Below are 124,571 nucleotides of genomic sequence, written 5' to 3'. Positions count from 1 at the left end.
ATTTAGGCTATCACTGTTTTCGAAGGAGTTCCCCTGTGCAAAGCTGAAGAGGGTGGTTAAATCTAAGTTCATATCAGGGAGCAGCTGAGATCAGAGGCAGGTTTTGATACTGGAATTGAAAATAAAAAGTGAAAAATCTCAGTATGTAGGAATGTGGAATACAGTTAATTTGTGTTTTGCAATGAATTGATATAAATGTGCAGTTGCAGTTAACTGACAGTGGGGTAAGAAAAAATAGCTTTAATTGGTGTCCTAGTTGTGACTTATCTAAACAGCCAGGGGCCTAGGAAAGCATGGAAGTATTGCTTCTCCATCAGGTCAGAAACTAGTTAATAGGAAAAGGGGAATAAACTTGCTTTTCCCTTTACTCTGCTCCACGTGTCTTGAGTGATTAATCTGTGCTTTGCCTCGAGCTGTTAATCTGCAGCGGTGACATTTCAATTATAAACGGCATTTTGTCCATCCCCTCTGGAAATTCTGGATTTGTCAGCGCTAAAACCTCACCAGTACATGAATGCAACTTCACTGATAAATGCACAGCTAAACCTTCTTTGCTTTCAGGAGACTATGGCAGTATTTGGAGACTATGGCAGTATCTGTAAGCATGAATTTGAGTCCAGAAAGAACAGCAGCAATGCACATTTTCCATACTCAAACAATAAATTTGAGACAACACTGCCTTGATGAAAAGATGGGCAACAGAATGACTGGGCGAGGCCTTGATTCTGCAAACTTCCTTACTTTCTTTTGAGAAACATGGACAGTGAAAGTAGCAACAATAACATTCCCACTTTGTCCTTCGGTGGATTCTCCTGACTTGTCTTGGCCCCTTATTCCTAATTAAAGAGATTGATAATACAAGGAGGTTATTCCAGTCCCAGCTTTTCTGTGCTGTTTAGCTCAAGTAATTTCTTGTTTTTTGGGAGTATTCTGACCTGATTGCTGAAGAATATAACTGATTCTTACATCTTCACAAGATTGCTTTTTTTATTTAAACTCTGGTTCCCTTTCTACTAGCCAATACCTCCTTAAAAAAATTAAAATCCACTCATTTCTCTTTTTCAGAAGTTGTTAATTGTTCTTACATTCAGACTTACAGACTTCAGTTTCTTGTTGTTTTTTCAAATCTTTTGAAAATTGCAGTGCTTCAAGCCTCAGCCTTTGAATCTGTCATTGTTTACAGGAACGGTGCAGCCAATGAAAGGGCTGAGCAAACCTCTCCTCTCTGGCTCACAAGCCACATTCTGCATTAATAAAAAACTCAGCCTCTGTGTGTTATTTGATCCTTTGTTTTCTGGTATAAATTACACCGAGGAAACAGTTCTTGGTAACATTTCAAAAACATTGTTTCCTTCACAGCCTCTGGTTAAGTGAGACCTTTGTTCAGGACAGGTTCATCCAGCATGAGCTCTTCAGGGGCAGGCAAATTCTACCACTGCCTGGTGGCCATTGTTCTAAAGGTTGTTCTTTGCAACAATAACTAGAAATATTGAAAGTATAAACCTATGGGTGTTAAGGCTTTGAGAAGTCACTGGATATATTTTTATATTTATATTTTTGTCTATGACAAAATTCTGTAATATTTTATAGTTAGAGTCACAGAATGTTCTGAGTTTGAAGAGACCCACATGGATCATCAACTCCAACTCTTAAATGAATGGCCCATACAGGGATCAATGCCACAACCTTGGTGTTATTAGCACCATGTTCTGACCAACTGAGCTGTCTCAAATTAAGAGTTTGTACTGTAAAAATAGTTTAAGATCCTGGGCATGCAAAACCTATTTGACTTCATTAAGGTTCTGCTAAGATACTGCCTTGATTGCAGAATAGAAGTGTATTTTAGATGAGTCTTCTTTTGATTAAGGAATACCACTTTGCTTGTCACAGGCAGGTAATGCAAAACCCTAAAACCTCCCCAACCCTCCCAAGTGAAAAAAGGTAAACTAGAAAACCATAATTCAGCCAAAGTAACAATAGTGGGTTTTTTAACAGAATGCTGTGTGTGTTTGTGCTGATTATAGTGTGATACCACAACAGGGCTGTGGGATAGTAATTGCAGTAACACAATATTAAAATTTAATTAATTCCTTGGGACTATGGCTTGAGGTCGCTCATTTTGATTTGCTTCTGGACCCTGGGTGGCTCCTGCATGGCAGCTCTGGTGTTCTCTCACTGGCCTGGGTGCTGCCCCTGGGGATCCCTGTGTATCGGTGCTGGCTATCGTGCTCAGCTGCCCCATGCACCACCCTGGCACAGTGTGACCCACCATCACATCATCCCACCATCCCATCATCCTGATCCCAACCCACTCAAGATTTGAACAAGGATCTGTGTCAAACTTTGCGGGTGTTTTTTTTTTTTTTAGTTGCTAACCACTATCTGTAGCTGGACAGTTAGGATTAAGCAACTGCATTGTGAATTCTGTATGCTTGGCTAATCTGTTGTTTTAAGGAAAAGGGAAGACAGTCCCGAGATGAATGGGCTGGACAAGAGCCACCAAGAGTGAATTCGGCAGAATTGAGCAGTAACAGGGGGAAAAGTGATCACAGCAGCAGGTAATCTCGACCGTCAACTCAGGGACCGCCTACTCAAAACGGACTCAAAAGCCGGGAAAAGTCATGTAATTTGTGACCAATAAAAGCTGACGCCTTTGTTATAATGTATAAACAGTGTAAAGTTTTGATGACCTGCACTCCAGCCTTTTGTGGGTTACCACCCCACTCCCTGCCTTGCGCAATCCGGAATGAAGGGGCAGCATCGCCTCGCCCCGGTGTGTGAACTGGGGCGAACGGGCCCTTGTCCGGGACAATCCCACCGCAGCATCACCCCACCATGGTCTCGATCCACCACCACACATCACCCCCCGAGCTCTTCCCAGCACTTTCGTGCGAGGGATGGAGCGCTCGTCCCGCTCCTATTCCCCTGAGCACTCATTAACCGCGGCGCCGCCGCTCCGCGGGGCCGGGCCGGCGGCTCCTGCCCGGGGAGGCCGGGCCAGCAGAGCCGCCCCTTCCCGCTCCCTGCCCCGGCTCCCGGCTGAGGGCCAGGGCCGTGCCGTGCCATGGCCGCTCCCTGCTACCTGGGCTGGGATTTCAGCACGCAGCAGGTACCGCGCCGCCTCCCCTGCCCCTCCTCTCCTCTGCTCTCCCCTCCCTCGGCCGGCGGCGGGGCCGGGGCTGCCCTGCCCGCTGCGGGGCTGCGCTGCCCGGGACGGCTCCGAACGCGGGCCCGGGCTGCGGCCAGCGGGGGCTGCCCCGGGGGGATGCGGGGGATGAGCGCGGCGCTCCCCGCCGCCTCCGCGGCCGCCGAGACAGATCGGGGCCAGGCCTTCCCTCTCTCGCCGCTTCCGTCCCCTCCCCGTGCCTTCCGTCCCCGCTCTCCTCCTTCCCCAGGAGGGTTTGCTTTGCCGTGCGGTCCCCGGGCCCGGCCGAGGCTGAGGGGAGCGGGGCGATGCTCCCCGCCCGGGGCTCGCAGCCGCTGCAGCCCGACACGGCTGGTGCCAAATTATTCACGGAATCACGCAATCCTTAGGGCTGGATTGCCCAGAGAGGTTGTGGAGTTTCCGTCACTGGAGACAGTCAGTAGATGTCTGCTCAGAATCATGTGCAATGTGCTTAGGGATGAACCTCCTAAAGCAGGGAGGTTGGACCGGATGATCCACTATGGTCCCTCCAACCTGACCGATTCTGTGAGTTTGTGGAAGGGACCTCTGAGATCATCCAGTTCAAACCTCCTGCCAAGGCAGGGTCACCTGGACACAGGAATATGTCCAGGTGGGTTTGGAATGTCTCCAGAGAGGGAAACTCCATGTCCTCCCTGAGCATCCTGTTCCAGTGCTCTGCCACAGTCAATGTAACAAAGTTCTTCCTCATTTTGAAGCGGAACTTCCTGTGTTTTAGCTTATGGCTGTAATAATTCTGAGTGATTTGTGTGTTATAAGATGTTTGTGGCCTGCACACAGTGCATGTACCTGGTTGTTCTCATATCCCCTTCACCTTCACCCCTTTCTGTTTGCCCCATCTGAAGCAGTGGGTTGTATGACCGAATGTGTCCTGCTTCCCCATCCTGTTAGGGATGGCTTAAGTCCTGGAGGAGTGCTGTGGTCCTTCTTTATATGCAGGCTGCATATAGACCCCTCTGCCTGCTGCTGTAGTAGCTGGGATTTGCACCCAAACCCACTGGCTTCCCAGTGTCTTTGTGTGAATCAAGACTCTGAACCTAGATGCTCAGGTTTCTGCTTGAAATTCTGATTTGTCGGCACAGCCTGGGTATTGCTGCATTGCGAATAGATACTCTACCCGAGTTGTGCAGAGGCCTGAACATGTTAAAAATAGGTGTTCGAGCATAAATCACCATTATGGTTGTGCTGAAGTTTGGGAGCTTGAAAAGACACATCCAGGTTAGGTTGATCAAGTGTTTTTATGGGGACAGGCTGCAAGCTGAGAGCCAATTAAGCTGCAGTGGGTCAGAGCCATTTTTAAGCCAGTGCAGGTTGGTAATGAGTTGTGCCAGGGCATAGATAATGGCTCTACACTACTATGGTAAAAATGGGGATGGCCTTGTTATTTGAATGCAGCTCCTTGAGATGACAGTCTTTGTAGGTTCTTTTTAAATCAGTTCCTTTAGCAGCAGTTTGCACTCTCCCCCTGAAATAGGCACAGAATGTGAGCTTCATTCTTGCTTTTCTTCTCAGCTCTTACTGTCTTTCTTCAGAACTAGGTGAACTTAAGTGAAGATAGATGAGGAAAGGTTGTGGTACCCTTCTAATTCGTGCTTAAAAGAAGGCTGAGCTTTATGGAGTTGTGGATGTTGCTTTCTGTTGCAGTAGCTCAAAATGCACTTATATCATGCCCTCTGAGCTTTACCAAATGATTTTCTCACCCTCTGGGCAGTAGGAAAGGTGTTCAAGGTACCCTAAAGGGTCTGTGAGGTTCCTTGGCAAGATAAGGCAAAAGAAAGGAGGTGACAAAAAAAAAAAAAAAAAAGGAGGTGTATGACATCTTTAATCTAAGATACTGTATTTGGAGGAATTGGAAAAACTGGCTACTGTGATGCAAGCTATGAGCCTGGTAACATGTTTGCCATTCTTTAGCACATGCCTGTAGCCTGATCTTGTGCATTACAGGAGAAAGAAAATACAAACAAACCAACCCCCATGTTGCTGAATAGGTAACATTCTGGAAATTCACATACTAACTTGTTTAATGTAAAATTATGCCCTTCTTTCAGTGAGTGGTATGGATTGGGGTGATTTTTTTTCATTTTGTCTGTGGGAATTAAATTATTATAAATGAGTCATCAGTGCTATTCAATTATTGCTAGATTTTGTTAACTTCCTGTTTTATATCTTCTAGTTGAAAGTCATTGCTATTGATGAACAGCTGAGGGTCATTTATGAGGATAATGTTCATTTTGACAAGGACCTTCCAGAATTTAAGTAAGGCTTTTTATATTTTATGTTTTACTTGGACAATGAAATTTAAATATTTGGAGGTTGGGGTGAGGGGATTGTTGCCCTTTTTGGTCTCACTGATATTTATAGAGGCATAGAAAAAATCATGCCATGTTCATGTTTCCCACTCTGCAAGGGTAGTATATGTTCTTGCCTTCCTTGAATGTAAATATAACAAGAGCTCCCAACAGGAGAGAAATTAGGAAAATATATTCCAAAATATTACATATGAATAAACCATTCTTTTCATTTTGGAACTTCAGACTTGTGGACATAACGGGGTGGGATGCTCTCAGAACAGCATGTAAATTGCATGAGGGGAACATTTAAAAGGAATTTGGAGATAAATTCAGTTGTTAAGATGTAGGATGACAGTATGTGCTTACTTAAACAATAGACTAGAATTGACAAGTGTCATCCTCCAGTCACAAGTTTCAATAAAACACATTTATTTACTTGATGGTTTAACAGCAGAATTGAACTTCATCTTTGAGGTTCAAGTCACTAATTGTGACAGAAATGATTATGAATCACATGCAACCAATGAGCAATATCAGCAATGGATTCTATCACAGATCTTACTTCAGGATCAGGGCCTTTCCTTGAAAATCACTTATTTTGCAAATTTGTGTCAAACATGTCACCTCCTAGGAGCTGTCTTTTACTTTTCCATGTTTCAAACACTGATCTTTGCTCTTAACATAAAAGCATTGCAAATTCTCTTTGGTCATTATAAACTTGAAGAACTCTGCTTGGCAGAGAAAAAAAAATTGCTGAATTTACCCAGAGAAAATCTTGTTTTTCTGTAGGACTCAAGGTGGAGTCTACATTCACAGTGACAGACTGACAGTCACTTCACCAGTGCTTATGTGGGTCAAGGTATGAACAAACTTTAAATGGATCAACTTTTTCCTTGCTGTTACAGAAATGAAAGTTTATTGTGAGCAATAGTGGAACCCATCACTCAAATCAACATAGTCCTTTTGCTTACATTCTGTTTCTTTGAAGTGTTGTTCTGTGTCTTTGGTATGCAAATAGTAATGCTATCAACAAACATAGTAGAAATTGCTAACATTTTGATGGGTTTTTTTGTTTGTTTCTTCACTCTCTGCTATTACAGCATTCTATGTGTGAGAAATTCTTTCCTGACTCTCCTTCATTTGAAAAAAATACCTTTTTTTTCCCCCTCATACAGAAATGGGGCACCTGTCACTTTGCCTTGCTTAAATCTGTGGTTTTGTAGCACCCATATTAATTAAACATATTATTTCATTTAGAATAAGCTCTACTTACCAATTGATGTTGCAAGTGGTAAGTGGTGAAAAGGCAATTTATTTACTGATTCCCAGTAACTTTGACTGATGTTTGTTTTGAAGTACAGCATTTTTTTTTCTATTTTAAAATAATGCCTTTCTTACTTCTGTGCAGACTCTGCAGTACTTACATGTAGGCACACAGTTTGGGGTCATTGGGAGGGGGGCTGTGGCTGAGCCTCGTCCCCAGTGGGCACAGCTGTGAAAAGCAGGTGAGCAGCACTGACAGCAGTGAGCCATGGAGTGCCCAGGTGTGCTAATCACCAAAGGGAACAGAGGGCACACAGGTGCAGTGCATGGACATGAGGGGGATAAAAGGTTGGGCTAAAGAACAAGAAGGGCAGATGCTTAAGGCCTTCTGAAGTAGGATGACATTATTCTGTATGGGTAGACATCTCGACCCTTCTGGTGTGGTAAGGTGTTACTGTGTATGGACAAATGCTTAAAGCCTTCTAAAATTGTGTGGGGATGCTCTGTGTGTCATGGCCATCTCAACTGTGACGTGTGCTGTGACACTTATGTGGTACTCTAAATTTGTCTTACTAGTTGGATTTGAAGAGTTGAAATATTAGAAAGGTCACAGAACCTCCAGTTGGCAATCCACAGTACCTGACAAAGGTTTGGTAAATTTGCTTGCAGCTGATTTTTGAACCATAATGAAGAGGCAGTGTTGTAATTATTAAATTAATAATATAATTATATAGGTATATGGGATGTTTCTTTGGAAGTCTTGCAGTGGTCCATTTGTCAAGAGAGTCTGGGAAATGCTGATCTAAATTAAACTACTCGAAGATAGATTAATTTTTGGCTTTAAACTTGAGGAAAATATGTCAAGAACAAAATTTATCTAGGTGCTTGAAGTGCTAAAATCACTTGAATTATATTTCTGTTAAAGAATCTGTGAATTTGTTGATGCTGGGGGCTCTGGTAGTGAGGTTACCTAATGTCTTGTAGGATGGGGTGCAGGGTGTACCCTATTAAGATTTCATAGATTTTCAAAAGTAAGAACAGAAAAGATAATCTTGCTTTGTGTCTAGCACTCTTAAAGTGCTTTTTAATGAACTGGAGTTCTTTAATTTTTGCCACTTATTTAGGATTCAAAGAACGGGTCTCTGTGATTTAGTTTCTTTAAAGACCTTATTTTTCCCCTGTGTGACTCAACTTTTCTTTTATGGTCTCTCACTTAATAAATTAATTTATGCAGATTTTTGAAAAGTCCGTAGTCATTAACTGATTTTTCATTATCTGCCAGTGAACTCTTATCAGTGGTGACATGAATTTACTGTTTAATTCCAGATTGTGAGTATGCATAATTTGATGGCTCGTTACTGTCCTTCTTGATTCTGTTTGTTGTTGTAGGCTCTGGATATGATCTTGGAAAAGATGAAGTCTTCAGGCTTTGACTTCTCTCAAGTCAGAGCTATGTCTGGTGCTGGCCAGGTTAGTTTATACAGAAAAGTTCAGTTTTACTGCATTTCTTTGATCGAGTACAAGGTTGAGTGATACATTTCAACAATTGTATGGTAGAAGACTGTAATGGCATAAAATAAGATCTGAACTTCTACATAAGCATCTACAGACACTCCTCAGGGGAACTGGACCTGAATCACACAGAGCAATCACTAGAAGATGGTGGGAGTGGAGGATGAGGCTTTTATAACTTTCACAGATGATATTCAGGGTGAGGACAGCACCAAAGCAACAGCTAATTCTGGCATGCAAGGTTTAGGTTATTCATCTTGATGTATCTGTGACTAATTAATCAAAACCCTTGCTTTTATCTCCATGTTTCATTGATTGCAGTTGAAAGTCTGAGCAAAGTGTCTGAAAATCAGAGCTGGTATCAAGGCTCTGTTATGAATTCTTCAGTGGAGCACAAGTTGGGGACTGCCAAGTAACCCCATCTTACTCAAGTGAAAAAAGGGGATGATTTCCAGACTGCCCATATTCCCTTTATTTTGCTCCCCTCCAGCGAGGGGCACAGGCTTGTAACTGATGGATCAGGGGGCTGTGCTGAAATAGCACAGAACTAAATCTTGACTGTGAAGCCCTGGCTACAGCTCAAAGAGCTCTCAAAGAAGTATCTAAAGCCATTAACAATGTTAATGGTTGTTCCAACTAGAAAATTCTGTAATTCAAAATAATATTCTGATTTAGTATCTGCTTTGCTCAGTCTTAAATAAAAGATTTTTGGGACCCTTGATTTGAAGTGAGCCATTTTTTGGTCCTTGTTTGGAGACAGCTCTTTTGTTCCTTAGAATGTAAGATCAGGATATGAACTTTGAAGCTTGGGAGAGCATCTCCAACTCCTGTTTCTGTATTTCCTACAGCAACATGGGAGTGTGTACTGGAAAAAAGGAAGCATCCAGATTTTAAAGAATGCGTCATCTGAACTGCCTTTACATCAATCACTAAAGGTAAGGTGCACAAAAGCCCTGAAGGGAGTGCTACACTGTCCTTTTTCTGATCCTTACACATTGCTTTTCTTCCTCTTGTTTGGCTGGGCTGCAAGGCCCTGTGGTACAAATGAAATGTAGTAGTTATTCCTTCAGTTGCAGGACTTTTGGCACTTCATTTTCTCCTGAATGACAGTATCTTCTGCTTCAAAAGCTTACAGGTGGCAGTGGGTGTCCCAGAATCTTTCTGTGTCAGAGTAGCAACTTCTTTGTTATTCTATAAAATGTAATATTTTTATAAATCTGTAAATATTTTAAATTTTTAATATAGTTATATTAAAAAATGTGGTGGAAAGAACTGCTGTCCCTGAGTTTCCTTGCAGGATGTGCAAATGATTTCATAAGAAAATATATATATTTAAAAAGACCAGTTTACACTTGCCCCTGAAAGGATAGAAGTGTAATGTGTGGACTTAAAATCCTAACCAAGTACCTTGTTGACCTCAGCATTTTATATGTGTGTGATTGGTGAGCTTTGAACACGGACTTGACAAGCTTTTATTTAAGAAGAAAAACTGGGAGGACTCAGCTTTCCTCTGGAAGACCCTTCTTACCTTACTTCGGTGTCAGAAGGGACAGATATATTTTGGAAGGGAGACTTTTGTGTTAAATGTGCTAAATCATTAGTTTTGTAACTGTCTTATCTGTCCAAAACTCATGGAAATGGCACTAAAATGCTGGAATAAATGGTGTATTAAGCCTCAGTTGTATTTCCAGGTGGTTTGCCATGCATTAAGTAGAAATGTGTTAGTAGAGCTGTGGGAAGATAATCTTATTGTATTTGCTGGGAAATCCCCTGACGAAGGCAGGCATGATGAATCTGATTCTATTTTCTCAGAGGGCTAATTTATTACTTTATGATACTATATTATATTAAAGAATACTATACTATACTAAAGAATACAGAAAGGATACTTATGGAAGGCTAAATAATGAAAACTCCTAACTCTTTCCAGAGTTCTGACACAGCTTGGCCCTGATTGGCCAAAGAGTCAAAACAACTCACAGCAGAATCCAATCAGACAATCTCCAAACACATTCCAAAGGAGCAAAACACAGGAGAAGCAAATGAGATAAAAATAGTTTTCCTTTTCTCTGAGGTCCCTCGGCTTCCCAGAAGAAAAATCCTGGGCAAAGGGATTATTTCAGAGAATGTGGATGCTACATAATCTGATGGTTTGCAGAGGAGTTCTAAAAGGGCTTGGGGTTTTGGCTACCAGGGGATGTGCTGCGGGGTCTGTGAAGTGACAGCAGGAAAAGAATGTTGCCTGTCCTTTGATGCAAAGTTTGGGTTGAACTTTTCATCACTGGCCAATGTTTTACCCAATATCTGCTTTCTGGAATTGCTGGGAGAAGGGCAGAAGGCATGTCAGAGAGCTGAGCTGTGAGCTGAAATGTATGGCTGCTGTATTTCATTACTCCAGCAGCGACTTCTCAGAGATCAGACTTTCTAACAAAGGATGTTCTTGATTACAGGGCTGTTTTTCAGTCAGTGACAGTCCCATCTGGATGGATTCCAGCACAGCCTCCCAGTGCAGAGCCCTGGAGAAAGCCCTGGGGGGAGCCCAGCACCTGGCCAGTGTCACTGGCTCCCGGGCCTATGAGGTAAGGAATGGATGGGGAGAGAGTTCCCAGCAGAATCCTGTGCTGGAAACAATTCTGTCACCCCAGGGAGCTGCAGCAGGTAACCATCAGCCATTAATTGTGAGAGACAGCTTTTGAAGGAACTCCAACCATATTGTGCTTTGCGTTAGTCTCACAAAGGGAGATACAGAAATTTCACAGTCAAATGAACCAAACTCCGGAAATTTTGCTGCAAGAGGCAGCTGGAGCATTTGGCCAGTGGTTCCCAAATGCAGTGTTGGGTGGCCATGCTTAAAGTCTCAGGGCCTGGTTGTCCCTTGGGAGCATCTTGTGTGGCCACATTTCTATTGGGATGGAAATCCAGTTTGTGTTACAGGTTTGTTTAGGGTAAATCCATCCACCTGTTTGTGAATCATGCTCTAGGTTACTTCTGCAATTAAAAGACTGGCCTTTTAATATTCCCTAGAGGCTAACAAGCAGCTGTTGACCTGAAGTGTTTCAGAGTCTTGGGACACTGTCAGAGAGATGCTGTCACTTGTCTCCTCTTCCTGAGTTTTCCCTTCTTGTAACTGTGACAATGAGATCTGGAGTGGGAGAACTCTGCAGGCACCTCAGCCCCTGGCTACTCATACTCTTGATTCGTCAGAATAAGGTTTTAACCTCCCATACTGATGTTTCTGTTTCTGAATCATCATGCAAGGTTTATGGCCAGTGTTGAAATCAGACTTTGCATACCCCTAACAGTTTATTTTTCACTTGTTAAATGTTAAGGTTTCAGTGTTAAAAGGTTTTTTTTATTTGACATAATACATGGATGAAAAATAAATATTCTTACAGCTGTTTTTAGCCTGTGCTGGAGTTTCTGCTTTGAGCGTGAAACTTCCTGCTTTAATTTCAATTCACCTGCCTCACAGGCAGGTACATAGATTGTGTAGCTTAAGCCTTTTCAGGGATTTGAAGGCAGCATTTGAATTGTGCTGGTTCCTGTGCACAGAATAAGTGTGATTCATTCCATTGAACTGTCATTTCTGAAATGTAAATTATGGATAGTAATGCTTTTCCACATGCCTTTTTTTCAAAAGGTGAACAAAATTCTCATAATGAGACTATGTGTTATACCCTGTTTAGTGCAGATTGCCTGCTGTGCACTGACTTTCATCATGCATCAGGCAAATTAAATATCCAAAGTGCAATGTTCTGAACTCATTACACAGAGTTAATGATTATTGACTCCATTTAGGGTTTGTGTTTCTAAGCATTTGCATTTCTTTCTCAGCGTTTTACAGGAAACCAGATAGCAAAGATTTACAGCCAGAATCCTGAGGTCTACAAGCAAACTGAGGTTGGCTTAACTTCAATTCCCTTATTGGAAAACATGGTTGAAAGTCTTTTAGAATGAATTTTGTGCAGATGTTTTTACAGAACTTTTTGCTGAAGATTATTGTGATTCTTGTCTTTGAATCGAAGATGAAAATTGAGTTTTTAAAATTCTGTTAAATTATTAGTGGTTGAGCAGATAAAAATCTGACATCAGTTCTACTTTGAGTGTTATATTTCTCAAGCTGGTGAATAGAGCTTTCAACTGAAGTCGTTGGGGGAGGAGAACCTCAGACCATCCCACTTCTATCAGGTTGGTGCCAGTGCCAGAAGGAGATACCCAGACCCCGGAGAGGGATGGCAGGACAGCAGGAGAGCCCCTGAAGGACAGCAGCAGCCAGCAAAGGCACCTTAATTGGTGGAACAGTTTAAATGTCTGGGCAAACACACGTAGCATGGGGAATAAACAGGAGTTAGAGGGTGGTGATCCTTTTGGCATCATGGGGATGCCTCCAGGAGAGTTGCAATGGAAGGATACAGGCTCTCTTAAGCTGGTTCATATTCAAGGATCACCTCCTCCAAGCTCTGAAGTGATGCATCCCAACTAAGATTAAGTCGGGCAAAAACATCAGGAGGGCTCTGTGGATGAACAAACTGCTCCTGGACAAACTCAAACACAAAAAAGAAGCCTACAGAAGGTGGAAATAAAGGCAGTAGCCTGACAGAAATACAGAGAGGCCCTCTGAGCAGTTAGGGATCAGGTCAGGGAAGCTAAAGTCCTGACAAAATTAAAATCTGGCCAGGGACACCAAGGACAAGGAGAAAAGCATTTATCAGTGTCTCAGTGTTAAAGGGAAGATTTTTGAGAAATGTAGGCCCTCTCCAAAGGAAATGGGAGACCTGGTTACCCAGGCTGTGGACAAGGCCAGGTACTCAAGGACTTTTTTCCTTGACCTTCACTGGCAAGAGTTCCAGCCACATCACCTGAGTCACAGCAGGCAAAGGCAGGGGCTGGGACAATGAAGAACCACCCAGTGTAGGAGAGGATTGAGTTCAAGACCATCTAAGGAATGTGAAGCTGCACAAGGACCTGATGAAATACTTCCATAGGTCCTGAGGGAGCTGGTGGATGAAGTGGCTAAGCCACTATCCATTGTATTTGAGAAGTTGTGACAGTCTGGTGAGGTTCCCATTGACTGGAAAAGAGAAACACAGACCCCATTTTTATAAAGGGGAGTAGGGAAGACCTGGGTTTCCATTACTGCAGTTCTGGATAGCATTAATTTTTTTTAAGTTGCACCCCTGTATGAAGCAGTTTGTTTCATGAGACAGAGAATTGCAGTGTAGAATCTGTATTTTGTTGGACAATGGAAAAGAAAAGGAGGGGGAAAATTAAGCATTCTCATTGTAACTAGTAAGGTATGAGATGAAACAGAACCCTGGTATGGTCTGATCATAAGCTTAAGACTAAGTTTAGAGAAAGATATGTTACTGGGGGGAAGTAGGACTGAGAACTGGTTAAACCAATTTCAGACTTTGAGGGCTGTTTGAACTGATGGCAACTTCTAGCAATGAAGCTTATGCAAGATGCATTCAAGCACAAAACATCTCTCTGCCTGAGCTGCTCTTGGGGACCCTCAAGGAGCACTTAACAGCTTGGCAGTCTCAATGACATGTGGAAGGTGGATGTTTTTGCTTCTGTAGGTCAGCTTGCTAAACTGGCTGGCTGATTTAGAGTTTAAACTTCATCCTTTTTTCCTTCCATTTCAGGCAGCTAGTGCCCACTGGGGCACCACAGAAGGTAGGCCTTTGTTATCTGAGCACAATGTGATGTATTCATGGGGAGAGATGCACCAAGAGCAAGTGCATCATTAAATTTCCTGGCCATTACAACCGCCTCTTAGATCTCTGGCTGTAGGCTGCCCTTGAAGCAGTGCTTTTGTGATCATTAATAAAAACCTGTCACTTCTGGCTCGCTCTACCTGTAGAGGTTTGATTCTGTTTAGTTATTGGCTGACAACCATATTTCTTCTGGGTGAGTCACAGCACAGAATGAGGAATGTGTCTGCTTTTGTGCCAGCTTCTTGGGACCAGGCAATACTTGTCATGCAGAAAGCCTGGTGGTGGCTGGTTAACCTGGTAGTTCACACAGCAGATGGGAAGAGGAAGCAGGTTCATGGTGCATCAGTGTCCTGTGTCATACGGGGCATTTTTTGGCCAGCCCTACAGCTGGATGTCATGCAGGTGGAGCATGCCCTGAGGCAGAGCTGCAGGCAGTGGCTCAGTTCAAAGCTGTTTATTACCAGCTCCTGGGAGTAACTCCTGGGAGGTCTGGGGTCTCAGCTGGAAGGAAGGCAAGGGGTCACCAAGAGCTGCTCAAGGTGCTTGCAGAGCTTCTAAAAGTTTACAGACCTGTGCTGTGGGTGGGGTAGAGCAGGGTTCTGAGCATTTCCCATGTCATCAACACACAGGTGGTTTTGTGATTGGTTTTTTGGCTTTTTATTTTGATATGTGTGTGTGTGTGTGTTTATTTTTTTTTTTCTTGGAAACTGGTTTTCTTAGAAAATGAGATTCTGTGATAGACTGAAGTTGTGGATTCATGCTAACAGAGTATGATAACATACCAGGTGTTTTTTGCATGTTTCAGAAGGCAGAGCTTTTAACAGCTTTTTATCATGGGGTAACTTTTAGATTGATATGTGCTGTATTACTGTGACAGTCAGAACTGAATAATCCTTCTAGGTGTATTTTTGTGTGCTTTCTGGGCCTAACCTTAAACATCTATTAACATTTGCTGCTTCCAATTATTTTATTTGCTTTCCACTTACTTTGAAGTGAATACTGATGTGACTCACTATTTCTCACTTTTTTTTTTTTTTTGCAGAGAATCTCTTTGGTCAGTAGCTTTGCAGCTTCCCTTTTCCTAGGAGCTTATGCACCCATTGATTACAGTGATGGTAAGTGTGGGCTTTTTTCATAGTAACACTTTACCAAGGAAATGATCCTTCCCATCCCCACATTACATAGATGGGGGAAAAGGTGTCTGGTGTTTGTTTTCAATCTTTACATTTTAATAACAAGTATATTAGATTTTAAGCTAAGTTACTCCTTTCAGTTTGATGTTTGCTATGCTCATCTCTCCCCATCATACTGATTCCCACTTCTATCAAGTGGATCCCCAGAAAAGTCTTAAATGTAATTATAGCTTTTTTCATCATTTTGTGATGTACGAAGGAGTGGTGAAAGATCTTCTAGAGGCATCAGAAAGTTGTGGAATCTTAAACTAAACTTCAGAGTTCTCATATTTGTTCTTTGGTTTTCCTGGTTTAGCTCAGCAGTGCACAGGATGGACCTGTTGTATATTGTGATGATTTCTTTCCCACCTAACTGGAGTATAGATCTACAACAGAAGTATATTTTCAAAATGAACCAGAAAAAAGTGTAAATAAAGCAAAATGTACTAAACCCAGTTAAAAAAAGAGAAATCTTCCATATCTCTCCATTCATCATAACAAAGACAAAAAAGTGACAAGACTACTGTCTCTCTTTCCTGTTGTGTGTTATCTCAGTTATCCAGCTTTTACATGCCAATTTAAAATGGCAATTGCAGAGGAAAGCATTTTCCTGGGAGCTCTGCTGTTATTTCTAAAAAGCATTTCTGATTTCTGCTCTGAAACCAAGAGAAGACATATTTCAGAGCTGAAAGGTTAGATAACAAGGCTCTCTACAGAATTTTTGCATTATAGAGACATGGTTGACACCCATGTGTTAAGACCAATTCATTTTTTCTCCTTTGTTATTCCATCAAATCTTACAGGACAAGACAAGACACCTCAATTCTAGCTAATGGATAACTTGCTTCCTATCAGAGCTTCTAGTTATACCTGAGACCTCAGAAATGGCAAGGCAATCCATGCTTATTTCATGCCACTTGTGAGATTATTATATCTGTTTTCTGGTCCTGTCCTTTTAGGCAAGTATTTCACAGCTGAGGTGGTTTTTTTGTTTGGGTTTTTTTTTTTTATTATTTTTTTTTTTTTAATTTTTTTGTGTATTATTGGCAACAATAACTCCTTGGAGATTTGCACTTTGCTCCTCATCAGGTCCAATACTGAGCAGTTGTGCTGCTCAGCCACCTATTTGGGTTTGTTTTTTCATTTTTTGATAATGTTACTTTACCTTTTCTGCTTGCAAGCAAGTGGAGGAAAGCCATGCTTCTCCAATTTCAGAACATGAAAAATTGTTGGAAAACAAAATATGCTTAAGTAAAGAAAATTAAAATTTCCTTAATTGGAAAATTTTCTTAGAAAATGAATCATGTTTTTCAAACAGCTCCAGGAGAACCTGTTCTGTTACACCTGTGGGTATTTACAGAACCTGAATAAATGTTATGTGCTGTTCAGAGCATGTAAGATTATTAAATCTTGGTGAGAAAAAAGAGAACTAAGCAGGATGTTACGGTTCTCTTTACAAGACAAAAGATTTTTTGGCATTGTAAACTGTATTTTGCCTCATTCATTCCTTTCTTCTGTTAATATAATGAGAGAGAATTCTAATTCCAGTAATAAAATATAAGTATAGTGGATGCAGTAGTTATTTTGATGCAGCTGAAAAAGTTGTTTTCTTGTCACTTACAATTTCTTGCAATTCACTTGATCTTTTACTTAGCACTTGTGTATTGTAGTTTAAAATGCATGTCTCAAAATAATATTCAGGTAGATCTATTCTTCATTTCTGTAGGTTTAACTTCAGGTCATATCATCTTTAAAAGACCCTGCCAAATTGTTTAGCTCTACACAATAACTTTTCTCTCCAAATTGGCAGGTTATTGTGGGAAATGTGCTATTAAGTTTCAGAATTTTTTCTTTTTCTTCTTAAAGGTCCAATCTTTTAAGGTTCAAATAGTTCGAATCACTTGTGAATGGCTGAGCACCCTGAGTGATTGATTTAAAAAAAATGAAATTGCCTTCTGGTGGATTGGAGAATGATTTTTATTTATATTGTGCAGATATTAAAAGTAAGATACATGTGGGACCTAAGAAGTTGAACACTTGGGGCATTGTTTCTTTTAGAAGACACCTTAAAGAACAGCAATTCAGCTCTTGACCTAGAGAAGCTTTATCTTTTGAAATGCTTTTCTAAGAGCCTTAGGCAAATTGTAGCTTAGCATACTTGTTTTTTGTTGTTCTACCAAAAAAGAATGTGTTGGACTGAAGCTTGTTCAAAAGGAGTGTGGTGGGCTGAATTTACTCCTCCTGTAGCTTGTGTGGTGTCAGCAGTTACACTTCTCATGGCTTTAGCTCACTGAAAAGGCAATCCAGCGGGTTGTAATGCAGAAACAGATGCCCTTAACTGCTTATAAATGTATGCAAATATTGATCTTTACTTTGTGGATTAATGAAACCAGTTAGTCTGCATGGCTGGGTCATTGTAAGGAAGTGTTTGTATTCTCCCCCTTCTCCCCAGGTGTTCCAGCACTTACACTTTTGTATTTGCAGTAAGTATTAGCAAGTCCTGCTTGTACTCCTGGTCATTCTGTGCTAAAAGTCAGTGATGTTTGCAGTGAAATATGGAAATCTATTAATCCATGTTTTGGCCCTTTCCTCAGTTCTTACTGTGCCATGGCCTTGGCTGTTGACCTTTGCTGCGGATGGGGTGATGAGTCAAAGGGCTGCCTTTGATTTTTGCTTGTTTTCTCCCCTTATTTTTTCTGCCCTCAGGTTATTACTGATTTTGTATGTTAAACTTTGTGGTGTTTAACATGAGCAGAGATGCTAGAGGTAGGAACTCAGTGTGAATCACTCCTTGCATTATCAGAGGTGCATTCAGCTCTGTTTTTTATTTTCCACTGAGATTCCCATGCCCACAGCTGGACAGGATGAATCCAGCTCAACAGAATTAATAGTTCTTCTAAAACAGTTGTTTCACATTTTTAAAATAAGTTTCGGAGGGGGGGGGCAAATTGCCTCACCTCTCTTTTCTCAGGGCATAGAAATTCTTTGTGCCACTGCATCTACCAGTCAAACTGAAGTAATATTTCTGTATAATGTAAACATTCTGTTATAAAGATTGGAGGCTTTTCTGTTTTATGCAGGAAAAATTGAAGGCTGCCCTAATGTCTTGTAAAATTGCATTGGAGGATTCTGGTGAAACGTTTCTCTAGGCTTGTGGGGTGTGGACAAAGAAGGACTTAAAGAAACCAAACAAAAAACTGCAGAAGACAACAGCTAATCTTTCTGTAGAAAAATCCTATTTATTTAAAGATTCTAGTCCTCACTGCTTTAGTTTAATGAGAGGTTCTTGGCCTTTTAAATCATGGACTTTTCCAGGAAAATTTATAGATTTGTGTATTTCCTTGTAGAAAGTCCTGTTATGCCTGACAGCATGGAACATGTGGCTGCTCACCCCCTCTACCTCTGAAAGGTGCAGGTGGTGACTCTGGGCTGAGTTTACCTTGCCAGGACACAGTTTACACTGGCAAGGAGGGATGGCTGGATTTAACATAGAGACATGAGATGCTGGATTAAATCTTGCCATCTTCTCTGGGTGTGTAGTAGTGATTTTGATGGCAGAAAAGGGATCCTTTGCCTGTGGGAAGGTTGTTGCACTTTGTGCTCTGTCAAATTCCTGCTGTTTCATCATTGGCCTAATCTTTAAAATCTGTTTAATTTGCCAAAAATGGAATTGTTTGATTGATTCGGATGAAATTAATTCTATTTTTATGTAATTAAGTATCATCCAAATATCCTGGTGTTTGGCTTGGGTTATTCCAGTGTCTCAGCTCAAGTGTGCAGCACTTTCTGTTTACAGCACCGTGTGGAGCACTAGGTCCAGACAACACTGGGGGAGCTTAGGATTGTACTGATAAATAGATCAAGTTTGTTTATAAATGCTTTTAAACCCATTTTTATGCCTGTATGAACAAGTCTGCTGGGAGTTGATAGGGTGGGCTCACTTGTGCTTGTGTAAGCAGCAGCAGAGTGTGTGTGGAGTGTGTTGAATTCTCTTTCTCAGAGCAGAAGCTCTGCTGGAGCCTTGTGATGTGCTGCCTGAGATGGGGCTTGAATCCTTTTCTTCCTCTACATCCCAGCACTGCAAGCAAAGTCTTGTTCCACAGGCACTGCATGTGGCATCAACTTCACCATCTTTGATTTAAAAAATGTATTGAACAGAAGGAAATACCAGGTTTTCCACAGTGCTCAGCTGAGGATTCTGAGGTAGCTGCATTTCTGAGATAAATAAATTGAGGGCTAAGCAGTCCTTGGGATGAAATTGGTGTTAATCTAGAATAAGATGACTCTGTCCCTGAGCAGCACTAACCAGAAATACAGATTTTCAAGTCTAATGAAATGTGCAATTAAAGGCATCTTAGAATCATAAGCCAGGGGTGTGGAGTGCTCAGTATGTTATATAAATTTGGCCACTAACCAACTTCAATTAACTTTTAAACCAGCAATAAAACAGTGAGAAAAGAGCAATGAGAAACCAAAACTGCAAAGGCCTTTCCCAGATCTAATGGTAGTTCTGATGAGAAAACAGGTGAACAAATCAGTTAGTTTTTTTTTTTTTTTTTTTGCATCCTGTAAATAATTTCACAGAATCTGGCCTTAGGAGGTTTGCACACTTGCAGGTGTTGCAGACCTCAGTTGGGCTGCTCAGCTGAAAATCATGGCTTTGGTATTCAAAACTGGGTACCAAATTATCCTCAAAATTAGAGGCTCTATTTGAAAAATCGAAAAGGGAAATGTTGATATGGAGGAAGATGAATCAAAGTGTGGATTTAGATGCTTATAGGATGTTCTGCTTAAAGGCAGGAGTAATGTAAAGCCATCCCATTGAGAGGGGAATTTCTTCACTTTTAGGTCTCTGCTGAGCACAACACATCTCCAAGGGACATTGTTCCACCACTTTTAGTTCCTTGTATGAAGTCCTTGTCTAAGGTGGAAGATTTGAGGGGGAGTTGATGGGAAGGCATTGATATTCTTGTCTTTACTCATAATTTGTGAAAGGCTGAATTACCTAGTGCCATGAGAAGCATTTTCTGCTACTTGTGCAGGTGAAAGATCTCCAGAGGTTAAATTATCAGGATTCTTAGAAGAGCTGAAATCATTCTCTTTAAATGGAAAACATATATCTGTAAATTTTCTTTTGCTGGAATTTTCTGGTCTTTTGCTTAATCCTGTGCACTTCCTCTTTTGATCTGTTTTGTAGGTTCTGGTATGAACTTGCTGCAGATTTGGGAAAAGGCATGGTCAAAGCCCTGCCTTGATGCTTGTGCCCCTGGATTAGAGGAGAGACTAGGATGCCCTGTCCCATCCCACTCAGTCCTGGTATGTCCCTGGCCAGAAGAGTTGTAAGCAACAAGTGGAGCTTTGCTGGGAGTTCTGCTAATGGCACTTGGAGTGTATTTGTGTGTGCAGTGCTGCTGCTTTAATATTATCAGCTGGGTTGAGAAAGTAAATACAGACATCTTTTGGAAACTGGCACCCATCATAGCTTTGGAACCTTGGATTCTTGCATGCCCAGGCTGTGTGAGAGACATTTTGGTAGATGCTCCAATGATAAGAATTTTTGGGGTCCTCTCCCACGCCCCAGAGCACCTGGTCACTGCAGAGCTGTGCACGGGTGTTTATTGCTGCAGAAACAGAACCCAACATTTGCATTTCTCAATAGAGATCTTGTTTTAAGCTGTTTGTAGAGTTAATGAGGTAATCTTTGTGAATAATTTGGGATATTTAAAGCTCCTCAGTTCACGTAGCATAATGGTGAAATCAAATCAAGCCTCACATCTCCTGAGTAAATGAGTTTAGTCTTACTACCCAGCACAAAAGCAGCTATTCTTTAGCTGTGCACATGTGAGGCAGTGGAGATACCCATCACCTGAGCCCTCTGAACTCACTGCTGATCTGTAATGGAGAGGAGCATATAAAAAAATCCTTATAGATGTCCTTGTGTTCTTTATGGATAGTTTTCTTCTGTTTTTTTCTCAATGGCTATCAAATGTGGCTAAAAGAATATGGTTCTTGACCTCTAAAATAATAGGGGTCGTATTGCAGCATTTGATGCTGTGCTGTATATTAATGTTGTGTTTCCTCTTGTGTTTGCATTGAATTTCTAATTTCTAGCTATTAATATTCATGTATATGTGCAAAACAGATAGATGTGTTTATGGTACTTGATGTGAATAACTGAAGAAAGACCCAAAGCTAAAATGCTCCTATTTACTAGCCTACTTTCAAATTGAATCTGAGGGTATTCCTGTGAGGTTCTCAACAACTACAATGAAAAAAGTGCATTAAAAATTTTTAAAATATTCATTTATACCTTAAATGTTCAGAAATTGTTCTTGTAGCTGCTCTAGGGTTTTTCAGTTCCATGTCACAATACATTGTCATATATTGCAAGATTGCATTCCATTTTTTTGAGCTTTTTTTCCTCTCTTTCTTTCTTTCCTTAGGGGCCCATTTCTCCATATTATAGTCAACGTTATGGGTTTAGCCCAGACTGTAAAATAGTAGCATTTACAGGAGACAATCCAGGTGAGATGATTACCTGTACAAGATTCAGCGGATATGATTACGTATGTACTGAAATTCTAAATCTATCTCACTGGTCCTCAGATGCTGCCTATAAAATGAAAGAATATTGTTCTTATCAGCATTAATTCCTCTTTCCAACACCCTTCCATCACTGATTCTTTTGAGATAGAGATATCTTGGATAGGCTGTGTATGACAAATTAATTCTCTTTTGCCAAGTAATCAGAGGTGAATTCATTTGCCTCTTGATAACTTCAGTTTTTGTTATGAGAAACCATCCCTACTATGAGCTGCTAACCCTTCACCTTAGAGAACATGAATTTTAAAAATGCTCTTGTATCTTTCCAAGCAAAAAGGTGGAGATGGACCTTGCTGGCTTTCTCTAAGTATTAGAGCTGTCCTTTTGTCAGACTGATAGATTTCAGTAAAGGGGAAGGTGTTAATTCAGGGTCAGTATTTTGAAACCTGAAGACTGTTTCAGTGTAAAGAAAATTACATATATTTCAGTAGCTTATGCAGGTTTAAATCTCCGCATTTCCCAAAAGTCCAATTTTTTGCTTCTAGACACCCAAATTCAATTTAGTCCAATAAATATGTGATTAATCTGATGGAAGTAGGAATATTCCTCCTTTAAAGTGTGTTGTTAATCAAGGGTCCACTGCATATAAACCCTGAATACATAAACCATTAGAAAAATCATGCTGTTCTCTAGTCTTGTCTTGAGCATTTTGATTTTATTAAAATAAAAATCACACCCTCACCCAAAAGTTTTGCCCATATTTTATGTTGGATAGCCCAAGGTCACTGGGAGTATATTTGCTATTTATATTGTATTTTGAGATGGTGTTTGTAATGTCCTGTGATGTCTCAGGTAACAGGCTGTAATTGAGCCAAAGAACTACCTTTGTACCTGGTATTCTTTTTGCTTTCAGCATCACTGGCAGGGATGAGACTTCAAGAAGGAGACATTGCAGTAAGTCAAAACACTCTCCTGAAAACTGTCCTTGGATGCTTGAAATACTTGAAATGTAAATAGCTGCAGGTTGCCAGTTAAATATACCTGCTAGTGTTGATTTGCTTCTTATTGGGTTCATGCTTGTTCTATTTCTATCAATCTGTAAGCTGCCTGAAAGATTTAAAGTAAACTCTTGTGACTATTTTTAACTAACTCTGCAGACATTAAAACCTAAGTCTCCATCTAGTATGTATTTCACTGGCATGACAGCCTAAGTCAGAGCTAGCTTCAACACGAATCCAATTGACTTAATGTGTAATTTAAAAACAATTAGTGGCAATAACAAATGGTTTTAATTTAATTTCTGTATTGCTTTCCATGCGCATTGTGATAAGGCTTCAATTATTTTTTTTTTCCCCTGCAGATTAGCCTTGGCACAAGTGACACATTGTTCCTGTGGATCCAAGAGCCAACTCCTGCCTTAGAAGGTCATATTCTCTGCAATCCTGTTGATTCTCAAACATATATGGCCCTTTTATGGTAATATCATTTATTTTTTTTACATCTGGGATCGATAACATATATTTCTTTCTCTGTGTTAGTGCTTTTTATTTCTTTTGTGAAATGATAATGAATAGAACATTCAGCATTCTCTACGGTATATGGCAATCTACTGCTGAAACATTTCCATCAGTGTTATAGCATTCCTATTGTTTAATCTGAGGAACTGAAACTGCAGACTTGTGGAGGATAAATTCTCATGGCAATAAAAATCTGAAATTATTTCAGTGTATGGATAGGGCCAGTTCTCTGTGTATCTCAGGTAATGCATTTAATGTGCAGGAATAACAAATCTGCTGAGATGGAATGTGAAATGTGTGGAGCCTGATCAGGCTGTGTAACTTCTGTGCTCCTCTAGTGGTCCAGCAGGGTCATAATGGAGTAGGTGAAGACTCCCTTTCCAGGGAGGAGCATAATCAGTGCTGTTCAGGGATGCATTAGGGCTGTGCTTGAGGAAAATATTGAGATCTCAAGAAACCCAGCTGAGAAAATGATCCTCATGGTAGCTTTTGTCTGCTGTGATTTGGGAGTTGTTTGACCACTTGCCAGCCAAGGAGGTGGACTGGAGCTGTGTTTGCCCTCACTGAACCACTGTATTTTGGATTAAAATTTCCAATCCAGGTCAAGTATCTGCAAGTAATATACAGGTACATTTTGTGTCTAAATGCCCTGGATTGTAGATGCTTGAAACTCAGAACTTCAGCAAAGCTCAAGTCTGCCTTGGAGCTGTAGTGTTGAATCCCACCTGCACAGCACTAGATGACAGTGGGAACAGTGTTCATGAAGTTGAGTTCAAAACCAAGATGTCAATTGCAAGTTACTGAGTTTTGTTTTGTGATTTCCCAGCAGGTTTTGTTTGTTATGTTTTGTGTGGTTGTTTGTTTGCTTTGTTTTTAATTTACATTTGAGCTTTTTCTTTTACCCAATGTTTTCTTTGCTTTTGCTGTGTAAAAGAGTTATATAAACAGCCTGTTCATAATAGGAAAGCAGATATTGAGGCATTTTTCTGAATAAATGTTACACTGCTGTTCTTTCACTGCAGCTCAACATGCAGTTTGGTGGTGGCCTTGGCAGTGCTGAGTTAATCCTTCCTGCTCCTCTGTGTAGTCTTTTTTGAGCTGACCCTGCCCCTTTGGCACCAAGGCTCTTTATTTCTAGAATATTAGAGTTAATAGGGGACTCTCAGTAGAAAATGAATGCCTGAGCTACCAGACAGGGTATTTGTATAGAAAACTCAAATAGCTTCAGCTGGTGCTACTGAGCAAGTTCAATGATTTCCTTGCCCTAATTTTTGATATTCCTGTCCCTTTTCTGCTGAGCTGCTCTGGTGACTCCGTGCTGGAGAGTGTTCAAACTGCTTTTCCCTGGATTTGAGTCCAGTGCTGCAGTATTTTGCAGAAGTGTGATATTCACAAAGAAGGTGACAGCATGAAAAAGACCATAAAAAATGAAGAGATGCATATTTTACTGCATGGTTTAACTGGCTGCGGTGCTTTCTTTTGCCAGATCCTGGCACAGAGCTAGACCTCATCATAATTCTTGTTGGACCCAAGCTGGTTCCGTTCAGGTACCATGTTCCTGAAATCATAAATGCAACATGCAGACACTCCTGCTGCTCCTTGCAGAGTCATTGCAGAGTGAGTGGTGGCAGGGCACTTCTCTGAGGAGATGTCTCAGCTGAGCAGAGCTAGCCTGGGTTTGGCGTGGCCGGCCATGATCTAACCTGACTCACTGGAGAAATGCATACCCCCATCTCTGCCCTGCTCCCCAGCACCTCCTGTAAAAGTTGTTTTCTCTTACCTTGCTCTTCCTTCTCCATCTCCTTCCATAATGAAGTGTTCATGTCTTTTAACTTGCCCAGCTTTACTTAGCTGATAAACTAAACAACAATATCAAGTCAAGGAACAAAATGCTTTAAAAATTTAAAGGTAAATGTTTTGGAAAATGCATATGGTGTGTTTGTGTGTTTCAGTTTCAAGAATGGCTCTCTGATGAGAGAGAGGATCAGAGATGACTGTGCTTCAGGCTCCTGGGATGAATTCTCCAAAGCCTTATCATCAACTGCTGCTGGAAACAGTGGAAACTTGGGTATGAGCCTTAGCAGGGCTGGGACTTTGAGAGTTTGCTTAGACACATACTGCAGTAGGTGGTGTACCTCCTTTTTACTTGGGTCATCATAAAGGTCAAGAATTAAGTTAACTAGAGCAAGAGAAATTCCTAATGTGTACTTGGAAATGCTCTGTTGACAACCTAAATGCCATCACAGTATTTTCCTTCAATGTTCACTGACTAAGAAAATTATATTTATGGATCTCCTGTGGTTGTTGGAAGGGTGTTAGTAACATCTTAGCTGTAGAATGTTTAAAACTAGTAACTTCTGAAGGGGGTTTTCATTAAAGTTTATTTCTTTTTCTAAAGACTCAAATCAAGTTAATTAAGTACCTCCATATTATTTCTTTCTCAGTCATTACTCTAGAATCTTGTTCATGCATGTGTACAAAGCAATGATGTCAAGGGATGCCCAGATTTCCTGCATTTTCCCTAGTGTGTGTCACAGAATCATTTCACCCCTGTTTTTCCCCCCATGTTGTGGTTAGTAAATGAAATGTAACAAAATTCTGATGATGGAAATATTTAAAAAATACTAATTAACTTATGGATTTGAAGTTTTTCATTATTTTCTCTCCCACAGTTTAACATTTTACAAGTCTAATATGTAGCTCTGAAATAAGATGTTGAAAAGTGAGCACATGTCTAATCAAGATTAAAATGGACCCATTGCAGAGCAGGGTATGAAATCATCACCATCATCTCAGGTGTGAATTGATATAGGTAAAATTCATGTAAAAATTATAGGCAGCAAATGTAGATATTTAAGCTATAGAAGGCTTCACTCCTTGGCAAAGTGAATTTAAGACAGAGCCTCTTGACACTGTGAGATTAGGTTTTTCATTTTTAGGAGCTCTGTTATGTTGTCTGTCAAATCCAGTCTCTGTGGGCTATTAAAATGACCAGGAATCTCTTTTCACTGGAAGACAAATCAATTGTAGTGTTTTAGAAAATGGGAAGAAATTATTCTAAAATCCCAAAGTCAGCTAGTTTAGACAATATTAAAAAAAATTAGAAGTTGATGAAAATATTGTAACTGAACCACGACAGTGCCTTAAAGTTTTAAAATTTGTGTTATAGTATATTCACTTGAATATGTCACTCTTCTATAAAATGGGTGTTTCATGGAAGTCGTCCTCAATAATCTATGTACTAGAATAACCTCTGGGTATATCTGTAGCAAATGCAGTAATCTCCATAATTTAAGTGCCTGGGGGGAGCAAAGAAAAAACATAGCTGGTTAAATACCCTCCCCCTTTTATTCCCTGTTCCCTGTGCTCCCTGTTGTGTGGGGAGGTGCCTCTGCAGAGGTTTGGAGGTCAGGATTGGAATGTTGGGATGTGCTTCCCCTGCAGATCTGTGGCACACAGAGTTGCTTACTGGCAACTTTGCAGAATGTTTAACCAGAAAGGTTATGTGTGCTAGAGCACAGTGTTATTTTGGGTTTTATTTTGCCACTAATCACAGGTCTGCTAGGGCAGCACAGTTTTGTTCCAAGGTTAGAACCTCAGAAACTCTCCTTAGTTTCTTAGCAATTCTGTTCAGTTTTTCTGTCCTCATTTTTTCCTGGTCTTCTTTCTTGAATATCTTTTCTGACCAACCCTAAAGAAATCTTTGTCTAGCTGCCTACAAAGCATTACAGCATTTCCTCAGATCTCATCAAAACTATTCAGAGACCAGCTCTGCTTTGTGACTTAAAATATCTGATGTTCTCTAATAAGCTCATGAAATCTAATCTAGGGTATGAAATGTTCCAATATTCCTGTACTCTTCTTACCAACTTCCCATTTTCTCTGTGTGTGTGGTTTTTTTTTCTCCTTTCACCCTTGCATATGACCTGCTCTGACTATTTCTAGTATGTGTTATGTATTAGCTGTGTTACTTGCAAATGTGTGTATTTTGGTGGATGTATCCTCTCTTTTAGGCTTGGTGTTTATTACATTTTGGTGCGTTTTAATATCCACACTTTGTAAACTGAGAGAATCATAGAATTATAGAATATCCTGAGTTGGAAGGGACCCACTGGGATCAATAAAGTTCAGCTCCTGGCTCTGCACAGGAGAGCCCCAAGAGTCCCACCACATGGCTCAGAACATTAAGAAGTTGATGTGTGGACTGAAATTAGTAAAGAAACAGGCTTTGTGGTGACTCATGTGTCCAAATACATGATAAACATCTATTATCATTTTAGCTGTGTGCAGAAATAAGATTCCAGCTTTGGGCCTGGGAGCAAACATGACTCTCTTTAATGTTCCTTGATGCAGGTTTCTACTTTGATGTGATGGAAATTACTCCTGAAGCAGTTGGGATTCACAGATTCAACAGAGACAACCAAAAGGTAGTAATAATCTGGTTAATGTCTCAAACTTTGAAGGAGTGCTGTCAGGGCTTCAACTCTTTGCCACTATGTATTTTTTTCTTTCTGTCCGAAATATTTGCTGTCCAGTTTCATTTATTAATGCAAGTCCCTGGAATGATTTCAGAAGTATTTGGTCTGTAGCTTGAGAGCATCTACAGAGCAGTGTCTGAACTAAACTTATATGGTATTTTTTCAATTATAGACTTTCTTTACTGGAAAATGTGGATTTACTGAAACCAACACTGTCTTTGAGACAGGATTAACTTGAAGCTTACTGAGAACTTAGTGCATGTACATGACTTAGTCCTTGTTTTTTAAGTTTTAGACACATAGATAAGGGTGTGTTGAAACTTTGGGCTGTAATATTTTGTCTATATATGTGTGAACTTACATTTTGCTGTCCTGCATGACTTTGAGTAACCTACAAGCCATATAATGGTATTTAAGTAAGCACAGGCTCAAGTCCAAGTGGAATGAAATAGAAATTAAATTATGGGAAGTTCTTTGTATATTTTTTTTTTTTGGAGGAATGGATGTTGTTTAAATGCCTGGCTTTCTGGGTGGTACTGAAACTCAGGAGATGTCTTTGATCAATCATGACTCCCAGTCGATTAGACCTCACGTAGGTGAACAGAGATTGATGCTATCTGGTGTTTGCAGTGCAGCTCTACTCTCTTAAGTGTTGGCTGTTAAATGAATGCTTAATCACTTCTGGCTGTTACACAAATGTAGGCACTTACTGCAGTGCACGGAGAAACTCAACTTCATGTGAAGGATTCCCTCTATTTGTTTGCAGTTCAATGTTCTCCTTCTTCTGTTGCCTCCTTGATGAAAGGACAGAAAAATGTTATAGATAGAAACAAAATAAATTACACTTTTGTGCAGACAGAAATAGATTTAGTCTCCTGTGACATTGCTTAATTCACCTGAATTTTACATAGTAGCTTTAATTTTATATTTTTGAGATATTGATTCCTAAGCAGCTCTTGGTGATGGGAAATGCTTAGGGAAGAGTTTACAACTTGCCCTAAACTTCTGCCCATTGTGCATCAACTTCAAGTTTGATGTATTTGCCAACAGCATTGAGGATATGGGTTGTGTTCTCTGTCATGAGTCTTTAGGTCCATCTTGTGTGTATGGGTGAAGAACTGGGCCTAGATGAGAGCAGATCTCGGGGTGAAGGCAGAGATCATAAACTATGAACCTGTCTTGTGTTTTTAGCCACTCTGCAGCTTGGCAGTGTGTGCTGGGTAAGATGTTGTTAATTCATTCCCTCTTTGGTCCAGGTTCCAAGGTTTCCAAAGGAAGTAGAAATACGAGCACTGATCGAAGGGCAGTTCATGGCCAAGAGGATTCATGCTGAAAAGCTGGGATATAAAGTCTGTAAGTATGATAACTAATGGCATTGGGGGCCAAAGGCAGTAATGTCAGTGCTGTGATTCCTGTCCTGCCTGATGGGTACAGAAACTGGTATGAATTCTGAGTTTGGTCTCTCAGAAAAATTATTGATGGTGTGTTGGGTGCAAGTTTTTGCAGGTCTTAACATTAGATGGATGAAGGAGGTTTAGCTTTAAGACTTCTTTTTCAAGTATTCTTGCTGTCCCATTGTTTCTGAGCTGCATTGTCCATTTTTAAATAAGAGTTTAACAAGCTAAATTTTAGCTTGTTAAGTGAAAAGACCAGCCTTGTGCCTGAAGCACAAGGCTGTAACTCAGAAAATCTGAAATCTGTGTTCAGTTCTTGGATCTGCCATAAGCTGGTCACACACCTCTTTACCTCGGTTTTCTGTTAATAAGGTAGAAGCCCTTTCCCTGTCTTGTGATTTAGAAAGCCAGAGGTCCAGCTTCCTAGAATTTATGGTATGAATAGTTTTTAGCACATTGGAACAGCAAAGTCAGCCAGTATTTTACCTAGAGAAGTGGGATCAGATCATTACTAGATATACAATTCTACAAAAATAATGCAGGCAAGCCTGTAAGATTTTTATTGATGTTTTCTGACAGTGTATCAGCCAGTGGTATCTTAAACATGCTGAATTAACTCATCTGGAGAACTTTTAATAAATATTTTATTTCTGAAAATCATAGTATTTTTATTTACATCCTGACCTCCTTCTTCACAAGTCATTGCTTAACTCCTACCCCCAGGCTTTTATTAATAATCATGAAGGACAGAATATTTTTATTGTTTATTTTTAAGAGAATTCCAGGAGCTGAAAGTTGAGAAAAGGCAGAGATACTGGAACAAATCATAAGGCTTGACAATACCACCTCATAAATTTATGCTGTAAAGCTTTTTGTGTTATATATTTTCTTATATAGTTGAAACTGTATTTATTTGGTGAGATTATTTATGGAGACAGGCAGAGTTTCAAATAGACTGTGTTTAAAATACCTGTTTATCTTTCATTCTTAGATCTGCTGCACCAAAATCTTGGCTTATATAGCCTAGAAAGCTCATGGCTAAAGGATACTTTTGCAGTCTGTAAATGTCAGGGGTTAGACAAGAACCAGAGTGTGAGAAGAACTGTTTGGGATATCAGACAACCCTGACACAGGAATAAATGGGGATAAATTATCTGTAAATAAATTTAGGCTGAGTAGGACAGCCAAAAATCCAAATAGTTTTAGGATGTGGCTTAATAAGCTTTAAGAATTCTTCATTAGTATTTTTTAAAATGCTGTAGATGTCTACAATGAAAAGGAGACAGGTGAGATTGGATTATATTCCTATGGATTCTTTGGAATATTGGATATTTTTTTTATGGCATCCCTAGGGCCTTTTAGCTATTTGGTAACTTAACAGATGAGTTGCTTTAAAAGAGAGCTGCTGTACATAGTGTAGGCTGTGTTCATCTCCCACTTCTCCTCAGTGGTATTATTTAAATGTCATACTCTGTTGTTTGTGTAGTGATGGCAGGCTCACATCTGCATTTGTTGTGTGACAGCTCTGAAAACAGGGTGTGTTCTCAATGTGTTTCAGGGTATGGATGAGCATTGTGGGAATTACTCCAGCATTGCCAGACTTTCTCTTGTTTAATAGCTGCTGTTTTTCAGGCTGCTTTTTTTCCCCCCCTTTCCTTTTAATGTGATTTAAAAGCTTATTTATTTTTTGGATTAAATATGCAGTTGGGATCCTTGTGTTTATTAAATTCCTTTTAGGCCTTGCCTACATGGGGGATTTACTTTGATATTTCCAGGAATCAAGCTGATTTACATTCAGAAATATAATCACAACAGGGTAAATCTTGGCTTTTTTTTTGTTTTGTCTTTTTTTAAATTTTCTTTTTTTTTTTTTTTTGTTGTTGCTGCTGTTATTTGCACTGATGGAAGAATACAGTAAGAACTGCTCACAAGCTCTGGAAGGTTCTGTGATGACAGCCATTAAATCAATGTGTGAAAGAAATGTATGTGGCATGGTCAGTCACAACAAATGCCTTGCTGGGGTGCCCTGAGGTTTGTGTGGTGCTGTCACAGTGGTGCATATGAGTCAGAAACCTGGCTAAGAATTTCCCTAGCTCTGGCAGCAAGGTGCTGGAAATGATTTTGGCAGCTCTGAACCTGCCTCTCTGTTCTTGGGCCAAATGCTCTTTGCACGGCTGTAATCAGAAAAGCAACAGCATACGTGAGAGAGAATTTTGTTAAAGCAAACAAATAAAAACCTGCCATATAGAGTTCTTGGTTATGCACTGTGAACATGACAAACATTAGATAATCCCTTAGAATTAGCTTCCAGTTAATGAATATATTATCTTGCAAGAAGCAGTATTTTGAATCCTCAGTCTAGCTGGTGCTGTGGGAAGGAGTGCGATGACGCTGAAAGAGCTTTTTATATGAGAGCTTTTGTTCCCAGTTGGATGTGTCCAGCACTTTATAGATCTGATATAAATGACAAAGAATAGTTTAAAATTCCCCCCTAAAGTAGCTCCTCAGGTGCTGTTTGTGCTGCCTGTGACATGAGCTCAGATTTCAGTGTGGCTTTGGTGCCAGTAGAGGGCAGGGGATTCTGTCTCATGAATTTTGTCTCCGAGGCTGGGACGTGTCAGCCTTGTTCTGAAAATGGCACACAGTCACCAGATGATCCTTAGGAGAAAGGTTAAACCTTATATTAATTGTGATTTAAGGGCTTTCAAAGTGTGTGTCACTCTGTTCTAATTGCTCTAATCTTTCTCAATCAGGTTTCAGAGGAAATCATTCAGTAACACCCTGTATCCTGTTTTGCTTATGTGCTTAAGGGGTGGACTGAGTGTTGAATCTAGAAACAAACAAGTGAAGTTTGGTCTGTCCCTGTTGTTTACATCCTCCCATTCAGAGATTCATGAAGATAAGGTGAGGGTTTGCTGTTCTGCCTTTATTTTCCTGAATTTTGATTGTATCATAAACACCTTCTATTTTTTCACTTCCTTTTACTGCTTGCAGCCATCCTCCTTGGAAAAGCCAAGCTCACACTGCAGTTCAGAGGCTGGACTTACAGCCATTCTTGCTGCATGGTTAGGGGACTCTCTGAAGTCAAAACCATGGTAACTTTGTGGAGAATGACAGTGTCTGCAGCTCAGTGACACAGGTGATCACAGCAGCTGTAAAGCTGTTCAGTGGTACAGACTGATCTGCCAGCGTATACTTCGATAATCTTGATGATCATTTCAGAGTTCCTTCTGTTCCTGACCAAGCAATCCTGAAGTTCAGCCTAAAATTGACCCTGACTGGAGAATGTTGCCATGGTCCTTGCTTGGACCTAGTGAGGCTGTCCTGGTGAAGACCCAAAAAAATGATTAATTTTGGGAGCAAAATCCATCCCCCACCTTACTGATAGGTGAAGTAAACATGCCATGATGTATGTTGCACGCGCTGAAGGAAAATAGCACGCAGGTAGGGGCTCTGTGTTGATCACCAATGTAGTCAATAGATATTTAAATTACATTCTGCTCTAGAGTGTAGGAACCTTCATGACAATGGTAATCTGAGCCCTGAGTCAGCACATGTTGGATCAGGTGTGTGCTAGAGCTGTGTTAAGTCACCTTTTGTGGCACTGCAGCAGCAATTAATAAATCCTGCCATGGAGGAAGGCTGATTATCTGGGGTGGGGTCTATATTGAAGCTGTTAACTTTGGACAGGGCTTTCTGTCTTGTTTTTGTGCCTATCAGTGAGTCCATAATACTCCAGTTGCCCAATGTGCTCTTCTGTCACCTTTATATCTCTAGGAATCTGATTCTGCCACCTAAGTGTCCCTCAGCAGGGGCAGGTGGATAGAAGGTGCCACATTTTGTGAGTGCAGGCTTTGTCCATAAAACCCTGTGTGAGTGATTATTGTGTAATTTATAGTTTCTTACATAAATCCATCACTCACAAATAACATTGGTGCCTTGAATTCTAGTGACTGTATTGGCTGGGGTGACACTGACATGCCTGGGGCTTTGCACTGCTGTAAGAATGATTTTTTTTTTTCTTTTTTTTTCAATGGGGTGCATTCTTGACAAAAACCAGCAGTCCTGAAGTGCTAAAAAGAAAAAGAGGAATGTCAGAGCATGCTGGGCCTGATTTCTCAGGGATTAGAGGGGGGACTTGCATTTCTGAAGAACTCAGCTTAAGATTACATGAGGGCAAACTCCAAGGTGACAAATTTTCTTTTTCTTCCGGTGGTGTTTTCTTCAGGTGGTGTTTTTTTCTGATGCTCTTCTCAGCAGGCTGGAGGTTGCAGTAATGTGTGGCTTTCTTCCTGCAGGGAAGGCAGTCTGATGGAGTCAGGGATGCTCAGAAAATAGAATCAAGGGGTCATAAAGGTTGGAAAAGTCCTCCAAGATCATCACATCCAACATTTAATCTAAGACCACCATGCCCACTAAGACACCTCTCATGAAATGTCATGCTTACATATTTTTGAACACTTCCAGGGACAGTGACTCCACCACTTCCCTTGTTCCAGGCTATCAGTTAGTACAGCGTGGAGCAGTTGTGTTTCATTGTTCCTGTTGTCACGTAGAGGCACAGAAACCCAAAGGTGAGACTTGAGGCTGTTACTCCACAACAGTGTTGGATTGGAGGGTGAAGTGGCTCTCCTTCTTAGCAAAGCAGGATGCCACTGGTCCTTGGGATGCTTCAGGAATGCCATTGTGTCTGGCTGTGAGACAGATTTTCCTGCTGGTTGTTGTCCTTGACTGTCTGGCATTTGTGATTGTGCTCTCCAAAACTCTTGTGAATTATTGGGAGCGTGGGAATACTTGTTCTGTCAGCCTTTGCCTGCATTGCTGAGTGTGTGTTTACTCCAGTTGTAGCAGTGTTTTGGCTGAAATAAGGAACACTGGGAGTGAGGCCATTTTGTAGTTGCATACAGATTAAATTGATGTTTATGCCCTGCGGGATTTAAATTTCTTAGAGAAATCAATACTAAAATGTTGTGTTGGCTTCGTGCTTGTCTCTTGCTGTTTGCTGCTGAGAGTGCTGATGGTGTTTCAGCAGCACGAGGGTGCTGGCTTTGTTAGGGGCCTTTTGCTTCAGCAAGCTTGTGAAAACAGTTTAAAAATTATGAGAGGACAGTGACAGGTTGAAGTTTTCTTTTTGAAACAATAGTGAATAGCAGTAACAGCCAGATTCAAATGTGGAACAGAGATGGGGCAGAGTGTGGTGCTTGGCATGCAGTACAAACAGAAATGCAGTGCCATTACATCTTAAACCTATATTTTTGAGGGAAGAGTGTTGGCTCAAAAAGTACTTTGAAATTCATCGGAGGCAGGATCTTCCTCCCAGATAAGCCAGTCATTCTGCTGCAGAGGATATTTGTATTTTCTGATGAAACTTCTGCCTGATAAGAGTGCCAGTTTGAGATGGGCAATAGCTTGCCAAGAACTTGACTCTATCCCCTTTTATTTTTCAGAGAGCATCAGACTTTTATCACGTAGCTGAGCCTTCAAGGCACGATCAAGCAAGGCTTGATTTTAAGCCAGTGATCTGGAAAGGTTGGTTAACTCATTACCAATTCCCTGACCAAATATTTCTCAAAAAATGGCTTTTTTATTATTACTTGGCTCAGGAGAGTAAAGTATTAGTTTAACTAATTTTTAAAGGGTTAGATAAAATGTCTCTGAAGGAAATGACCTCATGTGCTATAAGGAAGCTGCTTACGTGCTCTAGAATTTTTCATGCAGTGGCTATTGTCTTGCTTTTATTTTGCTTTATTGTTGTCATACATATACAGGAAACACAATGAAGACAGAAAATCTGAAGAGTTAATAAAAAGATTAGAAAGGGTACTATCTGTCTTTCTTTTCTGACACAATGATAAAGTGCTGTCATTCCTTGAACAATTGCTTTTAATGTTTGGTCAGCAAAAGACCAAGTATGTAAATGGTTCAATTCCTGTGCCCTGATGTTAGGAGAGATTGTTTATAGCTCTGTCAGTGGATGAACTGTTCAGGCAGTACTCAGAAAAATAGTCAAGCTGTCAGTCTGCTAGGTTTGTTAGAGCTTTGTGGATCTCTGGAAGCTGGGGACCTCGAGATCAGTTGGGTTATCTACTAAATCTCCTTTTATTGCTTGTTTTCTGAGACTGATCTACAGTTTTAAATCCAATTAGATTAGCAAGGGAATGACATGACTGCAGTCTATAACTACCTTCTTGGGGAAAGGAAACTTGATAGTATAGGACTCTTGGGCCTTACAGACAGAAACATTATGGTTCAATAACTGGAAGCTGAAAGCAGGCAAACCTCAAATGACAAAGAAGGTGCAGATTTTTAACAGAAACTGAAATCAAACTGCAGCAATTGACAGCGGTGTAGTGAATTCTTTAGCACTGGCAGTTTTAAGAGAACAAGATTTTTTTTCCACCCCCTAAAACTAGGTGTACTGGTCTAAAGAGATCATTTATGTTACAGAAGAGTGAGTTTAAAAGATGACAGTTGTCCATTCCACCTCAGGCACATGGGAATCTGTAAGAAAAAGAAGTTAATCTGATTCACAGCTACATAACATTGCTGTGTAGTACTCATTTATACCCATGGCTGCTTCTGGTATCACTGTAAATGAAGCCCTGTTTTCATAATCATTCTGCTTATAAAATATTACATTTACCTTAGTTGACACTAAATGAAATGCTACATATTATTACGTTAAAATCTTTCTCCTGGTGTGTTCCTGTATTTTCATTTTTGTTGCTCAAATATGACAGTCCTGTTAGTGAACTCTAATCAGCTCTCCCAGGACTATCCTAGTTCTTCCAGCTGTTCTTCCTTTTTTTTTTTTTTGGTTTAAGGTTATTGAGCTTCTTTTACACATCTCAGGTCATGCATCACTCCTGAGCACTGAGTGTCTCAATGCTTGCAGCTGCATCAACCCACACTTGAGGTTTTCAGTGTTAACAGGGGTTCCTACTAGACAAGCCATTCTTTCCCTGCTTCCTCTATTTGCCTGCACGTACATTGATTTTTAGCTGTGATTGCTGCATGAAATTAGGCAAGGCAATTTTCCCTTACTTAAAAAGAGATTACTGCCTAAATTTCAAAAACAATTTTAGATATCTAAAGCTTTGTTTCCATCCAGATTTTGATTTCCAGAGGACAGCTACTCAGTGCTTACCCAGATTATCTCAAGGAAAAAATAGCCAACCACCTCCCACATTTCTTGTTTAAGTAAGACCCAAGTAAAGTTCCCACAATTGTGTACAAGAGTTATTTTGCTTTCAACTTGCATAACTTTAATTCTCTTCAGACATGAAGAATTAATTTGGGCAACTTTTTTTATTATTTCTGGCCTGTGGTTTTCAAGAACACACATGAAGGGTATTCTTTAAACTACAATGTTATTTAACCTGTATGTGGTGTGTCTAACTTATGCACTCGCTCAGGTGTGTGTGGGGCATGTAAAATGACAGGTCTCAGCTCCAAGATTTTCCCAACCTCAGTTTAGTACAAGTGTAAAAGGTGGCAAAAGGGAGAAAGTTAATGAAAAATGACCTTCAAGTGCAGTGTGTACTTCTCCAGGTCTCTCTGAGGTAAGAACAGAAATGTGTTACCTTTGCACATGGAGGCTGGAATTTGGGATCAGTGGCAGGACCAGCCCAGGGAAGAAAGTTGGCTGTGTGGAAGAGTGAGATTAGATCATCCACAGAATTAAGACCCCAGCTTCCAGATCCCAGCTTCTGGACAGTGATATAACTTTTCTCTTTGATGTTCAAAAGGCTGGACTTGACAGTGTCTTGCAGTGACCTCCAGCTTGTCAGTGCTATAACTTCCCTAGCTGGAAAATCCAAAGAATGGATAAAAGAACACAAAGAAAGTTTGCTTGAATCTGAAATTGTCTTTTTCTGACTGCAGTTACAGTGATTGTACAGCATCAGACAAAGTAAAACTAAACTCAGGAGTGCCTGCTGAGCATTGTACATCAATTACTATACAAGTAGAAGGTGAGTTTAAAAATGGCCACTTCTCTACCACTTCTGTTGGTTTTAAAGTATCTGTGTTCCATTTGACAATATCTGAAGATTAATAAGAAATGTCAAGAAATCTCTGAAAGCTGGAAATTTGAAATTAAAAATAGAAGTATGAATATACATACAAGCAAAGGATAGGTTTGTAATGGTCTTGTTTTTCATGGTGAATTCTCAAAGTGAATTAGTTCTTTAGAGAATACCTCTACTGCAGATAATTTCACTTGTCAATATTTATCTGAAATGTCCCTAACTGTGGCTTAGCACCTAATGCTTCACCTCTGATTGTGCCTATTTCCATGGATTCTTCTGAAATGCATATTTATTAGACATTTTCAGAAGTTCTGGTGGATGAGAGTTCAATTAGCTCTTGGTTGTAAAAATCAGATGCTTCTTTCTCAAATATAAATATTTTCCATTTCCACTTTTGCAGTAACACTAACAAATGAACTGACTCATGAACAAATTTAAAGTTGGTAGCCAAAGTTTCAGCCTGCTTGTCTATCTTGCCAAGGCACTCCATCATTTAGCAGCTTCCCTCAGGGTGTTCTTATATCTTATTTTCAACAGCTTTGTATCACTTTTGTTGCATTTTAACAATGGGCTTTGTTGGTAGAGGGCTTTGTACCCTGGAGGTATCCACGTCCTGGGGACTCCATTTCAGTGCCTCCCTTCTTTGTGTTTCCAGGAGTGGTCACTCAGCTCCTTCCCTCTCCATTGCCAACATCTGTTACTGGGCAGGGTAGATGTCAGAATTTATCTGCACGTAGCCATTTTCTTGGTGGGAAAGCTTAAAGCATCCAGAAATGTTGTATATTTGATCCTGTGTGGCAGCAGCCCTGTGAGTAGTATTGGAATGAAGGTGGTCAGGGGTCACAGAGCCTGAGGGATTTTGAAGGATATTTTCAAAAGCATCCATTCTCTTCGCTTAAGATGCTCTTGATTTTTTTTTTCCCCCTTGTTTATTCTGGTCAAAAATGAACTTTTTGTTATTTTGAAGTAGTTCTAATTATAATGGCAATACAAATGTACGAGTGAAGAGCTGCTTGACTAATCTCTTCAAATTAAGAGCACTTCTAGTTAAATGACTTAAGGTTACCTGCAAATGAACAGTTTTACTGCAGAGAAAGTGATACAAAGCTCATTTGGGGTACTTAATTTTGTGAACACAAAGGCTTGGTACCCACTGAAATGGAGATGAACATCTGAAACCATTGTTTTTAAGTATGACACATTAGAATAAGAAATTGCTGGCACATGTATTGGAAAACATGGAACTCTGTTTATAAGTAAACTGCAAGTAATAACTCCTTTAGTAATCATGTGCATCTGATGCTTTGGAGCAATGCCACAAAATTATGAAAAAAGGGATCTAAGGGATGGTGTGTACCTAAGAGCTTCACATCAAAGGCTCAAAGAACAATTACCTAAGTTGAATGCACTGTTTTAGAAACAGCTTCATCCATTTTCCTGCCTTTTTTTGTGCCTTTCCTCTAAATAACTCTAATGTATATTAATTAAATGCTTGAAATAATACCAATAAATCTAACAAGGTTTGTCTAAAGCTTCACTGCACAAAGGAAACTTCATGTTTGTTTCAGTGGTGAGAGAAAAAAAATCATTTACTGAAAATACTAAGAAAGCTAATATTAATTTAGATGAAACTTAATGAAATCTTTAATGGCTTTTTAAAATTATTTTCCTTAGATTGTAATTTGAATTAAATCATTACTATTGTTAAATTAGTTAAACACTAAATTAAGAAATGCAAATGAAGTGAGCCCAAAATCCAATGTGGTTATTGTTTTTATTGATATATGCAGGCTAGTGGTGCGGAGCAAATTCCAATTATATCTGATCTGTTATTTGCAGTACAAGTTCCTGACTCTTCATTAAGTGTAATACATTAGATTAAATGCTTTGTTCGATAAGAGCTTGGAAAATACCACTATTACAGTAAACCTCTTGATGCTCTTGCCTCTTTGTTTGGGCTGTTAGCACTGTGTATAATGCAGGCTTCAAGGCTTTCTGGTTTCAAGTTTGAAAATCCTGCCCAGCTGTGATCATCAGAGGAAGATAAATGTAGGTAGCAGAGTCACAGGAGGCCCAGGAGTGAGGGAGAGTTGCTGAAGGCAACTCCATTACATACATGAGTTCACCTGAATTAAGTGTTCAGTGGCTTCTGTTTTGCTAACTTTAAATACTGGTAGCTAGAGAGGAAAATGCTCCTTTCACATGATATATCTCTCTCTATGATTAAAACACCCAAAATAAATGAAGCGTGCCTCCACATATCAGAACTGGATTGATCCAAGTTGTTCTTTATCCTTTGGTTTATATTTTTTTAATAATTTCTGTATTTATAAAACGCTGACTGGAATCAGTAGAAATCCAGGGAGGAAAGAGGAAAATGTGTGTGCCATTTTGGGCTTGCCTGCTTTGTGCACAGCCAAGGTACTTGCCTGTGTCAAAGCTCATTTTTCATTTTTAAGCTGCTGTTTTCTCAAAAGCTCTTCAGGAAGGTGAAATAGAGCACACCAGCTGCCAAACCTCCCTGTGACAGTCCCATGTAGGGAGAGGACACCATAACCAAGGGCAGGTCTGGCTGCATGACTGGGCAAGGCAGGCACGTGTGGTGGGACCCACATTCCTGAGCTGTGCCAGGCTTGTCCTGTGCCTCTGCATCCATCCTGGTGGTGCATGGCTCTGGATCAGGTGATGGGGCTTCTCAGGTGCTCTCCAGAGCTCCTGTTTGAGCTGAGAGAAGATTCATTATTATACACTGAGGAAGAACTTGCCTGTCCTGTTGACCCCTGTGCAGAAGTGCTCTTACCTTTTTCAGCGTTAGTGATAAAAACTACTTTCAGCTCAGTGTGCTCCTCAGCTCAATTTATTCTGCTGGTGTCGAGGCATGTGTCCAGCCCAAGTGGAGGAGCTGCCTCTGCTCTGGCTGCTCTGCGTTGACAGCAGGGTGTAGACACAAAAAAACCATGAGACCTCATCACTGTTTTTCAACCTTCTGGAAAGCGCTGTTGCATTTGGGAGTGCATGCAGGCAGGGTGCTGGCAGAGCAGGGCTGACAGCTGATGTTTGCAGCAGTTGCTCTGGTTGCACTCTACATAGATCTCTTCTTTCTCCCAGTGTATGAGGTAAGCAGTGCAAGTAGCTCCATAACCATGCAAGTACAACTGGTTGAGCTTCAGTCCCTGGTTTTCCTGGCAGAATAACTGTTGGGATTGGTGTGATAGAGGCTTGTGAGGTGGTTGCTGCTGTGTTTAACCTAATGTGGTGGGCATAGTTAGTGTGTTCAAGTGCTAGTTGGCTTTGGGAGATGGGGTTCCAATGCTGGAATTTAGTTGTTCATGTCTACGTCAGGAGTATGTGGCAGAGTAGGACAAGACATTGAGCACTGAGCATGTTTTGTGAGCCTTTTTCCCAGTTACCAGGGAAATTTTTGCCCATTGTACTCCAAATATTGAAACCCAATCCTTTTCCCATCCTGTCTCTGTCTTCCTCCTCTTGTTTCAGTTTCTTAGAATTCTGAATCATCCTGTATCCAGAGCCATTCAAAGGGTTCTGTGAAGGAACTAAAAGACACCATAATGTTTTATTACTGGAAAGAATTAAAATCCCCTGTTTTCTGCATCATGAGGAGGACCCTAAGGTTATTTGCCATGTTGCTTTGTTTTGTGCATTTGAATGCTCAATAACTGCTACCATACAATTAGCAAAATGCTTTCCTTTCTTGGTTTCCTCCAATGCTCCTCATTGCACAAATCCATGGATTGTGGCTGCAGAATGAGTCTCTGAAATGCTTTCATCTGTCAGTGTAGCCTATTCATCCCGCTTGATTCCCATGGTCGTCCCTGATCTGTGCTGGGAATAGAAATTTTTTCCAGCCATTCTGGCTGGAAAACCTCCTGGGTGTTATGCTGGCATTGCTGCTGAGGGTGGTGGCAGCTGGAGAGTGTCTCCTCACAGTGGTGGTGTGTAGAGAGGAGTTTCTGAGTTGGAGACAGGTCTTTACCTTCCAGGAGTTGTCTTGTGGCTTTGAGGCTGACATTGCTTGGCCTATTAGTCTTGAAGATTTCTGAATATGCTCTTACATAGATGTTTTTAGGTACTTCTCCCAGGCTTAGGGGCCTTTTGGCCACACTGCTGTCAGAGGATAACTAGACTGCCAGAATGATCCTCTGGCCTTCTAGGACCATGTTGCAATGGCATCATCTTGTACTTGGACTGAATTGAACGGTGTGGCACCAGCATCCTGCAAAGAATGAGGATCTCAGCAGCCAGGCAGAGCAAGCAGTGGTTATTTTCAATGCATACTCTTATATGGGAATCGGTTATGGAGAAGCCCTGGAAGCACTGGCAGAGAGGAAGCATGGTTGGTGTTGACCTTTAAGGTTTGACCATGCTGCACAACAGGAGCTTGTGCTGCTTCCTCTTGCAAATCAGTATCAATGAAAGCACTGGGTTATGAATAGTGCAGCTGCTATGAATAGTGAGGATAAGTAGAGCTGGATTAGAATATAAATCTTAATCAGGATTAAGCCTCAGCAAATATGTATCTATGAAGCAGAACGGGCTGTATGAATAAGGAAGAAGCAGATAAACAGATTCTGTAAGTTCAGAGACAGCCCTGCTTCAGTCTGCAAGTGATTGTGCCCTTTTACACTCCAAGGAGCATTCTTATTGCACTCACATCAAAAGATGTGAGGCTTTTCTTTGAAATCAAATTTATTCACAGAATTGCAGAACTGTTTAGGTTGGAAGGGACCTCTGGAGATAATACAGTCTGACTCACCTGCCAAGGCAGGGTCACCTGGAGCAGGTGACACAGGAATGTGCCCAGGTGGGTTTGGAATGCCTCTAGGGAAAGATTCCATGACCTCCCTGGGCAGCTGTTCCAGTGCTCTGCTTGTTTGCCCAGAGCTGAGAGAAACTTGCTGCAGCATTTGTGAAGGATTCACTCACCCCATCTGAAATTCTATCAGGGCTGAAATGAAATGTGAGCAAGGGGAAGAACCATGTAGCAGCAGAGGCTCATTTGTTTTCACATGAATACATTAGAGCAAAATCTCACTTTCATGAATCAGCATTTCCTTTGTCAATAGCTTTCAATATTAAACAGTAAGGTGACACCAGGATTACATTGGAGGAAAAGTAAATTAAACTGCAACAAAAGATTCTAGAGGGTAAATTGACACTTCAGGTCTTGATTTAGGTTCAGCTACAGAGCAGAAAGGGAATAACTGTTTCCTCCCCACAATGTTTCAAATTGTTTTGTGACTGAGAGATGAAAAGGAATTTCCAGATCCTTAGTGGATTCCAGCTCATCCAAAGCCCACACTGTATGGAGAAATTACTCTGTTATTCCCTTCCATGTTCTCTGAAAACTGTAACACTCAACTTGTCAAGATATGGAGCAAATAGTGGTGCACATCCCTTGTTGTCTAGAAAGAAAATAGCTGATGTTTTAATATCCTCATGTGCTGAAATGTCATATTCTTCTGCTGAAGTGCACTGTTTCCTCTTCTTCCTTCTTGCCAAATCCATTTTGTGTTTCCACACATTAACCTCTTCCTGACCTAGTGCTGCTCATGCATGAAATGCCCAAGTGCTTCTAGGCTGCAAGCACAGCAGTTATCTGATGTGTTAGTCTTGACAATGATGCAAAGAAAATGCCCAGGTGTATGAATGTTACCAATAATTTTAGTAAACAGTCACTGGAAGTTATTCGGGGATGTGTATTTTGATGGAAAGGCAGTCTAAGTATTCTGAAACTGTTTTTAAAATTACACAGGTATCCCTGCTATTCTGATCTTAGCAGCAGAAATTATTTTACCTTGAGACACTTTTGTTTGATACCCATAAGTATCCATGGGTTTGCATAAATACAAGTCCATGCCCTTCTTGACTTGTCAGTGTAGTGGCAGCTTCTCCCTTGCACTTAATTGTGTGGGTCTCCTGTATTCTTTCATTTGCCATTACGAGTTCAGATGGTCACTCCTGAGATATTTTCCAAGTTCACAGAAAATTTAGAAGGCAAACAAAACCAAAAGGGAACACACTTTCTGCAGGATTGTTGGTGGAAATTCAGCTGCTTCTTTAGTTGTAGAGTAGGTTCTGTGGAGCCAATAGCAGTGAAAGCTTCCATACACTTCAATTGCAGCTGTGACTTAAGGAAGCATCTTTAGAAGAAAATGTACGTATCTTTATTAAAATGGGCTCTACCTCTAGTCTGACCATTTTTTTTTGGTTGTTTTTATTGTGAACCTAGATTTAGATACAGACATTTTCAGCTCATTGACTTGTTGATGCTAATAATGCTGCTTGTGTTAAGGCATGTTCTGAAGCAGTTTCCTAAGTTCCTGACTTGAATTTTTCACCTCCTCCTGAAAGCCACCAAGAAAACTGAGAGTCGTTTGTGAGCCAGTGTGTGCTTAGCAATTCCTGGCAGAAATCCCTCAAAGAGGGATGTGAGTCTCTCAGAACAGAGGAGTTTCAGCAGAGAGATCCCCAGTGTGTCAGTCGCTGTGAGTACAAACACTGAGAGAGGTCTTGTGATCTAATGAGAAAAGGCCAAAGAGGTGAACTGTGCAACACACTTCTCCACCCAGTGTACACCTAATCCTGTCTTACACATTCAGCTCTATCTCCAGGCTTATCCTCTGCTGTGATGATGAGAAGCTCATGCTTGTGACTTGAATAAATCATGTAAGTTGCATGTTAAACAGAGGAATGGTCCGTTGGGAGCCTCATCAAATTCAACAAGGAAAAATGTCAAGTCTTGCACCTGGGACACATAGGCTCTCTGCCCTGATAAGAATCTGGGGGAAAGCTCAGCTGAAAAGGCTGTGGGAGGTCTAGCTAAAAATGAGCCAGCAGTGTGTTCTTGCAGCAAGGAAGGCTGAGAACATGCAGGCTGTACCAACAGAAGCACAGCCAGGCAGTTGAGGGAGGAGAATTATTGTCCTTTATTCAGCAGCCCAGCAGATGACATCTGGAGTGCTGTGCCTGCTTTGGGGCCCCTTAATGTAAGAAATTTATTGACAAACTGAACCAAGAGCCACCAAAATGCCTTGCGGCTGGAGGATGTGCTCTGGGCAGAGAGGCTGGAAGAGCTGGGCTTGCTCAGCCTGAAGAACAGGAGGTTTTAGGGAGGCCTGAAGTGGCAGCTTGTTGAGGTGCTCTTGTCTGAGGTACACAGCAGAAAAAGGTGAGACAATGTCCATAAACTGATAGAGGACAGTTTCTAATGGGACACGTAAAAAAATCACAGGGAGGAGTATAAATATAAAACATTTTATTAGTGAGCTCTTGTTAACTGAAGGTCTTGAAACCTTGTCTGGGAAATGTAACACGACAAGGCTAATTTTATGTTGTCCTCCTCCTGAATAAAGTTGGTATATTGACCTAGTTCTGTCACTCTGCAGCCATGAACCAATTGGATCCCTCAGCTGCCACCCCATCTCATTTTGCCTTCTTTAGACAGATCGAGCTAATTACAGTAGGTACTCCATCCAAATTTTTGTGGATTAATTTACAGCATGATGAACAGAGTCAGTGATGGAGATGCAACCAAGGAAGTGAGGGATGCTCTGACCTTGTCACTCACAACACATGGAGACATACTGCTCTTTTCCCAGATGGCTTTTGAGTTTTACAGAAAGTCAGTGACAGGTTTAATTATTTCTGACAAACAGAAAATGCTTACTCTTCTATCTGCATTGTGTTCTACCCTTCATCAGAGTGGAAGAAGGCAAAGCAGCATCTTGACCAGCACCCTTTGAGTAGGATATTTTGGACTAAAGTTTCAGGGTTGAAGTCCAGAATTTTGGCTCCAGTTGGCTCAGTGCTGTCCGAATCAGATATTTCTGATGCAAGAAGGTGCTTAGGTACCTCTCAAGTCAATGAAACTTCAATGCCTGCCTAAATGATGTTTGGCAAAGAGATGTTTTCTCAGCAATCAAGATGTAGTTTACATGCTATATGGCATTTGATAACTCCTGCTAAACAGAGAAGATTAATGTGAAGTTGCATTAGCATGTGGGTAAAAAGGTCAAGATTGTTGCAATCTCCAGAGTTATGATAAATATAATTACAGTTGTAAGACTTTTGTCTTTTTATAACTTTTGACACAAAATTACTGGAGGGGAGGGGGAATGGCTCCACTTGGACATTTGGGGTTGGTAGAATCAAATATTTCTTTGCAAGATTTGAAGGTGTCTTATTGTTTAGCTTGACAGTGAATTTTTTAAACACCCATTATAAAATACTTTCATGTATTTTGTGATAGGGAAAGAAAAATTGTGCAAGCTGTGTCTTCCCAGCTGAAAAATTTTTTGCCTCACCTCTGGCTTGACCTGATTTGCAGGCTTTTGTTCAAAAGAGAGTTAAGGAGAGGTTCTTTTAAGAGTGCTCAGAGATGAAATAATTTTGCTGCTGTTTGTCAAAGTAAAAATGGTTATCCTGAGTCAGGCTGACGGCACAGCTAGGCCAAAGTCTTCCTCTGACAGTGGCCAGTCTCTAACACGCATGCAAGGCTGGTCTGTAACTTAGCAGCTTCCCAAACCTCAGGTTTTTTTTGGTTTTTTTTTTTTTTTTTTTTTTTTTAATGTAACATTTATTGATGGGCTTTCCCCCATGATTTCTTTAAAAGCATGTAGGTTTTTGGCACCCATGGTATCCTGCAGCACTGAGAGCTTTACCTGAGCTGTGCGTTGTGTGAGATGTCCCTATTTATTGTTTGTGTTAAGCATGTCACAACTTCATTTGCACCTTCGTAGGATTTGTACTATGTAAAACAGAGAATAATTATTCTGTATTTATCCTCTCTGATGTCCTGTGCTCTGCTGGCCTCCTCCTGGTATCCCCTCAGCCGTTTCTTTTCTTGGCTGAATAATTGTCATCAGGACTTACTCAACTCTGGTTGGAAGCTGTGCCACCTTTGATCAGCCTTGTTGTGTCTCTCTATATTGTTTCCATTTCTGCTATGTTCTTTTTGAGATGTAAGAGTGGTGCTGCACTGAGTATTCCAACAGAGACTCAACTTTTATTTAAATGGTGGCAAACTGCTGTTTCTGGCTTTATTCCTTTTACAAAAGTTTTTAATGTACTTGCTTTTCCCATTTTTTGAGTATTGATATGGTATTTGCATGAAGTTTTAAAAATTCACCATTCTTTACTCAAAGATAATACTTCAGAGCATGTTGGGTGCAAATTTAGGTCTCTTCAGTGTTGGGTTTGTTGTCAAATTCTCTGCTTTTTCCCAGGTTGCCTTTCACTAGCAGCTGTGAAAACTGATCACTTACTTCTACCCTTTGTGTCATGTCTTTTTAAAAATAATCATTAATTAGTGTGGCCACTTCTATTTTTGTCCTGTGGCAGCCTTCTTTCTACAAGAAACTTTGGTGAAGGACCTAATCTAAATACCTGTTGGAAATTTATGCTTGTGTAAAGCATTTATATTTCCCACAGGTAACATTATAATAATTGGGCATTCCATTTGTATACAACTTTTGCTTGGGTAACATATGATTTGTTCTAAACATCCCTTGTTGACCCCCTGAACCCATGGATTTTGTGCTTAAGTCAAGAGTTGCTTGGGTTTTTTTTTCCCTAGGGTTCTTGAGAAGTTGTAGCATAAAGCAGATGTGAGCATGATGTTTAGCCTAATGTTAATTAGTTTCTTAGTTTATCCTAATATAGGGATAACTGTTGTCTGTTGTGGTTCCTGTATTGCCTGTCCAGGCAGTCTGTGAGCTTTTTGTGTGTGTTTTGATCACTGCCACCATCCTGGGCAAGGGGGCTGTTGTATGGTCCTGTATTGATGTGATTTTCAGACCATATGGATTATGTTACAAGTTGGTACAAATAACTGCTTTGTCTGCTCTGGCTTCAGGTTTTCATTAGTGTATGGCAACACTCACTGCTGTGGTTTTCCTATATCTTTGCAATATAATTTGTTCTTTTATTTTACAGCATGTAATGATTGCCTGCCTTTCCACCAGTGTGTTGCTTCTATCAATATCCTCAGTGAAAACTAGGCATTTTAAGCCTTTCTGTCTTATTTTTTTACATTTCTAGTGTCAATATAACAGCACTTCCGCACTTGGCTCAGTAGCTTATTTTCATGCTATGATTAAAATGGAATTGTGTCTTCTTTGTGGTTACTTGTTAAGATTTATTAATGTCTGCCCTATCTTTTATTTATAGATACAAAATTTTAATGATTTCAGCCCTAGAAAATGTGTCATGTCCATTTGCACCAGCCTTACTGTACTTCTAAGTTTAAGGATTCTCTTGTAAGATTATTAATTGTAAATGCTGATAGCTTGGTACCAGTTCCATTTGGATGAAAAGCATCTTTTATATAAAAGCAGAATTTCTTCTAAAAGTTTCTGTAGTTCCTGCTGAAACAAAAGTTTGTAGTAAAAATGAGGAGAGAGTTACATGAGAATTTTTTTTAAATGCTAGCTGAAATATTTGACAGACTTTATTAATGGAAAGAGATTTGTTAGAACAGGTGAATATTGTTGATATACAGTAAGCTGTGGATACTGGAAATGCAGAGTGGTAGTTACCAGAGCAATGGGCATTCAGGTGTTGGCTTTGACTTTGGAAGAACTAAGCTATAAAAGAACACTTTGTTCTCCTGGTGACTTGGCAAAAGACATTCAGAATCCTCAAGAGAGGGGAGAATCAGGCTAAAAAAAGGCAGATTCATGGTATATGGGTAGGATTTGGTTGTAAGAATTTGAAAGTTGAAGACAGTAAGCTAAGCAGCTTAACATCTTCAGAATAAGAGGGAGTGAAGCTTGTAAGTGCGTCAAGCTGTTTGCTTAGATCTGGACTAAGGAGCTTAAGTAGCTTATAACACCACTAGCTCCTGAGCTCCAGAGGAAGGGACTTACAAGCTGTGCAACAGCCACACTTCAAAGGCCTTACAAGTACAGCTGATGAAGCCTGCAGGGCTTCTGGGGAGCGTGTCAAGTAAATGTGTCCGTCTGTCTGTTTCCATGCCGCGTCCAAGTGCTTCCTTTTGTTTCCTCCTTACAAAGTTACAGACCACTCTCCCCCCTGGAGTTATCACAGTGTTAAATGCCAGGCACTTGGAAGTCAGGAGGTTCTGAAAATTAATTTAGTCATGTCCTTTATGCATATTCTGTCCTTTTTACTCACTTAAAAACCATAGTATTATTTTCATGCTGGGATGTACCACTTGTTTTTCTGATAAAATGTATGAGAACCTTGAGAATGAAGAGTTCCCTGCTTACAATAGGGGATAGAAAATTATCTCAGTTGTGTGATCTCAAAATGTAAATTAGCTGTCTTCAAGGACTTCAGCTCTAAATATGTTTGGTTCTTGTTGAAGTCTTTAAGACTAGATCATCGCAGCTTGCAAAGTTGCACTGTGTTGCTGTGGTCCCACCCTATTCCCACTGAAATCAGTTGACTTGGTTGGAGTCAAAGGCTCCTGCAAAGCAGAGACAGCTACTTTCACAAACTTTTGCTCTCCAAAATAGCTGTGATGTCCTCAAGAGTGTCATTACTTACTAGTCAAAAAATTACCTTCATAATGGTGCTTTCTTAAGTAATTTTGTCATCTTGAGCTTGTTCTGTCCTGATTTCATTAAGTCTACTGAAGATGCACTTTAAATTAGAGGCATATGACCACATTTCTGTTTTGCTCTAACTCCTTGCTCCCCAGCTATTTAGTTTCTATATATTTCAAAGTAGATCCTTACATGCAGCTTAGTATTTTTATCTGTACAGACTGAAGCACATGATGATGAAAAATGGGTCTTTGTACATTAATAGATCTTTGTACATATCACCCAGACTGATTTTGCAAAGTAGTCTTTTAGGATATTTTGCACTGTTTGCAGTTACATGTGGTGTTATACTAAGGGTAATTGTGGAAGAGGATGGAAATGATCTCAGGAGCTCTCCTAGTTAGAGCAGGGCCAGTTGGAGGAGATGGCCCAGGACTGTGTCCAGTTTGGGTTTGAATCAAAAAATGGTTTGGGTTGGAAGGGATCTTAAAGGTCATTTCATTCCACCTCCCTGCTATGGGCAGGGACACCTTCCACTATCCCAGGCTGCTCAGAGTCCCAGCCAACCTGGCCTTGGACACTTCCAGGGATGGGGCACTCACAAGTCTTCTGGGCAACCGGAGGGTGTCTTAATGCCCTCACAGTAAAGCACTTTTCCTTCATAGCTAATTTAAACCTACCCTTTGTCTCAAAGGATGGAGGTTCCAGAGTCTCTCTGGGACACTTGCTGCAGTATTTCATCACCTGTACAATTAAAAAAAAAAAAGTTTTTGCTTGAAAGGATTTTTTTTTTCTATTTTAGTTTGTGCCCTTTGCTTTTTGTTCTATGACTGGACAGTACAGAGAAGAATCTCTTGTCTTACTTTCCCTCACCAAATATTTATGTTCATTGATAAGATTCCCTGTGAGTTTTCTCTCCTCCAGGCTGAGCAGTCCCAGCTCTCTCAGCTTTTCCTTGGATGCCAGATGTTCAAGTCCCTGAATCATCTGCACATTCCTCCACTGGGCTCACTCCAGTGTGTCCCTGTCCTTGCACTCTCTTGCCCAGCCTGGACCCAGCACTGCTGTGCTGGGCAGCTCCTCATCCTGCTGCTCTTTCTAGTGCCACCCAGGATGCTGCAAGGGCACAGGGCTGGACCTTGTTTGCCTTGCTGTACTCCAGGATCCTCAGATCTTTTCCTGCTAAGCTGCTTCCCAGCTGATCTTCAACCAGTTGGTGCATGGGGTGTTTCCTCCCCAGCTGCAGGACTTTTCACTTCCATTTATTAAACTGGATGAGGCTCCTGGTCTGTTCCTGTAGCCTGTTGAGGTCCTGCTGCTGGCAGCACAACCCTCTTGTGTGTCAGCACTGCCCTCAGCTTTGTGTCACCTGCAAACTTGCTGAGGACTCACTTTGTCCCATCATCTATGTTGTTAATATTGAACAGTATCAGACCAGTGCTGACCCTTGGGATACACCACTAGTGAGTTGCCTCCAGCTGGACTTTGTACTGCTGTTCACAACCTTTAAGTCCAGCAGTTCAGCCAATTTTCAGTCCACCTCAGTGCCCATGTATCTAGTCTGTACTTCATCAGCTTGTCAGTGAGCATCTTGTGGGAGACAGGGTCAAAAGGCTTGCTGAAATAGAGATAAACACCATCCCCTGATTTCTCCTCATCCATCAAAACAGCCATCTCATCTTAGAAGGCTGTGCTGACTGATGCCAGTCATGTTTCTATCCTTTGTATGTTTGGAAAGGGTTTCCAGGAGGTTTTGCTCCATCTTCCCAAGGATCAAGGTGAGACTAACTGACCTGTAAGTTCTGGTGTCCTCCTCTTTGTCATTTTTGAAGACAGAAGCTACATTTGCTTTCTTCCAGCTGAGGAGCCTCCCTGAATTGCCATGACCTTTCAAAGATAAAAGAGTGGTCTCACAATTATGTCAGCCAACTGCCTCAGCATTCAGGGGTGCATCCCATGAGGTTCCATGGACTTCTGTGCATTCAGATGATATAAATGTTCCCTAACCTAGTCTCTTCCATTGAGTTTTCTCTGCTCTGGATTTCCCTCCTGACCTCATGGACCTGCCATTCCTGAAAGCAAATCAGACTGAGGCAAAGTCAGCACAGAGGATTTTGGTCCTTTATCACCCAGTCCTCTTCCCTGGGTGTCTGTGTCTCTGTGTGTGTGTTTACTTGTGGGCTCCTTTCCAAACAAACAAGCCTGAGTTTTGTGCTGATTTCCCAGACAAGCTTTTCCTGTTCGTGGCTCAGGATGTCAGCCAGCTGCCCCAGTGAGCCAGCAATTCAATTCCAGGGGAAGTTCAGCTTGGGTGAAAACAAAGACAGCAGTACACGTTTTTCTTTGGGTTTTTAATTACTTCCGTCTCTTTATCTGAAGCATTTTTCTTAAAAATATTTCACTTTGCAGGTGTTGCCTCACAGACTTTCCCTCATCACAACTTTTCTTATCATCTGTAGCCATTAAAGAGTTCAAAATACTTTTGGCAGGGGGGTTAACACAGGTGTCCTGGAGCAGCTCCCATTGGGATAATTGCATTCTTTTTAAAGTCCCCTTTTTGTCAGGTGTTATCTTAGGGTTCATTTCATGTCAGGAGTTGCTGTGTTGTGCTGTGCTGTGCCAGAGAGGGATGTATTTCACTGTGGGCTTTTCTAGGGCTGAAACTTCTGTATGCAAAGTAATTTTTTTTTAATACTGGAAGGACAATCCAATAAACCATTTTCTTTCTTATTGGAAATTGAAATAATGTTGCTTTTTTTGGATGGAAAGACGTGTAGAGGCTGGATTTTTGTTTCATTGATTGTCAAGCAGAGCCATGGCTGCAGCTCACAGTGAAAACATGGGGTCATTTCAGTGCTGCTTTGACCCTCAGGAGACTTGGTCTGCAGTCCTAGTTCATCTAGATGAGTATCTTCTATTTTTCTCACATTTGAAATCAGGATGCTGATAATTCCTGTCTGTCAAGTGTGTTCTGAGCACGAATTGACTATTTTTAGACTGGGATTATCAACTCCCTCAGTTGTTAAATGGGAAATGAGATTCAGACCCAGCAATTTCTTTTTTTGGCTCTTAATTTTCAGATGAAATATCTGCTAGGGACCCTGAACACCAACATGTGCAAGGGTCCAGACCTGAATCACTTAAGTTTTCAGGTTCACAGAGGGTTATTTGCAGCTTGGATGAGATGTTTGTGTACAAGCAGAGGAGAATAAACCTGGTTGACACTCAGTTCTTGAGAGCAGCAGTTGTTGCTTCTGCAAACTTTGAAGCATATGGTTTGCATTTCTGTGTGGTAGGAAAATGGAAGATGCTTGGTAGGACTCCCATGGTTTCTTCTGGGAATTTGTGGAAGGGAAGATAGGCCATGTAGCCTTTGCATGGTGAGCATGATGTCTTCAATATGTCAGATCTCTGACACATGTAGTGCACAGGAGACCAGGGCCCATATGGTAAACCTTGATGCATTTTGTATTCCTCCCTTGCCAGCCAGTCAAAATCTGAGCTTAAGAAAGGAAACATGAAAGCAGAGATCTGACCATATGGCAACCCTAATTAAGGGGGTGATGTTAGTTTTTTTTACCTTCAAACTTAATGCAGTCATGGCGACCTCAGTGCTCTTTGCTTTCCTATGGTGCATTTCAGCATGAAAAGTTTGCTTTCCTGAGCAGGGAGATTGAGTGAACATTTGCAATCAAGCACTTGTGGTCCTGTTTCATAGGAAATAATGTGCTTTCAAAATTTCTGTTCTAACTGTCTCATAGATAAAGTCACATTTTAGGTGCCTTTTGTGAGGAAACATGAAGGAGCATCTCCTTTAGGAGACAGAGATCCCTTTTTTGAGTGATAACAGAAATGATTCTTGAACTCAAATTTAACATAACTCAAGCCAGTGTCTTTGCTATTGGGTTTTGAGTCAGTCTGTCTTCTGCTTGGGGCTATTCTGCCTCTTATGAAATATTCACCAATCCAGCGAGACAGTGTGACTTTGTTTAACTTGATGGTGAAGTAAAGTCTGCAGGATAAAGCAGATCCCAGTTCAGGTTCTGTCCCTGCCCTAAATCAGTGGATTTATGTCCTAACTGAGTCCATAGGCAACAAGGTGATAGTGTTTATTTACTGTCTTTCTGGGTTTTTTTTCAGAAGCACATTTTCCAATGTGGCCTTGAAAAACTCCTCAGTTAACTGCTCTGGTCCAACAAAATGTATTTGGCAGAAAAATTCTTGACCAACTCCTTCAGGATTACTTGATAAGTTATGAGTTACAGAACAAAGGTGCTGATATGTTCCGGGTAATAGTACATAGGGTTTCCCGTTTTCATTTAGTCAGTCTTTGCTGAAGTCAGCGCCTCTCTTCAGATTTTTGGCTTATTTGCTGCTGCTATACCCCTACTTTGCATGAGACCATGTAAGGAGAGGGTATAACACTGCCTTTCTCATGACCAGACCTTTGTTTTTCCCTTTTTATGTGATTTTCCATAATTTAGATAGCTTGACAGTGTGTCTTAGTGGATTTTTAATTTTGCAGAACTTGAGTCGATTTGCTGTTGAAAAATTAACCAGTCCATGCCCTTGAAAAGTCATTGCATCTGTTATTACCTCCACATGTGATAAGTTTAAGAAAATGATTAGCAAAGGTGTCACTCATTTCTGCATGCTGTATATCAGATCGGACTGGCTGTGAAGTAGTGAACCATATTAAAGCTGTGAAATCAGCCCTGCTCTACAGGGACTACAACCAGCTGCACCAATTTTACTATTTTTTTTCCCTTGCAGATTCAGGAATGATTGGAATGGAGTTTGACAGTTTATTTACAGATTTGCTGTGACTGACAGGATGCCAGAGGGGAAATGTTTGTACTCCCTGAAGATAGTTTTTAGAAACCAAGGCTAAATATCTGACAGGACTTCTGTTACAAAATAGAGTGTGATCAACAGTTGTGTTACTGCAGAATTCAGTGCAGTTTTTCATTTAACATACAGCTAAAAATACAGAACTAAAGCCAGCATTTGCTTTAATGTGAAATGTCTCCACAGAGAAGTGTGACACTAGTGAATTCAAGCCTTCCAGTCCTCTACTGATCCCTCATCCCTGTAAGAAACTGGGGAATGGAGGATGAAAACCACTCACATGCCACTTTCTTTCCTCTTGATCATTGATTTTCATACTTGAAATTTCTAAGGTCCCTAAATTTTTCAGTGTGGGACTGGACTTCTTGCATGGTAAGTTCAAGTCTCCTTGGCAACCAATGTGTTTCTCTTACATTATGGGCTGCCAGGAGTTCATGGACCATGCACTGAAAACTTACATCCATGTGTGAGATGTTAAGGTTCTTTGAGGTTTAACCTTGAGATGAAGAAAACAAATTTGATCTTGTTTTTCCCCTTACATTCATCCCTTGGCTTTTTAACTAGCATGAGTGTGAATTTTCTTTTTCATGCTCATTCTTTTTCTGATTCCCAGTGTAAATCCACAGTAACCTAAAGTATCCCTGTGGTGTATAGAACTCTTATACAATGGTAATTTGAAAACAGAAACCTTTTAAAAAAAAGATGCATGAGCTATATATTCTGTATTATGTACAACATATGGGTAGTAATATTATACTTTGTATTCCCAGAATTAATATTAACTTTTAGTCAGGAAAGTATTTTTTGTTCATTAGGAGCTCTTTGTTCATTTATGAGCCACAGAAGCTTTTGTACATTGCAAAGGTTAACTGTGCTCAGAGTAAAGGTACTTGAATAAATTGTTTTATGGGTAGCAGAGGTTGAAGGTGGGCAGATTTGTCTAGCACAGAGAAAAAAAAAACCTTTTATTAGGTCGTTAGGTGCTAAGAAGTGCTGCCAACTTGCCAAATGTAATCTGAGTATTCATGAGCAAAAAATGCTGAAATATTGCAGGGGACAGAAAAGAGGCACTTGAGTGCCTGTGTCCTTACTTGTGTTTAAGACAGTTCCTGGTTATGTTGAGAGTGACAGATTTTAGTAGGGTTAGTTTTTTCTTAATTTTGTTGTTTTTCTGGCTGTATTGATAACCTACTGCAAACTGTATTATTTGCTGCATGTTTTTGTTATAATAAGATTGTGCCCCAAGGAAGAGATGTAGAGCCCAATGAGTGAAGAATAAATGAGAAGAGGCAAAATGAGCCTTTCTCAGTTGGGAACTTCTAGTGAATAAGTCCCTGTTTTAATATTGATATGTGAAGGATGGCTTACAGAAAGACCTGAATACAATGGGCTGTGCCACAGCCCTAGGCAAAATTTCTCTGGTTATCACCAGGCTGAGCTCATCTCCCCAGTGATAGGGCTCTTCCAACATAGTCTTTATTCTGGTGATGCCTCTGTGCTGCGTTAGTGTGTGGGTCTGAGCTTCATATCAGGGCATGGTGAGCTCTCTGCACAGAGCAGGGAGACAAAACAATTCCTTCTCCAGCTGGGCACCAAGGACAAATGATGCAAATCTTAGGCCTAAGATCATCAATAATGTAGACTGAAGAGAGAGACAAGAAGGATGGGACTTCATAATCTGAAGCTGTAATTGGACAATGAACTCCAATATGCAAATGGACCAGAACTTATAAAAGTGAGAGACCCCATGAGCAGTTGTGCATTTTGTGACCATTTTGGTTCATCTTGGGTGTGGCCCTGGCTGGGCTCTTGTGCTGCCCAAGGTGGATCCATTGAGGCCTCCTAATGAATCCCTACTTTATTCTTTGACTCTGTCTAGCCTCTGTTCTAGGTCAGCCTTCACAAAGCATCACTGGATGCTACAGGGGAATTCCTATTTGCCTTTTTTAATTGTTGTAATAAAAAACATATTTCTGGAAACAGAGAATGGCATCCAGCTCAGCCCTTTCCTGGTAAATTCTGTTTTCATTAGACTGTATGGCCATGGTTGTTCTGGAACCTGTGGCTCTGGCAGTCCTGGCAGCAGAGTGACTTTTCTGTCGTAGCAGAGTGAGGGTTTTCTGCACCATTGTCATCCACACAGTCAAGGAGTTCCTCAGGGAATGGGAATGGTGGTTAACCTATTCCTGTGTGCTGCTATCCTGACTATCAAAACCTTTTCTTGCAACAAGTCCAACTTTGGTGTGTCACAGCCTAATCCTGTCAGGCTCCCTCCTGGCTGTGGAGGAGCAGTGATGGCTTTCTCTGCCCCTTGTTATCCATGCAGCCAAGCAGCTCCTCAGGGAATGGGAATGTCCAGTGTCCAGCTCTGGCCCCTCAGTTTGAGAAGGACATTGAGACACTTGAACACTCCACATACAGAGGAGGCAACGAGGCTGGTGAGGGGCTGGGAACACAAACCCTGTGAGGAACCACTGAGGGAGCTGGGGGTGCTCAGCCTGGAGAAAAGGAGACTCAGGGGTGACCTCATCACTCTCTGCAGCTCCTGAAAGGTGCCTGTGCTCAGCTGGGGCTGGGCTCTTTCTCCAGGCAGCACTGACACAACCAGAGCACACAGTCTCAAGCTGTGCCAAGGGAAGTTTAGGTTGGATATCAGGAAAAAGTTTTTCACAGAAAGGGTGATAAAGCTCTGGAATGGCTGCCCGGGGAGGTGGTGGAGTCACCATCCCTGGATGTGTTTATAAAAGCCTGGATGTGGCACTGGGTGCCAGGGTTTAGCTGAGGTGTTGGGGCTGGGTTGGGCTTGATGATCTTTAAGGTCTCTTCCAACCTCATCATTCTGAGAGTTCTGTGAATTCTGAGAGTGGTGATTGTGGCTCTGTGGCTCTCTGGTGCCTTTAAGGGCTTCAGAAAAGTGACCAGAATAGTTAAAGAACGGTCAGTGGCCAGTGTGCCTGATATTACAGTTGAAGTTCTCCAGCAGCTGGATTATGTTATTAAAAAAGGATTAGATGATATAGCAGGAATGGAGTGCTTTGAGATCAGCAGCAGAGCTGTGAACTGGAATCATGAGCATTACTAAGACTGTCATCCAGTGCCTAAAGACAAAAGTATAATTACCATCAGAAGGTCATTTTTCTAAGCAAAGGACAGTTGTAAACTGCCTTTACCAGGAAAAAAAAAAAGTCAGTATTTGTTGCATTGCATCATTGAATTATTCATCAAGATCAGACACTTTCTTGTTCAATTTACTTTGTCATTTTCTTCTGGCTTATTCTCAGCAGTTTGGATGAAAATATAACACAGTAGCACCTGCTTACAAGAGACATTCAATTCACTGGATGTCTTGATTGGAAAGACATTTGCTCTGGTCCAAGGCAAAATCAAATGCTCTTTGTTTTAATGGGATATTCATGTTTTATGGACAAATAGCTAGAATTGGTGTTATGATACCTCTCTGTTAACCTGGTCTTATTACTTTAGTGAGTTATTTCAGACCCTTAATTTAGAATAAATGAGATCTACTTATGGATCAGGTCCTGCATCTTTTCTTCTGTTCTATACAGCCTGTGTTGAAACAAGTGTTTTCCCAGCAGTAAGATTTGATTGTTTAGAAAGGTGTAAACATTCCTTTTTCTGAAATTGCTTCATGTATATAGGTGAAAATAACACTCTCTTAGGAAATTCTAGGCACGGTTAGATTGTTTCAAGACCCTGGTCAGAGTACTGAGATAAGTAAATAATAATTTCTCTGTCACTTCACAAGCTTTCCTTCTTATACACATGTATATAGAGAAACTCAGAGACACAGGATGATCAGAATCTGCCCCATATGTTCCTCTCACCATGAACCCTTTTTTTCTCTTTTGTTGCTTTCTCCCATAATTTACCTCGTTTGCATATTTCAGTGTTTCATACCATGGTGCCTGAGTCAATTTTCTTTTGAATAATTAAACAGGTACATGCCCTTGGAAAGTCATTGCACCCTTTATTGCCACTTAATGTGTTAACTGTGAGGAATTGGGAAAAGATGTTGTACATTTGTGTTGACTGCTGTTTTATGTGGGGATTGGATGCGGTGGAGTGAAAGGGACTCAGAGTATGCTGCATTTTGGTGAACCACATCTCAGGTACTCAGAGGATGTAGCAGAGTGGAAAATCTTATCCTTTTGCATTTGAAAAAAAAAAAAAAGTGAGCACCTTGTTACTTTAACAACAATAATGATAATAATTTTAAAAAAATTAAAAATTAAATTTGATAGTTTCAGTGGCTATTCAGTGATGTCTCATACTTAGCTGGGGCTGGGTTTTAAGTAGTGGAAGAGTTTGGCCTTTGCAGAAGAAAATTCAAAGAAAAGAATTGGCCCTGAGTCCTCTGTGCTGTGTTTTTGGGAGAAGGGGAAGAGAGAGGGAATGGACAGGAGGAGTTTTTCAGCTTTTTAACGAAGATAGCACAGACTTCTCTGGAGGGATGACAGAGGCAGGTGGGGATTGGGGTGCATAACACACTCTGAGCTGCTCTAGGGAAGGCTGGGCTAACAGGGAAGTTTCTGAAAGCACTGGAGAGCTCCAGGTTGTCATCAAAATCCTGAGCCAGGTGAGCTGTAGCATAGCTGTGCTCCAGATGCAGCTCTAGCATTATAGGGGTTTGTTAAAATTGTGCTGGCTTGGATAAATGAGTCACTGTTTCTGTTGCAGGAACAAGGAGTGTCTGCCAGGGTAGGCCAATGACAAAATGTGCTTTGCTAAATTGCATTTTATTTTACTATTGTCTGGTGGTCATGCTTTACTTTACCCACTCCTTTATCTAGAGAATGCTCTTAATTGTATACATATTTCAGGGTCTTTGGTCACTCTAAAGGACATTTAAATGTTGGCTTGCCTTCATTGCTCATTCAAGCTCTGCTCTTTGCAATTAGGGTGCTACTAGAAATTTATATTGATTTCTATGTGGGTTTTCTTTTCTTTTCTTGGTATAGGACATATCTCTGCTTAAATGCTGCAAAATAAACCAAGGCAATTTTTGTTTTTTAATGCCAGCAAATTGGTTTTTGGCATTGTGTGGCTTATTACTCAGCATGCAGAGAGATGTGGGGAGAGATCCCAGCTGATCCCTGCAGCCAAGGCAGCTGCTGGACTCCAGCTCTGTGGCAGGGAGGTGAAATCTCTTCTCCAGCTGTCAAAAGCTGAGAATTCCTTTAAAAAATAAAACTACTTGGTTAGGCTTGAGGAAAAAAAGTGCAGACTGTGTCTTATGCTTTTGATGTGTGAGTTGATTAATAAAGGTAGAAATAGGAGGAAGGGGTTATGGCAGGGTGGGTTTGGGTTCAGTGCAATCAATAGTGATTTATCCAGAGAAAAGGGACTCCATCCATTGAGACAGCTCTCTTCTCTTGGCCTTTGGAAGAACTTTCCATAGAATTGCTCAGCTGTGCTTAAAATATCCCCGTGTCAGCATGGCTGATGTGTTCAGCCAAATGCTAAATGAAACATGCCTGATTTTGGGGTTCATCAGTGGAAAAAAACACGGGGAGTATGGCAGCAGTTTATAAAAGAGCAGCTTCTTGAATTATGGAGATTAACATCTCAGGGAAGGCTACAGGCACAAAGCATACCTAAATAATGATCATTGGTTAAAAGGCATCAGTGCCTTGGAGATAAAGAACTGCTATAGATTGTCAAAGAGATTATCAAAATCCCTCAAACCAGACAGTGTTAATGATGCAGATCATGAAATGTGTGGTGACTGAGACTTTAATGTGTATTTTGATATGGATTGTATGATCACTCGTCAAAAGATTCAGACCTTTTTTTTTTTTTTTTAAGAGTGTTTTCTTTACTATCTGAATCAAATATGTCAGCTCTGCAATCTGTGGCAGGTTAATTGAAATGCAGTGAGAGTGCAAAATCTGAATCGAGCATGAGGTTGGCAAACTTTGTTTTTCCTTTTATTTTTGCAGATCTCTAAAACTTGGGAACTGTTGGTGAAATTAGTGTGATTTTTCCATCCTTCCTCAGATAGGAAGTATTTGGGCCATAAAGGAATTAATTTCATAGATGTCTTATTTGGCTAAATTGAGTGAAGGTATATCAGGAGCTTGAGGATCTTATTATCAACAGAGTTGTGTTTAAGTTTCAGTGGCCAGTAATGGACTTCATCTGACTTGAGTAAAATTCTGCAAGTGGCATGCCAAAAATATGCCAAGGTGATTTTTGTCGTCTCCTTTTTCCTAATAAATGATTATTTAATTATACTTGGTGACATTGAGTGCACATTAGAGGGAGGCATTTCCAATGATTGCTCAAGCAAAGGGTTCAGGGTATTTCAGGTTCATCCTTTGTGAGTTGTTCTGGTTGTTCTGCCAAACCCATGTGCGCCCCTGCCTGTCAGAAACCTGTGCCAGAGCCTCTGATTGGGCTCCTGCCTTTAGGTAAGTGACATCCCCAGACACCATCAGCAGGAGAAAAACCAACCCATCAAACATGGATTTGTAAAAATTGCAGTGTGAGGGGCTGAAAATGTTCTTTCCTTCTCCTTAGCTGGACCTTTGGTCCCCGTTGCAATTTTAGTCTTTAACTTTTAATGATTGTACAGGGACATGAGGGCAACAGGGGATGGTTCAGGTATACACCAGGTCCCTGTATGCACAGCACAGCTGCAGGGGATTGGAATAAGAATAGGAGTTCAAAAAGCCCTTTGTCATCAGAAAGTCCCCACTTTTCAGCAGCATGAAGCTATTAGGGTGTGTGAGAGAGTATGTTTGTACTGAGGGGTTGTATTGTTCAGTACCCAACAGTGTGCCCCTCCTAGATCTAATATTTCATTTAAAAGCAATTTGCCTGAATGAAATAAAATATGCATGATGGGTGAACACAGATGAGCTCTGTTAATGTATTCTAATTAACTTGCTAAAAATATTTTAAAATCTTAATAAGCTTAAAGAGAATTTCTGATGATCAGATGCAATGTTAATGAGCATGGTGTAAAAACATAAGAAGGCAAAGTGAAAAGCTGATTGGCAGTTGCAGTGCTGTCTGTATACCTAACACCTTTCTTGGGCAAAAGAAAGATGTTTGGGTTAAATTTTACCTTTTCTCTTGGTAGCTAATTTCTCAAGATCTATTTCTAGAAAGTTTAATGAGCAAAACATTAAAAAAAAGGAATTTACCTGTTTGATTTGGGGTGTAGTAGGAATTTTATTGCTTAATTATACCTTAGAAAAACATGCTAAGGACATTTATAATAAAGTATCTGTGTTCTTTGTGTGTGGGAGAATGACTCTTTCCCTTTTATATATGCCATAAATCTCTGATTGTAGTCCTTTTTCTCTCCAGGCTATTAGGTTTCTGCAGACTGTATTTCATTCCTTAGCACCTATAGTTGCTTGGCAACAACATCTGATTTACATGAACCCAGCCCTGTGAATGAATAGTTACCTGGAACCTTTCTGAGCAGAAACCCTGAGAAACAGAGCAGCTCTCCCATTCACCGTGACAATTATTAGGAAATATTAATTGCCTCTCTCTATTCATCTTTCCATAGCCTTTGTTTTTCAGTTAAATGGGAACAAACTGTATTCTCTCTTTAGTTCTGGCCCGCCAGAGGTCACAGAATTCATTTATAAATAATCCACTTGGAGAGGAGGAGATTTATTAATAACAGAAGGCTTTAGTGCTGCTCAGAGACCCAACTGGTACAAGTGGTCCCCAGTGCTGTGTTCTTTAGGTACAGGAAGAATGAGTTCAGAGGAGTGAAGTAACTCAGCACAGTCACATAGAGCAGGTCAGTGTGATTTTTTTATTTTCCTGTGAGTAGGTCTGGTATAGTTTTTAGGGAGAAAAATGTTACTGCCTCAATTTATTCTCTTCCTGTCTTGATATATGGAACTTGACTGAACAAACAAAATAAACAGATTTTCTGCTACCTCAGCTCTTGTTTGGTGAGCAGTTACACCCTCCTATCAATTAATTTTATTCTTGTGAAATGCTTTTCAGCCTGTAGGATATTTCTATTGGGAGGCGTAGGAGGTATGAAAGACAAAAATCAAGAAGAAAAATTCTTCACAAGGTGCTGAATGAACACAAACCAGCCTTCCTGGACTAGGAGAGGAAAAGCTACAAGCAATTTTTGTGGATGCCAAAACAGCTGTAATAATTCTTTTGAAAAAATGTTTAAAGAAAACACCCAAATTGCCTTGTTTTGGGAGCTCTTTTCTGTTTCTTTATCAGGCTTATCCTTTGCAAAAATAAAATATTGCTTGGGCTTGACTCTTTTCTGTTGTGTTTCCAGAGGCTTTTCTTGCTGTTGTTAAGACACAAAGGCTGGTGTGGAGGGAAGCAGAGCAGACCTGAGACCTGGTAGAGATCTGCTTTGCAAATCTTGATCCCAAACTGATTTTTCCCCCAGGTTTGTTGTGCTTTGGGTTTCTCTAGAATCAAAATACTTGATAGCACATTCTTTTTTTCTCATCACTTGAGTGGCATTCAAGGTCAGGTCATTGCACCCTGTGCCTTTTAATTATATCCTGTGGCTTTAGGTAATGCTGAACTTGCAGCTCATTATTATTATATTTCCTCCTGTGGACATGTCTTGCTACTGATGCTCATACTCTGCAGGTTAACTAATGCAGAATTGAATGCATTTGTGATCTAAGTAATGAAGAGGCCTTTGTTCTATTCTTGCTTGTTCTTCTGATTTTGTGTGACCTTGGGTGGCTCATTTATCTCCTTGCTCGCTTTTCTCGTTTTAACCTTCGCTGGATGGTGTCATATGTTGATTTGCCAATGTAATTTTCTATTTCCCTTAGAAGATTTTCAAGGCTGAATATTGGCGTGTGAGGACAAATCTTTATTAAAAACTGTGTTCTTTGTTTTCCTGAACAACTCAGTAACAAGCATTTTTTACTGAAGGGTGGTCTGTAAAGCCACTTGTGGTACTTATACACATCAGAATTGTGATATATGTGGGAGGGTGTGTATTTTGCTGTTTCAAGCACGAGTTTTTCATGTGTCAGAATACTTTGAGGAGATCCTGAACTGTGCTGCAATGCTGCCTTCAGAGCACATTGAAAAGTTGGTTTTAGTCAGTGGAGAAGGCCTAAGGTAGCAGCAATTTTTTAATTAAAACTAATTTGGGAGCATATCTTGCATGTGCCTGTCTGTGGGTGAATGCCCCACCTTAGCCTGGGAGCTGAGCAGCAGGAATTGTCTGGGTTGCCAGCTCTGCCAGCTCAGGGCAGAGCTCTCCAGAACCCTGGGCTCACTGTGATGGGGACCACAGGACACTCCTCTCACATGGCCCTGCAGGGCATGTGCCTGCTGGAGCTACAGACATTTGGAGCCAGAACCTTCCCTCCAAAAAGTTCTCCCAGGAGGTTTTCCAGTGCAAGGTCCTCTGTGATTTATCAGGAGTTTTTATAAGCTGGTAAATATCTGGATAGGCCATCTGACAACATGCAGTCAGACACTTCTGGGACAGGCATTTTTAGTGCTCTTACCAACTCTGCTCTTTTCTTTGATAGTGGTTTCAGAGGTGAAGACCAAGGCAATGGTATTAGACCAGTGGCACTAAGCATCAGTGGTTTGTGGTCTTGAAATTATGCCTTTTAATGAGTGGCAGAACATAATATCCTTAGCTTACTAAAAAGAAATACAAGATGTAATTTAATTGTGGTCTGTAAAGTGCCAACATGTGAAGGGGAAACCTAATTTTAATAATAACATTTTGACTGGAGGGCTAAAGCCACAAAGATTAAGTGACTAGAAATTTAAAGAATAAAAATATAAATTATGGGAAGAGTGCAACTATTTAAAGGTATTGAACATGAAAACAGTCAGTAGACACAGCAGATTCTCAGTCACTTTAGCTGAGGTTCTGTGTCTTTCTAAGGTCCCTGTAGTTCAGTGATTACAGATCTGGACTCTGGGATCACTGTGTGATCTCCTTTAGGAAACAGATCACTCTGATATTTTACTATTTTGGAGCTGTCTGCAGGTATGTTAGTAAAAAACTGGATGTGCTGGCCGGATTTAACATGCCTGGTTTGCATCTCCTCTAGGTTTTGTTTTCGGACTGGCAGCACCTGCTTCAGAACATTTTTTGGGAATCAGTTAATTTTTCACATTGGTTCCAGATCCCTTGTTTATTTGCTGAATGACGGGAATTCTGCAGTAGAAGGTGAAGGTAGAGGTGTTGCCAAGAGTCTCATGAATAATTGTGGCAACATAGGGTAAATCAAAGCAGGTTGTTCTTTGTTAGGTTAAGCCTTTAATTGGAGCCTTGGCTACTTTATAGATGTTTGAACAACTGCTGAATAATTTCTGTGGTTATTAGTATTTTCCCCAGCACACAGCTCTTATAATAGCCAAACTTTGGGTAACAAAAGAGGAAAACTGAGTGGCCAAAAAATAAAAAAAATTAAACTTGATGTAAGCAGTTACATCAGTACAGGAATCCTTTTTACCTTACTACTTCATGAAATATGTTACTTTTTTTTTCTTTAATTGATTGATTCAGAACCCAGAAATTAGACATGCAAGAGATAGAAAAGTTCATTAAATTGCTTCTAGTAATAATGCCTCCAGAAGTGGACTTCCCCCAGTACATTTTCATTGTTGACCAAACAGATTTTAAGTGTTCATAGAATCACAGAAAAGCTTGGGCTGGACCTCAAAGATCATCTAAAGATGACCTTAAAGATCACCTAGTTCCAACCCCTCTGCACTTTCATCTATCTTGTTCTTTAAATGCTTCTGAGAAATATTTTTCCAAAATATTCAACCTTTATCTACAAAATTTATTTGTTTGAATCTGCTGCTTTTTTCACCCTTTCTGTAAGCTCTAGTGCTGAGTTGTGGATTTTCTTTTTAAAAACCTTACCTTTGGAATTTGTCCCAGGCTTCATCATAACATTCTGCCAAATAGAGATCTGTGTCTAAAAAAATAAATTAAAAATCACTGTGAATTGATAAGCAATTGCAGCTCTGCAGTATTTCTACAAGAATTGCAAATATTTCAGAAGCCTTGTTGCCAGCTTCAATGTATATGTTATAACAATGTTATGACTATTGATCTGCTTGTTCCCAAAGAAGTCTTTACCATTCATGTACCAAAGTTTTCCCTGCAGTATAATTCTGCTGCAGTCAATGAAGTTGAATTGTATCTTGATTTTGTTTCCTCTGGAGTACCTCTTGGGATGTGTGGGTTTTTTTTTGGGGTGATCTGCAGTAATTTTAACTGCTCTTAAGAGATAATTTATGTGCATGTTTTTCTTTGTTTATTTCTTCCTGAAATCCATCACGAAGGAGAAGGCTTTGGGTCAACATTAAATTTTAAATTAATCTCTGAGCTGAGCTAGACTAGGAGGATTTTCAATAAATTACTTGGTGTCTTCAAGCTTCAGGTTCTGAAATCCTAAACTTTTGTCTTGATTGAAATAAGGTCTTAAGAAAGCCAAATTTGACATCTTCATAAAGAACAATTTCTTGAGAATATAACGTGGCCTGTGACTATCAGTGGCACATGAGCCTTGGATACTAAACTGTTCCTACTCTGTTTCAACTTGGTTGCTCCTCTGCTCATTTTAGTGGTGTTATTCTTGCCTTGCAGCAGTGTGAGCAAGAAGAATCATGCTTGGTCTCCCCCACATCATTGTAGAGACTTTATCTATGTAAGTAGCATAAATGTTGAGAATATTAGGCAAATTTATCATTGCTGCTGAGAAAATCCAGGCTTTTTTCCCCTCTGTTGAATTACAGCTGATTTAATGGTAGCCCTACTACAGTGGCCTTAGAGGCTGATGATCAATTCTATCTGTAAAAGTTGTTCTTCTTCCCCAGGCACCGCATTTAAAAAATAAGTCTAAATTTTGCATCTGGAAAATTCCTGACAAACATTTGAGCAACCCTCAGTGAAATTAAAGCACGTTACACAAAATATATGAAAACTTCTTCACTTGCCAGTTAAAAAGCAGCCATCCTCTATGGCAAACCTGGCTTGCTTTTGTCAATAATAAATTAGCTGATGCTTCAAAGTGAAAGTCAGAAACTTCTAAAAAATAGTTTTTGAATGGCTTTTTCTTGGGCAGTTGTATTTTTCTAAATTAAAAATGAAAAGGAGAAAAAGGGTACATTCCAGTTTCCATTGCTTTTGCCTCATTCGTGTAGATATTGTTTAGGACCCAGTCCTAGAAGTCTCAGCGACATAAAAGGCCATATTTACAAAGGGTTTAGATGAGAGAAATCTTTTACCATAGCAGGAGTTAAATTTCAGCATCTTTATATGAATAAAGAAGATTAGCATGAATTTTGGGAGAGTTAATAAGCAAGGAGGATGATTTTGGAATATTTGTTTGATAAATGGGACAAAGAACCCATATATTTTTGTTTTGTTTTATTTTTTTCTTGAATGAAAAGCTAGCAAATACTGTTTTAAAAAAATTATAGTCTTTGAAGTTAATCAGAGAAATAAAGGAGGGGCTTTTCTTGTTGCTTGCAAATTGTAAATTGCAGTTATTTGCAATCATGCTTATAACTGGCGTGGGTTCATGTGCATAATCAGCTGCTTTTTGAATACATGTTCTATTGTTCTGTTTTATTTATGGATTCAGTTGTGATGAGCAAGATGTTATGAAGCTGTTTGGATGAATTCTTGGAATTGCCTTTTAAGAGTTTTGAAAGTCAGCATGTGCCTGGAGTTTGGGGTACAAACCAGGACTGTGGGTAGCACTGAAAATTTAGGTGAAAAAGTTGAAGGGTTCTCTGCCTCAAAATGGAAGGTCAAGTTCTGGTTTCAGACTTTGAGGTGCATGAACCAGCAAAATTCTGTAGTGGCACACACACACACAGAGTATTGTGTCCAGTTCTGGGCCACTCAGTTTAGGAGAGACGTTGAGATGCTTGAGCGTGTCCAAAGGAGGGCAACGAGGCTGGTGAGGGGCTTGGAACACAAGCTGTATGAAGAACGACTGAGGGAGCTGGGGTTGTTTAGCCTGGAGAAAAGGAGACTCAGAGGTGACCTTGTCACTCTCTTCAACTTCCTGAAGGGTGGCTGTGGTGAGCTGGGGGTCGGTCTCTTTCTCCAGGCAACAACAGACAGAACAAGAGGACACAGTCTCAAGCTGCGCCAAGGGAGATACAGGCTGGAATTAAGGAGGAAGTTTTTCACAGAAAGAGTGGTCAAAAACTGGAATCATCTGCCCAGGGAGGTGGTGGAGTCACCATCCCTGGATGTGTTTAAAAAAAGACTGGATGTGGCACTTGGAGGCATGATCTAGTTGAGGTCTTGGAACATGGGTTGGACTTGATCTTAAAGGTATCTTCCAACCTAGAAATTCTGTGATTCTGTGACACACCATTTCTGTCCTGTTGAAATACAGCAAGATCCAAAAGCCTTGAGGTCAGGAGTCATCCCACCAATTCCAGAATCTGGATCTGTTACCAGTCTGATCTGACCCACTCCTGGTGGGACAGGAGGCTGAATTTCTACCTCCAGTCTCCCTGCACGAAGGATGTGGCAGAAGACTTTTGGTGACAATTACTAGCATTACCCTTCTGACCAGTGTGAGTTTGCCAATGAAATTATTTTTCTTAATATCTAAATTTATCATCATAGAATCACAGAATGCCCTCAGTTGGAAGGGACCTCCAAGGATCACAGTCCAACTCCTGGTTTTGTACAGGACATCCCCAAGAGTCACCTCATGTGAACAAGAGCATTGTCCAAACACTTGAGCTCTGTCAGGTTTGGTGCTGTGACCACTGCCCTGGGGAGCCTGTTCAGCGCCCAACCACCTTCTGGTTGAAGAACCTTTTTCTATTACCCAACCTAAATCTCCCCTGACACAACTTCAGGCCATTCCCTCAGGTTATGTCACTGTCACCACAGAGCAGAGATCAGTGCCTGCCCCTCCTCTGTGTTTGTAAATATACAGTGATGCAGGACTGCATTTTTTTGGGACCACTGACAATGCTGAACAAATATCATTGTAGTTTCCTTCTATTCTCAGTGACAGATTTTTGTCTTTTCCCTATGTACCTTTCAATAAAAGCAGTATTTTGGCTGAAAGCAAGAGACAGGAGATGAACTTTAACATCACTCTGTTCTTGCTGGATCTCTGTGGAAGGCACAATGAATATTTTTGTGTGCATAATAACATGCACAGTGTGCTGCCTTCTCAGCCTTGTGGGAAAGTACCTTTTGCTCAGACTTCCCACATAAACTTATTTACTTGGGGCTTTGTCCCTCCTTCTGTCCAGTGGGAGCCATTATTTTAACTCTATTTTTTTAGGTCAATCACCAGGTTCCACAGAAGACAATAGATCTCCAGAAGATGTGCATATGGCAGAACAACACTGTGCCACGTGCGGCTGCAAACACTTTCTAGATAGGGTTAAAATTCAGCATCAGGTCTCTAAAATTAGTTTTTCAATAAGAAGGAAATAAACTGGTTGGTTAGGTAGTATGCAGGGAGCTTTTACTTAAAAGATGTTTAAATCTGATTCTCTCAACTGTTAAAGAATTGAATTCTTGAATTATGTTTGTTACCATTGTTGTTGTTGGGGATTTTTTAGTACCACTGTGAAGTTCCCTTTGTGCAGTGCTGTAGGGGATGGATGGTAGCTCCTGACAGATTCAAACACAGCTGGCTGAGAACACTGCTGGTGATGGATGAACAATGTCTCTGTTAATGCCTTTTATACATAAATGATGGGCTTGCTTTATTTATTTATAAGATGTATCCAATTACACATCTCAGAGCAAATGTCCACTGTTCACTAAAGCACACACTATTGGCATTAAAAAGACAACCCCTGAAATTCGTGATCAATGTATTTTCCTTGTTCACTGGAGAGAGACTGAAATAAGAAGTAAATCTAAAATTCAGCAAATTCCAGTAGTTCTTTAGGGACCTAATCCTTGTCTGTAAGAAGTGACTGAAACTCAGCGAGGGATCATGTTGTCTCTGCTCTGGCCACATGCAGAGCACCACATTCACCTGAGATTTTGCTTCCATGTGGCCTGGATGGATCAGTCCCACCTGTAGAGCAGCTCAGAGTCTGTCATCCCACAGTGATGGCTAAAGCTCACTTGGCAGTAACCTGCTGGGATGTGTTTCAGTGGAGTGAGCCATCTTATTTACTCGAAGAGGAGGAGAATGGATGGTTTTGCCCTTCATGTAGCTTCAGCATAGGTTTTTGGGTGCTTTTACTGTGTGTCTGTGGGTGTTTGTACTCATGAGTGGATCCAATTTAGAACAAGAGCTGTCTAACCAATGTTAGAAACGTCACAGTGTAAATTAAGTTAGTTTCTTTTATCAAGTAGGTTAGGTATATTCTGAAATATTTCTTAGTATTTTGCTGCAAAATAATTAGTCTGGATTAAGGTGGGTGTACAGATAGCAGCATGTTAAGCAGTTTTAGACTTGAGATCTGATTTCGCCTCTTGGAAGACACCTAACTCAACTGATAGTGGGGTAAATGCTTACTTGTTTGGAGCCTGTATTAAATAGAAAATGCACTGTAAATTTGCCCCTATATTTCTGATAACTTATTGAAATAGAAGTGGCTTGAATTACAGTGATGGCATGAATTTATAACCAAAAACCTATAGCCAAAGCCTGAAGGTGCTGCCCTGGCAAGGAGTAAGTCTCCTGTCCATTCCTGGATTCCAAATGCAAACATTTGGGAGGTTGTGGAGCAGAAGCCCTGAGACAGAGAGCTGGTGTGCAGATGGCAGTGCAGGAAGCAGCTGAGCTGAGCTGTGTTTGCTGCTCTCACAGGGGTGGTTGCTGTTTGGCTTTGGCACTTTTATGTTGCCCACTGTTCTTTCCTGATGGTGGGAGCCCAGCAGGGGCCCCTTTCCAGAGGCACTGGAGAGCAAGCCTGGCTTATTCTTTGGTTGGAGCTGCTGGGAAGTGAACCCTGTGTGTTTGTTTCTCATCCTGTCCTGCTGTCTGTCTCTGAAATGTGGTGTTTTCACGTTGGATGTGGTAGTTCTGCAAGAATTTATATTCTCAACAAGGTTTTGCAAGACAGAATTGTGACTACCAGGCAAATAATTTAGAGTTTGGTTTGGTTTCTAGGAACAGAGGCTTACTAGTTATTTTTCACTGCTTTCTGTGCTATTATGTTGTTGTGATAATCTTGGCAGGAATCTGTCACTCTGTGTTGGTATAATTGAAACTTGTTTTCCCTGAGGAATCACTCTGCTGTTTGTTTTATTTGTTTACTGACATTGACAGAGATCCTAATGGCTTTTAAAACCCAATTTGTGCATCACTGAATATCCTCCAAAGAGGAAAATAAAATTAAATTTATCAGTTAAATAGGGTCCCCCATGCAATGCTTTGTCTGGGTGTTGGGCTCCACCTGAGCGCCCAGATGGGGGTCTGGAAATGGTGGGGTGAGCTGCATCTTCTGATTATTTCTAATTCTGTCTTCGGGGCTTTTGTCATTAAGATACTTGAAAGGATAAATGACAATAAGTTATTTAGGGCATCAGTGTAAGTTGCCCAACTTTGCCTTGTGAGAAATAAATTATCTTTAGCTTTTATTAAAAAGGAAGTTAAGATAACAAAACAATAACCACAGTGAAATTTCCCTTTTGGGAGGGTATACATGATGGTATCACTTATTATTGTCATAAATCAGGGTAATTAAGTGTTTAGATTTTTTTTTAAAATGTATGATATCAAAGTGTTTATGCATTTATTTTGTTTTAAGCCTTTGAAGAACTTCAGTGAGAACATTTGGACTATTTCTGTTTGCAATGCCTTGCTGAATTGTAATTGTGGATAGCTGTGTGGCTTGTTGCATGCCGTGCTCCTGAGGAGCACGCACACAAATAAATAGTGAGGCAGACATTCAGGAAGGTAGAAGAAAGGATGGGTTTTTTTAAGCCTAAAGAACACAGGATATATTTTTTAACCCACCCCCAAAGTGGGTTTGCACTGGATGAAGATTCAGATTTTTTTTTTTGTATTAGTGAAGAGATTTAGACCATCTCTAATTGCCTTTTGACACACTTCCTTGTCATTCAAGCACAGAGGGATTGCCCAGGTTTCAGTGAACTCTGACTGTGAACGTCATGAGGAGATAAGTTTGGAAAATACTGCTGATTTTAAAGGTTATCTGTCAGTTTGTATATATACAGCTATGAGCCAAACCAATCTGACCTCAAACTGGAGCTGTAATATAATAACACTGCCTTTCTTACTCTGTATCTGCTTTGCAAATCTCCCTGACATTGATAGCACCACAATAATAATAGATCTGCAATATTTATGTTGTCTCTTCTAAGGAAACATTCTAATGTGCTTTGGAAAAGTGGGTAATTAGTGTTATCTCCTTTTTTACAGAAGGTAAATTAGAGGTTCAGAGAGAGAACCCTGACTCCCACCTCCTTGTTCTCACTGTACTTGGTTCAGTAGCACAAATCTTGACCAGATGACTGTCATTCTGATTTGTACTTTTTATTGCATTGCAGTGCCTAGGACAAGGATTTTGGCTACTGGTGGTGCATCCCACAATAAAAAGATCTTACAGGTAAGTAGAAAATTAAATCCTGAACTGAGCTTGCAGTTACATCTCCATTTTTATTTTGCTGTACTGAATCCAAATCATTGCAGCTGCACATGAAGGCGTAGAAATGGAATTGTGAATCTGCTGCAGGCCTTTGGGATTTTTCTTCAGGTTTAGTGTGAAAACCTTTAGCCCAGTGCTAATTTTACATCGAACTTAGAGGTTTTTTTTCACACTTGACTGGTTTTGTGAATGTGCATCTGAAGCACTAGTGATTTCCAGGTCTCATCACTTAAATCAATCAGCAAAGAAATCACAAAGAAACTTCTTATGTAGTACCTGAGATTTTTTTTTTTTGGTCATTCAGGTCAAAGTTGAACCATTGATTTCTTTCCACTGAAGGGAAATTATGCTGGTGGTAAACATTGAAAAAACCCAACAACAAAAACAAACAAACACCCTCATACAAACCTCAACCCCCTGCCTTTGTGTTACTTATTAGCATCAAATAATTTGCTGTGAGGAGGCTACACTTTTGTTGGATTGTTGTTTGTTCCCAATCTCCTCTTTTGCTGCACATCTAGCCTGGGTAAGAGCCTTCATCCATCTTGTGGAGAGCAGAGAACCATGTGCTCTCTGCTTCTGCCCACTGAGACTTGGCAAAGCCTTGCTCACAAATGGCGAGAGGCCTCTCACCTGGCTTTGACAGTGCAGAGAGAGACATCTGGGTTGGGATTCATCCTGCCCAAATCCACTCATCTGTGATGGGATGTCTGGTTATGAACTGTCAACCCTGCAATAGTCGGGGGAGATCCCGTCTGTTGCAGCGCAGAGGAAAGCGGATGGTGTTTTTGGTTTGTTTTAACTTAACAAATGTAAAAGTCTCCTTCTGGGGAATCCCAGGAGTTTTCTGGGCTCCAGGGGCTGCCTTGACAAGCTCCCCTTTAACCACAAGCTCCAACACTGACCTGGAGGTAGATAGGTACATCAGAAGTCCTAATCTTGGGCTAGGTCTTATCACAGGTGATAGCTGCGAGAAATGATACTCCCAAAAATTTAAAAGGTTTATTGAAATATTATCAAAAAATACAACAGAAGACTGAATAGAGAAAATAATACAGTGCTGGGAGTAAAGGATTTTTTTCCCCCTGTGGGAAAACTTTTAAGCCTTTAGCCCCTCCCAAACTCTTGTCCATTGACTCCTTCTTCACTGTCCAGTGGTGGAGATCACTTTCTTACATCTTGATTAGAGGCCAGGTGTTGCCATAGTAACGAGCCAACCCTCCCAAATGTCCCAACTACTCAGGCCATCCCATGATAACAATGCAAGGAGGGGTAAAACATAACTATAAATCCATCCAAACTTATACATAATATTTGCCATTTAATTGTGAGGGTCTACCATCGCATTGCTCCTCTATCACACAGTGAACACAGGGTGAAATATTTTCTGGAGATTCCAATCCCTTCCCATCAGCTCCAGAGAGTCAAGGCCAGCCTCAGCTGCACACCACTCTCTTTGACAATTGCAGTCAATTCTCTGCTCCACAAAACCTGAGCTGGATTAAATGGAAGTTGAAGAGCAAAAAAAGCAAAAAGCTGTTTTCTCCTAAGGCATCTAAACTGCATGTGTGTGTAACTGCTGCCTGTACAGCTGATTGGGGAGCAGCAAATTTGGCATGTTTTGCCTGCAGATGTCACTTCTCTTCATCTGCTTTGGTTACTTTGCCTAAGAATGTGACATGGAAAATTAACTGATTGGCTAATTGCTTAAAACATTGGTCCTTACAGGAGTAATTCTGCTAAGGGTACATCAGGAAACATTGGATTCACAGATGAGTTTGTTTTTAAAGCTGTAAAAAAAAGTTTGGGTGCCAGGAGGATCTCCTTGCTATGCAGTGAAGGCAGAGAAACAGATGTTCCTAAAATACATAATTTGGTAACAGACACGGCTGAAAAATCATGGGATTGGGAGAGTGGTGGCTGGAGTGCTTTCTCTTCACATATAACAATTCAGCTGGTTTTAAAACTCATTAGAAGTGCCTTAAAATAATATGATCAATACAGTGTCATTCACTTAATTCAATCACTGGTTAACTGGATCTTTCTTTTTAATTTAATCAAAACCTCAGAAACCATATCAGTTGCATAAAGAATAACAGCTTCCACCCTTATCATGGCCAATTTTGGATAATTTGTTCCAGGGCTACAAAAGACTGTCATTTAATTAATCAACATTCAGGAACTCCTATATTTTACACCACAAAGGAGACAACTTAGGAAAATCTGTTAAAAAGAATTTAGTAGGGCAGCTTTCTCCACAGTTCCAGGAAGCTTTTTATAACATATGTAGTGCTTGATTAATGACCACATGGAACACAGTGAATTATCTTAAGCAGTAGAACCTCTAACAGTTTCTTTTAAAGTTATTTGTGAGAGATACCACAGTTCCAAATGACTTACCAAATATATGAACTTTGAATAATTTTTATTTTATAATCATGGTAAAAAAATGTTATTTGTTAAATTATTAATATGTTATTTGTAGTATTACAGAACTTCTTAGTAATCAGTATAGAGTAGAGCTGCATTGTATGAGACCCCTCAGAGATATTAAAAAAAAATGTTGTTCAAAAGATTGTACAATTTATACTTAAGACAAGAAATGCCTCCTAGAGATGAAGTGAAGATGTATTTGGGGAATGTGTTGAAACAAAGTGGTAGCATTGGCTGGTAGGATGGGCAGTGGGACTAGAGCTCTGTGACCTTACAATTTCCAGAGTACTTTTTAATTGATGACCATGATTTATTTTTCATTTGTTCTCCAGCATTGAAACTCATGTGCTGCTCAGTGCTTGTTTGCAAATGAAATTAGCCAATCCTGACTTTTCTGTCTTACCAGAAGACAGTTGTAATTGTATAAGCTCAGGCTTCCAGTGGGTTCTAGTTAGCAAACAGCCACTTTCATTTAAATTGTGAAAATCAGTGATTTTCAAAGGTTTTCATTTGAAGATTCTCCACAAAGTTTTAGAGAAGGAAAAATCCTTTAGAAATTCCACATACTATATGTTTCTATAGGTGATATGGATTGACTTTCTTAGTCATCTTTTATGAAGCTGTGGGGTCCATCCCCAGCAGGGTTATAAATTCCAGGATCTGGGTTGCCTGGCAATAATCCAAATGGTTTGGAATTCTGGACATTGTGGCTTTATTTTAGACTCAATTGTATGGATTTAAGTCAGGTGAGACACTTTTCCCTTTGGCAAAAGTAATAAAACCAGCACAGGTTATATCTGAATTGTTTCCTGCTTCTTGCACTGTTCAGCCTGAGGGGCACTTGCAGTCCTAGAAGTGATGAAACCAAAATGGAAAGCATTTGTTGACAATCTTTTTGGAAAGGAATTATTAAACCTCCTATGCCCCTATCCAAATATGTCTTAATTTTCCCCATCCTGTATTGTTTTTCTAAACCTAAACTGTGGGGAAGAGCAGATGTACTCAGTGGATGTGAGGTGCTGATGGTGTTGATTGCAAGGCAGAATGATGCGTGGTCAAATAACTTTAGTATCTGTTGGACACCATAATAATTTCTTTGCCTGTAAAATTTTACTTGTATTACTCAAGCCAAATGTCTCAATATATCTTCATAGCTAAGGTTCCCTTAAAAACAGGACAACTAGTAAATTTAGAGACTATGTAATCAGCTCCTGTGTCATTCTCCCTGCTGATCCTAATAGGATGGGAATGGTAGAGATGAAGAAAGGCTTAGCAGGCCTTCATATTGCTGGAGGTTTATTTTTATCCAAGTTTAGAACTGAGGAGCCATGACTGGTTCTTCTCTCTTTCCTTCCCACTTGAATCAGCCTCACATGATGGAAACAAACAGGCTCCAGTTGTGGGTTCCTGAGCAGATCTCCTTGCCCTGACATAAACCTTTAGCATGTGCTGATTGTGTGACCTTTTGAGGAATGATTCTTGAACCAGGGCTCCTCTGGACTGTAACCAAGAGATCTGTAGAGAAATGGGACTTTATTTCCTGGCTAGAGTTACATCTGTAGCTCAGAATTACCAATACCCTGTGGTGTGACAAATTCAGGCCTCATTGTTGCCTGCAGTGCTTCTTTCCATGGGCTCCTAAGTGCTTGGCTGAGGCTTGGGACAGCTGCTTGTTTTCCTGAGCAATGATGAAGGATTTCTTTTCCCTTTGTGTTTCATGGATGCTTTGATGCTCCTCAGGTCCTGTCTGACGTGTTCAACGCGCCCGTGTTCACCATCGACACGGCCAACTCTGCTTGTCTGGGAAGTGCTTACAGAGCAATCCATGGTAAGGCTGCCAGGAGACTCTTGTGAGCAGTCAGGGAATTTAATTTCACTTGGATAATACTTGGGATTAATGTTACTGGGCACGAGGGGGGAGTTAAGCTGTGCACATCCGACTGGAAGGTCACACAGGTCAAAGAGGGATTTTTGCTCTTAGTACACTTGGATTAGGCCAGAGAATATAATTTACATTGTAATTCCAAGCCTGGCGGCTGCTTCTCAACCAAGGGATGGGGTATGGGAAGTGTTGGTACTGTCCAGGGAAGGTCTAGGACCTTCACATGCTGAATTGTTGTATCTGTGGAAGAATACAGCCAACTGAAGGTGCTGGTGCAGCCTGCTGCCCCAGTTTGTGGGCTGGGCTGTAAACTGGGTTGCAGAAATGACCAAACCAAACAAAAGGTTGATCCCAACAAAGAAAATCAATGAGGGCAGGGACAACAAGACCTATGACACCGCTGACCAATATTAAGCCTATATTTATCTTCCAGCTTTTAAACATCAAGTTGAATGATATGCAAGGTGTCCTGGGCTCCATGCACTTTCTCTTGTAAAAGCATGAATCTTGGGACACTCTTAGGCTGACCAGTCATCTTGCTTGCTGTACTCTCTGTAATATAACAGTCCAAGCCCCAGGATTTACATGTTAATTAACTTATGTCTATTAATGCATGTGAGTGTGTGTTAAGGGTGGGCCATCAGCTATTCAAGACTTGAATCCCAACTATGAATTTTTATCCATGTATTTTAAAATGGTTTCTAATATCTTACAATTAAACAATTAAAGGAGTGTGGAAGCCCTTGTTCAGGTCAACTTCAGTTAGCCTCAGTTTATAAATTTGAGTCTTTAGGATTTGGGCCTTAAGACATGGGTAACTTCTCTAAAAGTTCATGTAAGACCATGGGATTGCAACAAGCATGGAAAAGATAGTACCAGCCATCAGAAGAAATCAGGCAAGTTTTAATTTTAGAAGCAAATTCTGCTGTCACATTATGGCATCTAAAGACTACGTGATCTCTTGCATTTGAAAACAGCAGAGAAAATTGCACAACCAAAACCTGAATTGGTGTGTTTAATGCACACAGCATGCTCTCCTCTTTATCTCCAGAAAAGGCACAAGGGTTCTGTCAGGCCAAGCAGGTTTTTGCAGGACAGTGGAAACACTTGAATTATCTTTATATTTGAAGCCATTTTTGCACCTTATGGATTGAGTTTCCAAGCTGGTTTTTCTAATACTCAAACTTTGCCTTCTGCTTCAGAAGCCTCCCTGCACCTAATGCTGCAGGCAGATTCCTTGTCCTTGAATGCATGTGAAACGTGGAGCCACCATTAAAGTTTGTGCAGATATTTTGTGTGTGTGTGAGATGTGTATTCCCTCTGCCAGCTTGGCATTTGAGATGAGGAGGCTTGGCTGACAGAGCGTTTGAGCCAGGATTTCGGCTGCTGTGCTGATGGAGGGACTCCTGGGCTCACGTCCTCTGCCAGCCAAGCCCCGGGGGGGTTTGCTCTGTGTGTTCCTAAATGGCATTTTTGATTGATGCTTTCAGCTGCCTCACTCTTGGCCAGGCAAAGGAATTGAGGAAAAGTGAGGACTTGCTAATATAAATGAAATACTGATGGCAAAAGCTCTTTAATAATATTGCAGTGTGCATCTGGGGTGTTTCACAGTTAGCCTGGGGTTCTTAGCAGGTGTGCAGGGAGCTCCTGAAATGCTGTGATTTGCTCACAAAGCAAAATGCTGTTGTAGCAGAACTCCCCCCTTATTCTGCTTCCTTACATATAAATATATTTAATAATTTGTAGCATATTTTCTTGAAAGTGTTTTCATTTCTCTTCATTTTTATGTTTAGTCACATTTTGTCCTTGAATCCCTTGCTTCCACCTATTTTCACTGCTGTTTACTGTACTGTGGTAACCATAAATAATTACTGATATTGTTGAGTAGCGTTTCTGCTGCTTACCTGTTCCCCAGGGTATGAATTGAGTGATTGGCAAAAACTCAATCACAGAGTTCCCACTTCCCAGGCTAGCTCATAGGAATGTAAGATCTTCTGCCATTTATCCTTCAATCCTGAATGCTGACCTGACCAGGGAAGATCAATATAATGTATTAATTTGCCAGGGAGTCAAGGCACATCCCTCATGGTGTTTTTTTGCATTGATCAGGATTGTGATTCTCATTGCAGGACTTGTAGCTGAGAGGAATGTGTCCTTGGCTGATGTTGTGAAATTAGCACCGGAGCCCAGATTGGCTGTTACACCCACCCCAGGGGCTGAGGAGGTGAGCAAGTTTGGGAATACCATTTTTCTTTTCATTTCGTAGTTTGCTAATTCTTCTGGTAAAATAGATTAATTTAGGAAACTCTTGGTTACATGGTTATTATTCCTTGTTGTAAAGACAGATTTGATTTTGAGAGGTATTTGGTGTTGTCATGATGCAATAATCTGATCCTATCATCCAGGTCTGTGAGAATGAATTTTCCTTACAAGATGTGATCAGAGAACAAAATATCTACCTTAAGGGACAGAAAAAGTTATAAAATAGATTGAATTTGGATACAGGTCAGTCAGGTTGTAACAGATAATCTTGACTAAATAATCAGGACTTGTTTGCAGCAAGCAGCATGGACAAAAGGGTGGTGATTGTGCTTTCTGGCTTCTTGGAAAACATCTCCAAAACCCCTTCCTGTCTGTAAACAGTGCTCAGCTATTGTATATAATCCCTGGTAGCTCCTCTGAAACCATGGCAGCTGGGAGGATTCAGTGGGCACAGGTCTGTGGTCCTGTGCCCACCCTGTGAGTTTCGGCACGTCTGAAGGTGAGGCTTGTGCTTTATGGCCCACGTAGACAAAGCAGAGAGAGTCATTGTTGGTAACTATGTGATTCCAGGCCTTGTAAAACTAAGGAAGGAATCATTGTCTCAGGCTCTCCAGTGCAGCCCTGCACGTCTCACTCTCAGCCAAAGGCTTTAGTTTACGACAGCTTTTGAAATATAATGCGCAGTAATAAATAAACAATACAATATAGCAAGATTCCTGGGGAACACATGTTTAAATAACAAAGGTGAATCTCACCAAGGTCTTCAGCTGTGGAAAAGCTTCTTTTACATCAGCACAGCCTTACACACTCCGCCATTTACGAGATTTGGAAGTGGCCTAACTACAGGCAACAAGGTTTTAAAGCTTTTATTTAAACTGGGAAATTAATGATCTGCCAAAACTCCTAACTCCCAGCTACACGTGTAGAGGAGCACCAGATATCATCATGAGTAATAATAGGAATGATCATGCTGCATTGTGCCTGCCAGCGTATTATTTAATTATTAACTGAGATGGAGGAGCTCAGTAATCGAATAGAAGTCCCCTTCAGAAATATTAAGACATTGAATAATTTAAACTTGATTGATCTGATCTCATTTACTCAACCTTCCCCCCTCATTTTAAAAGATAAAATAATTAACAGCAGTGGCCTGTGCCACGTGTGTTGCAGCTGAAGCTCTCTGCAGGGAACACACCACAGGAGCAGCTCCCTGGTGTCTGATTCAACCTCACGTTGCTGCCCTGTTCCCCCCCAAAATGCTGTGTGCTGAAAAGCTGGGGTGGAGGTGGGGAGTGCTCAGAGACCTGCTTTTGACCCCCTGGTGCTGCTTCAGCTATAAAACTCAAGGGCAGGGAATACAGCTGTCACTCACAGGGGCCTTGCGAGCACCTTGTACCCCTGCAGGGGCCAAGCAAACCTGACTGGAGAGATCACTGGGGAATTCAGCTACCTCTTTCTGTTTTGCTCTCTGCATAAAATGGCTTGGAAGCTAAAAGAGTTAATTATCTCCTTCTCAATACTTTCCTTTTCCACATGGTTAGACCTGGCTCTCCTTGCACATCTCTTTTATTGGTTTTAAATGATGTACAGTAGTGAATTGTTGCCCCAGTAGATAGGAATGAATGGCAGGGAGGCAGTGGCCAAACAACATGGGAAGGAATAACCATTCCTGCTCTTTAGCTTAGCTTTCCAGCTCCATTCCATTAAAATCAGCTTCTTGCAATTACAAATTCCACACCATTTCTTTTTTCTTCCTGCCTTTTAATTTTGCAGTTGATGGTGGATTCCCTGGCTAGTTTCATGGCTGTGAAACTGCAGAAAGCCAGAGGGCCTGTCAGTAATACAGCGTGCTAGCATGAACAGTGCAGTAAAAATTCATAATGCAATGAGTCAGTTTGATTCTGTTTCATACAGAGCTGCATCTCCCTGTCCATCCAATTTCATTCTGTTGAGGTTAGAGCCTTTCACTTAAATGATAGTTCTTTTTATAAACTTCAAAGTCATCCCGAGGTTATGTCCTGTCTTGCTGAGGAGCTCTTCTGAAAGAGTCTGGCTCACCAATGTGAAATTCCCCCAACCACTTCTTTACATTTTTTGGACGGCTACAGCTAGATCTTGGCAGGGTGGAGAAAAAACAGGTCATAACACAGCAATCTGCTCTGGTTTCATCCTTTCTTCCTGGTAGAGGTTGGAGACAACGTGTTAGATCATTGGAGAGAGGAAAACCTCCTATAGACAGAGGTCAGATGGGACAGTTTGATGTAGCTTCTCCTTCCTTGCCAAGGCCTGTGCCCACAGCAGGGGTTTCCAGGAACCAAAAATGCAAAAAGCTTTTCTTTGATTTCTGAGGGATCATTTGTGATAATGAATGTGATTTTAAAAAGCAAGGGCAGGGCACACAAAGCAGCTCTTCTGGTTCAATTAAACTGATGGGCAGGTAAAATGGAATAAAGTCACAAGATGGGGAACACAGGGCTTGTGGTGGGCGATGAATCAGTAGTTAGTGGAAACTGAAGTCTCAAAAGTTCCAACTTGCCTGGCAACAATGTGACTTTGTCCTGCAGCAGACCATGGTGCCTTGAAGAGACCATTTCAAAGAGGATGAATCCCTCTCTGTGGGTATGACCCCAAGTCTCTTAGCTGAACCTGATTTCTCAGTATTTTTGTAGGATAGAGGTATTAATCTGAGCTTGTTTCTGATTCTGTCAATACCCAAATGGGTCAAGAGGTGTTCTGGTGGGAACCACTTTGGTGATAGTCCTTGGTCACTCGCTCAACCAGACTAGCTCAAGTCAGTCATCTGTGGGTTAATCTGATTAATCCCTCTTCCTTTTTTTTGCAGCATAGCAGAAATTAAAGAGTCATTTCACCTCTTTGGGGCCTCCTCTCTTCCCCGAGGAAAAAGATTAATCAGAACCACTAAGCATGACAAAAATAACCAGGAGATTCTAGAGCAATAAATAAATGTTAACAGACAGAAATAATCTGTTATTTTAACATTAGAATTCAGCTCTATTTTAGTAATCTATTAAAACAGGGATGGTTGGCTAGTTGGTTAATTAAGCAAAAATAAAACATGAGAGAGAACATGATTGTCTGGGAGTTGGTCACTTGTGTTTATATAAGCTGTGTGACAGAGTGCCAGATTGGTTGTGATATTGTCCTGTGGGGTTTTGTAGGGAGAAGGCATAGAGCAGCTTACTACCTCTGGATGTGTGATTTTTGATTGCATTATTGACTCTGCTGAGATGTATTAATCTTGCAAAAATTCAGGAAGGGAAAATGTAAACCTAACAGGTTTTCTTGACTTTGGTGAATTGCCTTGTAAGTGGGTGGATTTATAGAAGTGACCCTATTACCCAGGAAGGTTATAATGACCTATTTATTGATTTAAAATAATTGTATTTTGTTGAGTTAGGTTTTGGAGGGGGAGGTTGTTTCCTAAAATTGGTTTAGGTTGGTTATTTAGTGCAAAGTAGGTAATAATAATACAAACACAAAAATATAATAGGTATTGATAGAAGTTTGATTACGGTGATTTGTGTAGCCAATAAATTTTTTAAACTGATTAAGATAAGCTTGCAGAATGGATATCTGAAGTAAAGAATGTAATTGTTTCAGGTGTGGCTCCTTGGAGAAGTCTTCACAGTATTTCAGAACACTGTTTTATTGTTTCTACTTTATGAGTATTCTTTGTTAAGAATAGCGAACAACTGCTATGATTTGAAAAAGGAAAGAACTCTTGATTTCTTAAGCAAGTCTCTATGAGTAATTTGACTTTGGTTTTTAAAAAAAATGAACATATCAAAAGTAGCAAGTGTTTGTGAGAGACTGATTAATTTTAATCTATTCAGGGTAGATTAAATGCACTCGGGTAGATTAAAATTAGATAATCATCAGCATCATCTTCGTAATTTGTAAATTTTGAATTGCTCCAGTGATTGGCTAATGGAGCATTGCAGGAGATAGGAGGATCCGTGTGGATTGTCACTTGTAGTAATAATTTGTAGCTGCCTTTGCTCTTAGAAGGTGGCAGGGACCATCTGAGCAGTAAAAGCCCAGTTGAGTACATAGGCTGGTAATGTGGTGAGGTGTAGTAACAGGATGAAACATTTGATTTGTTCTAGAGAGCAAGGTAGCATTGTACAAATGCATTTTTAAGAGAGAGCAAGTTAAATTATTCCCTGTTATAATGTATTATTAATCATTAGCATTTTCTTTAGTTGTGGGACTGTCAGAATGTGACCAAATTGTCCCAGGAGAGAAGTTTAGGGTTTGTAAATGAAACAGTCAGAGTACTGTCAACGTTGTGGAGTAGGCTATAAAGATAAGCTGGAGAAAGGGCCATAATTAAGCAAGGACAATTAAATTATGGACAATAATAAGGTTTGTGTTGTGGTACATGTAATTACTTTTATTAAATATCATGGTATGATAGATTAGGTTTGAGGCTGTGGCAGAGAGGGAATTTATGTCCTTGGGTTTTTATGCATTATTGAGAGTCCTTTATTCCCTTTGGACCTCAATTATAAAAATACATCTATATAATTGCCTCAGGAAAGAGACTCCCAGAACTGCACAGGAGGAGTTGCCCAAGGTTCTGTGGAGGCACTTCAGTCATGACAGACGTAGAGAATCACCCTCCACAGACACACCTGGGTGCACACTCAGGCCACGCTCTGGGTTGGTGCTGTTTGGCTTTTCTTCTCTGTGTTTCATGGCAGCTGCACTGCTCCAGCCCCAAACCTCAGCTGCCATGAAAAACACTGCTTGTGCAAAGCCTGTGGTACTGCTGCACTTATCAGCTCTGATGTACTGGTGGTATTACAGCCAAATTCCCCAAGGAGGAGGAATTTAAGGCTTTGCTTATCCCTCTGAACTGCACAGCTTTTTACCCCAAAGAGCAGGGATAGAATACAGGAAATATTCTTAAGTATTTGTTTGCTATTTTTTTCACATGGTCCATAATGCAGGATTCATTTACAGTAATGGCTCAGAAGCTTATTGCAAATGCCTGATTTTCTCAATTAGCAAACTAAGTGCTTAAGTCCAATAAACAGGAAAAGAAACCGTGTCAGTAAATGTGGTTGTTCATTTATTTTGACACATTTTAATTTAGAGTGATGTATTAACAGTAATACTTCCCAGCCTTCTGGTAAATGCATTGTGTGTATATTGTAAAAATACTGATGGGCAAATAATATGGAGCCTACTTTCTCAGTGCCTGAGCTCACTTACCAGTGCAGCTTTGCTGTGCTGAATCTTTGCTGAGAAGCACTTAGCACTTATCAAATTTACAGAACAGTGAAGTAAGAAATAGCCAGTCTTCATTACAGATGCCTCAGCGAATAGAGGAGCTGGTGTTATTTGAAATACTGATACTCCCAGCATAGCCATAGTTGCCTGCTCAATGTTTTGTTTACTCTGATGTGCATATTTACCAGAAATGAGAGCAATATTTTCATGTTCTTTGGGAATGTGGAAAGAATATATATCTGTACTTCTCTGAGCCCTCCAGGCCCTCATGTAGTTAGTTAAAAATACCATGCTGAGTAATGTGACATTTCATAATAGTGGTGGATTTTATTTTCTAACCCCATAAATCTGCATAAACCTCCGGGATCTCAGTATCACTGTCCTGTGGAGAAGAGGAGCTGGGGCACACACATGTTAAATGCCTGACCTGGGGTCAGTGAATGAGTCTGTTGCAGAGGCAGGAGTGAGTAGGATTCTCTGCTTTAATCAGTGGAAGACACTGTAAGATTCAGTCGCCGGGAGATGGCTTTAAAAACTATTTTCTGATGTCTTAGCTAATGAACAGTGTCTCTTTCCACTCGCTGTGGATGCTCCTTCTCTTCTACCCCTTCATATACTTCATCTGTTATAGAAATGTAGAAATGAAACTTTAATTTCTATAGCATCTGCTTTGTAAAAAAGAAGGAGTTGGTCAAAACTAGATCCATCTGCAGAATGTGTCCATTAAGTCCCTTCCACCTGCTGTTGTGCAAGGTGGAAATGGGAATGAAGAGATAAATCCAGTTTTCACTGGTCTATCTTAAAATGTCATTCAGGATAAAGGAAACATAAAAATTGGGTATTTTGGCATCAGTTGAAAGAGAAAACAAAAACCCATCATTTTTTATTTCCTAGATGAGAAAGGTTTGTGATTTCCTTTTTTTTTTTTTTTTTTAATCTGGGAAAGTGTGGCTGTTACAGACACTGAGGCTACTGCAGGACTGTACAGAGACCTGCCCAGGAAGAAGTGGGTCTCCTTCTACATCCCCACAGTTTACACCTGAAACATTTTCCTCCTGAATATTTCATACATGTGCACACACTGTTGTTGGCTGTCCTGAAAAGGATAAAATGCATTGAAATGCTAGATCTCTCCTACTGATGAGAGCAGTAATTCAGTTTGCTGGCTGTGATTCATTATGGCTCTATAACCTCTCTGAACCTGGAGCCAGGAGTGAGGCTGCCCTGATTATGAGTCAGTGCAGAGGGCTTGTAGACCAGACTGGCAGCCTCTAGGATTCACTGTGGCAGGGATATGACCTTATGGCATCCTCCTAGGGACTGCTCAAGCCTGTACCAGACCTGTACTGGCTCCTGGCATTCCCTTCTTTGTGCTGGAGCCAGCAAATGTGCAAAGCTGTCCTGGTGTGGCTCGTCACAGTGCTGATTTTATTAGAGGGGCACTTAACACCAGAGGGAGGAGATAAGGAGAAAGGTGCATCTCCAAGATCTAGATGAAGTACAGTTTTTGGTTGGAGCCAGAGCAGAGATTTATTCAGGGTTTCACATGTCATGGATCTCACCCATATCTGAAAGTGCAGGATGTGTCTGAGTCTGGAGTTTTGAACACATTTGAGTCTTGATTCTTCTTTTTATGGTTGTAACAATATTGTATCTAAAATCCCCTAGAAAATTCTAGCTGGAAAAACACAAACAAGCTACTCAGATACTTGGTGTAGTTGTGGATAGAAGCTGGGTCTGCATTTGTCCCTGTGGGCTTGGGGAGCAAGGAACGTGGCCATGGAGCAGCCTGTGGATGGGAAAGGATGCGGCTGTGAAAGATGTGTCGTACAGAGCAGCTCAAACAGGTACAGGAGCCTGAGAGGGAGTGTGAAGTGCATTCTAGAAGGCCCTGGTCAGCACATTGGGCAAGGAGGACCCAGCTGACTGTGCTGGAAGGTGCCGTGGGGAGATTAGCGAGGCAGAGGAGGAGGGGACAGAGGCAGTGATCCATCCTGGGGCAGTGGAGGGAGGCAAGGACTGCAGTTCTGCCTGGGTGATTAGCACAGCTATTACTGAGGGGGCATGTCACACTGGGAGAGGTGACTTTAGCTGAGCTGCTTCTGCTGGAAGTAATGACTTCTGCTTATAGCAAGAACCCAGTCACAATAAGAACAACCTGTGCATGTCATAAAATTAAGCTGTAAAGGTGATGGTAAAAAGGACTGTGACATTTAAAGAGGGAAAACTGCAGCATTTTCATGAGCAAATTGGGGAAAAACCAGCCCAAACCTTCAGGTACCTGAGAAGATGCTGCATTTTTCATGCCTGAAGATGCTTTGTAACTGCAGTGTAATTTAAAAATCTAATTTTTCAACGAGACATATTTATTTCTTTTTCCTCTTTAGCTCTATCGTCCACTTCTGAAAAGATATGCTGAGCTTGAACAGAAGGTTATCTACAACCCAGCCTCTTCTTGTCTTGTGAAATAGAAGCAAATAAAATTTATATGTTGTCTGAGCAGACTCCCAAGGAGAAGATCAGAAGAGATTTGCTCAGAATTTACTGGAGCTGTTTAAATCATTTCGTTCCTCTTTGTAGACAAATAATTTTTAAATGTCTGTGTTTGAGTGTGTTGGTGGGGAAAAATTACATTGTGATTGAAAACCTGATTAAAAACGCATCATATTGCTCTGTGTGTTTGTGGCCTCAATTTTTCTTAGGTACTTTTCAGACTATGCTTGCTGTTTTGGAAGAGCTGGGTGACAAAGTCAAGTTCCTTGTGTATGTGAGTCACTCTACCCATCTCTGTCAGCTTTGATTCCATGTGTTTGGCGTGCCAGCCTCTGCATACCTGTCTAGCAAAGTATCTTAATTCCTCAATTTCTCTTGCTTAAATGTTTTGAGACTATCTTTCTGTTCATCTGTAACTTGGAGATGTTTATATCTTTGCCTACACAGAAAGCATAAGCACACTGACTTAATCCCATCCTTCTTTAATATGTGGAGGAGGCTGATTAAAGTCTTTAAAGACTCCCTGGGATCCTCTGAGAAGGGAAATTCTTGTCACATGGTACTATGGAAAGCCTGTTGTGTGATAAAGCATGATATGGCAAGGGTTTGTAGATCTGGGAAAGCACAGAGGTCTTACGTGATACAGACACCGCTGTGCAATGTTTTACTTGACATCAGTTCTGTAAAAAAAGAAAATATGAGACCAAACATGGGGCATTTCATTTACCTCCTTTCTGCTTCAGAAGGCAGATTCACTCCATCTGCACACCAGCTTGGGGTTACTCTCTTTCTTCCTCCTCCTTGTCATGGCTGTGAAATTCTGTGTCATTGCTCTGCTCTCAACAGGGCAGGAAGATAAATTTTTTCTTACACTCCCAATATCCCTTTTCTTTCTTGGAGATCTTGAATAGAGCAGCTTGATTGTCTTGCTCTGTTGCTACTGTTTCACTTCAAATGTTTTAGTCCAGAGTGAGTAGCCTCTAGCTGAGAAAACCTTAGAAAATGTGGACCAGGAGATCTTTCTGCAAAAATGTGTGGAAGTTGCAGAATTTGAATAAACATCCGTGTGCAAGTGGGCACGCTTTACTGCATTCTGTGGAGCTGGTGTCTTTCCCTTAGGATCAAATCTCTCCTGGGAATAAAGCAGATTATTTAATGAAAGTGACTGAAGCCTTTCTTCCCTTCCTCTAGAAGCTGTAATGTGTCTTGGGAATAAGCCAGGGAATTGTAGAGAGAAGAGGATCTCTTTATTGACTGAGAGCTGGATTGTGCCCTGCTGGAGCTGGATGACTCAAATTCATATTCTTCACATTTTGGGGGCAGAGGAGCACTGTCCCTGCCACATCCTGTTGAGAGTGGGAACCCTCTTGTCATGACTCACCTCTGGAGTGGCCAGGGAATACTCATGTTCCTCCTTTGGTCCCTCTTTTATATTTAAGTGCTTCACTTATGAGTACAAACAGTACCTTCTTTTCTTCATGACTGAATAATTACAACTTCTCCTGATATTAGCATGATTAGACAGGAAGGTCAAGAATTAGATTTCTGAGTTGCTAAAGCAGGATTCTTTTAAGCAATTGCCTTAAAAGGTGGCATTAGAAATACACATCTATCTCTTTTATGTGCTTGTTATTCTGGGTCCAAAGGTACAGTGATAAAACATACAATACTTCTTGCAGGCCTCTACTGTCAGCAGTTGCCTTGTCATTGAGCAAGGCTGTAGAGAAATGCAGAAGGATTAATTAATGCAAGTTAAACAATACCTGCTAGTTTAAGCAGCATTACCATCAGCATTAGCCTGAAGTTCTGCCAGGTTCCTGGCAGAATCAAAGTTAACTACAGAGGGAAGGGGTTTGGAGAGGTCACAGAACCCCAGAATGGGTCAGGTTGGGAGGGGCCACAGGGGTCATCTGGTCCCACCTCCCTGCTCCAAGAGGGTTAACCCAGAGCACACAGCACAGGATTGTGTCCAGATGATTCTGGAATATCTGGAGGGAGATTCTAAACCCAGTCTGAATGATCTGTTCCAGTGCTTGGTCACTGCCCAGTAAAGAGGTTCTTCCTCATGTTCAGGTGGAACTTTCTGGGCATCATTTTCTGCCCATTCCTTTTGTCCTATTGCTGGGTGCCACTGAGGAGAGCCTGGTTTATGTCAAGGCTGTACAGCCCCAGCTCCTCACTCTTTCCTTGCAAGAGAAATTCTCCAGATCCTTGATGACCAAAGGGTCATCCCCCTGACATTCACATACCCTGGTCTCCTGGGTCAGAGATTCCTGAAGGCTGGTCTTGTTGGTGAAGACTGATGAAAGGAAGGCATTCAGTAACTCTGCCTTCTCTACATCTTTCAGCTTTGTGCAGTTTTGGTGACAATTTCTTGAGTAGATCATTAGTTTTGTCAGGGTGAGATGATTATTGTCTCTTGTAGCTTTCTGGCTTTATTTGCTTGTGAAACGGGAAGCTCAAGATCAGTTTCTTACTCAGCTGAGGAAGATTAAATCTCCCATTTCCCAGCTCATAGCACATTGTAGAACATTTCTAGTTAATATCTTGGCTCCTAGCAAAGTATTTTGTGGTGCTAGTAGGATATTGTCTGGATGATTTAACTACTTTCTGGGCCTGAGCTCGTCTCTGGATAGGGAGAGGAGACACTTCCTTGTCTCTTGGGCTGGGCTGGAGCTCTCTGACATGTCCCACTAAAGCACTGTGGCCTCAGGGCAGCTGATGCACGGTGTGTTTGCTGCAGGAGTCCCTGAGAAAAGATGCAGGGCTCTGAAGAGTGAGCCACCACTGAATTATGGTATGGCTGTGGTGATGGGTTTATTAGGGCTGGCCTCTGAGGAACAGTGTCTGGAGTACAAGAATTTATAGACAAGCTCTTTTTTTTCCCAGCTCACCCAAGTTGCACATGTTCACTGACTAGTGTCTGATAGAATAAGACTCAATAAATTTCCCCCTTGAAAGGTCCTTTGAAGAAATTCTGCTGGAAGGCTTCTACTACTCTTTTATTTTTGCCCTTCTAGGAAATCACATTATCTCACTGAGGAAACACAGGTTCTTGCTCTCACATCCCTTTAAAAAGGTGATGGAAGGATCTGGTGCCCTTTGGTTTCCAAAACCACGTGGACTTTTTGCCATCTAGTCTACCTTTTGGTATCTGGTTGGAGTGGAAGTGGTGCTGTGGTATCAGCTGAACTCGATGATCTTGCAGCTGTTTTCCAACCTCAGTGATTCTACAACTTAACAGCTTAGCTAAGAGAAATCTAAAGGCAAGGCAACAGCTTCTACTTCTAAATATTTGATAGAGGTTGATTCCCTCCCTCCTCCACAGGGGACCTTACTGTTCTTCAAGGTGAGCAATACAGCATGCCCATCTTACCTTGATGAAAGTTCAGCTTCTGTGTTTAAATACCTGATGAACTATTCCCACTCTAGAATAACTTGATGGAAAATTGATCTCATCTGCTGTAAAAAAAAAAGCAACCCTTGATTGCCACAAAGAGATTGTTCCCCACTGTCTTGCCTGCAGCTCCTGTCCCACACAGGTAAAGCTGCTCTGGGTTGGAGGTGGGTCATGGAGTTACATGGAAAAATCCAAGCACCTTTCCCAGCTCGATGGCCCTGTGCTCTCACCAGTCAATCAGAGCTTCACTGGATTCTCCCACAAGCTCTTGCTGCAAAACAACCCAAAGACAAACAGTTTTCTTTGCAGCCTGAAGCCTTTAAAGTCTTTTGTGATGCAGCTGGAAACAAACAGGGAAAGATGTTTGCTTTTTCTTAAGGGATCAGTCTGAGAGAGTTGGAGCTCTGATTGAATAAGTAATGCACTGAAAAAAAAAAATCTATGCTGTGTCGGTGCTTTAATAAGTAATTGAGCTGAATAGTGCTGTGTGTGATCCCGGGGGGACCTTTTTGTTTTGCAGCTTGCTTTTCCTTTGGAGTTGAGCTACCACCACAGATCACAGAGCAGTGCAGTGAAGGATGTGTATCTAAAGCCACAAAAAGCCAAAGCGGGACTTTGAACAAATAATTTGTTTTATCCTCATTTCTATTACCTTGATCCCCAGACTGCTGCATGCAGGTTAGGGACTGAGGGGAAAAAAGGCCAACATTTTAGAGAACTAAACTGTCTGGTCTTGGTGTTGTCACCAATGCCAGGCCAGTTTAGAACCTCCTGTTTAGGAGAAAGGGAGTAATTTGGATTTTTCTTCCTCTTGGCTGATGATTTTTCATGTAACCTCTCTGATTTTGGTTTTGGTGAAATCTTAACCCTCATGTTAAGTTTGCATTTCAATGCAAATTGGAATTGCCAAGCAAATGGCAAAGGAAAATAGGCAGAACATTCACTCATCTGATACCAGGGCATCACTGTTCTGTGAGGAGCATTTCCCTAACAAGCTTCTCTGAAGGTGACTGTAGTCCTGATTCCATGTGGCTTGAAATTTTATACTCCTGTGCAAATTGGGTACAAAATCATGTCTGCACCAAATAATCATACTTTTTTGTTACTTTAAGCTCATTTTGTGCAGGTCAAAAGCACTATGTGATGTGCAAGGCAAAAGAAGTCTGAATGAACTCTTTGGGTAACCCCTGCTCACCTTCCATACTTTGCAGTCTGGATCAAGCCTCTGGTTGGTCAGTTCAAGTGGTTTAGCTTTCAGCCATCACAGCTTACATTGCCAGAATGTAATATTTTTAGATTATTTTTCCCCCTAGAACCACTTTTTCCCTCTTTTACAGCAGATAACTACCTTTTCTTGTAGATGATTTACTTTGTTGTCTGTTTCCACTTCTGAGGGATGCTGAGAACTTCTCTTATGTGAGACTTTGCTGAAATCCAGCCCCAAGAGTCATTTTGCCTTTCTTGTTTTTCTGCTTCTCTGCTGCTTCTAAAAGTTTGCCTTGACAAACAGAACAAGGTTTCTGTGTTGATCCCAGACTTCTGGGAACATCTCAACCACTGTGGGAACTGAGTGACTTGAAGCACATACTCTGAGGGTTTTAGTCCACTGGGTTCAGTGTTCTTGAAGCACTGAGGGAAGGGTGAAGGAGCAGCTAGCACTACCTATGGATACTGCTACAATCTCTGATTCCAGTCTTTCACTGAGTCACCTCATCCCCTGGTGTGTCAGCCTGCCCATTAGACATGCTGTTCAACCACCAGCCTGACTACTTTGGGGATACCATTAATTGTGTGAGATTTTTTTTTGCTCTAATATCTTTAGATGACAGGTATTTGTGACACATTCTTAAGATGCTTTTATTTGGTATATGTTGGCAGAGTACTCTGTAATGTATCCCTCTGGTTGTCATTCCTCTTTTAGCATCTCATCTCATGTTTAGCCAAACAGGAGTCTGGCCATTCAGGTGTGGGATTCATCTGACCAGTGTAGACATCTCTGTCTGCTGTCATATGGGCTCCTTTAGCAATCAAAGGAGAGGACCACGAGGGAGAGGAGTTTCTGGCTGTTGTTCATCTTACCTTGTGGCAGATGTCTACAACAGATCAGGTGATTTGTCTCCTGAGTGAGCAGTTTCTCCCTGCTGAGTAGAAAGGCAGTGGTGTGGAGAAGAGGACAGAAAAAGCTGATTTCTCTTGTGCCAAAACTCCTGAAGACTTGATTGAAAGCTTGTCTCAACTTTGGAGATGAGATTTGTCCCCATTTACCAGTCTACAGCTGGAAAGCTCTCTTGTTCCAGGACTGCTCTGTTTTTTACTGTCAAAATCCATGAGACTGACCTCTCCAATCCCTCTCATGCTGCCTCTCCACACACCTGCGTGGAGGGATCCAGCAGACACATCTTGAGAGCTTTGGTACTCACATTCTTGCTTTTTGTCTTTTATTTGCATGCCCTTGCTGGTGTTTATCCCTTCAAGCTGGACTCTCCCAGGAATTTGTGTTATGCCTGCAAGCTCAGAACCCTGGTTCACTGAAAGACAGCTCCCTTAAGACTGAGACAAGCTTTGCACAGGAAAACAAAGGAAAAGAAAGGTCTGCTCCACTTGCTGTTGGAGGGCACTATTTACTCTCTGATTGACATGTATGCACTACCCTCCTGAAACCTCAACTCTCTTCCTGGCCTGATAAATACTGGTGTTTTGGAAGATGCAATTCTCCTTAAAAAGTCATCCAAGCCATGCTGTGTAACAACTTTGATATCACAGCTCATGCCACCTGGGAGCATCTCTTCACATGGCTGTCACAGCTTGTTAGGTTAGTGTGGGACATTCCCCTGTCACTCCTGGAATAATTTCTTTGCTGGGTTACTGCCCTGCTTGAGGACAGTTGCACACAGCAGAAACACCCTTCTGATCAAAAAAGATGTTGTCAAAAGGCAACAATATGTTTTCCCCATTTCCATTTCTCAGTTAAATTATTTGGGTCCTTGCAATTTTTGTCCCTTAGACAGAACACCTACCCAAGCAGAGGAAAGAGAAGACATTGAATGCAGCTAATCCAATATGTGATTTAGTCAGAGTTCAACTGAGTGAATAAGCAAATAAACTTCATTTCAATCTCTGCCTTGCTGTGAAAGTATTTTATTTTCCTCAGAGTGATTCTTGGCTGAGAAAATACAGCTGTTGTTTTTCATTTGTGGAAGGTGTCCCTGCCCATGACAAAGGGATTGGAACTAGATGATCTTAAGGTCCCTTCTTACCCAAACCATTCTGTGATTCTGTGTTTGGCAGACTCTCCCAAAAACCTTTCAGCACAGAGTCATTTTGCTGTTTGTCCAGTGAATACAGATTTTCTTGTGTTGATCTGTGTTGTGTGTGGTTTTGGCATGATTTATAAATGGACTGGTTAAACAAGTGGTGCTACAACTGCCCCTGCCTGTTGTCAACCCTCCTTGTTCATGGGCTTCCACAGAAAGAAAGATGAGCCTCTGTGGGACAAAAGGCTTCCCATGAAGACTAGAGTAAATGTTAAAAGGCTCTTTTCCCTTCCCTCTTGGCCCAGAAACTTTTTTGTAACTCAGGTTTGCTGGACAGGCAGTGTTGGATTATCTACAGTATGAGTGGTTTGAAGTGAAGGATGATAATGTTCATCCAGATTGTCTGGATGAGAAATCACTGAGGTGAGACTGGACAGGCAATTTGTATCAAGTTCTGCATTTTGTAATTTATGCTCTGAATCTTTAATTGACAAAGTAAATTAACTTGCTCAGATGACTGAGAACCATGTTTAGATGGGGAAGGAGAATTCATCTGGGAATTGGGAATTCTTGGTGAGGAGAGCCAGGCACTCAGAGGCTCTCTTTTTTCTGGCCTGATGCATCCTGACTTTTTCCCCTACAGCAGCTCAGGTTGAAAGCAGACAAGGAAATTTCTCCCTCCCTGAGACTCTTGCAGCCTACCAAAGATGGTCTGCAAACTGGCACCTGGGGTCAAATCCACCAGGCAGGGGGAGCACCCAGAGCTGCCTGCTCACAGTGACAGGCTGTCATCCTGAGGCTTTTGTCCAAAAAGTTGTCTCCTTTGCATCAGCTGGACACAAGGCTCTCTTTGGGAGCTGAGTCATGGTGCCTCTTGGATCTGCCTTAAACTAAAGTTCAACATTCAGCAGGAGTAAAGGAGGTGAAAGGTAAAAAAAACCTAGTTTTTTTACAGGGGGGCTAAGAACTATGAGTATGACCTGGCCACGAAGAAGGTGAATGTTATTCTGGACTTCACCTGTGTGCCTTTCCAGTTGAGATGAAGCATTGCCTCATGCAGGACTTTGGTAAGACCCTGCCAGATCTGCTCTCTTCTGCTGAAGAAAGAAGAATCAAAACTGGAACAGGTGAAGGAGGAGCTGGTACCTTGATCAGGGGAAGGGCTGTCCTAGGAGAGGAGGCTGGAAGTTTCATTTACTTTGCCAGAAGCACAAAGAAGTTGGGTTTTTCAGTAAAACTTATTTACTGGGTTGTTCAGTAAAAATCCTTCCGGTTGGGGGTGGATAAAGCTCTTCAAGCCAAAGAACAGTGTTGGCATATGAGCAAGTGACACATGCTGATTGGGAATAAATTTGCACTGGAAATTAGGAGCGAGGTGGGGTCAAGGCGCTTAAGGACCTCTTGTACTCTGTGCCTGGTGCCAGGAATACAGAGCCCCACCCCTGCAGCACAAGATGCTGTAGGGTGTAACAAGGTGTTAGAAATCCTGTGGGAAAACTGGTTTGGACCAATAGTGACCTTTAGAGAAACTGTTGTTTGCAGTGTGGACAGAGCAGGTTTTCACGCTTGACCTCTTCCTTCTTGACTGTGTTTGGTTTGTGAGAAGGAAAAAGTAAGGAAGGAACAAATAATGGAAAGCTTCCAACGCTACTTCTTAATCTTGGGACATGTAATAGCCCAGTTTGCTCTCAGTTTGTTGGGCTGGTCCTCTACAAACAAGAGGAATTTACCTCACGGCAATCTTTCTTCACTAGAACCCTGCAAAAGGAAGGGAGGTTTAATTAGCATTTTAAAGTGGACAGCCTTGAAGTTAATGATATTCAATAAAGAAAAATTGTTTTAACCTTATTTGCACTTTTCAATTTACTTATTAGAGGCCATCTGTTATATTTTAAGCAAGAGCACTGGGAGCTAAACTCTCAGATTGTCAAATGAGGTTTTAACTGGCTAAGCAGAAGGGAAAGAACAGGCTGCCTTAAATGAGCAGTTAGGCTGTTTTTCTTCAATTTCTCACTTTTGTGTCAAAAAGCAAATGGTCACCCTTTCAAGAAACAGTCAAGTTGCAACAATGACATCTGTTTTTACAGGTGCTGATGAGACTTGGCCAATGTCACTTGTCCTCAGATCTCAGATACGCTCTAACGTGGATGAAATTCAAAAAGCCAAAAGTGTGATGAAACTGGTGAGGGTGTGAAGGGCAGGAATAAGGATTTCTATAAGTAAATCACCAGGAAAGGGGAAACAGGAACATATTGATTTGCTGCTGAATGTATTGGCCAACCTAGTGACAAAGGGCATGGGGAAAGCTGAGGTGCTCTTTGCCTTTATCATTACTGGCAAGGTCTGCTGTCAAACCTCTTCATTTTCGTGCCTAGGAGCAGGATTTAGGAGAGGCAGGTGCCACCTGTCTTAGGGGAGGATCAGTTTAGGGACTGGTGAAGCAAAAGGGGCATACATGGGACCAGGTGGGATGTGTTCAAGGGTGCTGAGGAAGATGGTTGATTCCATTGCAAGATGGCCCAATGTGATCTCTGAAAGGTGGGTGTGATTATGGAAGGTCCCCAGTGACTGGGGGGGGGGGGCTGATGTCGAGGTCATCCTCAAGCAAGGAGGGCCTAAGAAGACTGCAGACTGGTCAGCTTCACCTTTGTCTCCATGAAGGTCACAGTGCAAATCTCCTTGGGGACCATTTCTAGGCATGGGAAGGCTAAGAAGTTGCTGTGGAATGTGGGGACCTGATCTCCATTGTCTATCACAGGATTTTGACTCCTAAGCTTAACTCTCTTGAGAGCAGAGCAGATCCCCAAGATCAAGAGCAGAGCTTGAGCAGATTCCCACCATACCTCTGAGAAACTGGGTGTTTTTCCTGTGTTCCCGGCCAAAATGGGAACCTTTGGTAGGACAAGAGTCAAACCTTGGCCTCCCAGGTCTCATGAAAACAATTTAAATATTGGGCAACCCATAATTCCTCCTGGAGGGTTGGGAAAGAAAAACAAAGAATGCTCTCCATATATACTGTGAAATGTATGGGATCCAGTACAATTACTGCAGTGTACCTGGATTTGGGACTGTGCATTCACGTATGGTTGTTTGGATTCAAAGGTGTTGCTATAATAGATAAACTGTTGTCCACCTGAGCAGAGGCTCTGAATCCTGGTCTCTGGGGAATTTGGCTGTGGTGGCTGCAAGGTTGCCATGCCCAGACTGGGGTTGGGATAATCCCTTTAATCCCTTTTGCAAACGAATGCAAATTGTGATCAATGCCATGGAGCAGCAGTGTAAATTGCTTCTGCCTGAATCCCTCTGAACTGGAAATCTGAAGATAGATCCCACAAGTGCTTGAAAATTTAGCTCTCAGGCTGAAGTTGTGAGATTTTTCTGTCTCTGTGAGATTTTGTGTGTATCCCAGATTTTCTGGGGACTGACCCAGCAGCTGCTGGTGGTGCCAAGCTTGCTGTACAGCCAGCTGTGATTCTGTCCTGCGTGGTGAGTTATGGCAAAAGGAGGGAGAAATGATCCAAACAAAAGAAACAGGGCAGAAATGTAAACTAGATCACGTTGATTCATGACACCACTTGATCATTAGGAAGAAAATCCCCACTAAACCAAATGAACTATGAAGTATCTGTAGCAGTGAAATCTGGCTGCCAACAATGTTCTTGTAAAACACAGTCATGGGTACTGTTAGTTTGCTGAAGCACTCAAGCTCAATGAGTGGGCAATAAAATAGCTTTTATAAAACCTGTCTTTTGTGTCATTCCAAGACAAAAATGCTATTTTGTGTGCAGATCTATAGATTAAAAAAATCTCCACACCACAACTTGGGATGACTTTTGTTTTAAGACTGTTTTAAATTTATAACTGAGCTGGCTAAAATGCTTTTCATCAAAGTACAAAAGTTTCATGCTGTAATTAATGGCAAGTGATATCTAATGCAATAAAACACCATCATTTGAGTGTTCTTACAAGACTATTTATGACTGGATATTGAAACTGATAATGATTCTGCCATTTGTCCTCATAATTTATTATTCCAAGGAGAGGCAAGTGGTGTTAAGGGTTCACGATCCGTTTTATGGAAAGAGTGCTGAATTCAGCTTTTTATTGGTGTAAATGACAATGTTTGGCTCTCTGTGGAAAATGAGCTTGTGACAGTGGGTGCAGGTCCTATGGAGGGGTGGAGGTGGGGGGTGTTGATGCTCTGTTTTAGAGACCCAAAGCCTCTGGCTGTGTGATCTGGTTGCAGGTAGCCTTATTAGGAACAATGCAAAGGCTCAGTTGCCATCCCAGCAGGATCCCTTGGAAGACCAGGGCAGGATTTTTCTGAGAACCTTCTGCCTGGTTTCTCAGCTAGATGATGTCTTGAGGTGTCACGTTGGGCAGCCAAAGCTGAATTCACTCTAAGGAGCCTAATCCAAAGTCCATGGAAGATAATGAAAAGAATTAATGGCTCAGGTAAAATCTTGTGTCAAACCAAAGCAAAACTCGACTCGGGAGGAGACTTCCCTTGGTCTTGTAAATTGCCAGCCAGGCTGTGTCACTCTGAGCACAGCCCTTTCGTATGGTGCCAGGCCAATTTATGGAACTCTCAGGCTCTGATCCTCACCTTATTCAGGCTCATGGACACATGGAAGAATTTCTTTTAAGTCAATGGTGATGCAACTAATGGAAAATCTGAATGAAGTTAGACCTTGGTTGTTTTTTTTTTTTTGACTTCTTTATGAAAAATAGAGATTATAATTTGTTCTGACATACTCCCAGCCCTGAGAATACAGATTTTTGGATTTCCCCAGTCTGCTGTTAATTTGCTGTGGAATAAGGTCCTGTAGGTAAAGATTTGCATTTCCATCAATAGCTCTAGCAGCAACCTAATGAGTTTCTTGCCGTTTTGCAAATAACTTGCAGTGAATCTGATGGCACAGAGTCAGGCAGCAGGATGTGGCCTGTTGTCTTTGCTTTTCAAGAGCTACAGTCACCTTCCTCTTCCCTTCCACCTCCCCTCGTTCATTCTAATCAGCGTGTCAAAAGGGAAGGCGCTCCTTGATTGGAGGTTATCCATGTCAAGGGAAGTTATGTTTCCATCACTACCTGGGGGCCCATCAGCAGCTGAAGATGGAGAGCAGTGACTCAGAATGACTTTGAAGCAACACCCAGCAGCAACTGAAGACGAGAATGTAACCTCAGTTGACATTTAAAATAACCTGATTCACAAATAAAACTGTTCTGCTAAATTATGCATCTTTTTACTCTTGGCTGTTCTTAAAGGAAAGGGACTGGGTGAGTGTTTTCTGTGTGTGTCTCTGCTTTTCCCTGTGCTGGGAACTGAGTGACAGATGCACACTGATGGAGCAGAGTGGATTGATTTTTGTGGCTGTGGTACTTTATGCTGAAAAGAAATACAGCTTTTAAAATGATGGAGGGGCCCTTTCAGAGAAAAAAAGTGAGATGTACGGGTGAGTTTTGCTGAATGTCCCTTAATTATTTGCTTTGAGTTAAGCAAGTGCTTAAATGCTTTGTTGACCAGCATTGATGGGAGTACACTTAACAGTAGGTTTGAACTCAGTAACAGCTAAAGAAAAAGCAAGAAGGATAAGATACTAGGGAAAATGAGAAAAAAAAAATCTATCTCTGTTTTAGTAATTGAAACCAATAAATAATGTGCTGTGTTTAAATCTTGTTTCCTAATGGCACAAACACAGGTAAGTGCCATTGCCTGAGCACTCCTCTCTTTTCCCAGCTGAGACGTGGGGACAGTGAGGTGCTGGTTGGTAGTGGACTGTGAGTCAGCAGGGAGCCTGAACAGCCAAAAGGACAAAATCCATTCTGTGGTGCCTCAAACACAGCAGGACCAGCTGGTCAGGAGAGGTGATTGTCCTGCTCTACTCAGTGTTGGTGTGGCCTCCTTTGGAGCACTGTGGGCAGTTCTGGGCCCTGCAATTTAAGAAGGGTGTGAAGGTCTTTGAATGTGTCTGGAGGAGAGCAACAAAGCAGAGGAGGGAATGTCCTGTGAGAAGCTGCTGAGGGCTTTGAGTTTGTCCTGTTCAGAGAAAAGGAGGCTGGGAGGTGACCTCATTGCTCTCTACAGCTTCCTGAGGAGGGGAAGTGGAGAGTGAGGAACTGAGCTCTTCCCTCTGGGATCTAGTGACTGTGTGGGAATGGTTGAAAGTTGCACTGGAGGAGGTTAGATGGGACAATATGAAGCATTTTTTTATTGAGAGGTGGTCAGACTCTGGAACAGGCTTTCCAGAGATTTGGTCCATGCACCAAGCCTGTCAGTGTTTAAGAGGCTTTTGGAGAGTACCTTAGTGACAGGTTTTACCATGGTCAGCCCTGAACTAGTCAGGAAGTTGAAGAGAGTGTTCATTGTATGTCCTTTCCAACTGAAACAGCCTTCTCTTCTCTTCTCTTCTCTTCTCTTCTCTTCTCTTCTCTTCTCTTCTCTTCTCTTCTCTTCTCTTCTCTTCTCTTCTCTTCTCTTCTCTTCTCTTCTCTTCTCTTCTCTTCTCTCTTCTCTCTTCTCTTTCCATTCCATTCACTGGTTCTAGCTCCTCATTTTTACAACAGTCAGGCTGTTTCTCTCATCATCACTGATTTCACTCTGCTCTCACCAACACAGCCCCTTGTCACCTTCCTGAGGTCCTGTGGCCAAGCCTTTGCCAGATGCAATTTCCACGAGGGAGATGCATTGATTGACCTTGAGCAATGGCTTGCCCTCCAGCTTCCCTTTAATGGCTCTAATTCAAAACTGTTGGGGAGGGCAGAGGGAAGATGAAAGATGTCCCATTTGATTTGAGTATCACTGTGTTAGTTCTACTGCAGCAGCACTGAGCAGCTGTGGGTGTGGATCACTGTGACATTGCAATAACATAGATCAAGTATCAGGTTTGGACACCACTTTCTGTTCTTTTTGTGACCTAAGTGCACAACTAGAAAACACAATCCAATTTTACACACTGAGTTGTCTGTTTGCTACTCTTCTTTAGGTTCTTGCTGTGGCCGGCAGGATAGAGCCACCAAGATGTGTTTTCAAAGTGATGTCCTCTGAAGCACTGCTTCTGTCAAGTTTCTATGTCAAGACTACCTTTCTGTGGATTCCCAGAAAGATTCAAGCATCACACATGTCAAGGGAGCTGTGGGTTGCAAGTGGAAGGGCTGATATAAGAGAATTGTTTTAATGTTTATCCTCCTGCCCTGCCTCCCAAAAAACCTGCTGCTTCTGATGGGGGCTGGTGATCTGGTCATAACTTTGAAGCCTTGAACATGGCTCAAGTCACCTCTGATACCTTTAGCTCACTGAATTCAGTATACTCATTTCTGGTGAGTCTCTGGTTTGAAAATTATAGTTGATTTAAAAAATAAGTCTTACATCTCTAAGAGGTGGAGGGGGAAAATCACTCTTTTGTGAATATGTTGATCATTTGAGATCAGCCTGTCCCATGGATGGGCTCTGTGAACATGTGTCCACATCAAAAAATGGCCGTGCAATTTAGCATGACAGGCTAGAGGCTTTTTAGAGGTTATTAAGGGGATACACTGGCTGATCTGCCTGTGAAAGCTTGTACAGATCCTGGCTCAGCCTTTGTTTTTGTGTTTCTGCATCTCTTACACTAACTAGCAATAAAAATTTAAGCCATGTAGCAAAATTACTTTTGTTTCAGGGGCCAGGCAAATGTTCCAGGTTTTGTGTTTATTTATAGGAGATGAACTTGCTTGTGAGATGGGTTTTGTATAATTGGATCCAGCTTTACCCAGAACTGAGCCAGATCCATGGCTTGCATTACTGACAGCTGGTTTTCATGGGAAATATCCTCCTGGTTCAGAGGAGCACAGGACAAGGAGGAGGGTGGTGAGGATGCAAGAGGTGACGCAGGAGACACATGGTCCTGGTTTTCCCATACCCAAGCAGAGTCCTTTGGTGTTGGACTAACAGGACAAGGAAGAGTATGAGCTTGTAGAGAGGTGAGGGTTGGTGTCTTTGAGAGGATCAGAGGAAATGTCCTGAATTTCTGCCAGGGGAGGTTTTAATTGGATAGTGGTAAAAATTCACTGAAAAGGTTGTCAAGGATTGGAAAAGGCTGCCCAGGGCAGTGGTGGAAAGGATTTAAATGATGTGTAGATGTGGCACTGAGGGACATGGTTTAGTGGTAGAACTGGCGGTGCTGGGCTTGATGATCTTAGAAGTATTTTCCAACCTAAATGGTTCTGTGAGGGATGAGGATACAGGACTGTTTTGAGGTGACAAGCAGGCCCTCAAGCAAACACAAAACTCTATGAAGATCATAGAAACCTCCAACACATCAAAATGCCAGTAGTGGTGTGTCAGGCAGGGGCAACCTTCACTGGCACAAAGGTTGGTTAGATTCTTCAAGGTCAACAGGTCTTCAAGGTCACAATAATGTAGTAGCTCTACCACTCAGATGGCCTTTTGGGACTTGACCCTGTCCAGTCTCTGATGGCTGCAGTTGCTCCTAGGACCTACATCTACATCATCCCAGGTGCTGAAGGTCAGGCCACCAACCACTGTCCCATTGCCACCTGGCCTGACCCCAAAACCCTTTTGCTTTCAAAGACCTGGTAGAGAAGTACATTTTGTTCAGTAGAGTTTGTGGTGGTGGTCCCAGTGCCTGGGAGGGGACGGTGCTCTCTGGGTTGGGGTGTTTTATCTCCTCTTGCCTGTGCTCTGTGTTGGTTCCTTGGTTGGGAATCATCATCCTAAGAAATACAAGGGTGCCTGTTTACCATTCATGGAGCAGCACTGCTCCGATGACACAGCATGCATTACCCAAAAGTTCACTGGAGGACAGTGAAGGTGATTAGGAACAGAGGAAAGTTGTTTTTCTTCCAGCGACTTGAGAGCCAAATCGTAAAAAGTGAAATGTGATTGGGTGGCTGTGGCTGTGCCTACACTGCTGGGTACAGGCTGGACTGGGACACTCTGGCCTGTCCTTGATGGTTTTGTTTTTTTGATTTAGACTCTCTTAATACAAATGTCCCACCCCAGATGTCACATAGCCAGCTGAGTCTGCTCTCTCCCAGCTTAATGCTGTCCAACAGCAACATGTCTAATTTCCCAGCATGTGCCCTGAGACACATCTGTTTTCATGCCCAAGCCTGGACATGTGGCACTGCGAGTGATGGTGGCCCTTGATGCCCTGGCATTGGCACTTTACCCTCAGCCACGCCAGGTTCCCAAAGCTTTGAAAATCTCCTTTAAACCTCTTTGGGCAGTGCATCTCCTTCTGATCAGGCTCACATGTGCTGGATGTCTTGGGACACGACAGGCTCATCACGAGGAGATGCCGCTCGCACTAATGAGTTTCGTGTCTTGCTACAGTGGATGGTAATTAAAGGGGGTTGATGAGACGGAGCCTGCGGGCACGGGTGGTCTGTGTGGGGGTGAGGAAAGAGGCTGCTGAGGAGCAGCGCTGGGTGAGGAGGGATGAGCTTTTCTCAGAGTGTCACACTAGAGGGTGCCAGATGGCTTTCCTCCACCCTGCTGCCTTCCCTCGCTCACGTTTGGACACATTTGGCTTTGTGCATCTTGAAGGCTCCTTCCACCCCCCAAAATGCTCATTGTGTGCACACAGCATTGCTGTTAACCAGGCGCAGAGCACTGTTTTCCACCCCGAAAACTGTGCCATGGACATGTGGTGTCCTCCTATGCACAGCCTGGATTGGTCCCAAAGCCAGAGCTGCTCCTTGAAATTCAGTAGTGGCCAAAGAGCAAATTGGTCTAAATGTGGGGTGTGCATTGACCTGATAGCAGGAAGCATCCCTGGTCTTCAGTAGGGAGCCCAGAGGCTGCCCTGGTCTTGCATGGGGAGTCACAACAGGAAATTTGGGGATTATCCCCCATGATGCCATGGCAGGTTCATGTGCTTCCCTGTGGATCCCCTCCAGTCAGTACATCATAGCTCTGAAGAGATGCTGCCCTCATTGCTGGCTCTTTGTGACCCTTTTCCCTGTCCTCCAGACCATACACAAGCACCTCTTGTTGTTCCTGCGCTCTGGAGATGTCCCTCCCAAGGGCAGGAGGTTGAACTCATTCCTCTGGATTTCCTTCTTGCTGTTTTCAGATGCATTTCAGGCTGAGGCCTGTCTGAATTCTGCTCCTGTCCTTTTCAACATTTGCAGCCTTTTAGGACTTGATCCAACCAGGCATTTTACAAGCAAGTTCTTCACCCTTCATCAAAGTTATCAATCAAGACACTGGTCAGACCCAAATCTGGGGCAAACCTCTGCAGTTTTGGGAATGAGCCATCACCAATCATGTTGTATCTTGTGCCTTTACTTGTGCCTTTACCTCCATAGCTTTTGTGCAACCTGGGGCCATCATCTTTCTGGGTCCAAAGCATCCACAGGATGAATAAACCCATGGATCTGCCTATGGACTCTATCGAGCAGTCCCAGTTCTGCAAAGACAATCACACCCTGGTGAGGGTCTAGGCCAAGCTTTCTGAAGTGACTATAATTCATGAAGACAGCAGCTTTTCCTTCCAAACTGGTTGATGGGTGTGTTCAGTGTACACAACTCTCATCCGCATTAATTGGAAACCCTTGGAAGTACTTCTCCTTCCCAGAAAAATGGGGCTGGAATTGCTGTTCCCTGTAGGCTTGAGATTGTCTCCTAATTTGAGACTTGTAGAGTCTATAAAAGAAGGGGAAGTATATGAGGCAGATGGGAGGAAATAATTATTAACTTCAAATCCCTTGAACTGCAATCTCACCCATGCACAAACACACTCTTCCTCACATTCCAAGCAGAATTTTCACTCCCCAAATGCCTATAAGAGCTCCTACTCTGTAAAATCTCTAGTAATGGAGGTTAGATAGTGCAGGGGTGGCTGGCAAACTATTGAGTAGGTAAAGCTGCATAAAGGTAAATTAGACACAACCTGATTCCTGCATACCAGTAGGATAAATATTTCTTGAGTGGGGAATACCTCCAACTCCATTCCTTGCCATTGTGCACAGCTCAAGGGATGGCTTTCTCTCTTTCTCCTGCAGCTGTCACCATTGGAGCCAGACCTGTGTGTTAACTCTTTCTTGCCCTATGTGGGTAAATTAGAACAGAAATTATGTGGGGTGTAATCAAAGCTGCCAATTAGAATTATGTTTGGTTATACATAATAAGCCTAATTAGAACCCAGTATAGATCTGTTGGAACTCAGTGAATTTCACTGTGGATGGATTTGGTCCAGTGTTTTCATGCCATTTGCATGTGTCTGTAAATGGCTAATGTGTGACAACCCAGTGGCATCACAGAACAATGCAGGAAGGGGAGATGTGTTTACTATCCCCTCCTCTCTGCTTGCTCCTTCATCCAGCATTTTGCATTCATATTTGCCCACTTCTATTTTAGATTGTGGATAGTATCAGGAATGACTGGCTTATCTAAACATCTAATTTGATTTTTCTAGAGGTTTTAGTGATGCTGTTTTGTCATCCTCTGAGCTTCAGAGGGGTGAGAAAGGACTTTCCCCCAGCTGCTTTAAAACCTCCTGCCACATATTCATTGCTCCTTACAATAAGCCAAGCTCAGAGGGGTTTTGGAAGCAGCTGTGGGTCCTACTTCTCACTGCTGTGTCAGCTCATCCTCTCTGGAGGTGAATCTTTCAGACCAGTGCTCAGCATACACAACACCTTTCTTCCCAGGTTTTCCTGGTGCTGTTAGTCAAGGTGTTTGATGAGTAACTTGTGGCTTGGTGAGCAGCAAGAGGATGTGACATGCCCTGTGCTCTCTCCATCAGGCTCAGCTTGTGTCCTGACCCATGTCCCTTGCCCCTGCATGGATCAGAGTGGCAGCATCCCACTGGAGCAAGGGCAAGGAACCTGCCAAGACACTTGGGGATGCTGGCTGATGGGGGGCCCATAAGACTTTTCTTTCATTTCCCAAAATGATGCCTGGTACTGGCTGCTGTGTACCACAACTTTAGACTCTGGTTCAGCATAATTTCTTTAATTTTTCTTATGGTTGCACCAGAATAAAATTCAAGGTATTCTCCTTCTCTTTCCTAAACTGAGACCTCAATGTTTGAAAAAAAAAACCAGTGTCACTTCTCTCACATCTCAATTAGTGGGGTTCTCTAAGCCTACCAAATTTTGCAAGCTTTAAACATTCATGCTAAAAATGCAAAGGAGGGCAAAATGGGAGTATCCCCTTATTTCAGCACCCTTGCAGTCTGGCCTCCCCATTGTCAGTGAGCAAGGATGTCCCTGAGGTGGTAGTGGTATAGAAAGCAAATGCCCAGGACCCTGCAGTCTACAAAGTGTATAGCCAAGGCTTTAAAATAAGTTATTCTTATTGTGATTCTTGTTTATAACACCAGATTCATTGTTTGTAATTTTGTTCAGTGGCATCCAATCAATAGCACACAATAAAATATTATTTCAAGTGGTGTAGACATTCCACGAGAATGTGATTGATTGCTTTAATTTCTGCCTTCCTCAGTGTTTTTACTAAGCCCTGTCTTCATTTCTTTCATTCTGCCTAGTTCTCTTCAGCATCAGTTGTTAAATAAAGTGACATATTTATTATATCAGCTTTATTTGACAGATTGTGGGGCGACATATTTCAGATTAATTTTTTCATTTATAGATGTATGTATGTGTGTGTGTGAAATGATACATACATATATATATTTATACACACACTGTATAAAATCAGTGTGTGCCTGAATATACTGAAGGCCAGAATTTCCAAGCACAACTGGAGATTTTAGGGGGTGGTTTTAGCTGCCTAAATTGACACCCTTTGACTAGTCTAAAATCAATTGCCAGCAAGTATATGATCATGCAATTTAAGTGACATGTTATATGAAGTTCTCAGTGGCCAGATGAGGTTTATTATCTCTTCAAATGGCTGCAGAAACAGACCACACAGCACTCCTGGTTTTCCATGTCTGACAGGACAGCTTAACAGCCCACCACTAAGAATTTTTATATTAAAACAAGGCCTGTAAGGTGGCTTTACCATGTGTTTTACAGAGACATTTCAGAAATGTCTGGAAAAGTTCCTTTTTGTCAAAAATCCAGGGAATTTTCTGGAGCTATTTCTGGTAATCATCAAACCCTCTTGGAGCACCTTTGTTCCCGTAAGTCTGGTGTGAGCAGGGCATGGAGATTAAAATCAAGCTCTTTGGGTGGTGTGCATTGACTTAATCCATTTATTCCATGTAAGGATATGGGCCATGAGATTTAATGCACCTCCTAAATTACAGCCTAAATGAGCTTTCTCCTGTAAATATTGCATGATTTTAAGTCAGGTGCTCCAGAACCTTAATAGCCTGTCCCAGAAATCCAGTGCTGTGGGGAACATGACAGCTGCTTCCAGCTTTAGCTGGTCTTGATATTGGGCTGTAAATCCTAGCCTTGGTGGAGGACTAAGCATTGCTTCAGAATGTGCCCAGTGTGCTTTGGGTGAGGAATTTCATAGCTGGAGAACATCTGGGTGCTGTTAAGCATCCATTCTTGATCCTCAGACGACTCTTTCTTTTTGTGCTGATCTGAGTTTCACATTTAAAATGGTAATTGTCTGAACTTGTTTAGCAATTTAGGATGTTCTCATAGCAGGGAAGCATTAAAGACTACACAAGCTCTGAACCACATATTGAAAATGGAGCACATTCATGTTTCTTTCCTAATCCTTTCAAAATGTTGTTGGAATAGGGTTTAAGCCCAGCCAGCCCCCTTTTCATGAACATAGCTTGTTGTCTCTGAGCTTAAAAAACCCCACAACCACCAAACAACCAACAAATAAATCCTATTACTCCAGAATATGATTAGTGTTCTGGTTTGAGTTATAAATCCCCTTCATTTAAAATGCACTGTTGCTACAAGTTAGGATTTGAAAGTACAATCATGCAAATGCCATTTGCAATGTTTTCACTCTAGTAACCTTGGCAATACTGCAAACAGCCCTCCTGTTTGATACACACAGGTTGGGAATCTCAATTGTAAAGCAGAGAGGGGGATGCTGCCAATTTGTGCTGCTCCTGGGAGGGGAAGAGGTCATTTCTGGGGTAAAATTTGGTTCCTGCAGGAGCCATCCCTTTTTAGTCCACCCCATTCTAGATACTGGTTCTTTGTTTTATGTTGTTTAATGCTGGTTATATCCACCTTTACAATATTTAAACCCCTTCTATAAATCAAAATCACAGAACATAAATATTTATCAGCATAAAAAATACACTGCACAGGAAACAAGCTTGGAACAGAACAAGCCGAGTATTGCTCATAAAGGCAAAACCAGTGGGTTACATTTCCATATCATCCAGAATTAGTGTAAAGCAGTCACAGACCCAAGCACCTTAATTCCCTCTTGATTTGATATTAAACATCCCAGACCAGCATGGAGGTTCATGCTGCTGTGGCCACCTGTTCCTCAGGGCTGGTGTAGAGGAGCAGTGGGGCTTCCCTTGGCCACATCTCCCTTCTGAACAAAGCCCCACCTCTGCAGGCTCACAGCCCCAAACATGGGCCCTGTCCTGCACTGCTTGACCTGCCCGCGATGGCTGGGGGTGGCTTTTGGTGGCCCTGGCAAGGCTGGTCATACCTGACCACTGCTTTGCTGCCTGGTGGAGCGTGAAAGATGCTTTGTAGGTGCCTCCTTGTGAGTGCAAGAGAGCCAGAATTTCTTCTTGCAGGTAAAAAATAAAGTCCCTGTAAGATGTGGCAGGATCCTTGTCTTTGTCAGTCATTCCCTACTGGCTGACAAGCTGGTCTGACATTTCCCCTTCCTAAAGGCTCCTTCCTGATGTTGATTTTCTGACAGCAGCCTCTCTGGAAATTCCTACACCCACCTTTTCCAGGCCATGGCCCGCTGCTCCTGGATGCCAGCCCTGCTCATAGAATTGGAATCATTAATGATGGAAAAAATCCTTAGGATCATCAAGTGCAATAGTCAATTGTCTTTTAGTCTGGGACAGCAAAACTTGTACTTTGGAGAGTGGGCAAGACCACAGAATCACAGAATAGGTCAGGTTGGAAGGACCACAGAGGTCATCTGGTCCAATGTCCCAGCTCAAGCAGGGACATCCCAAAGCACAGAGCATTGGATGGTATCCAGGTGGTTCTGGAATACCCCCAGTGAGGAAACCCCTACACTCTCTGGTTAATCTGTTCCAGTTCTTGGTCACTGCATAGTAAAGAAGTTCTTCCTCATGTTCAGGTGGAGCTTCCTCAGTATCAGTTTCTGCCTGTTGGCTCTTTCCCTGTTGCTGGCACCACCAAGAAAAGCCTGGTTTGTCTTCTTGGCACCCATCCTTTAGATATTTGTACACATTTATGAGGTGGCCTCTCGGTCGCCTCTTTTTGAGACTGAACAGCTCCCTCAGACTTTCATCATAAGAGAGGTTGTCCAGACCCTTGACCAAATTAGTGGCTCTCTACTGAAGCTGCTCCAGGAGCTCCATGTCTCATGAAATCTCCAAAAGGCTTCGTGGGAGATGTTCTGTCTGCTCTGATCACAGAAAGCAAGCAGAAAAAACCAAAAAGGTGAAGAAAATGTATGAAGACTTCTAAGGAAAAAAAAACAGTGTTATGAGCATGTGTGTCTGCAGGACAAATTATTGCTGACTAGAAGTATCAAATCTAACCTTACAGATATTCATGGCTGCTTGAACTTCAGCTCATTTACAGCAGTGAATGTATTAGCAAAAGCATGAGTTAAAACTTAAGTCTTTTCTCTTGCAGCTCACAGGATAATCTCCTGAGGTCTGGAAAACTCATCCAGAACCACAGAAGAATGGAAGTGGCATACCTTGAATGTAGCTGCAGAAAGGCAGCAGAACTGGAGGTACAAGAGCTTGGCTGGGCTCAGAGGTGGCTGTGTGGCCAGCTGCACACATGCTCATGTGCTTCCCACCTGCACATGAGCAGAACAGGAGGGAATGCTGGGCTGGGCTGAGAGCACAGAGTGCCTCGAGGCCAGAAAGCAGAACCTGGGGTGAGTTTCTGAGCAAAGGGCTCTTGTAATTCCTGTACAAGGGGATGCCATGGTGTGCCTTGCCTTTCTGTAGTGCACACCTCATTCAGAAAGATTCACTCTGAAACTAAACACCTTTCCCTGCACCTTTTCAGCATGAGCATGAAAGCACTCCACGGCTGGGCAGAGGCTGTCTGGGGGCCCTTCCTGCCTCGGGAGGGCTCTTTGTTTGACCATTGTTTTTTTATTGCCTTTTCAGTCAGCGTTTTGCAGCCTTTAGCATTGTTCGAGTTCTATAGCAGAGTCAGATGTTAATCGGTTTGTTGTAGAAAAAAGTTTTACGGCACAATTTAACTTTAGCTGTGCCCTCCCCCTCTTCCCTGCCTTGTTTTTCTTCGGAAGGGGAAAGCACCTGCATGATGCTGTTTGTCAGGGTGGGAGAGGTCTCCTGACCATGCTCATTGTCCTTTCCTGCTCAAGCAGGGAATGCACTTGGGTAATAATTTGTGGGATAGGTGTTTCTTCCATCTGTGGTGTGCAGATGTGTGTGTGTGTGGTGTCTGGATCTGTGGGCTTTGAGGGAGATTCACCCCACCCCACACAGATACCCAACACCTCAGGGACAAGGTGTTGTGCTCAGGAAACTTTTCCACTGTGGGAATAATGTTTTCCACCAATCTCCACACAAGCATGCCCAGTCCCCCCTTCATCACTTGTGGCACAGCAAGGCTCAAAGTGTTTGATACATTCCCTTGAGTTCACTGCAGTCTTTCCAGACTAAAAGGGCAATTTGGGAAATAGTGTTTCCAGTGCAAAAGCATTACTTGGAAAACAATAATTCATCATTTTGGAAAATCATGTTTTGAGCAAGGGAGGGATAAGGAACTGAACCAGGCTTATTGTTGTCAGGCTGCTTAATGTCTGTTCTCCAGCAGCTTCCCCAGGATTACAGACCTCCTGATAAAGCTCAGCTGTGCTTGGATACTGTCTCTGGGATGCTGAGATACTTCAGGATCTGTAGTCATGTTGTGTGTGGCTGACTGGCTTCTGGTTAAAAACCCACCCTGAAGTCCACACAAGTGCTTTATGGACTTGTTGAAATCCTCCCTTAAAGCTTGTTTGGTCAGTACTATTGAATTCAAAAGGGTTTGGAGTAGGATGTCTGGAAGCAGAAACATTCCAGGTGCTGCAGCCACGGGGGTGAAGCATGCAGCACCTGGAAACAAAGACACCACTTGGATGCGGTCCTGTTTATGGAAAGCCCATAAAATTCAATGACAATAGGAGCAAGAGCATTCTCTAGGCATTAGATAAAAATCTGTGGGGGTTTTTTGCTGCATACTGTAGAATTTAATACATATAAAGATTGCTTCTAGGAGTGTCATTAACAACTTATTTTCTGTTAAGTTCTGTTGTCAAGGTCTGACACAGAAAACATACAGTTGCTATTACAACATGTAGAGCATCCTTCTAAGGATTTTTTTCCTCTATTATCCATAAAAGAAGTGTGTTCCAAATCAGTTAAGGCTACACTTTTGTCATATTTTCCATTCTCCCCTAATCCTCCTGTTGTCAGAGGTCTTCAGTCAGCTATGATGAAAATGCCTCCATTTGGTGGCTTAGGATCCAAAATTCACCCTCTAAACAAAATTACTCAGACATGATTTAGCGTTTTTGATAGACACTGCAGTGTTGAAACGACAATGTGCAAACATATCTTGTCTAGTGCTTGTATTGTGGACAAATCCCAAATCATGAGCTTCTGCAAGGAAAAGGGCTGGAGGGAAAATTTCCCTGCATGCTGGCAATGCAACAGGCATGCTAATTAGCTGGGCTGTTTGCTGCTCTGGATCTCAAAGGACCTGGGTCTGCCCAGGGATTTCTTAATTCTTTCCCTCATTTCCCCCTTGTTTAGTTGTTTTGCTTTTTTTCTTCTGGCCTTCACCTGTTTGCTCTTGTGGGAACAGCTATTAAAGGCTCTGAGGAGACCTGTCAGTGAGTAATTGCTAGCACCCAGTAATTAGTTGTACTAATCAGAAGTGGTTAATTGTGATGGGATAATAAATGTAGTAGCCCACCACTGTGGCTTGCAGAAGAGAGGTGAAGATGTTGGGGTGGATTTTAGCACTTATTGGTAGGTAATGAATGGGGCTTGGGTAAGGGCTGTGGGTCCTCATTCAGTAAATCTGAAGACTTTTGATATCCTGGTGTTGAAGCAGCTGCAGTCCCTGAGCTGAGGTTAAGCTGCATGGCTTCCAGGTTTCTTTACCCCACTGTGGTTTGGCATTCCTTACACCAGCTCTGAGTTCCAGTCCAGAGGGTTGCAGTGCACACTGGCTCAGGAAACTCCCACTGTCTTTCCTTGCCCCTTGTTTATAGAGGTGGCTCTGATCTGGAATGAGGTCTGAAATCACCACCCTGGACATTGATGAGGATCTCTACACCCTGAGTCCTCTGCTTGGAGAACTCTATGCCCTGAGAACTTGCATTGCTCCCTTTTGCCTTGACTTGCTCTGATAAAGGAGAGGGCATGCTTTGTGATCCCTGACTTGTGACACAGCAGGCTTTGGCACATCCTAAGACACCAGTTCTTGTTTCAAAGCTCCTACATCAGGCAGTGAGTGACTTTTTATACCTGAGAAGCAAGTGCAGACGCTCCACAGAGAATGGCTGGGGAGGGCAGAGCCCTTCAGCAGAAAGGATATAGCACAACACTTTCTCCTCGCTGAAATTTTAGACAGTACCCCTGTCTCCCTGCTACTCCATGCCTTTGTTTCTGAAGAAGAATAGTCTGTTCTGTGCTTGGACAGTTCCCCTGACTGTGTTCTCCTTGGTTATGCATCTCATCTAGAAGTAACCTTTGTATTTTGCTCTGCTACTGCTGACCAAAATTCCAGACCATGGCATGGGTGGGACACTTGTGTCAGCTTTGGTCATCTGTTGCCACAAGGCTTTGTTTTTTTCTTTTATAAACAGGGGCTGCAAATGAAGTGCTGGATTTAAAGCAATAATGGGGAAACAAACCACCTTTTTACCACTTCCTCTCTTGAGGATGGACCTTATTTGAATAATGGGGGCTCCTGTTGCTGTCCTGTGCAGAGTTTGTGTAGAAACCCCTGATAGGATTGTCAAAAGTAGGTCATGGAAGCTGGAAGTTCATGTTGGAAGGGCAGAATTTCTGGCCAGAGAGAAATATCCTCATCTGGAGTACCTGAAGATGGGATGAGTTTGGGGGTCAGCCCAGAGACAAGAAACTGAACCTCACACCAATACCTGGGCTGAAACTCTGCTGCATCCTTCGCTTGTCTTGTTCACAGTTTATTGCTTATTGCATGTGTGTTGTTTTTCTCCTCTTGCACCTTTCCCACTTTATATGGATAGCTCAAGAACCATTGAGCAGGGGGAAGGTAGGAAAGAAATTTACTTATTTTTGTCCCCCTTCCATCTCCCCTTTGAATGTCACAAGACTGGAAAGTTTCTTCTTTGCAGAGCTAGATTTAAAACACCCTATAATGATCACTGTTTCCTATGATACTGAGCCCTCCTGGGAGGTCTCTATCCTGCCCTAGGGGATGTGAGTACTTCTGTGAATCCCAGTGCCTGTTTCCCACAAAGAAACATTCCTTTATTTTGACACTGTTTGTTTCTTTGTTTTTTTCCCCTGGTCACATTATTAGTTTTTCATTTTCAGAGACCACTGAAACACTGCCTCCAACATTAACTTGCCACTCCTCTCCTGTGATGTGTTGGAGACCCTTTGGGGCAGCTTATCTTCAAAGAAAATCAGTTTTTCCTGTTTTACTTGAGGACTTTCATCACTCCTTCTTCAACCTGGGTAAAAACCCCCAAGCCCTAAACAAGCCCATGTGCAGGAGCCCAGACAAACTGGATTGTACCAAAAGGACAAGACACAAACTGTACCTTACACCACCAAGCCCACAAAGCTAAGATCCATTCCAATTTTAATTCCTTTTAAACACCTAGACGGCCTGTGTAGCTTAGAGAAAATCTAGTTTTCCTTGTCTACACTTGGTGTTTGCTGTTTGCCTTTCTCTTGATGTGTCCTCTTTGCCTGTCCTTGGCAAGAGGGAAACTGTCACTTCTTGAGCTTTAGAGAAAAGCTTCTCACACTGTAGACTTATAAATAATAATAGAAACCTATAAGTGTTCATACAGTAAATGCACATTAAGCACCCTCCTATCTGGAAGCAGTATTCATATTTTATGAGACACTCTGCACAGCCACCTAGGCACACATAATGCAGAGGTGTGTTGAGCAGGTGATCAGATAGCAATCTAGGCCACAAACTGTGTTTTTTCTTCAGGAGTGGGGACCTGTTTGTTTGCCCAGAATCACTGCTGCTTCCTGACATCAAGTGCGGCACAAAGTTCAGGCGGTACATGCCTGAGTGTGGAGTCATCTTCAGTTCTCACTAAATCCCAACATAGACAGTTTTGCCACAAATGTAACATTAGAAACAATCAACAGATGTTAGAGATGTGTTGTACTAATGACCTATTTCATATTCAAGTTCAATTCCGAATTCCCTTCTCAGCCGCTAATCTGCATAACATTTTATTCGCGCTCATTAGCCATCAGGAGGTTCTAACTCAGCAAAAGTGGATATTAATCAATTTCCCCTTTGATAATGAATGGATACGACACCAAAAACCATTGTAAGCTTCCCTGTACCTGCTGCAGTACCTGGAAAGAGTGTGTTGTGCAGCCCAGTCACTTCATACCTGACAAGGATGCCTTGGGGGAATTCTTGTGTTTGATTTCAGTGGAATAAATGAGCCCTGCAGAGAGGCAGTAAAAAATATGAGACCATGAGCGCATGCTAATGAACCTGCCTCACTGTGGAGGTATCCAAAACCTCCCCAAAATGCTGCTCCGCAAAATGCTTCCTGCTGAAGTCCAGGAACCTCTTACAGTTAGCAGCTGAAGCCTTCAAATCTGCAGAAGTGTTACTAAGAGGGAAAGAGAAACATGGTAAGAACCAGCATGACCAGTAATCAACAATTGGTTCTAAATCTGATTGATAGACCAGATTGCACCCTTGTCCCTGACCTAGTTCATGTCAAACTGCATCACCAAAACCAGTAGCCACCCCTGCCCTGTCACCTGAATGGAAAGCAAATGACAGCCCAACATGCATGTCTGGAGAAGACCAGAACATTTTCAATGACCAAAAGCTGTTGAGTAGCTGGATTTTTTTTTTTTTGTCCTTATTTTTAACTCTGTTGGAAAACTTGGTGCTTGGGAAACACTGAGTTTGTTTTCACCTCGAAAGGGAGAAGTCTTGATGTCAATCTGTAATGGTGATGGCACAGAGAAACCCAGCAAAAATAAGTGTGGCACATTGTTAAGGGAGGGAGACTTCAACATGGAGATTAATTTGGAATGACCTGTTTTTACAGAGTCCAACTAGACCTGGAGAAACTTCAGATTCTGGAGTTTATTTTTGAATGTGTCATGCTGAGCACGATGAATCTTGTTTACCTTCAGCTGTCAGACTAGGGCAGGGTGGAGTTGTCTCTGCATGGGGGAAGAAGGTGCTGGGGAAGGTCTTCCTCGCCCCCCTCTGCTCTGGATCTGGAGGGACTCTGTGTCTTATAGCTCTAAGTTGTGATTTTAAGTAATTCCAGGACAAAGCCAAGGCTCAGTTAATAATGTAAGACAATTCTGGGAGTGGGGGTAGGGGCAGCCTGCTGTTCCTTATATTGATCAGGAATTAATGTCTAACCTTTGAAAATGCAGTGGAGAATCTCAGCATGATTGTGAAACCCTACTTTGTGCTGTGATCAGTCACCTCTGGGAACCCGCGGGGCTCAGCCTGCTGATTACGGATGCATTAGGAAAAACCTGAATTTTCAATTTTTCACATGAATCTTATAAAGTGAAACGGACTCCTGCTGGGATTTATGGAAACTGGTTTACTCTCCACTGCACTCAGTACATCTACTTAGCTAAGTTGGGAGAGTGCTTCAACCAGAAAGGTGCTGCAAGAATTATTCCACCCTCAGCAAGTTAATTGCTGCATCGTCAAGTAGCATGGTTATCCATCCTATTCCTTCTGCTTTCTCTCTCTTTTTTTCTTCCCTCTTCCTCTCCAAGAGCTGATGTGTGATGTCTTTTATTTTTTTTCCCCTCCTCCTTGCCATCTGTTTCATGTTTGTAACTTGCAGAGGGTGGGTGTGTGGTAGTGGAGCTTGTGATGAAGTTTGCTGGTGGAGGCATTTCTTTCACTCTGTTAATTAGATTTGTGTTTTTGTTACTCCCAGTTCTAAGGGCCATGCAAATAGGACTAAATTATGCATTAGTGATATGCCCCAGTGTTTATAACATTCTTATTGTTGGGGGACACCGGCTCCATCCTCTATTCCTCCCTTTCATGGAATTCAATTATATTTAAACTATTAACATGGAAAGTCTAAAAATTCTATTAAAATGTCAGTTTAATAAATCTTACCAGGTTTAATCTTTCATTTCTGGACCGGGGGAAGGGGAGGATGAATTATGACAGTTTTAAGTTTTCCCCGAGCAGCCCCTGTGTGTTAAATTGTCTGTAACTGTCAGAGTGTTTCTGAACTTATCTATATTGGTAAAACAATCTGAGGCAATAGGAGAGTGCCTGGGGTAGTCACTACAATCAAGCTCTTCATGTCCGGGTCTAAAACACGCTACAACTGGGGGAATTTGGACCCAGTTCTTTCTTTTCAACCATTACAGAGAAGCAAGGGAAATATGGTGCTCCATGTCTGCTCTCCACTCCCTGCTCCAGGCTCTCAAAGATGGGTTTATCTGGCTTTGGACATGTGATTTGGACCCAGCACTGTTTACAACTGATTAGATTGTTGTTTTTAATTCCTCTCTTTTTCCATGTGCCACTTCACAAATACCAAGGGACTGTCAATCAATCATTCTGGTTGGCACCCCATGGTGCTGAGTACCATGTGAGCATCTCCTGTAAGCAAAGCTTTCTCCTCTCCCTCTTTTTGTGCTGTACTTCTGCTTTGATAAATGCTGAAATCGTGTCTCTCCTGTTTGCTTCAGCCAACTCTTGATTTGAAGCTGTTCCAGTGTCTAACACACAGGGAGTTTTTTATTATTTCCTCTTGGCATTCCTGTGCTTGAAAATCAGGACTCACATAGGACCATATAAAGAGATTGTAATGGTTTAACCCAAATAAAGGAAATCCAGCTCTTGGTCCTGCACTCTCATGGCTGTAACACAGAGAACGCAGGTGTAGGGATGGTTCTGTGACCTGGGACATCAACAGAGCTTCCAAGAATGCTTTGTGACAGGCCTGCTCCTATCAGGTGAAGACTCAAGAGCTAAACACTCCTTGGTGGGAGGTCTTGTGAGCACTGTCTGGGAGGGAAAAGAAGATCCAGGTGGTGATTTGACCCAAGTGAGTCTGCTTGCACCTGAAGTCCTCCTGGATGTGGTGTGGAGACAATGATGAGGACAGTGGTGGGTGATATCTGCAGGTGATATTTTTTATGAGGCAATTAGTAGTCCTGCTCTGCCTGTCCCATAAAAACGTGGATTGTTAGTCTGTAGATGGTGATGGTTTCAGAGAGCTGTGAGTGTCAGGTCTGACCAGGCTTGAAGGGGCTCAGCTGGGGTTCCTCTGGAAAGCAATGGATCATGATTTGTGCTGGCTCGGCAGGCCTTGCCCATGTGTTGGGGTGCAGATGCAGCACTGGGAGAAAATCCAATTACTGCGGGCTCTTCAGAGGATGGATGCTGAGGAGAAAAATCCAGCTGCCCCTCCATGGTGCAGACTGATGCCAGAGTCAATGCACATGAGGATCTATATTGAAATGGAAGAGACTTTCATTAGTTTCTTGGCTTTGCAGGGGTTCCCTGTGTGCTCTCAACAAAATGCCTGCACAGCAGGAAAATGTGGTTGGCATGGGCATATGGCTTATGGCATTTCTGCCATATCAGCAATGAAGTATCTCTGACAGAAGACAGTTCTGTGTGGGAAATGCTCCTGTGGCTGTTGGTGACACAGCACAGAATGAGGAATGATTCCCCCCAAAAAGTCCAGCTGACCAGCGACCCTGCGATGACCTGGCAAGCCTGGCATTGCTTCTCCAAAATGGAAATGGGTATGGTCTGGCACAGCACACACAAAAAAAAAAAAAAAAAAAATCAAACTTTTTGCCTCCCTCTTGCTCACATTTTCAACTTCTCCCAATACTTCAGCTCAGCACGGCTGAATTGTCCTATTCCAGCCCTGGATAAGGAGAAAGTAAGTGACTAGCAAGAAGGGTCAAAGTGTTCTTGGTGGATTCTAGGGAGAAAGAGGTGATAAATGGTACTGGTTGAATGCCTTGGTCAGCTGGGCTGTGGTGTGTAGCTAATGCCAGGCTGCAGGGAGAGTGTTGGGGCACAGTGCTTTGTTTGGGTGAATAAACCATGCATGTTCATGGAATATTAATTAATAATAAATGAACATGCATGAATTATTCATGCTCATAAAAGCAAATTTGCCCTGAAGGCATAACACAAGATAGGTTTTAAGAAGGTTTGTTTTTGCTGGGGTTTTTTTTTGCTAAGGGAAGGATTTGTATAGAGCATAACTGATTGGTGGTAATTTGAATCCAAATGCAGTGTGACTGCCATGGCCAAGCCAGTGTATCTCAGCACACTGAACAGGCACTCCTGCTTCCTCTAATGCTATTTCAGTCATTCATTTGTCTTCCAAGATGCATATAGGGACCTACTTTCTCTGAGTCCCATTTGACTCGGGCAGGTTAAAAAGGGTCCCCTGGGTTAACACCGTTGCTGTTGGAACAGGGATAGATTTGTCCCTGCACGTTTGTTCTGCTGACAAATTTGTTCCACCAGCGTGCAGCACAGATGTCTCATACATGATGCAGGATTCAGGTGAGATTTGCAGCAGTGAGCTGACACAGGAAATGCTGCCTCTCTATTTAAACTCCAGGTTATGCTAAATGGGCCAGCAGAACCTTTTCCTGCACCAGGGTCCATTCTTCTGGACAGCACAATAAACCCCTTTAAAAGGATTTAAATTAAAAAATACCTGTGTGTCTTAGTGATGTGCCACCCTGCCATAAGAAGCTGAAAATTGTCCCTAACTTAGATCTTGACTCACCTTGGGCTTCACTTTGCCAAAGCAAAAATGGATGGCTGCAAGCACTACATGTAGGCCAGGTATCACTGGGGGACTGTCACCTTGCTCACTGTGCTCTGTAAAGGCTGACCTTGCAGGGGCCAGGGGCACAATGTGTTGTAGCCATGTAAAGAAATATGCAAACGTGTGCAGTCTCTTTCTAAGTGCCCTGCTCTGTCACTGCTCTACAAAGTGAAATGCAAAGTTTTTCTCCCTGTCTGAGGCCATTAGAGATTCTCAGGCTGCCATGCTGTTAGATCCTAACACAGTCAGAAACATAGCCCCCACCTATCTACATCATGTCAAGATATTCTGGCATCTCCTGATCAGATGTGGAAAAACTGGGTAAGCAGGACGTTGCTGCACTTGTCCAAAAGCTGCCTATTGCTGGTGGGTAATTTGTAGCTCTCCCTGGGTGCTAAAACCACTCCAAAATATTTGTTGCTCCCAGGAAAGGAGCTGTCTGGGTAGTGTACATGTGTGACATTGTGGCTGAAATCCCTATTCTCCCTCCCTGGGCTCCTTGCACATTCCCAGCCTTCTCATGTTTTGCACTTATGGTCAAAAATTGCAGCTGGCTTCTAAGGTGCACTGTCCCTGCTCCACAAAGACACCACAGTTTGGCCAAAGTGCTGTCTCTGGGCAGGCAAACGTGGCCATGGTGTGTCAATGACCAGCTGGGGAAAGGGCTGCCCACATCTCTGGAAAGTGGGGTAGGAACTGTGAAAGTGAAGGATGGTTTGCACATTTGCTGAGGCTGCTGGATAGATCTTGTGGGCTGGCAGGATGGCAGGTGCACAGGAAAGGATGGAGAGTGGCACACCATAAACACCGTGCTTGCCAGCCTCCCAGCCATCATTTCATGGGAAAACATCAGGGAATGTTAGAAATAGAGGAGAGATCCCCAGACACAACTCAGGTCTGCTATGAATCTGGCCTCAAGCCATCAAAATGATCTTAAACTCCTTTTTATTTCCTTTCCTATTTTTTTTTCCCCCAGAAGCATGTGTTGACTTCCTCAGCTAATAAAGAGCAGGGCCATAAACTCTGCTGCCTTTCCCTGGCAAAGCCATTCCCTTTGGTGAGCTGTTTCCTCTTGTCTTCATCTTCCTGTTATTACATTTTTAGTTTCTGCTTTCCCAGCAATCCTTCTCTGCTGAGCTGCTGCGGTTTGATCTCTTCTTTTTCTGATTCCACAACAAACATGTTTTAAAGCCTTTGCTGCTGGTCTGCAGACAGTTTTTCCAGGAAAAGTGCTTCATGTATTACAACTTAAAACATGGGTGGATTTTTCAGGATTTAACATCTTGAGACCTAAGCCTTTGGTCTCCTCTTTCATATGGTCATGAAGGCAGATAAATGGGAATAATTTGAGTAATTTATATATTAAGAAGTAATAATCTTTGCAACCACTTTATCCATCCAAATGATTTTAACTTTGATCTTTCTGTTTTCTAGCAACACCTTGTCTTTTTTTCAGACCTCTTCACCTTTCAGAGATAATCATCCCTGATGACTCCTTTGAATGCTTCTCTCAGCTAAAGAGAAGCAATGTCTGTCTGCCACTGCACCTTCCAATAATCCAACTATCTCCACAATTAACTGAGATAGTTTTTGGTGTTCGAGGGTAGGGCAGAAAAGGGAAAAAGCTCTCTAGACCTTGAAAGCTGCTTTGTCCTTGCACAATAGCAATCTGAAGCCCTAGGTCTTGCTGTGTTTTGAAGTCAGTAAATTTACTAGTTAACGTTCTTCACCCAATTAAAAAGCCCTTGATCTGAGCCTGTCAATAGATTTTGGTATCTATAGAAATCTTGGCCTTGCACTGAAAGATTCAGCAATTTCCTTCTCTCCCTTCAGACTAAGTCTCAGTAGGGTTGAGATGCTGTTTGGCAAAATAGGCTTGGCCACTCTGCTGGGCTGTGCTGGGAGCCCTGCCGGGAGGCTGCAGCTGGGAACTGGCCTTAATTGCAGTAATTTACTGGGCAGGGTAATTATCGGATTAAGGGTCAGTGTTGTAGCACTGAGGGAAGGCACTGACAGAAGAAGGGGTCTTGTCCCAGGAAGAATCTGGCAGGGCTAATGCAAAAGCAGCAAAGGCATCTGTGGTACCTCTTTGTGCAAGGTCACACAGCGTAGGGAACAAGGCAGCTACAGACCGACATTTACTTTACTCTCTTTAGGCTATAAACAAGGAGGGTAAGAAGAGAAATATTTTTATTTATTTTTATTTCACCTTGTAACAGCATAGAGACAGTCAGTGCTATGTTGTCTCACTTTCACCTCTTGCTATAAATACCTTCTCAGCCCACTTGGTTTGCATTTTAATTATTTTCTCTGTCTGGCACTTTTCACCTGTTGAGCTGTCTATTGTTGTTAATGTTTTGTAAAGGCAGATAAAAGCTGAGCATCACCATGAACTGGACATCCCAGTTCATGTTGGAAAATGAAAGTTTTCCTCATAAGAGAAGACCCTGAAGTGAAAACAGAATTAAACCAGATTTCCTAAGACCACTGGCACAGAATGATGCACTGATGTCTTGAATTGACCTAAATCCAGCACTTTACAGTGTTAGGACCTATTTCAGTGACTTTCTCAAGAGGTTTAGGCACGTGCACCCTCCAGTTAAAGTCTTTGTCCTCTGGAAAGACCCTGCTGAAGTTGTGAGTCTTAAGAATCTCTAATCATTCTCCTCTCCTGAGAAACACTTTCATCATCAGTTGTCTCGTTAGACCAACTCTCTTCTTTGCAGGATGAAACCCCCTTGTTAGTCTTGTGTGTGTGGCACATGTGGATTTTGGAGTGTTGGGAGGTAGCAATAGAATGTGTCATGAGGAGGTGACATGAAGAAGCCAATTCCTAAAGCCTGTCCTTGTTTGGCAGTGCTGTGGCAGAGCTCGCTGGATAATGCTCTCTGCACTCACAACTGCCCCAGCTTGGCATGGGCAGGGGTTGGAGAGGAAGGGTCAGACAGGGCCAGGGAATGAACCTCTGTGGTTTGAAGGGAAGGCACAGCTCAGAGACTGCCATCTCTCAGCTCTCACACTGAAAGTGAAGGGGCAGGCGAGGTGTGAGCAGCCCAGGCCTCTGCAACACTCTCCCCCTTCTGCTCTGCTCTTTAGCAGCCCAGCTCTAAAGCCAGAGGAGTCATCAGCCCAGGGAGGCTACGTGGTTTCACATCCAAAAACGTAGCTCAGATGTGATTCTGTTTTGTCTGCCATGTGTTTGTCTGCTTTCCCTAAACCCTCCAGTCTCTCGGTCGGAGCGGATGGGACTCGTCTCATCAAACTGGCATCCGCAGTGTCGCTGCTGACTTCAGCAGCAGTCACCCGGGGCTCCCAAAGGCTCTGTGGGGATGGAGCCAAGGCAGCCGAAGGAGTCCAGGGCATGATTCATCTCTTCTGAAACTGGATGTCTAAAATAGGGCTGGAAAGTTGTGCTCGGGAAGTGCCGATTTCCCTGGGCTGGCTGTGAAAGGAGCTGACGGTGATTAGCTCAACATCCCTGTTGAGGATATCTGTGTCTAGTCAGATGAATCCTACCCAGATGGCTTTTGGCTGTGTTTGTACACAGAGCTCAGCACAGGGGGGCCGTATCCTCAGTCGCCGTGGATGTTGCTGTGATATAAATAATACCATCACCACGACTGAGGGCACGTACTGTACATCCCTCGTTATTCCAGCTCCACAGACATCCATCCTACCATCTTCTGGGGCTCCATATGTATTTGTTAATATAATAAGAACGGGGGGGTGGACGTGTGTGGGTGAGCGAGTGTACGGTGTCCTGTATGAATAGGTTGAGATGGGCTGATATGATCAGACAGCTCTTCTGCATCCTGATTGATTGAGGTGTTCTGTTTCCACATTAACTTGCAATAAAGTGCTCTCTGATGCCGATACGCATTCATCATGTGCAATTGTGGAGACTGTTTATAACTTAATTTACTCCAAGGTAATGATGATTATATCTAAATATTTATGGAGAGGTCAGTGCAAGTAAATTTCTCAGTAATTTCGTTTTGCTTTTCCTTCTCTTTTCCTTCTCTTTTCTTCAGCCAGCCAAATTATCTCCATGCTCCCTACAGACCTTCTGCTAATTCCTTTGTTTGCAGTGACAGTTAGTGGAGAAAGAAGGCTGATTAACTGCAGGCAGCCTCTGCGTTGAGCAAGCCAGCAGTCTAACCAGAGGTGCATGCCGAGTCTCTGCCTTTTATTTTAATTTTGACCTGCAGGAATGTCATGGGCCAGAGCTGTCTGTTAGGATATGTCTGAATCGTGTGTGTGTGTTTGTGTGAGTTAGCAATGCTCAGCAAAGCTTCCCACTAACACTGTTAAAATTGATACTTTCTGCAGACATGAGAGGGGGTGGCATCTATGCAGCACTGGTTGTTCAGCTGATGAAGATCTGCTCAGTGCAGACCATGGGTGATCACTTTTAGGGTGGGCTCAGGGGGAGACCAAGTTATTTATGGCATCTTGGGGTGTTTGTTAATTTTGGGGTGTGGGCTTCTTCCTCCCTTTCTTCTGCTTGTTCTTTCTCTGTGCTTTATTTCTCATGTGATATAGTCCACTAAGGGGATTCCATCTCTTCTAGGAGGGTTTAGCCCAGTGGGGCTGTGGTCTGTAGATGATTCCCAGCCTGTCTGCTAATATTTAGGACTGACTGGCACTGGGATTTTTTACCCAGGAATTTTTTGAGGGATTGTGGAAAATGGACCATTTTGTTATCTCTGAGGGAATAGGAATTTCACAATATTGATAGGAAACAGCTGAAAGGATGTTTCATTTTGATATCTTATGAAAAACATCTGTGGATCCCTGAGCTTCTTGGCTCCCCCTGCTCCGTTTGCAGAGTTCCAACACATCACATTATCCCTTTCCTTCTTCTCCTTCAGCCATGTCTGTGTACTCGTGTGATCCTGAGGGCTGTGCTTTGTGCAGGAGTTTTGGTCACTAAGCAAGGAATGAACTCCAAGTGTGTCCCTCAGGCAACTCAGGCAACGGAATGCCTGGATCCTGGATGAGTGGTGAACTTGGAAATAAGATGGATGCTCATATCCTCAATCCCATGAAGGCGGCACTTCATGGAATTGAGGATAAGGGTGGGTAAGATGGGTCTGTAGGATCTTATTGTCTCATGCTCTCTTGGACATCAGCATCAGCACAGGAGGATTCATTTCAGCTCAAGAGGTGCAGCCACCCACCAGCCAATGGCTGTTGTCAGCTTTGGGGGCTGGCAGTGGATGTGAGATATGGCACTTTTGGACCTAAATGCTCTGAAGAAAGGTGCTGCAGTCTTCTCTTGAGTTTGGCCCCACTGGTACTCTTATTGCTGCATCCTATCACAGTGGTCCACTTTGCCTTTCGAATTTACCCTCATCCTGCTTTAAATACTGCTTTACTTTCCCCTGGCATTAACTCTTCAAATATTTTCTCTCTTTCAGTTTTCAATTCTATTTTCCCTGGAGGAGCAGTAGAAGCCCGGCAGCCATGCCTTCCTGAGCAAGGATCACTGCCTTTTGTCCTCACCCTGTGTTATGCCACAGCAGAAGGATGTCCAAGCTCTGTGACTGCTGATAAGTGATGGCTCCATGCATCTATTGGTGATTTGGTGGTGAGGATATGTTTTCAAATGCTCCTCAGAACATTTGATCATCCAGCTGTGGCCCTCAGCTGCCTGAATCCAGCTGGAATAAGGACCTGTCTTGCAGTTCAGGCTTTATGGCGAGGAGAATGGCAATGTATAAATCGACTGTCATCCTGAATCAAATGCTAGAAGCGAGAAAAGATATTGAAGTATATTGAACCACAGAGGGGAAAAAAATTATGAGTGCAATCTGCTCCATTAAAAATTTCATAGGCTGTTACCTTTACAGTGCAATTAGCTGAGTGATTCTGGTGCTGTTGGAAGCCAGAGCAGTGGATAGATAGAGGCAGAAATGCCTGTGCAGGTACATTTGCAGAAAACCTTTAGGTTTTCGCTGCTTCTCACGCGCTCCGAGCGCGCTGGTAAGTCACCAACTGTTGATCCCTTCCCTTCAGCCTCACTTTTCTCCTTTGCTTGTGTTTCTTCCCACAACTCCAACAAGCCCCGGCCCCTGTGCCTTGATGTCTTTGTTCCCCGTGCAGCTGCTGTGGGACAGTGGCACAATGGGACCTGTCAGCGCTGGGCAGTGGGGCGGCGGCGGGCGGGGGGCTGCTGCAGGCAGGCAGAGGGGGGCTTTTGTCAGCAGGGACTGTTTGCTACCTTTGATGCCAATCATTTTGGAAGAGTTAATGCTGACAGGGAAAGCAGTGAGAGGGCTTTTCATGTGAATTCTGATGGAGAGAAAGGGATCCTGGGAGCCACATAAGCACGTTTCCATGGCTGAGTGCTTTGTACCAAGTTTGTGGTTTCTTTTTAATGCAAACTGATGGCCTTTTTTCCACTGCAATACTGGAGGGAAACTGCCCATTTCTTTGATAAATGGCCTGATTCCAGTCTTGCTTGCACTAGATATGCAGGAGGAGGCATCAGGGTATAAGCTTTCCTCATGCAGAAAAATGTTTGGGGTTAATTCTTTGCATTTCATCATGAGGACTCTAAGCCATGAGACTTATCTCAAAGCAGAAAGGTTTTACCACCTAGTGTTTGACACTTGAGCACCCTGGCTGCATGCTTATGTCCAAAGGCTCAAGTCAAACCTTAAAAATTTGGGGTGGACAGGGGGATAACTTTGCTTAGTGAGAGCTGAAGACAAATGAGAAGGCAGACCCCAATTTTTACATCTGCTGTCTCTTGTTCTGGCAGCTGAGGGGCTGCTTTTGGCTCATGTAGTTGTGCAGCATGGGAGGTGAACTCTATGAGGGGACATGCACGGTGGGAGCACGAGTCAGGCTTGCATTTATATGCATGTCAATGACCAGCCAATTCACTGATTAATTTGACAGCAAGCCCCGTGAAAGGTGCTGGGAGCTTTCTGCCCCCACCCCAAAGCCCAGAGTTCTGTGTCATACAACTGCACAACAATCACTAATGAGAAAAAAAATATTCTTATTCCTTCTGGCTGAAAATGATAGATTTCCTTAAAAGCCAGACCCTGACATTTCAGTGAACTGTAGCTGAAGACAAAGAATGTGCATTGTTTCTAAACAGATGCAAAAATAATAATAATAAAAGATCTTCTGCTTTTCAAGCCAATCTCAAAATTTCCAAACCTGGCTCATGGTTTTTCTCATGCTTCATGGTGACAATGCCAAGTCTCTGTTGTCAGACTGCTAAAAAAGCTCATTCTGTTTCACCCAACTACCAAAGAAATGAGCAAAGTCAGATCAGTCTCTGCAGTTGGGATGGAGTTTATGTCTCTTGCTCTGATGTGTGCCTTAGAAGAAGAAGTAAAAGCAGGAGGCTGAGCTTCAAGATGTCTTCCCACAGTCATTCTTCTGTGGCCATGCACAGGGCTCCCTTATCGTCCCT

The 124,571-nt window shown here is 41.9% G+C and overlaps 1 protein-coding gene across 1 annotated transcript; it reads left to right on the top strand.

Moving 5' to 3' along the window:
- The first annotated feature begins 2,932 nt into the window (after positions 1 to 2,932).
- XYLB (xylulokinase) lies at positions 2,933 to 85,566 on the top strand. Its single transcript, XM_038128195.1, has 19 exons — positions 2,933 to 3,109; positions 5,358 to 5,440; positions 6,265 to 6,334; positions 8,128 to 8,208; positions 9,099 to 9,185; positions 10,701 to 10,829; positions 12,085 to 12,150; positions 15,010 to 15,082; positions 20,337 to 20,455; positions 21,583 to 21,664; positions 22,596 to 22,636; positions 23,043 to 23,158; positions 25,152 to 25,267; positions 27,553 to 27,626; positions 28,934 to 29,030; positions 70,963 to 71,021; positions 75,234 to 75,321; positions 77,505 to 77,599; positions 85,281 to 85,566. Exons 1-19 carry the CDS (start codon positions 3,065 to 3,067, stop codon positions 85,362 to 85,364), a joined length of 1,605 nt encoding a protein of 534 aa, XP_037984123.1. The 5' UTR covers positions 2,933 to 3,064; the 3' UTR covers positions 85,365 to 85,566.
- The last annotated feature ends 39,005 nt before the right edge of the window (positions 85,567 to 124,571 follow it).

Source organism: Motacilla alba, chromosome 2, assembly GCF_015832195.1.
Source record: "Motacilla alba alba isolate MOTALB_02 chromosome 2, Motacilla_alba_V1.0_pri, whole genome shotgun sequence".
NCBI classification, from domain to species: domain Eukaryota; kingdom Metazoa; phylum Chordata; class Aves; order Passeriformes; family Motacillidae; genus Motacilla; species Motacilla alba.
Note: the sequence above shows the minus strand (reverse complement) of the source record. Positions and strands in the feature narration are given on the sequence as shown.

What these genes read in the sequence shown, in the direction of transcription:
- XYLB (XM_038128195.1), top strand. Translation starts at nt 3,065, where the DNA reads ATGGCCGCTCCCTGCTACCTGGGCTGGGATTTCAGCACGCAGCAG. An exon ending in GGGATTTCAGCACGCAGCAG is followed by an intron (nt 3,110 to 5,357) that starts GTACCGCGCCGC and finishes TATATCTTCTAG; the next exon opens with TTGAAAGTCATTGCTATTGA. An exon ending in AGGTCTACAAGCAAACTGAG is followed by an intron (nt 12,151 to 15,009) that starts GTTGGCTTAACT and finishes TTTTTTTTGCAG; the next exon opens with AGAATCTCTTTGGTCAGTAG.